This window comes from Pararge aegeria, chromosome 27 (assembly GCF_905163445.1).
Source record: "Pararge aegeria chromosome 27, ilParAegt1.1, whole genome shotgun sequence".
NCBI lineage: Eukaryota > Metazoa > Arthropoda > Insecta > Lepidoptera > Nymphalidae > Pararge > Pararge aegeria.
In genome coordinates this window covers 8,430,152-8,537,084 of record NC_053206.1, presented here as the reverse complement: position 1 = coordinate 8,537,084, position 106,933 = coordinate 8,430,152, and the positions used below count along the sequence as shown (strand labels likewise).

At 37.5% G+C, this 106,933-nt stretch overlaps 6 protein-coding genes, 2 long non-coding RNA genes and 1 pseudogene across 10 annotated transcripts; 6 read left to right on the top strand and 3 right to left on the bottom strand.

The window, feature by feature from the left end:
- Positions 1–27,581: 27,581 nt before the first annotated feature.
- LOC120635758 (serine/threonine-protein kinase ULK3) lies at positions 27,582–42,699 on the top strand. Of its 2 annotated transcripts, XR_005659303.1 has the most exons (15): positions 27,582–27,763; positions 29,199–29,356; positions 30,553–30,637; positions 31,388–31,442; positions 32,350–32,437; positions 33,229–33,344; positions 33,986–34,083; positions 34,811–34,963; positions 35,616–35,708; positions 35,976–36,040; positions 36,678–36,787; positions 37,641–37,714; positions 39,271–39,360; positions 40,932–41,079; positions 42,670–42,699. XR_005659303.1 is itself a non-coding variant. In XM_039906899.1 (14 exons), exons 1-14 carry the CDS (start codon positions 27,677–27,679, stop codon positions 40,995–40,997), a joined length of 1,338 nt encoding a protein of 445 aa, XP_039762833.1. In that variant the 5' UTR covers positions 27,582–27,676; the 3' UTR covers positions 40,998–41,639. The 2 variants fall into 2 exon arrangements, 1 of the variants encoding a protein (XP_039762833.1); XM_039906899.1 differs by lacking the exon at positions 42,670–42,699 and having other exon boundaries at positions 40,932–41,639.
- A 2,116-nt stretch (positions 42,700–44,815) lies between these two features.
- Positions 44,816–45,510, top strand: LOC120635759. The gene is made up of 3 exons (XR_005659304.1): positions 44,816–44,883; positions 45,251–45,282; positions 45,359–45,510. It is a non-coding gene; the product is annotated as an uncharacterized LOC120635759 (long non-coding RNA).
- A 1,427-nt stretch (positions 45,511–46,937) lies between these two features.
- On the top strand, positions 46,938–61,077 carry LOC120635610 (U1 small nuclear ribonucleoprotein 70 kDa). The gene is made up of 9 exons (XM_039906627.1): positions 46,938–47,340; positions 48,064–48,246; positions 49,078–49,140; positions 49,663–49,744; positions 54,530–54,631; positions 56,664–56,798; positions 57,822–57,954; positions 59,878–60,044; positions 60,826–61,077. Exons 1-9 carry the CDS (start codon positions 47,197–47,199, stop codon positions 60,933–60,935), a joined length of 1,119 nt encoding a protein of 372 aa, XP_039762561.1. The 5' UTR covers positions 46,938–47,196; the 3' UTR covers positions 60,936–61,077.
- A 589-nt stretch (positions 61,078–61,666) lies between these two features.
- Positions 61,667–66,514, bottom strand: LOC120635611. Of its 2 annotated transcripts, none has more exons than XM_039906629.1 (4): positions 66,122–66,514; positions 65,453–65,643; positions 62,989–63,142; positions 61,667–62,273 (listed from the first exon to the last, which is right to left on the bottom strand). In XM_039906629.1, the coding sequence occupies exons 1-4, from the start codon at positions 66,184–66,186 to the stop codon at positions 61,967–61,969; spliced, it is 717 nt and encodes a 238-aa protein (XP_039762563.1). In that variant the 5' UTR covers positions 66,187–66,514; the 3' UTR covers positions 61,667–61,966. The 2 variants fall into 2 exon arrangements, with proteins under 2 accessions (XP_039762563.1, XP_039762562.1); XM_039906628.1 differs by having other exon boundaries at positions 61,667–62,282; positions 66,122–66,512.
- A 220-nt stretch (positions 66,515–66,734) lies between these two features.
- On the bottom strand, positions 66,735–69,745 carry LOC120635793 (RNA pseudouridylate synthase domain-containing protein 1-like). The gene is made up of 5 exons (XM_039906953.1): positions 69,388–69,745; positions 68,548–68,788; positions 67,944–68,105; positions 67,557–67,674; positions 66,735–66,945 (listed from the first exon to the last, which is right to left on the bottom strand). The coding sequence occupies exons 1-5, from the start codon at positions 69,478–69,480 to the stop codon at positions 66,741–66,743; spliced, it is 819 nt and encodes a 272-aa protein (XP_039762887.1). The 5' UTR covers positions 69,481–69,745; the 3' UTR covers positions 66,735–66,740.
- A 3,606-nt stretch (positions 69,746–73,351) lies between these two features.
- Positions 73,352–75,997, top strand: LOC120635584 (annotated as a pseudogene).
- Positions 75,998–77,237: 1,240 nt separating this feature from the next.
- Positions 77,238–89,273, top strand: LOC120635791 (zinc finger protein 91-like). Its single transcript, XM_039906951.1, has 11 exons — positions 77,238–77,449; positions 78,768–78,896; positions 80,185–80,382; positions 81,395–81,601; positions 82,455–82,549; positions 83,402–83,498; positions 84,527–84,642; positions 85,477–85,588; positions 86,773–86,874; positions 87,840–87,971; positions 89,165–89,273. Exons 1-11 carry the CDS (start codon positions 77,345–77,347, stop codon positions 89,249–89,251), a joined length of 1,380 nt encoding a protein of 459 aa, XP_039762885.1. The 5' UTR covers positions 77,238–77,344; the 3' UTR covers positions 89,252–89,273.
- A 4,067-nt stretch (positions 89,274–93,340) lies between these two features.
- Positions 93,341–95,702, bottom strand: LOC120635794. Its single transcript, XR_005659305.1, has 3 exons — positions 95,216–95,702; positions 94,243–94,549; positions 93,341–93,523 (listed from the first exon to the last, which is right to left on the bottom strand). It is a non-coding gene; the product is annotated as an uncharacterized LOC120635794 (long non-coding RNA).
- Positions 95,703–99,385: 3,683 nt separating this feature from the next.
- Positions 99,386–105,860, top strand: LOC120635790 (uncharacterized protein PFB0765w). The gene is made up of 5 exons (XM_039906950.1): positions 99,386–99,703; positions 100,531–100,692; positions 101,492–101,666; positions 102,759–102,896; positions 103,350–105,860. The coding sequence occupies exons 1-5, from the start codon at positions 99,479–99,481 to the stop codon at positions 105,719–105,721; spliced, it is 3,072 nt and encodes a 1,023-aa protein (XP_039762884.1). The 5' UTR covers positions 99,386–99,478; the 3' UTR covers positions 105,722–105,860.
- The last annotated feature ends 1,073 nt before the right edge of the window (positions 105,861–106,933 follow it).

Here is a 106,933-nt window from a genome sequence, read left to right as displayed (position 1 = left end):
AATACTTTCAAGAATATGTGTACAAAGTTTCATGAGGATCGGTTAAGTAGTTTTTGCGTGAAAGCGTCACAAACAAACTTACATTGACATTTATAATATTAGTAGGCATAGAACTTTTCTATAAGCTAACAAATTACATTAGTGTTTGACCGGCAGCGCGCCGCCACTGCAGGGATAAATGAGTGAATTAAAAGCAAACCCCACACGCAGCGCCGCTGCGGAGTTATGCAAATTATAAAACTCGTTAAACAAATATAATTAGAATCTCGTTGCTGCCGTATCAAAGGGGTGTGTTGATATGCCGCCGCGAAGATGACCCGCGTCATCAGTATTACTCATATTTTTGAAGTTATACTTCATTAGCGGGGTCAGGTAAAAATTATGGGAGTGCAATTATACGATGCAAAGAAATTCGCGCGCACATGATTACGCGATTTTATTTTGTAGATTTTATTAGTGTTTTTACCCACACTTGAGGAATTGTCAATTTTATAAATTTAAAATGCATATAAAAAATTTCGGAACTGACAGGATTTGAACCTGCGACTCTCTGGCAATCGCGGCCTGAGCGCTTTCTCCAATTAAGCTACGGCTCTCCTACCGTCGATGCCGAAATTAGTATATGCCTTTAGTCTTAGAGAGACTGTAGCAGGTAAAAACTCGCTGAAAACTGTGCCAATCGGCCGTCTAATGATTCGGTTATGAATTCGGTTGTATTTCTTTTTTATTTTCGGAACAAATTTATTATGCTTTATCTGTTCAGTACGCTATATCTGATTCTTGTGTCGCTGCTCTCGTCTGCGAAACTTTGCTACTGTTACATATGCATATAACTTGTATAAAACAGTAGCAAAGTTTCGCATCTACCAGGCGTCACGTGACGGCTCACACAAGTTTTTTCTATTTTCAGTGTCGTTTTCTCTACAAACGTAGGCGTAAGGCATGAGATAAGAGATTTTTATCTTACTACGCCAAGGAAGTATAACTTCTAACTCGTGTAAGTACACACACGTTTTTTTTTTTGTTTGTAGGACGAGAGAAAATTCAGAAATTTCAATTCCCAAGTTACCCCCATCTATCTAGATTATCATGGGCAGGAGACAGTTATCTCAACGGCGAAAATATAATAAGTTATCTGGTTTCACAGCTCTATCAACTCTCAGAGCACTGGCACACGAGTGGAGATAATAACTAAAATATTATATGGTAATAATACAGGGGGGTAAACTTATATCTCTTGTCAGGGGATATAGTTAGCGCCCTTCTGCCGGGAATCGAACTCCTACTTCAAATTAAACACAGCGCACAGCGTTGAGCCAGGTCGTCAAATTAAAACATTGTCTACATAAGATGCATTTATATTGGAATTTAATGCGACGCCGAGGCAGCCCAGTGAATCTTGGCGGCATAGTATCAGCGGTGCAATGTTTCTTGTTTTTCAGTATTTTTGAAGCACGTATTTATGTCGGCGCTTTCTTGTGATGAAAGCGCACACGTGGGGAGTAATGACGGTGCATACAGACCTACATAGTATGTGCAGCTTGTAGGTCACTTTGAACCGACTTCTGTTGCATTTCAACTCGGCATTTTATGAGAACTGATTAATTTTTAGTGTTTTGTACCCGATCTCTCGCCGCAGTTGAGAGCACTGGAGTTCTGGATCCGATGTGTCGAAAGTTTTTTTTTTTATTCCATTCCAAGTTAGCAAAACTAAAAAACATCCGGATACGTTTGTTGTGGGCTTTTTCTTAGAGAAAGTGCGTTTGGAAGCCTCGCAGCTTTAGTGTGTGAAGTGTACGAATGTAGTTATCCACATCATCTTAATTCTATGTACATATATTGTATGTAATGTAAAAATATATGCTGTTCGCAGCGAACGATGCTGGCTGTATATCGGTTTACCTTGGCATACGAAAAAAAAGGTATGCCATTTTCTGTGATAATTATTTTGTTCATGCAAATAAAGATTAGAATTTGAATTTAATATAATATCCTACTAAATATTATAAATGTGAAAGTGTGCAATTTGTTACTAAAACGTCTGAACGGATTTGCATCAAACTTGGCACGCACGTAGTCTTTACCTTATATCCCGATTCTTTAAGTAGTTCCGGAGGGAAAATTGAAAATTGTTTCAAAGCTAAGCCACGAGCAGATAGCTTTAAAATTTAGTATTTATGTCACGCTATAGAAAAGGACATGAACTTTCTGTACCGATCACTGAAATAGTTTCCGTGGTAAGGTTAAAAATTGTATAGAAGCGCGTGGGAAAAAAAACCTTAATCCAACGAAGTCGCGGGTATTGAAGTTAATAATTTAAAAGTAGATAGATTTTACTCCGCCGGGAATAATAATCGAGGCACTGATTGAGAGTGAATAACCTGTTTCGACCAAAATCTAAAAAGCGGCCTAAGAAACTTTCACACAGTGGAACAGCAAAAATGGTATGGTCAGTTATTTTCTTAAAACCGGATAAAAAGTTTATACGGCCCCCGCAAGTGTGAATAAAATCGTCGTATGAAACGATTTTGGTACCTACATTACTTGTTACACTCTCGGCTTTCTTAGCGCATTCGCTTTTAGCTCATGCGTCTAATACCTCGACTGTAAAGTGCAATGTTACCGAACTAGATGTATAAACTACTATAGTTATAAGTTCCACTGTAATATTATCAATATCAAAAGTTAAACTGATCAATAGTGCCATCTATGTGCCTATTAAAATAAAGAAGTCAGCCTCCTCGTTTTCCTTGGTTCGCTAATATAAGATTAAGTAGAAAATGTATAGTATTAACTCATAGGTTGCGTTCTGTACATTATTCATCTAAAAAGTTCGCATTTCTAATGAAGAAAGCTAGTTCTGCCAACTGCGATATTTGCGGTACGATGGATGATGTCCAGCATGTACTGGTGGAATGTAGCAGATACAATTTGGAGCGACTGGATGAGCAACCGACCACAGAAGGTTTCAGGTCTGTTGTTGAGATATTTTTGCGTAAGCGCAATAACAGATTGTATCTGTTACATTTCTCTTATAGTAGGTATTAATATAATAATTAAGTGTTTTGTTACCTATTTACTTAAGGGATGATGGGGCTGGCATATCCGTGTTGGATAAAAGTCCCAAATAAATAAAGATTAAAAAAAAAAAAACTAAAACAAATATTTACTTACACTTTTGGCTGACTTTTACTAAAGCACGGAAATAATGGATAAAAGACAAAAAGCATAGTCTGCTACGTTATAAAATTGAATCCGGTCATGACACTCAAAGCCGAACCTGAGAACATGTTCTTAGCTTTACGTAGGTTTATTTATACAGGGCTAAGAGCTGAGATAAGTCGTCTGTTAGTCAGCGTCAAGTTGGAGCTGTATGAATGCGAAGCCTCGGGGGACCTTATACAGCGGCGCCTTGGGGGTGGAAGAATCACGGACGGGGCTTAGCGGCGCAAGGCAACGACCACATCACGGTGAAAATCCAAACGAAAATACTAGAGGATAATCTGAAATAATAACTGGGACCTCCCACTTATAATAATAATAATCAGTCGCTTGGTTGTCGGATCAAGGGTCGGATACAGAAGGCAGTAGTCCTTGAAACGGCGCGTGTTGTGAGGAGGTTCCCCACTCTGGAGCCTTGACCGCCGGTTGCTTGGACATTCAAAAGTCCCGCGACGGGGGATGGATGTTTTTTTTTTACTAATTTTTAATAGTGTTTTTCAATATATTTCTAAGCATGGTTAAGAATTTAAAAAAAATTAAAAAGAATAAATGAGAGAAATAATAAAAAACACACACACACAAACACGCATGCGCAAATACACACGCACAATCACACACGTGTATTTATGTAATGTATATTAAAGTGTATGTATCCCTATTTATCTAAGTGTATCTGATTCAGATTCTCCTGCTGTTCGCGGAGTATAGCAAATGAAGCTTAATTTTAATAATATATTATGGATTTCCGCAAAGTAATGAATTAATAATAAATGAATTATAAGTTAGATTTTGTAGAATTTTGTATTCGAAGTACTTGATAGTGATGTGACTATCCGTCAACTAACTCTTTGCCAAAATCCAAGTTGATTGGTCGTCTTAGTCGGGGCGTGAAGGAAAGACAAACAAACAAACTGTCCTTTGTATGTGTTTCCTAAATAATTAAAATTCAAGAATGATTTAGTCATGTAGACCTCATGACAGGCACTTATAAAGCGTTCATACATTTAAGATGTTACACTAATGTTAACTGCATTCGTTAACTTAAAACTAAAGCTAGGAGGTTTCCTTACGCGCCCTGGTCTAAGAAGAGCCCACAACAAATATAGCCGGGTTTTTTTTTTGTTATCACCATCCCACAGTCTAGTTAATGTTCAGCTATGAAGTAAGAGCAATTCATACCTATGATTTAAGGATTTCTATAAATAAATGAAATAACTTCTTGTAGTCTTGCCACACAGATGTGGCTGTGACCTACGTAACAGACGCGCTCGGCTGGGCGCTGTAATGAAATAGCACGTGTGCGCTGCACTGATACGAGTGTGTCTCCAGCATTATTGCTTACACGGCCGTCATTGCCGGGGTTCTTTATTAATACCTACGAATGATATTAACATTTTTAAATTCAAAATTCATTTATTTCAAGTCGGCCTAATATAAGCACTTTTGAAACGACAATTCTGTCTGTAGTGTGTTTGTAGTGACTCTACCACTGGTTCGGAAGGTGGGTTCTACCGAGAAGAAGCCGGCAAGAAACTCAGCAGTTGCTCTTTTCTAACATCAACAATTTACATTTAACATTTTAACATTCATTTTTCTATCTTGTGAGAGATGAAGGCGGAGCCGGATGCTTCCAAGCAACCTTGTCATTAAGAAATTCATCAATTGTATAGCATTAGTAGGTCCAATATTACCTTAGGAATCATATTATAAAAGCGTATACTCAATCCCACAAATGACTTCTGCACCTTTCGCAGACGATATGCAGATGTCACTAATTTATGACCATTTCTTGTAAGTCGGCTGTTTATATCCACTTTTTGTTTATATAGACTAATATGTTGTTTTTGTAGCAGACAGAATACATAGCTCTCTGCTGTAGAACTCCTGCTTTAGACGCTATTTACACACACACACACAGTAGTAATAAAATAATAAGGTATAACCAAGGTAACTTAACCAACTTATAAGGTATAGTAGTATTGGTTAATACATGCCCTGCGAAGTTTTGCTCTCTTTTTGTTGGTATTCCACCACAAGTTAGCCCTTTACTGCAATCTCACCTGGTGGTAGTGATGAAGCAGTTAAAGATGGTAGCGGGCTAACCTTTAGGGAGTATGGTAGTCATACCCCTAATCGGTGTCAACGCGACATCGCACCGGGATACTTAATTGCTTAGCGGCACGTCTGTGTCGGTATGATGGTAACTAGCCACGGCCGAAGCCTCCCACCAGACCAGACCCGAAAAAATTCAGAAAATATAAATTCCCAAATTGCCCCTGCCGGAAAATGAACCCGGGACCTCCTACTTAAAGTTACAGCGCTCACCGATGCGCTAGGGAGGTCTTCGTCGGTGTTTTTCATCGTTGGTCTTCGTTGGTCTTTTCCATTTACTATCGGATGGGATTTCTGCTTGGTCCATCAATTAAGAATAATTATAAAAACACACACACACACACACACACAAAAATGGACACGTGAAACTATAACATCCTGTCGTTTTTGTATCGGCGGCGGTTAGAAACAATAACAACTAGCTAGCAACTATATTAAAAAAAAACGTGTGAGCGTGACGCCTGGCAGATAAAACGTTGAAATTACAAATTTGATCCAAAAATTAAAAAAAAATACAACCAAATGGATAACCACTCCTTTTTGTAAGTCGGTTAATAGTGACTGTTTTATCATTTAATTTAAAATTAATATTCATTTTTATTGTTCCAAACGAAATACAGAAATTCAATCGTATAGCGTGGCGATGCGTCGCCACGGCCTGTGTCACCACGCCAAAAATCAGGTTTACCCTCCGCCTACAGATGTTTCACATCAAAAACTGGAACGGTTAAAACTAAAATATTTCCCAATCGTCTGTTTCGGTCAAAGCCACATTCCCCCATATCAAACTCCAAGCAGCAATCATTTGGAATAGTTTAGTTTAGTTGCAAACAAAGCCTTCACAGGTACACACGGCCGGGTTGCGAGGGCAGAACTTGCTCGACTTGGAATACTTGTACGATAGTTCGGAAACTGCTACGTGATTGGGGTCGCGAGGTCTGTACGGGAGGTTTGAGAAATTCGAAGTCCATGACATGCCAACACCATTAAAATATTAGGTATTATTGTTCGTAAATATTTTATGCCTTTATTAAAAGTGTCATTTAGAAACGGTAGATAAGAATACAGCTTACACTCCCTTGCTCTCCTTTACTCCATTTTATATCGTAGGAGCCACTTGATTTTACTTTAAAAACTATGGCAACGGTTTACTCACAAACAACTAGCGTTTTGGTTTCACAGATAAGTTTGAGATACAGTAATGTATCTCTTTTGCCACTGAAGTTTGCACGCAATTTACGTTTACACGTTGGATATCAGGGTTTCCCCCCACAATAAGAAGGGTAATGGGTTCGCTCAGTGCGGATTGGTGGAAATATGGAATCCACACACCTTGGAGAACATTATGGAGAACTTCACAGTATATTTTAATTGCTTAAAACGTAGATAGCTTAGGAAAGGTGCTGAGGTTCGATCCGTCCCCACGGAGGTAAAGTCGAAATCCTGTCCACTGCAGTATCACCACTGCGAAAATCTCAGGAAAGCCTGTAAAGCCAGGACTTCCCAATTAGTGAATTGCTAGGCAACATGGCGGCCGACCGGAAGTAAGAGTCGGGGCAAAAGCTAAGTTAAGGACAAGGCGACTAGTGATGTGACGGGGTTTCCATCTCATCTCAGAAGCTTTGGAACTCTCTGCCGTGGGAAATCCCTCATTCTGAGTCTATCAATAATTGAATGAATGAATACTCTTTTTTGTAAACCAAAGAATAAAAGTAGTTACAGAGATATAGATACATATCAAGAGAGTACAATTTGGTGGCCTTATCGCTACATAGCGATTTCTTCCAACCAATGGCGTAAAAGGAAAAAACATAGAAAAGAGGTAGGTGGTGCAATAAATAATATTTAAAATTATACAAATATATAAATCTTAATATATATAAATCTCCTGTCACGATGTTTGTCCGCGATGGACTCCTAAACTACTGAACCGATTTTAAATTAAATTGGCACACCGTGAGCAGTCTGCTCCAACTTAAGAGATAGGATAGCATAGATCTTTAATTATAGTCGCAATTTTATTTTATTGCAAATTATTTGTCTTTAATTAATTGACAGTCACATGTTATACATATATATACTACTATACTCATTTAAGGCTTAACGATACTGAATACTTTAAAAACAAAATCAAACGCAGACGAAGTCGCGGGCAACAGCTAGTAATATATATATATATATATATATATACAAACACCGTCTGAAAAACTCTTATTTATCTACTTAATTAAGTGATGTGTCAGTTTATTTTATAGCATATTTTTATATTATTTATCTATTTTAATATATTTCTGTATTTTTTTTTTACATTTAGTTTGTTTGTTTATTTATGTATGTTTAGTTTATATCCTTACTTTATGCACCATCCACCGTCCGTTTTACTTATAGTTTCTTCTTAGTTTGCCTGTAAAAGATCACTTTAAGTGATAAGGCCGTCTTTGCACAATAACACTATATACTTTGTTTTTCTTTAGGTACTTTTTTGCTCGACACAAACACTGTACATCCGCTACGTTCACGAGCGATTAAGAACTATACGTTCGTACGTACGTCGAAAAAGAAAGCATATGTACAAAACCTCACCCTCGGCACTTCTTGTATTGAGACTCAGACGGCACTTATAATAGTGACGGCCGAGTGGCACAGTAGGCAGCGACCCTGCTTTCTGAGTCCAAGGCCGTGGGTTCGATTTCCACCACTGGAAAATGTTTGTGTGATGAGCATGAATGTTTTTCAGTGCCTTAGTGTTTATATATTCTAAGTATTTATGTATATTATTCATAAAACTATTCATCAGTCATCTCAGTACCCGTAACACAAGCTACGCTTACTTTGGGGCTAGATGGCAATGTGTGCATTGTCGTAGTAAGTATATTATAACGAGAACTGCGATGCCGACTCTTTGGAAAAAGCCAGTCGGTTGGACCCCAGGTAGCCCAGCCATCACTACCGCCGCCGGGTCAAGTGGCTGGCGTGAAATTTTAATTTGTAGCTCAAACGTCTCTAGAAGCGCGCCCGGAGCCGTCCTTTGTTGGAGCTCCTCGGAATATTAAAACCTAAAAGCGTGGCTTAATCGGCTTCGATTTCAGAGTACTGCCAACTTAAATTGTACGAGCTTCTTCTTAGATACATTTTTTCCATTTTATTTATTTGAAACTTACAAAATTAAATTCGAAATCAAATTCAAAATTTCTTTATTCATAGGCCTATCACAGGCACTTATGAAGCGTTCATACATATATGTTAACATAATTGTAACGGGATGGTGATAACTTCGCCAACTTAAACCTAAAGCTACGAGGGTTCCAAACGCGCCCTGCTCTAAGAAGAGCCCACAACAAACTTAGTGGGGTAGTTTTTTTTTGTTATCACCATCTCCCTGTAAACTTATATTAAGCTATGAAGTTAGATTAAATGTTTAGCGATTTACAGTACAGTATTTGTTGTAAAATTAATCACAGGTACCCAAAATGATCAATAATAAATACGATAGACATAGGTAGTATTTTTTGTTTCATCCCAAAATTAAAATTTTGGCGATTTTGGAATTCTCTTCTAGACAAACATAATTCACGATAACCCATCCCTGAATGACTAGATGCTTGATGAATAATTTTATGAAAACTAAACATAAATACTGATAATATACAGATAAACGCATCACTAAAAACATTCATGTTCATCACACAAACATATTCCAAAACGGCTAGTATGGGCAGGAGACAGTTATTTCCCCGGGGAAAAGATAAAAATGTATCTTCTCCCACAGCTTTATCAACTCTCAGAGCGATGGATTCAATTTCAATATATTAAAAATGAATTTGCAGGTATTTAATCAAACTTTATATTTATACTAGCTGTCGCCCGCGACTTCGTCTGCGTTTTTTGTTTTTTGATGTGGCATTGACATTCAATTGGCATTCAAGTATTCAGTATCGCTAAGCCTTAAATGAGGGGGTTGCTGCCGTCCGCTGAGGAGTTCTGTCCTCTATCTCCAACTACATTCATCAGATCTGCACAAAGTTTTGGCAATATTAAACACATATTATAACCTCTATAGTACAAAAATATATATTTAAATCGGTTATAATTAGTCGGAGTTATGGTGTGAAATCGTCAAACACTATCATCCCCTCTCCCAGAGAAACTGAGCTTAATGTCAAGATAAAAAGTATCCTATATTACTTCTAATACTTCCAAGAATATGTGTATAAAGTTTCATGAGAATCGGTTTAGTAGTTTTTGCGTGAAAGTGTAACAAACAAACTTTCATTGACATTTATAATATTAGTAGGGATTATTTTATTTCTTTCGCATTTATAATATTAGTATTTAGTAGGAAGATACGCATGCATTCGATCGTTGTCCCTTATGCCTCGCGACTTGCTGTTATCTGTGAAGAGTTATGTCCTTTATCTCCAACAATAGTTATCAGATCTTCATTAAAATTGGACAGTAAATGCTTGATAGTATACACAGAATTATAAAAATCGGTCGAAATTTAACGGAGCGAGTAAAATTGATAAAAAAATTCATCCCATATCCCGGAGGAAACTTATTGTTTATCGGGATAAAAAGTATCTTATATGTTGACCCGGTATATCAGCTACCACCATACCAAATTTTATTTAAATCCGTTCAATAGTTTTCACGTGATGCCTGGACAGACAGACAGACGAAAATTAAATAAAAATCTGTCTTGGACTCAGTGTCGATTATAAAGCATCCCCCGGTCAAAATTTTCAAAATATATTAAATGTACAGGAATCTTACAGTTACAGTTTTATTATAAGTTTTTTTTTTCAGCGTACTGCTTTATTTCGTCTAAACATTAAACATTTACGTGAGAATAAATAAAACATAGCCAAAATTTACATTCATATATTAGTCTATATTATAATAAAGTACAGACAATAAACGGAGGTAAACTTCTTCTACTCCCTGTTCCCGTGCTTTAGCAGGTGGACACGTTAATTATATCTCCTGTCAGGGTATATAATCGGGGGATATAATTTTTGTCTCCCGACCTAGCACTGCTTTGGACTCAGAAAGCAGGGTCGCTGCCCACTGCGCCAATCGGGCGTCAAATTTTATTTAAGTTATTTTGTAAATTGGGTAAAGTACTAAACTTTTGATAACTACAGCATGACATGTCCCAGGTATTTCAATAAATTGATTTTCAGCTGAAGCACCTTTCGGTAAAGCTTTTAGTTTGTAATATAGTGTGTAAATAGTTTTAATAAGTTTTCATTAGTTTACTTATGTGTGGAAGCTGAATAATGTTTATTATTATCATTTTAGTTTAGGTTAGTAGAACCTCGCACACCTCTCTTTAATAATGTATTTAGCATGTTGAGCCACGAGTCGTATTAACCAGTAATTAATTTAAGTACCTACTCAGCCTTTACCAGACTCCTGTTAGCCCGCTACCATGTTCACTGCATCGCAGGGCTAACTTGTAGCGGAAAAAATTTAAAAAAAATAAACAAATATTGTTATATTGTACGTCGCACACCATGAAACTTCTCGTTAGCGAGTCGCTAATGATCGCCTGACACGGCGCAACAAGCGGCTCTTGTACCACTTCCGGGAGCCCGAGAAACGGTTGGTTGTCAAAGCGACGCCATTTGTAAACTAGGTTTTGCCCGCGGGCAAATGGAGCTGAGTCCGGAAGGAAATAAAAACAATTAAGTCGCTTTATCACAAAATCACAACCAGTCGCGTTCTAAAGAAATTGCAATCCGTTTTACCTTTTATGCAAGCAGTTTTGGTGTGCAATAAAACTGTATTCATTAATTTATCCAGGTTGCTTTTTTAATAGTTTTAAATGTCTATGTGATATGGATGACGTAAATCTCGCAATCACTGTTGTCATACGTCACTTTTCCGTACGATATTAGATGAATTTGTGTATATTAGTTTATGTATTAGTATTTATTATTTAACTATTATTTGTATACAACAACATTAACATACACCAACATATAATAAATAAGAAACATAAAGAACGAAGTAGAATACAAGAGGAGGTCTTATCGCTTAATAGCGATCTCTGCCAGGCAACCTTTGAATGAAAAAAGAATATTATAAAATAAAGAAGTATAATAAATAATATAGAATAATATTTAGTTGTTCGTATGTATGTATTTTATATTTCGTACCACCTGCGGTTTGTTCTCCTTTTTTTCCTTATTCTAAGGTTGCCTGGTAGAAATCGCTACTAAGTGATAAGGCCGCCTTTTGTATTCTGCTTCCATTTTTATGTTCTTTTTTTATTGTATAGTTCTTTCCTTCATGTGGTGTACAAATAAAGAGTAATAATAAAAATAATACCTGAAACGGCGCGTATTGTGGGAGGTTCCTCACTCTGGAGCCCTGACAGCCGGTTGCTTGGGTACTCAAAAGCCCCGCAAGCGGAGGAGTGTTTTTTTTTATTAAGTAAAACTTCTTTAGGCGCGGATAGGCAGTAGCTCAGATTTTTTTCTAAAGGAAGTAACGCATACGTCAGACGTCTGTATAGTTTCCGCTATTTAAAAATAATAATTTGGATCGGTCGTAAGTATATGTCATACACTCCACGCTTATTGGCATATACGCCAAATAATAAACACTGTAAATTTTTAATAGTGTTTATTATTTTTCGTTTATAATTTCACTGTTAAAAATTAAATATTGACAAGGTTGCTTGGAATCATCCGGCTCCGCTTTCAGCTCTCACAAGATAGAAAAATGAATGTTAAAATGTAAAATGTAAATTGTTGATATTGGAAAAGAGCAACTGCTGAGTTTCTTGCCGGCTTCTTCTCGGTAGAATCTGCCTTCCAAACCGGTGGTAGATTCACTACACACAGACAGACTTGACGTTTCAAAAGTGCTTATATTAGGCCTACTTTAAATAAATGAATTTTGAATTTTGATTTTGAATTTAAAAAAAAAGTATATAAATGAATGTTAGATATAACAATACATGGACTCAACTCCAAGCTCCTCGCAACTGACCGACGCAGCGACCCCTGTCCGGTGCCAGTACATCATTGTGCCGGCCATTAGCCCCACGTCCTTCTCGCACAGTCGCTAGGGCCATTCGTTATCCGCTGAGCCGAAGCCGAGTTCACAACCGCTTCGTTGTTTAAGACATTTTATGTTTTTATTATAATAACTAGCGGATGCCCGCGAATTTGTCTGTTTGGATGTCTGATGTATTTTTTTTGTCTTTATTGCACAAAAAAAAGGGGGACTTATTGCTAAAGCAATTTCTACCAGCCAACTTTTAGACGTGCTTCGAAAACGATCACTTTTTCCTACACTTTTGGAAAACAAAAATGTAGGAAAAACATATATATATATTTGACGACCTCCCTGGCGCAACAGTTAGCGCTGTGAATTTAAGTAGGAGGTCCCGGGTTCGAATCCTGGCATTTTATAATTTTTGAATATTCTCTGGTCTGGTCTGGTTGGAGGCTTTGGCCGTCGCTAGTTACCACGCTACCGAAATATACGTTCCGCTAAGCAATTTACTCCCAAACAGGTTAGCCCGCTACGATTTTAGACTGCATCATCACTTACCTTCAGATGAGATTGCAGTCAAAGGCTAGCTTGTAGTGGAATACAATATATATATATATATATATATATATTTCTTGTGAGTAATAAGTTTTTTGTCGTGCAAAATATACTCTAATTTATTATTGCAAAAGACAAAAAACACTTTTAATGTCAGAAGCGATAAAGCTATTTTATTCTTTTTTGACGGCCGAGTGGCGCAGTGGGCAGCGACCCTGCTTTCTGAGTCCAAGGCCGTGGGTTCGATTCCCACAACTGGAAAATGTTGGTGTGATGAACATGAATGTTTTTCAGTGTCTGGGTGTTTATCTGTATATTATAAGTATTTATGTGTATTATATTCATAAAAAAATATTCATCAGCTATCTTAGTACCTATAACACAAGCTACGCTTACTTTGGGGCTAGATGGCGATGTGTGTGTATTGTCGTAGTATATTTATTATTATTATTTATTATTCTTCTAACATTAAGCTGATACTATTGCCTATTTTTTCCTTTTAAAACGTTTCAGAAGTGGGAAAGTCTTAGGTTTGACTCTGCTGACGTGAACGCAGGCTTACGTGAGGAGATTAGTCATTGCGGGCAGACAGTCCGGCAGCTCGCTTAAGGCAAATTATTTACTGCTCGCCGGCCTACTGCCTATAGGCACTGCCTATAGCCTGTAGGCCGGCGTGGCGTGGCGGCCGGGCGTGGGCTTCTTACCAGGGTGTGCATACAGTAGGAAAATTGCATAAAACGGCAAAATGACGGCCGACTGGCGCAGTGGGCAGCGACCCTGCTTTCTGAGTCCGAGGCCGTGGGTTCGATTACCATAACTGGATGTTTGTTTGATGAAAATGAATGTTTTTCAGTGTCTGGGTGTTTATCTGTACATTATAAGTATTTATGCATAACTAGCGTACCCAGCTCGCTTCGCCGGACTAGATTTTGCTTTATTTGATTTCAACAATAAACTTACATCATTTAATTTTTAGTTTAAGTCTCATAATATATTACATCATTTATTTCTCTCCGTATTCATTCTCTTCTATTCTCTTCTCTCATCTACACCCATGTACACCCAACAATAGAATATCATCATAGTAAATAAAAACTGTATTTGACAGTTCAAAAATAGGAGTGCTCTGATCGTCACCAAACTTTACAGGATTACTCGCCAGGTCAATCCGGAGATTCCCTGAAAGTTTCATTGAAATCGGTCCATCCGTTTCGGAGCCTATACGGAACATACCCACACACTTTCTCTTTTATATAATATATATATAGATAGATGTACCTATATTATTAAAAAATATTCATCAGTCATCTTAGTATCCATAACACAAGCTACGCATACTTTGGGGCTAGATGGCGATTTGTGTATTGTCGTAGTGTATTAATTAAAAAAAATAATTCAATAATACTTTATTGCTCACAAGAAATAAATAAAAGAGAACAAAGGTACACCTCACAACGTTTTCCTTTACCGTTAAAGTTGAATATTTTAATCACTTGAAAAGCACGTAACTTAGAAAAGTTAGGTTAGGTTCTCGGCCTCCCGCAATTATGCTTTCAAATTCAACTTTCCATTGACTCACGGCTCCCTCTAGTTACACCAACGGGAACTATTCGAACAGGCTAACTTGATAAGAGGTTCCACATTTTTAACATAGATGGCGCGCTAATTTAATTAGTTTTGTGAACTGTTCACACATTTATAATTATTAACTAAAGTTAAAATTACAACTGTTAGTGCGAAATTACTTTCGCCATTTTGTTTTATAATGTTTAGTGACTCCGATATAGACCAACGCGAAATATAAATATCTGAGGTACTACAGTGTTAGAGACAAACAAATTTCGTGACCATTTAAAGAATTAAAGACTAGACTTACCCTCTTTCTGACTTGCGCCTCCCTTAAAGTACTGCAGGATCTTCTCCCTAATCCCCTTTTTAATCTCCGATTTCTCTTCCACCTGCAACAAAAAATAATTGAATTAGCATTATTGCCAAAGGTGATAAGCAAAGGTTTATCAGTAGCGGCACATGTTTAATCGTTTGCACCAGCAGCGTGCGGTAAAAGTAGCAAACCTGAACAACCGAATACTGGATTCTAGCGCAAATTCTCATAATTTCTCCTAGCACATGTTTTACATAAACTAACGTTGGTTTAGTTAAGGATTTTTTGTAGAGCATTTGTCATCGAGAAAGAGGTGAACCGCCGAATCCAAGCGTTCGGGAAACTTCGTGACATCTTTTCGTCCAAAATCCCTCAGTGCCTGAAGACTAAAGTCTTCAAACAGTGCGCGTTACCAATGATGACTTACGGATCAGAGACGTGGTCGCTAACTATGGACCTCATAAGAAGGCTCAGAGTCACTCAGCGAGCGATGGAAAGAGCTATGTTAGGAGTATCTCTACGGGATCAAATCAGAAATGAGGAGATCCGTAGAAGAACCAGAGTTACCGACATAGTTCAGCGAGTCGCGAAACTGAAGTAGCAATGGGCGGGGCACACAGCTATGAGAACCAATTGACGTTAGGGTCCTTAGGCGTTGGAGTGGCAACCCCGCAGCGGTAAACGCAACAAAAATTCAAAAATAATTCAAAATTCCTTTATTTCAAGTAGGCCTAATATAAGCACTTTTGAAAATTCAAGTCTGTCTGGTTATAGTGACTCTACCACCGGTTCGGAAGGCAAAAGGAAACTTATACTATATATTATACCGACTTTGGTAGGTCCAAAATGACCTTACGAATCATATTATAAAAGCGTATACTCAATCCCACAAATGACTTCTGCACCTTTCGCAGACGATATGCAGATGTCACTAATTTATGACCATTTCTCGTAAGTCGACTGTTTATATCCACTTTTTGTTTATAAAGACTAATATGTTGTCTTACAAATACTATATTATTAAAATTATATTGTGAAGCTACAGTAAGTATTCTTTAAACTTCTCACGGAGCGATTCGCGTGATTTAAGTTTATAAATTGATCGTACAGCTCTTTTCTGCAATAGTTTCGATATCAGCAGCTTTTCCCCATAACAAGATTCCGTAGGACATAACACTATGAAAGTACGCAAAATAAACAAGCCTAGCTATTTCAACGTCAGGAAACTGCCTAATTTTTCTGACTGCGTAGGCAGCCGAGCTTAGTTTTTCTGACTGCGTAGGCAACGTCCGACTCCCAACCAGGTGGACAGACTTCACATCGTGGGGAGCCGCTGAATACAAGCGGCCCAGAATCGTGGAGTTTGGAACTCCCTACAAAAGACCTATGTCCAGCAGTGGACGTCGATCGGTTTATTTGATGATGTCATACGCTTTTTTACTATTCGTCTTCCTATTGGTTTGTTGATTGTTCACAACTGTTACGGGATTGGTTAAGGTTACTTGAAGTGCGTTTCTATTGGCTAGGTGTTATCTGCATATTTGTAACTAAGCGACAAATTTCTTTTGTAAATATATATTGTAAATATATTCTTTAGTCTTGACCCAAGCGATGACAGCCCAGTGGGTGGGCAACGACGACGATTTTTATATGCTAATTAGTCACGCAGAAGTCTGTGTTAATTCTTAAATCAATTATTTATAACGTGTTTAGTTTCTGTAAAGCTGTATACCGCTGAATACAATATCTTATATAACTTTGGAGTAGTACGGTCGCATATAAACCACAAAAGAACTGTACCAACTGGCCGGTTCATGAAGTGCTCGTGAAATGAGTCGTAAATCAGTTTTCGGCGGTCGGCTGCAGTTAATAGCTCTTCAGCGGGCCGTATGAAATACGGCGCTATTGGATCCAACTTGAGGAAAGTCGGCTCCAATCGAGCGTGATCGGCCTGGATTAATGATCGCTCGCTAGCAGTTATAATTTGTACACTAGAGAAATCGTTTGATTGGGTAAATATTGTTTTTTAGACTTTCGAACTAGGTGGAGGTTCTACATTCGAAGCGAAGTTTTTTTTTAAATTTATAAATTTGCTAAAGAGAGCTAGACTCTAACCGCAAATAATACTTAATATTATAATATATAAAATTTGAACTTATTGAGAGAACTCTGAATGTTTAAACTAAAGGAAGGAGTTTAATATTGAAACCGGGAACAACAACTGTTATAATCTTGATATAATGTTCACTATGGGAGCCATTTCATTCAAATGTTTCGTTTCCCTTTACGGTCGTTTCTTTTATACCCGCAAACTTTGACTCACAAAAGTTTTACATTTTACAACCTATTCGATGACACTTGCGTAGTGTCTTATGGATTTTTACTATGAGTATATCAATATTTAAGGACCGGCAGATTTTCAAATTTGAATATCTGAAATACATAAACGAATATTTCCACCAAGGGAAGGTAAAAATAAGAACAAAAAATGCCCGAGTTCTTAAAACTACCTATTATTACTAGATACTTTTCGTACTACATTTCGATTTCAAATCTCACGTATCTGAATTTCAAAATTACCTAAAGTTCTGATGTTTACTCTAAGTATACGGATCTCTTCATTTCATCAGTGCAAGCGTAGCTTTCGTAACCGTTGAGGCGAGCTGGTAAGGCGTAGGTACTCACGTGCTCCCGTTGCTGCTTGTCCTGCCGCTGCCGTTGCCCTGCCATCACGCCGTACATCTTCCCAGAGGCACTGAATCAAACCGCACTTCCGTAATGTCAAACGTATTTTTTAATTTCGACGGCGTTAGGCTTAGGCGTAATAAATTTGACTGCTTTAGCTTTCTGTTGGCCTGGTACAACAAATTTTCGGAGACTGGAAACTGCAACTGTAGTTTGGGTTAGCAGTCACTGCCCCCCCTTTTTGGTCACTTCAATGGAATTGAAAATACTAAATATTATAAATGTGAAATTGTGTTTGTTTTTGCTTTCCTTACGCTCTAACTAAGCAACCAATTCACTTGATTTTTGGCTACGTTTAGAGTTAGTTGACGGACAGAAAAGCAAACGGTTCCCACGGGATTATTTAAAAATCGTAATTAACGCGGGCAACAGCTGGTATAAAATAAATAACATTGAATATACTTTTATGTTTGTGAGAGTTGTGACAGTAGACCAGAATGCAATGTAACCCCCTCCGCGGGTGTGGTACGAGGCGACTCAGGGAATATACCGGAGAGCGGACAGCGTGCTCTGTGCTAGTACCAGCATCTACTGCGATCACAGACCCGTCTGCCCAGCGTGCTGACTTTGGCAAACCCTCCTACGTGTATACGCATCAAGAGAGTGATTCAGTCTAAGATGGTAGCGGGCTAACCTGTTACCAATAAGGCCCATATCGACGAGCCATATTTCCACGCGAAATCCAAACGATAAATCGCTTTGTGGAACGTCTGTGTCGGTTGTAACTAGTCACGGCTAACTAGTCTGCGGGCTCATTCCGGTGATTGAATTGATTCAATTGTAGAAAAAGCTCAAATTTTAATATTGAGTGTCCGATAATGAGTATTCCAAATTTAATTATGTTTATTATGGCCATTTCTTCAATTACGTAGATTTTTTTTTGTGATATTTAAATAAACTTCATTTGACTAGATAATGCGTTCTAATTAACTTCCAACGTATTTCATTCCTTTTTATATTGTAGATTAAGGCGAAAGATAAAAATTTTGAAAATAATTTTATCTTGTTACGCCGAAGAAGTATAACTTCAAACGCGTGTACATACTTGCACATACGTTTTTTTTTTAATTTAAATTATTTTAATAATTAATTCATTTAACAATTTCATTTAAAATTTAGTAAGACTGTATTTGTATTACAATTGCACAATTTAAGTAGGTTGAAAATAAATCCACATATTATCTGCAGTAATGCCGGCGTAGTCGGGTTTTTAATAGCTTGAAATGTTATTCTAGTCTAATTAAATAGCGTTTTAATGGCTATTACTAAACCCGCATGTCACAAATGCGGCTGGCAGCGCACCAAGCCGCAAGCCATAGCTTTAATGGCTCGTATAGCGCCATTATCCGACTAAGTACTCGTAAAGATACTTCCTAAACTAATGCATACTATGCAACGACACATTATTGCTTCAAAGTAAACAGTGCAGAAACATTCAATGGTTACGAACTATAAAAAGTTATGCGTATACAGCAGCGGAACATATGTTAAAATTTGAAATAATTTTCAATCGATTTAAACACTGACTTTTTAGTATACGATTTAATACGTCTACAAACAGTTTTAAGTTCAAAAATTTGTATTGGATAGAAGCAGGCGTTACTTTGCGGAATTCCATGATATATTATGAAAATTAAGCGCGGAGTAGGTATAGCAAATTACTCCGCGAAAAGCAGGATAATCTGTATATTGTAATTTATAATTTATTTTAAATTTATTTTAAAATATTTCGTGTTTAATTTTCGTTTGCATAGTCACCCTTTGATCTCAAAATAAATTTTATAATTATCCTACCTTAGAAAATAAGTGGTGTACGCTAATGTTAGAACATTTTTAATTTTTTAGACAAGTGTCCTCTTTGAAACTGCGTGTTCATTATTTTAAATAATGTATTTTTTTTATTTTATCTATCGTTAATAAATTATCCTTACTTATATTATAAATGCGTAAGCTTGTTAGTTAATTGTTTGTTTTTGTCCGTCCCTCACGCCCTATCTAAGCAACCGATTAACTTGACTTTTCACATATATTTGGTTGAGGGGACTGAGGGTAGCAAGGGCTACTTTTTATCCCAGTCAAAAAGGGAACCCACGGGATTTGTAAAAACCGTAATAAACGCGGACGACAAACGGGGTCGCAGCTAGTTTATAGTATTTTCATCATTTAATTATTGACATTAAAACTCAGCGATATTTAAACTACAGGTAAAGCTAATAATTATTTATCTGTGGCCGACACTATTCAATCTGTATTTTTCCCGCCGGCTGGTCACGTGACGTCGCCGGTGTTGCCACATCATCTGTTTAAATTAGTACAGTGCGGTTCGCACGCATACCTACAACGCGCGTCACGAGCTCACACCGCAACCACCGTAAACGTACTGCCACGGGCTGCGTGCTGTGCAGGGCTGCCGCGACGATAACTAAAAGTTTAACATTTAACTTCTTACTCACGATTATGGCTTATAAGAAGGGAATTCCCTTGTTTCACTATAAATCTAATCGTTCACCTTTATCTTCTCTTCTTCGTTAGGAGGGCGTATTGACCCAGCTAATGGGAAAAACCCACACTTTCCCTTTAACCAATCAGAACGTTCGAAGTGGATGGTAGAAAATTTTGGTGAAAGTGGATAATCACAAGAGTGCTGTAATTGCACTAAATTATTGTACAAGATGTATGGAATAGAGTTAAAAACCATCTCCTTACTATGATAATAATTAAAATATTATATTAATTATATAGGAATATATTAATTATCAGTATCTATATATTATATTTTAAGTTTATTATATGTATATATTATATATGTATATATAGGTATATATGAAAATATATATGTTTATTTAAATGCACCACCTACCTCTCTTCTTGAGCTGTGTTTAACGCCTTTGGTTGCCTGGAAGAGATCGCTATGTAGCGATAAGGCCGCCAAATTGTATACTTTTGTTAAATTTTTATTTATAATTTTACTATATGTTGGACACTGGGCCTTCGATTGTGGGACCCGTGCTTTCAGTGGGCCGTTAATGGGTTGGTGTGATGATGATAAGTCGTAGTGGATTTGTAAGGAGTAAGGAGATGTTTTTAAAGTGCCCTTAATTTCGTAAGCTCAATTTTCGTTTTGTTTGTGAGATTATCATTGTAATCTTGATGTCCTGATTATACAGCTTAATTTGTTAATTACCTTTGATTCTCTTTCTCCCTCGCTCTACAATAAATTTTTCGTCTAATAATTTTTGATGTTGGAAAAGAGCAACTGCTGAGTTTCTTGCCGGCTTCTTCTCGGTAGAATCTGCCTTCCGAACCGGTGGTAGAGTCACTACACACGGACAGACTTGACGTTTCAAAAGTGCTTGTATTAGGCCTACTTGAAATAAATGAATTTTGAATTTGGAATTTTTTGAATTTCGTCTCGCTCATGAAACGAAGTGTGCTTATACCTTTATATTAATTTCTAAATTCTCGTCCTATATGTTTTTTTTCATGGTCGATTGGCGCAGTGGGCAGCGACCCTGCTTTCGGAGTCCAAGGCCGTGGGTTCGATTCCCACAGCTGGAAAATGTTTGTGTGATGAACATTGACAGCACAGTTTTCAGTGTCTGGGTGTTTATCTGTATTTTATAATTACTATGGGTACTAAGATGACTGATGAATATTTTTAGGAATTAAATATTCATGAAAATATTCATTAGTCATCTTAGTACCCATAACACAAGCTACGCTTACTTGGGGCTAGATGGCGATGTGTGTATTCTCGTAGTATATTCATTTATTTATTTGCTTCAATATACCTTTCTATTTCAGGCAAGGACTATAAAAAATTTAAACAGTTAATAAACAAAGTTATAACTCTCACCCGCCGTAATATTATTATGAAGCCAATTCCCGCCACGGTTACTGGCGAGTGCCAGCCCTATACCGCGATATTACAATGCAGCATCCCATTCCCGACTCCAGCCAACTTGTCAATACACTCGTTTATAACAAGAAAGCCCTTACCCTCTACCGAAAAAGGGTGATTTTCGTTAAAGTTATCAGCATAATGAAGTTGGTTTCGTGTAATTTAAATTTTCGCATGCAAGCAACAGTTTTGGCGACAGACGATAGCGCGTGAAATAATTTATTAGCTGCGAAATATGCGATATGGTGTAATTAAATTATAACACTGCTTATTCCGGAGACAGCTGCTGTTTATCCACCTTAAGCCGACTACAATAAAGCTTTTATTTTAGCAGTATATGTTTATTTTAATCTCGTATTCCTTTACAACTTTATATACCACCACGCCATTTTCTATTCTTTGCAGACACTGCAGTATACATTTTTCATCTAAATATGTTTCGATTTTTTTTTATGAGAAATTCAATATTTTTGTAGTATGTCTTTTATCTTTTGTGAAATAAAAAAGTTTTATTATGTATCTTAGTACTCATATCATAATGCTGAAAAGGACGTACTGCGCGGGACATTTATGTTCATTTGATTGAATAATTCAGGAGAGTCTAAGGTATTATTGTGTGTATTGTCGTAGTATATTTATTTATTTATTTATTATGAATAATTGTATAGTGTAATAGTATGCGTGTGTATGTGTGTTATGAGATCAGCCACGTGCCTAAGTTTTTCAAGGGACTGGATTTTAAAGTGATTGAACCTTGATTCTTTGAAGGCTAGGTACCTCGTGAAGGAGCGTTGAACTCAAATATAAGCGCATCACAAAATAAATGTCTAATAAATAATAGTTAAAAAAAGTTAAAAAAACACGCTTTTTATAGAAAACCGAAAACGCTTTTTTTTAAATATTTTTTTTTTTATTCACACTGTTATCAATTTATATTTATAAATTTTTTTAACACTATTCTTAATTTAAATTTATTAAAATTTATTTTCTATTTTTTAGTTCGGTTTTCTATAAAAAGCGTGTTTTTTAACTTTTTTTAAACTATTATTTATTTTCTACTTTTTAGTTCGGTTTTCTATAAAAAGCGTGTTTTTTTAACTTTTTTTAAACTATTATTTATTTTCTACTTTTTAGTTTGGTTTATTTTAAACTGTTATTTGATCTAATCTACTATCAATTCCGTGATAACTTATTTAAAACAGCCCATTAAAAAGTAACAGCTAACGCCCTCTACCATCCAGTAGCTTAATGTTTTCTGTGGAATTTGTTAGGTACGCGAACGCCATCTGTTGGAAACGCCATAGGTTTTTTACATTTGGGTCTAGGGTTTTTTACATTTGGGTCTAGATGGCGCTGTAGTAATTGTAATTAATAGTTCGAAAAAAGTAAAAAATCTTATTTTTTATATTGAAAATTGGAATAATCAGATTAGTGTATTGTCATCGGTCCTCGATATGTCTACAAAGTTTGAACGAAATCTGGCCGTTTAAAGTGGGTCAAAATCGTGCCCAAAGAAGTCGGTTACAAACAAACATACAAACATACAGGTGAAGCTAATAAAAAGCGTGTAAAAATACTACTAATTAATAAGGTTATAATGTTAAAAAATAAAATAGAATTGAAATAAAACGATTTCTTGCGGACACTCTCCGAAAAATATCTTAAAGAATACCGAAAGGCAGGCAACTTTGCCACGATACTCCAAACTCTGAAGTTTTTTATTGCCACCGACACGATGAGCCTTCTAGCACGGCGATCCATTGAATCCAAGGCATCAAGCTGATACTCGGTAGAGCCATCCCATAAATGGGAGCAGCATTCCATGCAAGATCTAACCTAAGCTTGGTAAAAGGTGAGAAGCTGTTAAGGCCCGAAGTACCGCTTGATTTTATTGAAGATGCCAAGTTTCTTGCCAGCTGTTTTTGCCTTAGATTCGATGAACTGTCCGAACATCAGGTTGGACGATATATTGACACCTAGAAGCTGTACGGTAATAGGTAAAGATATACTTCGGAATATCGGAGTCAGGGAGAATGGACTACGTTTGGCAGTAAATAAACATACTTTCAAAGCATTGAGTTTGACCAGATTAGCGTGTCCCCAATCAGACACCGCATTAAAGGACTTCACACACGGCAGCTATAATGTATATTAATGTACATTACATCCTGGGATGTATAGCTTTAAATTATCTTAACGTATCACACACAACACTTAAAGTAATGTATCTTTCCCTTTATTCCATTGGTATACGTCTTGATTGACGCACTTTCCAGCTGCTAAGGTGTTATACAGGGTGTTGGTATTTTTAATAAATAAATAAATACTACCGGACCCGCGCGACTTCGTATGCGAATGAGCCGTCTTAAAAAAATATTCGTATGTTGTCGCGGACTGTTTTATAGAACTTTACAGAAACAACAATTCCGACAATTCCGATATACTTACTACATACTTCCGTCGTCTGGCGTAACGTTTACCGTTGACGCATCGCGCGCATCAGAATCTCTCAAAAAGGATATTTTTTGCAGTTTTTGCCCGAGAATCCAATATTAATGAATCCTAGCTAGATCGATTTATCGCCCCCCAAACTCCGAGATTCCAATTGTATATATACAAGAATTGCTCGTTTGAAGATATAAGATACTACGACAATACACACATCGCCATCTAGCCCCAAAGTAAGCGTAGCTTGTGTTGGGTACCAAGATGCCTGACGATTATATTTATGAATAATATACATAAATACTTATAATTTACATATGAACACCCAGACACTGAAAAACCTTCATATTCATCACAAAAATATTTTCCAGTTGTGGGAATCGAACCCACAGCCTTGGACTCAGAAGAGCAGGGTCGCTGCCCACTGCGCCAATCGGCCGTCAAATTTATCGTGTCGTGGCTATTGGTCCACGTACTTCTAACGTAGTTCTATGTGACATTCCTTGGCGCAACTAACAAGTTTGCATTATATATAGGTATGTCATGTTGGCATATCCTATTAAAAAGTGTAACTAACAAAACAAGTTAACTTTTTTCGCAATTATCGCAAACTAATGGCAACAAAGTTAGTTTAGAGAACCATTATGCACATTGACAATCCTAGTATGGAATATAATATTGTGTATTCTCCACAATAAAGTTATTGAAGCGAGCACAAAACGGAATGTAACATAATAGATGTTCAGCAATACTCGCAAGTTTCAGCGAGGCATCGCCTATTGAGTACTTGTAGTTTGCTAAGAGCATGCCAACTTGCGCACACAATACCGCGGGGCTTCATTACAGCGTACAAGTCGCTGTTAAGGTTCCGGCTTGGATAGTTAAATTAGTTTCGTTATTCAATCAGACAATACTACTTTTTCATTGTATTACTAGTTAGTCCTTGACTACAATTTAACCTAATCGTTACACTGCATAATACCAAAATGTTACACAGCATAATAGCCTACCATCAAATTGTACTCGCTTGCTCTATGAGTATACCTCTGTAAATACTTTTCATTCGTTCACCAGGCGAGGCATGGGAAATTTTTGACTAAATAAAAAACGAGAAAGTTCGAGAAATCAATGGGCTAACTTGTTAAAGGTATGACATTTAACAAACCTATACTACCACTAACCGGGTTTAACGCGACAGCGTACCGGAACGCTACATCGCTTGGCAGTACGTCTTTGTCGGTATAATGGTAACTAGCCACAGCCAATGCCACCCACCAGTGATATAAAACAAACTTAGGCGAATCGGTCAAATATCATTATTATTTAACCATGTAGCTATTAATAATAAAACATTTTATGGATAAAATGTTATGAAACAAAAGTCTATGATAATGAAAAGCTTTTGTTTTTGAATACAATGTTTTGTATTTTAGTAAATACCTGGTCAAATCATCATCATATCAACCCATAACCGGCCCACTACAGAGCACGGCTCTCCTCCCACAACGAGAAGGGGTTAAGGCCGTAGTCCACCACGCTGGCCCAGTGCGGATTGGTGAACTCCACACACCTTTGACAATATTATGTAGAACTCTCAGGTTTGCAGGTTTCCGGTTTTGGTTATTTAAAACGCACATAATTTAGAAAAGTTGGTGAATGAATGAATGAATGAATACTCTTTTATTGTACACCAAAGAAAAAAAAGTGGTTACAGAGATATAGATACATATCAAGAGAGTACAATTTAGTGGCCTTATCGCATAGCGATTTCTTCCAGGTCAAAGGAAAAAAAACATAGAAAAGTGGTAGGTGGTGTAATAAACAATATTTAAAATGATACAAATATATAAATAAAATATATATATTATATATATATATATATAAATATAATTGGTGGTGCGTGCTGGGATTCGAACTCGGCACCATTAAAGTGAAGTCGAGTTTCTGCCCACTGTGCTATCACCGCTTCGCGTGGTTAAATTATTATTATATATATTCGACCGATTCGCCTAAGTTGTTCGTAAAGAGTAAAAAAAAAAGGTCGGCCAGTGCACTCATATCAGGCTTCAGGCAGTGTATGCATATCTGGTTTCATATCTACAACTCAGGTTGATGGACACAGGGTGGCATTTAAAAGAAAGAAAGTTTTTTTTTTAATTATTAAAATAAGCTACACGCTACAGTATTTTAACGCTTTGCACCTTTGTTCTAGATGCCACCCAGGGCCTCCGTTAGTTGATCACAACTCAATGCTCAAATCACAGAAACGCCAGGATAAAACTTGTCACGTATGGCACAACCTAGGAAAAGATACCAACTCAGCATTTCACACAATGCTTGATAAGAATGTATTTTTAGCTGATTTTTAGCTGGAGCCCCAAGCCCTTTGACGCCACGGAAATAATTATCTTATCTATACAATAATAATAACAAGAAAAAGAACGAAGGTTTCCCACTGACGGTAAGGTCATGAGGGCTATTTGCTTGATTCGTAAATTATTCATTTGAAAAACAGAAGCAGTTTTAAAGCCGCACAAATAAATATTACTGACAATATTCTTCATAATGTGCATGTTGCCAGTAGGGCGCACAATAAATGTACCTGCAAGAGTTATGGGTACAAATACTATCAATATTTATATTGTCAATAAGATTGACTGTATGCGACATCCTAAGAACTGCCTTCAGAAGTGAAAACTCAAAACAATTGAATAGTAAATATGGAATCAGTCGTTGACGCGAATTACAATATTTTAAACATTGAAAGGCGAATAGTCCTTCAATGTGTAAAATCTTGTTTATACTCGACTGTATCACATATTATGATACAGTCGAGTACAAACAATGTATTTGTGTATATATGAGTATACATATACACAGGCCATCAGTGGCGTGCACTTCAAACATGCATAAAAGCAATGCATACCGTAACATTTTTGTATAACTCATAAAGGGGAAGGGTTATTCAATGTTATGCCATCTTCCTGTTTTATGCTTACCCTGGTCACGCGTTGATAATCTGGCGCATTACTGCATGTGCATATCAGTGACGCTAACCCATATTTTTTGTCCCAAAACTAGCTTAACGCCGCTAAAGAAGATTTCATCCTATACTCGCCTTTGTCTTCTGAGCAGGTACCCAGAAGCCATACATCAAGGGTCATCGATTTGTCCGTTGTGATAAAACAGACAAAATTCAAAGCGGTGCTAAAACAACACTTTCGGTATCTTGACAAAAATTTAAGATTAGACCTAAATTTGAAAGCCATACATGTTCTTAAAATTGTTTTACACTCACCATATTTCGAATGAGAAAGTGTGTTTGTTTTTTTGTCCTGCCTTTACACCCCAACCAAGCAACCAATAATTTTGATTTTTGGCGTAGAGTATGTTGAAATGACAAAAAGTAACGTAGGCTACTTTTCATACCAGTAAAATAAACGATTCTTAAGGGATTTGTTAGAAACGGTTATAGATACTGATAGTAGTAAAATAACAAATTTGACATCTACGTAGGTATTTAGAAAAATATGATGAGTTATGTAACAATTGGTACGAATTCAAACGGAACACGTTTGAATTTATACCAATTTTTATAACCAAATTTTTCTTTAGCTGGCTACACTGAAAGTAACTGACACTTTTATGTTGTGACAGTTATTAGCTGTCACTGTTTGATAGTTGTTGCCTGTCAATTGCCACTTGTCATAACAAATGCTCTGGTTGGACGTCTCATATTTACGTAGAAGTTTATTTATCGCTAAAATACCAAATTCTTTTCAATGTACCAGCATTTATTGTAAGAAATGTCTTTCCCAAAGATCGAAGGATATGTAGTAACTGAGAAATTGGGCTGCGGCAGTTATTCCACTGTCTATAAAGCTTATACCAAGGTAAACAAAGATTTTTGAAATAAATAGCATTTAAGGCATTTTTCCTCTTGTTTAAGATGTTTTATGGTATACATTTGTCAGTTTATGTCTTCTTATCTGTAACTGCGTCAAAAATTTTTCCAATAGCGCACTTAAAAGTACCTGATTTCATTAAAACATAGTATCGTAATAAACAATAGACCTATTTGATGACATGGTCATATTAGAAAAACAACAATTCATTATTCATATAGGCCCTATCAGTAGGCTCTTGTGAAAGTTTTCCTATAATTGTTTGCCTTAAACTAAAACTAACGAGGGTTCCGAAAGTGTTCCAAAGCACAAGACTAACTTAGCTGCGTATTATTTGTATCAACGCCGTCTCAGTTAAGTTAAAAACTAAATAACTACCTAGTTAGTGCTACTATTTTTAAGGCTATTTAATCACACTTACATTAATACAAAAGTTTGGTTGCAGGTACTGAAACACACCAGTATAATTTAATGCATGTGGACGAAATTTATGGCACAGAGATTATAGTATAAAAAGAAATGTACCTCTCCTAGGCAGTAGATTAATTATTCTTTTTCACACAGCTGGACATACATTTTTTATATAGTAGTAGTTCACAGGTCAGATTATAACAGAGGCATATAAAATTCCATGAGAACCATGTTGCAGGCCAGGACTAGTCATTTATATAATTCATTTTTTATAAGTTCATAAACATTGGACCAAACTAATTCTACAACATCTACAAGATGATAAAGGATACTATTTGGTAGGTATTTTTTGTAGTAATAATTGATGTACCAAGCAGATTGTGGGTGGAAAATTATTGTTTATATACAGAGCAAACTGACAGCCGGTTGGCGCAGTGGGCAGCAACCCTGCTTTACGCGTCCAAGGCTGTGTTCAATTCCCGCAACAGTAAAAATCTTTGTGTGATGAACATGAATGTTTTTCAGTGTCTGGGTGTTTATCTGTATATTAGAAGTATTTATGTGAATTATATTCATAAAAAAATCTTCATCGGCTATTTCGGTACCAATAACACAAGCTACGCTTACTTTGGGGCTAGATGGCGATGTGTGTATTCTCGTAGTATATTAATTATATTTTAAACTTTGCAGAGCATGTACCGCTAAGCGATTGAGTGTTCCGGTGCAATATCATAAAGGTAGGGAGTATAGTAGTCATACCCCTTATAGGTTTATAATGGATATGACTACTATACTCCCTACCAGGTTAGCGTGCTACCATCTTAGACTGCACCTATACTCACCACCAGGTGAGATTGTTGTCAAGGGCTAACTTGTAGTGGAATAAAAACAAAATGCTTTTGACGATCTCCCGTGCGCTGTGGTTTAAGTTAGAGGTTTCAGGTTCAATTCCCGGCTGGGGCCATTGGGGAATTTATAATTGCGGTAACAAGCCAGGCTGTAACTTGTGCAGGTGGGCGCCAGGAGTGCGGTAGCTGTGAAGTGCATCGACAAGTGCCGCGTGAAGCACTCCGGCGCCGCCATTGACAACCTGGTGAGCGAAATCCGCCTGCTGAAGACGCTGTCGCACCCGCACATCGTGCAAATGAAGGAGTTCACATGGGACGACAGGTACTGCAGCCTTGGTGTTCGATCTGCTCGCTCGCAATCGAGGAGAGCAGCATACACAGTGCCAATTTTCTCAGATAGTTCTGATTGCCAAGTGTGAGGTCTTCGCATATTGTTCTGTGTGCCAAGTGTGAGATCTTCTCATATTGTTCTGTGTGCCAAGAGTGAGATCTTCTCATATTGTTCTGTGTGCCAAGTGTGAGATCTTCTCATATTGTTCTGTGTGCCAAGTGTGAGGTCTTCGCATATTGTTCTGTGTGCCAAGTGTGAAATCTCATATTCTATTCATATTGTAACTAAATGGTACTTCTTCGATACCATCTAATCGTTGTTAACTTGCACGCATTCGAATATTCAAACGCATGTAGAAAATCTTACACTTGGCGCTGAGATTGTTCATCAACCTTAGTACAAGATTTATTTCTGCCGCTTAGCAGCATTGTGGCATTGCTGTGTTATAATCTGGTAGTATTTCAGATCATACCACATATCTCTTAGCCATTCATTACACCCTGGTACTTCTTAGCCAGCCACAATGCCATATCTTTATATTTTTGCCAGTTTATTCTGGCACTCCTTGAATCATGTTGTAGCAGTAGTATAGCTTTTGTGACAGAGCTCGTCCGGGTAAGTACCGCCATGCTTATTTCTGCCGCTAAGCGGCATTGTTGCAATGCTGTGTTCCGGTGTGAAGCGCGTGGTCGCCGGTGTAGTTACAGGCGCATGTGGCTTAACACTTACGTCTCAGGTTGGTGGACACAGGGCGGCATGTTGCGGGACGTGCTCCTCGCATGTCCGTGAAAAATAAATAGTATCACTTACTTTAACGGCGAAGATACCTGAATGCCTGAGATTCAAAATGTTAAAATTCAAAATTTCTTTATTCATGTATCAAAATTCTATCACAGGCGCTTATGAAGCGTTCATACATACCTATATGTTTTCATAAATGTAAGGGGATGATGGTATAGCTGGGAGGGTTCCAAACGCGCCCTGGTTTAAGAAAAGCCCACAAAAAACTTAGCCAGGGTTTTTTTTTCTGTTATCACAATTTAACAGTCGAGTTAATGTCTAGCTTTGTAGGTAAAGCAATTTATACCTAAGCTTTTATTATCATACAAGTCATCATTGGCATTGGCATTCATAGCAATGATTCATTGCTATGAATAGAAACACATGTCCGCATGTTTGTGTTGCAGGAACATTTATATAATAATGGAGTACTGCTGCGGAGGTGACCTCTCCAAATACATACGCCGCTACGGACGCATCCCGGAGAAGAAAGTAAGTGCACTATGAATTTGAACTGTTAGGCAAAATATTTTTATATCTATTTATATTTGTACGGTGGCGGACAGGAAAAAGTAAAACAAAAAGGTATCTTCTGATTGCTTTTCAGTTTTATGTATTTTTAGTGGTGTACAATAAAAGTACATTCATTTATTCATTCATTCTTATGGCCTGCTATGGTATAGTCACTACAAACAGACTGACTTGAATTTTGATTTTGATTTTAGTATTTTGAATTTAAATTTATATTTATTTCATGTTATAATGTGACGCTGTCATCAAGCATAAAAGCGGAGTAATATACAAAGTGTCGCAGAATTACGAAATAAAACTGAAGTATGCAGAAGTATATTCCATAAGGAATCACCCTGTAAAAATATTGAACCAATAGAAGCATATCTATTTTTCCATACAAACGAATTCAAAACATTCTTAGTGTTTACTTATGACAACCCTATTGAAGATAAAAGACCGACACGCGCATAGTACCTCAAGTGACAGGAGTAACATTATTTTAATTTAGCATGTGATGTTAGGGCTGTTTCTGATTTCTTTGAGTAAAAACTATGGCAGTGGTTTACTCAAAAACTATTAAGTTTTTGGTTTCACAGATAAGTCTCAGTGCCAGTACATAATGTACCTCTAAAGCTTGTGAAGTATTATTTCAGCTATCATTTACACGTTGTAGGTAGTAAATAAAGAAACAGATAGTAAACTGATTCTTATAGTTGAATGTTATTGCAGGTGCTGTATTTCTTGCAACAGTTAGCGTCGGCATTAAAATTTTTAAGAGAAAAAGGTAAGTTAAAGATTTTTATAAATTAATTAAATTATAGCTACGAGATAAACACGTTAGTATGTAGTGAATATTAAAACGGTGACTCCGCTATGCATCACAATGCTGCGAATCTTACTAATATTATAAGTGCGAAAATTTGTATGGATGCAAAAACGACTGAACCAATTTTACTCAAATTTAGAACAGTAAAAGATTATATACCGGATATTTTTATGACATGGGATAAAAAGCGAAAATACGCTCGCTTATTGTTTTTATTAAACTTCATGAACATAACATTCAACAAAAAATTTAAAAACTCCTGATAAATGTAATTCTCCATTTTTTGTTGACGGCCATCTTCGATTTGAAATTTATCATAGTGTACATTATTCTACTAGTAAAGCCCTTTCATTTGATAGTCATATTGTGACAGAATATGTAATCCACCATTTTGTTGTAGCGGCCATCTTGTACCGATTTACCGCAAAATCCCGTCAAGTTCATTTTTCACACATAAAAAATCAAAATCAAAATCCGTTCATCCGTTCGGGAACTACAATGCTACCGACGGACAAGTAAAATTTATGTATTATATATAACACCCCATCATTGTTGCGTCAAGGCTAGTGTTGAAAATTGTTGAATATTCGATGAGTGCCTTTAAACAACGGTAAATAAAAAAAAGGAAAAGTAAAAGCCACTAGTGCGTAGAATCCAAGTTTCCACACCACACGCAGCTACAACAATTGTTGAATAGAACTTCGGTTGGATGTATGCCTTTAAATGACGGTAAATGAAAATGTAAAAGTTAGTAGCACAAGTGCGTAATATCCAACTTTGCGCACGATGCACAGCTACAAAAAGTATCCCTTTTCGAGCAACTGTTTTATAGAATAGGTATAAGTGTGGTGCGCTTGTGTCGCAGGCGTGGTGCACATGGACCTCAAGCCACACAACCTGCTGTTGCGGAAGGGCTCGGACGGGAAACACATACTCAAGGTAGCCGACTTTGGGTGAGAAATCGCGAACGTTGCAACATTTTGTATTGACGGCCAGGATGGCGAATGCATCTCAAACATAAAGGTTTAAGCGCTCTCGCAATCGTCAGGTCGTTTTCGAGTATCCAATCGCTGTAACTTTAGTTTCAAAAATAACGTATCTTAAGGGTGTAGTCCTCTGTGGAGTGATGATAAATGATACAGATTGCTAGAGATATAATTGATATTGATATAGTTAGATAGATATACTACGACACACACACATCGCCATCTAGCCCCAAAGTAAGCGTAGCTTGTGTTATGAGTACTAAGATGACTGATGAATATTTTTATGAATAATATACATAAATACTTATAAAATACATATATCCAGACACTGAAGAACATTCATGCTCATCACACAAACATTTTCCAGCTGTGGGAATCGAACCCACGGCCTTGGACTCAGAAAGCAGGGTCCCTGTCCACTGCGCCACTTGGTCGTCAAATGTAAATGATATAATGATATGGATAATGAGTACGCGTCGAGTGGCGGCCCGAAGTGCACTGTCCTAGTTATGGCCACGAGGCTCGACGATTGCGTAAACTGCTGACGGTACTCACACTTCTAAACTCAAAGCACTTGGCGTAATGTCTGTAAAGTAAAAATCATTAGTACAGAACTTGCAACATATACTGGTTATTGCAATCACACCCGATGGTGAAGATGCAGTCTAAGACGGAGCGCGCGTGCCTAGAAGACAGCTACTCGCTCTTGTGTGCCATTTCGCGGCACGAGCACCCGCAGTGACGTCACGGGCGCGCAGGTTCGCGCAGCACCTGTCGGAGCGCGGCGCGCGCGGCGTGCGCGGCTCGCCGCTGTACATGGCGCCCGAGATGCTGCTCGGCGCGCCCGACGCGCGCGTCGACCTGTGGAGCGTGGGTGAGTGGCCGCACACCGTCCGGCGCCCAGCGGAGCTGACTCCCGACACTGAACTCCTCAACGGCTAACAGCACAGACACGACGTTTTAAGTACGCATAATATTGTGGCAGTCAACTCCCAAGTACCACCAAAACATGACTGCTACACTCGGGGTTGACTTTCAACGAGTGAAATCCTAGCGAGGCAAGACATGCTGTATACTTATATAGGTGACAGCACGGACATGACATTTCGCATACTCATTCAATTATACCGAGGAGTATCATTAAAACCTAGGGTTTGTCTATAGTCACCACGCTGAGCTGGCGTGTTGGTGACGTCAATGGTAGTAATAGTACAGAAAACGCTGCCCATTCTCCGTTGTTCCACGGCAAGAAGAGGGGTGCTGACATCCGCATTCTAATAATCACCATCCAATACCGGCCCACTACGGGCTAAACGTTTCCTTTCAGCATGAGAAAGACTTTGGCCGTTGTACACCGGGCTGGCCCAGTGCGGTATGGTCCGGGTTTGCTCAGGATTTTTACTCCGTAATTTTTTACTTAAAACGCACACAACTAAGAAAAGTTAGAGGTGAGTGCAGGAATTCGAACTCCATGTTAGGCTGCATCATCACTTACCATAAGTGTTATTGCGGCAGGTGTGATCCTGTACGAGTGCCTGTTCGGGCGCGCGCCCTACTCCTCCGCCACGTTCAATGAGCTGATAGAGAAGATCCAGCGCCGCGCGCCCATCGAGGTACCGGCGCCTCCCGAGCACACTCGGCTCGCTGGGATGCTTTGCTATTTACTATTTGAATTCACTGTTATAATTTCTATCGGCCAATGAACTGAAGCTTATCAATCTTCTGTTCATTGGTCAGCAGTATATCATTTCCTGCCAAGTCATTGGTCAGCATTATATTATTGACCGTCATACAGTTGGTCTGATTTGTAGTTACTAGCAGGTCATTGGTTAGCATTATAACATTTACTCACAACTCTCATTCCACAGGTCTTTGTTCAGTTTTAAATGTATAAATTAAGGTCAGCTCATGTAAATCATATCCGTTTAAATCATTTGTCTGCTTAGAAAACTACCTGTATAGTGTCAAGGTGATAAATGACTTGATGAGTGACGGCTTTCAGCTCGGATCATTACGCTCAAGCTTGACACCATTTACGGTCACGTCATTGATCAGCTTGACGCTATGTGGCACTTTCAACGTTACCTTATTAGCCACTATAAGATCCTGCATCACGCTATCGAAGTTTCCATAAATCAGGACCTCGGTCCTCGAGCACACCACCAGCTCGGAAGATCTTGAATGAGCAAATCTTGATTTGGTTACGATTGCGCAAATCACCATAGCTGTTCACATTTAAAGGGAATTTATACGACTGTGGCCAACTTTCTCATTTACAATTTGGGTAGTTTAGCTGATTGCGTTCATGGTCAAGAATATGATCGTGTCAGTGCTGTGCAGATCCCGGCCAACGCGGCCATCTCCCCCGGCTGCCGCGACCTGCTGACGAGACTTCTCCAGCACGAGCCGGAGCGGCGGATATCGTACGACGACTTCTTCGCGCACGAGTACCTCGACCTGGAGCACATGCCTTCCAAGGAGAACTACAATAAGGTGATTTTTGACGTGACAACGTCTTATAATTCGATGGGGCCGGCTGCACGCACGAAAAAACATGACAACATTTGGTGTTACCTCGCTCTGAGGCGTTCCATTTAAGACTTGAAGTGCAAGCGAGAGCGCGGAACGAGCGACAAAGAGGCACAGTCGGCCTCCGCGCTCGGCAGCGTTCGACATCTGTCTCTCTCTTACTTGAGTGAGCGATGCGTCTGCGTGGACAGCTGCTATACAATAATACATTTACATGTTTTCGTCAAGTATGAAGAGCAGTGCAAAGTGAATGTGGTGTCAATTGTTTATAGCAACGATGATGATAGAAACTATGTACATTGTAAAAAAAATTGACATAATTGTATTCATGCGTGCAAATAAATGTAACTTGATCAATTCAATTGTGATTTCAATCTATCTACTTTCTATGTCCATACAAAATATCTATCAAACATAAAAATTTAAATTCTCTTTTGAAAAATGCAACCATTCCATCAGTATTCTCTTATGACGTTGTCACGTTTAACTATCGTCAGTAAACCGAATTTACAGATAATCGATTTTTTAAATGAAAGATAGCACGACATCGGATCCATTATTTGATGGCGGGGGTGATACTTATCCTCTTATACATCTTTTAAATCGGTATCCGCAGGCGGTGTCGCTGATAAAGCTGGCAATAGACCTGGAATGCGCGGGGCGACTCGCCGAAGCGCTGGTAGCCTACGGCGACAGCTTGAGATACTTGGTGAGACCTCCCTACTGACTCATCTTGTAGCGTTTTCGATTTCAAGACTTCAGAGCAAGAATTGTTAAGAATCGACCCTCAAACGTCCGTTGTTTTGCGAGATGCTTAATAAAACAAGAAACGATCAAGGTCGTTATACGCGTTTTTCTGCGTTATAACGACACTACATACAGACACACACTACGAAGGGTAATGAACACGGCCTGCCGCCTGTGTCCACCAACAAAGGCTGTTCCGAACAAGTCGTTAACCCGGATCGTCCCGCAGGTGCCGGCGGTGGGGGCGGAGAGCGACCCGGTGCGGCGCAGTGCGCTGGCGGCCAAACTGAGACAGTGAGACCATGCTTCTATATGTTACGGAGGCGTCATTGCTCAGCTTCATATTCACGGGCAGGTCATAGGCTAACTTTATATTTTACGGGCATGTCAATTTTACTTTGCATTTACCGTCAGGTGATTGGTCAGCTTCATATTGGCGAGCAGGTTATTGGTCAGCTTTATATTTAGAGACATGTCATTGGTCAGCTTAATATTTGCGAGCAGGTCATTGGTCAGCTTTATTTTTACTGTGTGTGAATGTGGTTATCGCCATCGTCTCACTACCGTGTAATTCTTATGTACGCATCAAAAGTGCCACCTGTGGGCCTAAATAATAAAGATATTTTTGACTTTGACTTTACTGGCAGGTAATTGGTCAGATTTACATTTACTATAAGCTCATTGGCCAGCTTTATGTTTTCTTCATATTTTCAAGTAGATCCTTGGTCAGCTTTAAATAGGGGTAGGCCATTTGTCAGCTTTATGTTTACCGGCAGGTCATTGGTCAGTTTTAAATTTTACTGGCCGGTCATTGGTCAGCTTCATATTTGACGCTGCTTATTAGCTAATTGGTGTATACTGTTAATTATTACCACCGTATTTAGCTTCATATATGTCTGGTTAGTATATAGTGATAAATTAACATCTCAAGGTACATGGACCGCGCGGAGGAGATCAAGCGGATAGTGACGGGGCAACCCGCACCAGTGAACTCAGTCACGCAGCCCGCCACACCGCATGCTGGTAGCATCGCGGACACCAGTAAGTATAACTAGCAGTGATCTGAATAGGTAATACTGTTTAGTGGAACTTCATGACTATATCTTGATTTTTGGACGGCCGATTGGTGCAGTTTCCAGCGACCCTGCTTTCTGAGTTCAAGGCCGTGGGTTCGATTCCCACATCCGGAACGTTTGTGTGATGAGCGTGAATGTTTTTCAGTGTCTGGGTGTTTATATGTATATTTTAAGTATTTATGTATATTATTCATAAAAATATTCTTCAGTCATCTCAGTACCCATAACACAAGCTACGCTTACTTTGGGGCCAAATGGCTATGTGTGCATTACTGTAGATTCTCTTCATTTTTATTATATCATCTGCATACCCCGTGCATACCCTCTATGCACGCCACAGACTTCCGGGTGACCTCAGAAATCGGGTCTTGTAAAGCTTGTGTGTGTGTGTTGTTGGGACACATTGTCGGTTGTAATTTGATCGTCTGGGTCAAAGACTTGTTTCGGTCGTCTCCGCATGAGATCGACGTTGGGGTCGGGAGTATAAGTCGACGCCTCGACCACTACAGGGTTGGGGTTTCGAACTCTACCGACTCGATCGAGACGTACGCACGCTTTTATTCCACTGAATAAATAAATAATAATGACAAAAATGTAAGATGGGAATAAATAAATAATAATATTTTTTACTCGGAAAACTTAAACAAAAGTATGAATGCGACAGACTTTCTAATTGTGACTACTCTAGGAATTACTTTGTTTTTTCTTAGGTATTAGGTATGTACACGTTAAATACCTATTGGTCGTTGTCACGCGCGATTATGGACTTAACTGTCCTAGTAGTAAGGTTCCTTGTAACAATGTGAGTGTGATTTCAGGCGAGAGGCGTGCGGCTCCAACGTTATCGTCGCAGGCGGACACGACTGGCGACGTGAACGGCGCTCTTAATGGGGTGAGTTAGAACTGTAGTAGGATAGCGATGAGGCCACGAAAAGGTGCAAATAAACATACTATACAAATATCACTTTATTAACTCACTTTATAAACTATGACTATATGAACTTATCGTTTCACAACCTCGCAATTCACTTTATAACTCTGTAAAGAACGATCCAACCCGCCAAGAAGAACAAACCCAATCTCCCGTCAAAACTCATAGCGTCCAGGTAGAATCCAAGCAATTTGATTGGTTCCCGCCGTTATGCGTCTACCGGCGTTAACCAATCGGAGAATGACAACCGATCGTCTCGTTCAAAAATAAGATTAAATTAAAAAAATAACAAAGAAGTGGAAATTATAATGCTAGTTAAATTTAAATCCTAACAGTTGCGACGTACAATTATTATTACGCTATAAACATAAGTTTTTTATCATTATAACTATTAATTGTGCTATTTAGTGTAAAACGAAATGAGTTTTTATCTTTTCTGTAGCATATATAGAACAGGGTACACTTCTGGTCCAAAAATTAACGTTGTGGGGGGTATTTTGTTAAAACTTATTCTCCTCCTGCCTCCTAAACATTTTTTTTTCTCTGATTTTGATATTGATTGTTTAGTCCAATTTGCCTTAAAAATAACTCCGCGACTCAATAATAAATGGCGGATATATGCCTATATATGGATATTTGCCCGCTTCCACTAAAACGAGGATTCGGTTTAATCGGATGCCAAGTGAAATGATTCCTAGAGAAGAAAATCGTTTCATGAACTCTTATGTGACGTCTAACGACGTTAGGCGCTGTCTTAAGTAACGACAACGATTGACGGATCGTAAAGCTTACCACACCTTGTGGCAAGAACCATAGACAAGTTAGGTTTTTCGAGTTGTCTAGTGAAAATCGATTTGTGAAAGGTAAATGTATGCCTAGATACCTAGGCATACATTTTCTTTGACTAGACGTTACTTACTCAGCCAATGGTTTGTCCGTCCATAGTTAAAACGGGAAAGTTAAGAAAACAGATAAGTCTGTATTTTTAATTAGTTTAACAAGAAACATAAAACCCCAGAACAAAAGTTTATAAAAATCCATCAAATTACAGATTAAATACAGATTATAGATCTCAAATTAATTTTAGGTTAAAACTGTGGTCATATAGCTTTGGTGTCATAAGATGTTAAGGCGGACAAGTTCTACCGAAATACAGCAAGATTTTAAAATAAATATACTACGGCAATACACACATCGCCATCTAGCCCCAAAGTGAGCGTAGCTTGTGTTATGGGTACTAAGATGACTGATGAATGATTTTTATGAATAATATACATAAATACTTATAATATATAGATAAACACCCAGACACTGAAAAACATTGATGTTCATCACACAAATATTGTCCATTTGTGGGAATCGAACCCACGGCCTTGGACTCGGAAAGCAGGGTCGCTGCCCACTGCGCCAATCGGCCGTCAAAAAAATTATAAATTAAATATAATGAACACTCATTTAATTTATCAATCTTAAAACTGTATAGTAGTTATGTACGATGGGTTGTTGTGGCGCCACAGGCCGCGCCGGAAGCTAAGCCGAGGCAGGACAAGCGCGGAGCCCTAGCGAGGTTGCTGCGAAGGCCGGTGCCCTACCTCGACAGAGACACGGTGAGTACCGTGAGAGTAACTGCGTACTGCACTAGCAGCTGACAGCCCGCCTACACGGGAGTTTGACAGTTGTCATAATGGAGTGGGAAAAAGTCTTGTGATTTGGTTTTAGTTCTAATTATCCTTATCCTTACTAATGTTATAAATGTCTATGTAAGTTTGTTTGTTACGCTTTCACGCAAAAACTACTTAACCGATCCTCATGAAACTTTGTACACATATTCTTGGAAGTGTTAGAAGTAATATAGTATACTTTTTATCCCGACATTAAGCTCGGTTCCTTTGGGAGAGGGGATGAGTGTTTGACGATTTTACACCATGACTCCGACAAATTATAATCGATTTAAATAATTATTTCTGTACTATAGAGGTTATAATATGTGTTTCATTTTGCCCAAACTGTGGTTGGAGATAGAGGACAGAACTCTTCAGCGGACAGCAGCAAACCCCTCATTTAAGGCTTAGCTACACTGAATACTTTAATTTTTTTTAGATCTACAACTAAATTTAATGCCACATCAAAAAACAAAATCGAAAGCAGACGAAGTCGCGGGCAACAGCTAGTAATATATAATACAGTCTATATAAATAATATTTACCAAACTGTTTATATTTCTTAGCCGCGTGAATTTAACTTTTTGTTGGGAATAAAAATAAGAATCCGTATTATCTGGTTAAATTAATATACCTTCATATTATAACTTGCAGTGAGTTAGGTACAAACTTAATTAAAACGGGACGTCATAAATAAAACACAAGTGCGGTAATGTGAAATAAAACACGTGTGTTTAATAAGGATTGTAATTCTTTTATCGATGTGATAAGGTCTTTATTACGAGCTGATGTGATAAAGTACTTATCAAAATAAACGTCTGGTTTCATTATTAATATAAAATACTTGTACTTTAGATCATTACTAGTCTAGTCTAGTCTATTACTAGTCATTTAAACTGCTGTCCTTTTTATGGTTGCTTATCCAAACTGGAAAACGGGGTCCGTCTGTCTGCCTGTCCGTCTGTCACCAGGCTGTATTGAGAGATACCGCGATTTTCATAGATGATATATGCTGTTATAACAACAAAATAAAACAGTGAAAAACACAACAAAATAAATATTTAAGAGGGCTCCCATCCAACAGATGTTTTTTTTTGTCTTTTTTTTAGATAATGGTACGGAACCCTTAGTATGCGAGTCCGACGCGCACTTAGTCAGTTTTAATATGAATCACTGAGCTATAATTCATTCATAACGATCAGGTCATCGGTCGTTTTTATAGTATTTTACCTTTAGTTATTGGTCATTATAACATTTATGTGCAAGTAAGTCATTGGTCAGGTTACTATTATTTAAAGTCAGGTTCATTCTTATTGCCTTATTTAGGGTTACTTAATGGATCAACTGTTAATTGTTATTTATGTTTAAATCATTGGTCTGCTTGGAACATGACCTAAAAAGCGTAAAGTTGTTTTTTTTTTTATATTCAAAAAGCCTCTTATAAAGAAAAAGCACTCGTGTTAAAATAACCCGTACTACAATAACAGTTGCATAAATAACTATGTCTTGTTCCTCAGACGGAAGAAACGCAAGATAAACCTCAGAAGAACGACGAACCGAACGACAACTGCAAGATCACGTAAATAACACTTTCACGCAGCGACGGATTCACGCGGTGCTTTGCACTTTTATCACTGAGGAACGCTCGGTTACTATAACATAGATGTAAGGCATTTTTTTTTTTACTGCAAACCAGCCCTTCCTATAGGTTTCTACGCGGCATCGTACCGGAACGCTGAATCGCTTAGCTGCATGTCTTTGTTTGTGGGGTCGTAACTAGCCACGACCAAAGCCTCCCACCAGATCATACCATAGAACATTCAGGATTTGTAAATTCTCAAATTGACCTCCAGCGGGACGTATATTGGTAAGCGGGCTAACCTGTTAGGGATATGACAGCTATATGAAACCCTGAAATACGGGTGATGACGTATATCGCGACCGGCTTTTATTTTTTTTAATAAATAACTACGATATTGTGTGCATCGCCACCTAGCCCCAAAGTAAGCGTAGCTTGTGTTATGGGTACTAAGATGACTGATGAATATTTTTTTAAATAACTAGCGGACCCCAGCGCTACTGTCGGGCTGATTTGTGAATCGAAACCATTCAGGGTACCACCCAAACGCATACCGAAAAATTCATTCGAATCGGTCCAGCCGGTTAGGCGGAGTTCAGTGACATACACACGCACACAAGAAATATATATATAAAGATAACTAGCTGTACCCTGCCGCGATTCGCTGTGGCACATTGTGATTGAATGGTTGAGAAAAATAGATAAAAACAATCCTTGATGCGTATGTTATATATCATGCTAAAATTTCAGCCTGATCGGTGCAGAACTTTTTGATTTTTTGAAGCGTACACAAACCAACATAACATTTTTATATATATAGATATACATAAATACTTATAATATACAGATAAACACCCAGACACTAAAAAACATTCATGTTCATCACACAAACATTTTCCAGTTTTGGGAATCGAACCCACGATCTTGGACTCAGATAGCAGGGTCGCTGCCCACTGCGTCAATCGGTCGTCAAATACTTACGATTTACTGACTGATAATTTACTGACTGTTAATATTTCTTATTTTAATATTAATAAACTTTACATTTATCGTAAATCTGCTGATACTCTATGTCCATCTCAATCTTCCGTAGGCTACTTTTGAGAAGTTTCACTTCTGCCGTTTGCGAATTGCGGTAGATTTTTTTATGACTGGTAATCAAATCACATCTATGGTATGAATGAATGAATGAATATACTTTTATTGCACACCACGAACAGTACATATTTCATTACTTAAATATACACATATGATGTATAAATATGGTATTATTTATTTTTATGGTATACTAGCGTACCCAGCCCGCTTCGCCGGGCTAGATTTTGCTTTTTTTATTTAAACAATAAACTTACATCATTAAATTTTGAATAAAAGCTGTATTTGACAGTTGAAAATAGGAGTTCTCCGATCGTCACCAAACTTTACAGGATTACTCGCCAGGTCAATCCGGAGATTCCCTGAAAGTTTCATTGAAATCAGTCCAGCCGTTTCGGAGCCTATACGGAACATACACTTTCTCTTTTATATGTATAGATAGATGGTAATATTTTTTAAATTAGGTGAGTCCTTTGCCATAAACTAATGCCCGTTTTTACTAAAGTGGGCCAAGGCAATGCTAAAGTAAATAAGGCCTAATCAAAGAAGATTATACATTTCATCATCTTCTTCATCAACAGCCCACAAGCGTCCACTGCTGAACACGGTTTTCCGCCTTTCTCATCCAGCCGCTTCCAGCCACATTTTTAAGGTCATCTGTCCAGCGGGCTGGAGGTCGTCCCACACTGCGCTTTCCGAATCGCGGTCATTTACCTTTCACCAATCGATTTTCGCTATGGAACTCCTATATAACCTGACTTGTCTATGGTTGCCACAAGATGTGGTATTTTGTGTTTGTATTCTCATTTTTTTTTCATCTGTCAAGTGTCAGTGTACGAGTCCCCTAAAAATTATGATCCGCCGAATCGACGTCGTAACTTTATACGGTACCTAACGTCGTAAGACATCACATGAGTTCGAGAATCTTTTTTCTCACCTCTCGATCACTAGGCATTCCAATCTAAGCGATACAAATCGCTTAGATTTGAATATTTTACATTGGCCAATAATTCTGCCACAACTCTTTTTCGCCTGACAAGCATATTTCTTGCCTGCCAGACGTCCGTTCCGCAAAAAGTATTTAACCTCACGACCCTCCGATCTCCAATCCTTGTTTTTCATGATGGCGCTTCGGTGGCATTCGTAAAACTTCGCTATAGTTGTCACGTGGCGCCACCGTTTCCGTTCGGAACAGCGGCAACCAGAAGTGCGACAACATCTGTCACTTTGAAATATTGCTTGGGTGCTTTTAGGAAAATAATACTATTTTTACTATCTAGTAGGTATGTAATGCATAGTTTTTTTTTTAATATGATTTGACAACACTTGATTTTAATATTATTAGTTTTATTAATAAAGGAAAGTACAGGAATGTTGTAATTTAAGAATATCATAAATAAACTGCCTGTTTTATTTTGATATAGTATTAAGTTATTTTAAATTAATTATTTTATGTTTGGAAAACGAAAATATTTTGTTTTTTATTTGTAATATATTATTTTTTAACTTCGCACTCCGATTCATAAATTTTATTAATTACTCAATAACTAAAACTTGTAAAATAATTCATTGTTATATGTAAAATTACCCACGGTCATTAAAATCTGCTTCCGGATGTGAGGTTTACTACGACTTTTCCCAGTTTAATTACGAGATGGCTGACCCATTCATTTTTTTTTTTCAAAAAAAGACTTGTCGAGATTGTTTCTATTTTGAAAACATTAAAAGACGACGAATATTGACATTTGTAAATGGCGCCATACAGCTGACACATTGTTTTTTTTTTATTAATGTATAGCCACGCCAAGCCCACGTTCATCAAAATAGCTGCTTTTCATTCAAAGAGTAGACCCGTGCCCACTGCCCTGTAGTGGACCGGAAATGGATTGATACTGATTGATTTTACTGTCCCACAAGCTGAGGCCATTATATTGTCATTTTATACGATTTCTGTCGAATACGAATTTGTCGGAATAAACCACACAAGCCACAGTGAACTTGTGAAGAAGATGTGGCTAAGTAAAGTTTTAACTAAAAAAGTTAAGTGTTATGTTGTTTTAATGTTGATTTATTTTATTTTTTTAAGAACCTTAGACGCTTTTATAAAAATTACTTTTCGTGTATTCATAATAAATTTATAATTTTTACATTTGTGTTTTACTTACATAGCAGATAAAGATAACCTACTTCTAAATAAAGGAGAGGTGCGGTGTTAGAGTATACACCCGCTTCGGTGCTCAAACACAGGTTGTTGGACCCGACGGATAGGGTACCATCCGGTACGCTTCAGATAACGTAGTAATTAAATCTTTTAGCGGCTTTAAAGTGGATGCCTAGGATTTAAAGGGCGTGGCCCGCGTGTAGATCAAAAGAGGATGTAACATTTTGTTTAAATTTGTCGATTTATACAAACATTGCCATCTAGCCCCAAAGTTACGCTATGGGTTCTAAGATAACTAATACATAATTTGTGAATAAGATACAGATAACTCACAACTGAAAAATGTTTGTGTTCATCACACAAAACATTTAACAGTAGTGGGAATTGAACCCATAGCTCTGTATTTAGAAAGCAGAGTCACTGCGCCAAGCGGCCAAGATTGATGTGTACGTATCCTCTTTTGCGTAATCAGATGACTTTGATTAATTACATAAATACAAGACAGTGACAAATCTAAGATGAAAATAAACAGTTTTTAACGCAGAAAAATATTTTTTACATTTTGTAATCAATTAAATTCTAATAAAATAAATTCCATGCCAGAGGCGCTAAATAAAGACGAAAGTCGTCGTGTGTAAGTAATTTTAGTATTTTTACGAGTTACGTACAAACTTAATAAAACAAGTAGCTTACAACAAATGTGGTAACAAAAAACGAAATAATTGTATTGGTAATCTATCTGAAGTTAAAAGTTATTTTAAAATGCCGCATTAAAATTTAACGAAAATATAAAGCCCATAGACAACCGTAATTTTTCTTACATTAGATATATCTTGCAATTTTGCTTTTAATATTGAATGTTGTTATAAGGCTGCCCACACACAGGCAATATTATTGAGAATATTCAGATTATTGTCATTAATATTGACGTGTGTTTACCCCACACATAATCAATTTATTTATTTCGAATGTACTAAGACTAACAGAACATTTATTTGTAGGACAGTAACGCAGGAACCAAATTATACAACTTGTAAGTTTAGCATGAGTATTTTTTATTAATGTTAATCATAAGTCTAATGCTGGCTAATCAATTAATAATATTTCAGATGTTTTAAGAGAAACGCAGCGTGCCTCTGTACAGCAGCTGTACCGCAGTCCCAGAACTGCTCGGGCGTCGCGAGGAGTGGGATGGCCAGTGCTGATCGGCCTCGGCGGATCAGCACTCGTGTTCACAGCGCTGATAGTTGCGTTCTTAATCTATCATGTAAGTTTGAAAATTTTCTTCACCTTTAAAGCATGATATTTAATTAATTTAAATGCACGAAACTCCGTAAAGTTAAGGGGGCCAAGGGGGTAATACTTGGGCCCTCCTAAAGTGAGAAGATAATATACTTGTTTTATAACAGCGTTCGGACATGGCACGGTCGAAGCACAAACGAAACGGCACCGATTATTTGGTGCTAAAGTTTAAAAGAGCACCAAGCAGGTGTATGTTATAACCTTTAACCTAATGAGGACTTGAAGAGCATTAAACTGAATACACCTGCCAGTACGTATACTCTTAAGTGGACGGACTGACAAGGTTTTATTGAGTAACTTAAATTAAACGAATACGACGTAGTTATAGTTAGCACGGCAGTATTTCAGTTAACACCAAATTTAGCTACACACTGTCGAAATTTGCCATCAAATATGTACAATATATCATTATTTACATTACATAATCCATCTGCCAACCATGCTGAAATGCAAAATATGGATTTATATGGCTAGCTAAATTTGGTGCCAATTGAAACACAGAATCAGCCTGCAGGTCTATGGTATTTCATGAGGATTCTAATATATGGCGCTGATTTCGGTATGGGTCAAATTAGATGTTTTTTATGACATGTTGTTGATAAAAATATATGGAAAAGTTTATTCTTTCAGCACACCACTTAAATAAAAATGACTAACGAAACCCAGAAAACAACTGAAAAGATACAGGACCTTGCAGGTCCAGCACACCAGCCCGCATTCAGGATAAGGGGGCCGGTGCACGGTGCAAACACTTGCTTGGGGCGCAACATGATGTGTATTGTGATAACTGGTTTCGCTGTAGTGACTATTGGCTTTATTATCATGTTGGTGATGTTCTTTATTGGTGAATTTGATAAAAAAATGACTGAATAAAGTTATTGCTTACTTCTTTCTCTGCTTTATTCTTTCGGTAGCCTTGGTATAAGATTTACTCGCTCTCAATCGAGCTGTCGTTTATATTCGAGTATCAAATATCGAGTTGTCGTTATAAACCCTTCCTTGACAAAAACTTTAAAAAACCGTGTACTTCTCCTCTCAGCACAATTTGTCTATTTTAGATAAAAATCGTTAACTTCACTAAATATGGATAGCGCAATTTTTGTAAGGAATATTTAAGATGGAGAGAAAGTCACAGCAGTCGTGTTGACTGTTGTAGTATTTAATTCACCGATATTTCTCTCCCTAGACTCTAGCGGTCAAAATCAATGTGCATTAATTTATTTATTTTAGATATTTGGAGCTGTTGTTATATTATATTTGCCATGGCCATGTGCCAACATTGCTGCTCCGGTAACAAGTAAATTTAAATCGATTTATTTATAACAGAAATAGAACATGCACATCCTTAAACTGAACACATCCCTACTGAAGTTACAACAATATGGCGCCGATGACATTAGTTAAAAATTAATACAAAATTATTTCACCAAAAAACAAAATGGCGCTCACGCTTTGCGCCGAAGACTTTGTTTTATGAGATAGTGAATTTGTGCTTAGATTATAATAACAGAAGATATTCATACACAGTGAACGTAGTTACCTATTATATAGTTTAAGATTTATATTAAGTGAAATTTTGCCGACGTTAAATTAGTTCAAATCAATGGTGTTCTTACGGCGTGGTAGTTAAGTGATTAAGTGAAAAATGACGCAGTTTCTACCGCCCAATTTGCTCGCGCTGTTCGCGGCGCGAGATCCTATCCCGTACCTGCCGCCGGCAGCGAAGCTTCCTCATGAGAAGAAGCAGAAAGGCTACGATGGAGTCGGCGCTTTTCTCAATATATTTGAGGTTAGTCCATTCGCTGTGACGCTTCTGTGTACGCAACAATCTACATTTCCATAATTATGCATATCGCCAGGCTAATTTAAATAATCTGAGATGGAACTTCACGAGTTACACATGTATATTTGCAAGCTTACACACTGTACTAAATATACAAATAAAAATATGCTATTATCATTTATGTGAACTGTATGAGAAAAACAACAATCCACACACACACACTTTACATGTTCTTCATCTGCGTTTATTACGGATTCCTACAAAATCCCGTGGGAATCGCTTGTTTTCCTCTTAAAAAATCAAAGTTGATTGGTTGCTTAGTTTGGGCATAAGGAAACTACAAACAAACACACTCTCACATTTATAATATTAAAAATTAAGGATTATGTGATTGTCACACACTCAAAACACAAATTGGAATCACTAAAGTAGGAATAGTTGTGACCAACGAAAAAAATGTCAATCAAAACATTCAGGTAAAAAAAAACTAATATATTATCAAGAAAGAAAAATGTTTTTATCTTGTTCCAATATATATTGTTTTATTTTATGTTCTACAACGTCTCAAGTTTATTTAAGTAAAGTCAAGTTATGTTCTCCTACTCAGCGTAAAATGAGGTTCTTGTTTTCAGGAAATAAGTTTGATAAACTTCTAAGATCCAACTTAAGTTTATAGGAAAAAATGTATGTTGTGTGATTGAATGGATTAATGAAGGTCTTTTTATCCAGCACCCATCAGAAACTCCACCCCCTACACGAGTGGAGACTAGAGAAGAACGTCTGGAGAGGAGGAGAAGAGAGAGAGCGGAGCAGACAGCGTACAAGCTGGAGCAGGAGATTGCTATGTGGGACCCCACCACTAATGTGCCAGTCACCGGGGACCCCTTCAAGACACTATTTGTTGCTAGAGTTGTGAGTATATATTTAGGAATTGTCGGTGGGAATGTTGTGGTATTATATGGCGTTGTCTTTATATGAATAAGGAAGTAGCCATAGAACAATCTAGCTTGGAATGTATATGTTTAAACTGAAAGGAATTGAATATTATGGGGCTAAATAAAATCTAACTTTAAAGTTTTAAGCTGAAAATATATTAATGTTCTAATGAACTGCCATCATCATCATCATATAAACCTATTACGGGCCCACAACAGGGTACGGGTCTCCTCCCACAGTGAGGAGGGGTTAAGGCTGTAAGCCTCTAAGCTGGCCCAGTGCGGATTGGTGGACTCTACACACCTTTAAGAACATTATGTATAACTCTCAGGCATGCAGGTTTCCTCACCATGTTTTCCTTCACTGTTGAAGCAAGTGATATGTTAATTACTTAAAATGTATATAAGTTAGGAAAGTAAGAGGTGTGTGCTGAGATTCAAACTCTGCCCCTTGAAAGTGAAGTCAAACTCTTACCCACACGGCTATCACCTGCTAAGGTACTATGATTTATGTTAATTGGATGTAGTTGAAACTAAAAATGGCCAACCCCTATTCATTGAGCTAGATTTATGGCATTTTGGGCCTTATAAAGAAATTCAACGAAATGTTGGAATACAAAATATGTATTCTGTTTTTCTGAATTTCATACAAAAGACCTATGTGCATAGTACATTTGCTATATTTTCAACATTGCAAGAGATTTTTATGTATCTGGGTGAATGAATTTTTTTTTTGGGACAGTGGTTGATTGGAACTTAAACTATTACCAAAATTATGTATAATTTAACATATTTTTTTTTGTTTTAGAACTATGACACATCTGAATCTAAACTTAGGAGAGAATTTGAAACATATGGACCTATTAAAAAAGTAAGCGCATATTTCTTAATAATCTTATTATCCCTACCATCTTTCCTTCTTCTGACCTGGTGATGGAATACTCCTTAGCATTGACTTTTCTGATTGACTTGTAAATAGCTGAAGCTTTCTGCTAGAAGGAGCTGGAGACAATATCCTGGAATTATGTCCTGGTCTTATGATAACCGTCGGTGATCAGAAATTGCAATGGTGATGACATAGCACACAAGACAGAAAAATATGCTATGAACTATCACAGATTCTTGAACATACTATATTTTTTTCTTTTTATCACTATTATCCATGTCAAAAGACAAGTTAACACTCCTTGGTGCTTGGAAACCTTTCTATGATACAAGATTTGATTTCACTAACCATATGTGTAACAGTGAGTTGACTTGTTTGTATACTCATTGAGAGTACCAGCGCGCAAGAAAAGCTAATTTTGCCTACGTCAAGCGGCTATAATATACTTATTAAAAAAAATTCACTTTACACTTACCTCATTACTAATTGAATATTATTTATTTCCAGATATATATGGTATATAGCAAAGAGAATGGAAAACCGAGGGGATACGCGTTTATAGAATACGAACACGAACGCGACATGCACTGTAAGTTGAAGAACTATGCACAACGAGACAAAACAGTTAGAGTAATATGTCTTTGACACATCCCAAGACGCTAACATATTTGATATGTGTATCCAAACCTCAGGGATTTTAGGCATTAATGGCGATTGGACATTACCATCTATCCTCGCCGAATTGGTTTGTCTTTCTTATCTCTGGAGAATGCTTCAGAGACAAGATGGCTGTCGAATTGGATAAGTGCTTTCAATATCAAAGCTTTAGTTGTAATTTTTTGTCCGGTGAGATGCTAGCACAGGGCCAGTTACCACTTCACTGATACTGATTCTTTTGTCACCAGCATCATATGATATTCTTCCATATGCATAAAAAAAACGTATACTTGTTTACACACATTAGAAGTTATACTTCTTTGGCGTAATAAAATAAAAATCTTTTCGAAAATTTCATTTTATCTTACGCTTTATTCTACGTTTGTAGAGAAAACGACACTAACAATTGAAATAGGGTATTTAATACGTTGAAAGTTTTATTATAACGGATTATCTTGTTATCTCATTATGGGACCACCAAGTTTCACTGAACATTGAATCAATTAAATAACTGCAATGAGCCAGCAGACTTTGACCTTTTCTTGAAAAACTAAAATGTTGACTATAGCTAAAAATTTACTTTCATCACTTTGCCCTAACTTGCTAAAACAGGTATAACTTGAAAAAAGTGAGCTCGCGAACTATGTATATACACATATCTCACTCGGTTTCGCAACTACCTTCATGTTGTTAAAATCGTGTAACCATGTGCGCGCGCATTTCGTTACATCGCATAATTTCACTCCCACTTCCTGCAACGCCGCTGAAGATCTTAAAGTAACTTCAAAACAGTGTTATTTTAAAGACTTATCAGAAGTTAAAACACGGTCTTAATGAAATCCTTTGGCCTGTCCAATGAGGTGCGGGTGCAACATTCTGCTAACTTTCAGTTTAAGAAACCAGGGATTGTGTTAAAGCCAAGTTACTTTTAATAACTCCCTGATTTTATTGAAGTATTTTTATGTTATACAATATGATATCGATTGGTATGTTGATCGTAATATATTTTATAAATAAAAAACTTAAATTTACTACAAGTATGTGAATGTACATATATTTGCATATATTATAACAACATACGAAATTGAATCTGGAACTATTCGAACCTTTTTGGAGTGAGATGTCTGTGAAATTATTCTATATATTTTTTATTGATTTTAGGTACACTTTTTCAAACTACCTTATTATATAATACTTACCAAATTTCTATTGCCTTACCCCATTCATTACCTGTAGAATTAATAACTAAATTAAACGAGACTTTTTATATCTACCATGAGAATTATATTTCAAAAACAAAATCTTTGCGATATTAATGGAATAAATAACCACACGTATTATATAATAATAAAGTATAGAAATATAAAAACCAGAACTTTGGATGCACGAATTTAGGGTGGCAGCCAAGTTCTTGTGTGAAAAACTCCTCCAAAAAGGTTGTGAACGCGAACCCACGTCCGCCTGAGGAAAAGATGTATGATTAATGCGTGGTTTTCTCTATCCAGACCACAGACCCAGCCGTTAAGACACACAAACGAGATATGCGGCGTTATTTAATAGGTTTGTATGTGGTGGTAAGATACCAGCATACAAGTTTAAAAAAATAATAACTTTATTGTAAAGTCTCCGCTATCGAAAAGAGGTTCAAAAGGTGAATTATTCAAAGTATTAGGGATATAGAAAGTTTAAATTCAGGGACAAGACGTATTGAGAATGTGCTAGTTTAAAAACAGTGACCTTTAGTGTCACACTCTGCAGACACTGGCCAATGAGCTGACCGTGGCGACTGGTCAGATCATTGATTGGTGGAACAGGTCGAGTTGAATGAAATTGAGGTATAGTTTCCGTTCAAAACAGCTTTATAGGGATTCAGGTAATCAAACGGCGTGACTGGAACAAAATAACGAAATGCAGTGTTCTGAATATCCACATATTTATCTGGCATAATTTATCTTTGTGAAAAATTACGAATATCTCGACAACAAACTGAAAAAAATTGTAGGCATTTTTTGGAATTTGAGTGAAAAATAAGCCAAGTTATTTTAGTTTCTTGCAAGCAAGAAACTAGGTTATATGTAGGTATATAAATTGTTACGAAATAATTATAAAGAATGTTCGTCAAGTTACTTGGAAAAAAGATAAGTATGGCATTTTCATATTTTTTGTATTTTTTTTTTTTTTTTAAGGAATAGAAAAATCTAAATAACTGCTATTCCTGCGTAACAATTTTTTTTAATTTTGATTAAAAAGCATTTTTTGGTTATTTTTGTTCTAATTAATTATTTTATGCGCAAAATGGATACGTAAGTAAATGCGCACCAGGTAATGTGTTTGGATATTTTGCCGCGGAAAATGCTTGCACAGTTTCATCTATAATTGGATTGGAGTCGGGATATTAGCTTTTAATGCTGCTTTTTACAATAATTCCTCGTTGAGACGTGGCCAAAAGCATCAGTATTTGCAATTTAGGCCCGTGATGAAAGTGTTCTCAGGTTTATCTAAAACATCTTATAAATACGCGCTAGGTTGTTTATATTCTTGGTAAAAAGATTTGACAAATGTTTTAGAAGATTACTATATCGAGTACAAGCGGCGCCGCCCGACAGCATAGTGTTAGAAACTTAATTTGGTTAGAAAGGTTACTTTGCGGAAATTTAAAGATATCCGCATCTAAATTGAAGATTTATTGATGAGATTGAAGAAATTATAAATTACGCCATACAGATTCCCCTGCTTTTTGTGGAGTATAGCAAATTAAACTTAATTTTCATAGATGCTTTATTTGATCCGCTTCCGAATTTCTAAATGCAGAAATTATTGATTTAATATTTTATGACTAAAAACTGCAACCATTTTGAATATTGCTAAGAAATACTTTAGATCGGATGGATTAATTGGGACTGTCGATCCGTAAGTGTAGATTGTACGCGTCTTATTTCAGAACTGGGATACGGAAGCGTCGGTGAAATCTGAAGGTACGCGCGAACTGTCTCAGTTTCGTTACTACGTAATTCTTTTGACTTAATTTGAACAAGCGGTTGTAGTTGACTTTATCCGCGTACAACTTCCGATACTTTTACTTCTTCAACTCAAAGCCTAGGCGTGTAGAATGATGTTGCAATACTAACGCTCGTTAAACATTGGGCTATAAATGCAAAACAATAATCTAACAATTTGACTACTAATTTAAGTGTAGGTATGTTTTGTTAAACTTAACCTTTACCTTTAATAAAGTTTAAAACGAATAAATAAATAATTATATATTTCACACATAATTTGCCTGCATAAAAAAAATGTGAATGTGTTACTTAACATTTTCCTTCTTTCTATTTTGAGTAAAATGAATATTTTAAATTATGTTAAACCGTGGGACACCGAGGTTAGGTAATAAGGCATAATTTGAATAGTGGACAAAAACACTTTTCCTACATAAACGCACTTCTCCATCCAATTATATTTCTGACTAGACCTGTATTTTGCGAAAAAAGAGCGATCAGTGGCGAGCCCGCCACCAAGTAAGTTTTTCCCGCAAAATACAGCAGCACTTTCTGTGGTAAACTAAGCTAACATCGCGGCGCTACGCTACGTTTCGGTAAATTGTAAAATGACGTAAGTAAAAGAGTAACGTATGAGACGCATCGACGGGATTCGTTGTGGGTAAACAGAAGTAAGTAGTTTACACGGTAGGTGCTTTTGAATTTTGTCTTTTAACTGAGATATAAAAACGAAATGACGTCTGTCGGCTCGGTCGGTAGGTATCCACAGCGTAGGTATATTTTTTTCATATAAATGTGTATTTAGTGGCTGCATTTTTTGAGATTTTTTCCAAACTATTTTTTTTGGTGAAAATATTAAAAAGTGCACCCTTAATGATTTTTTCTATGAATGTTGTGTTTCTAGATGATTTAATTGGGCGTGATATTCGATTGTATTTACCGAATATCATGTGCAGTTAAACGTTTGTTTATTCGCACGGTCTTTGTAGTGTTTAAGTCAATATGCTATTTACTATTAAATTGGTATGAGCTGTGTCATGGCATACGAAGGTCACTCTAACGCTGACATCCGACGCGAACGGACGTGTTCCTGCCGACTAGTATCATGATACAACCTGCTATATTCATATAGTAAATACATTTTATAGTGACTCAATCACTGCCGTGTATTTTATTGAGCTCCACAATTTATCACGCGAACCAAATGTAATTAAATATCAATGGACTTTTTAAAAAATGTGTGCTAGAATGATGCAGTATATATATATATATCTCTCCTGTCTCTTTCTTAGCTTATCCGAGATAGCGTATAGTTTTTATTGGTTAATTTTTATTTGCCACAAACTTCATTACTCTAAAACTTCTTTTCATAATGGAAAATTAATCCCCCCCCCCCCCCCCCCCTCCCCTTCTGAGTCTGTAGTCTATAAGTTACTAGATATCGTCCGCGTAAATTACGATTATCCTACAAATCGCGACCGCATGTAAAAAATAGCCAAGTTACTGACTCCCCGTCTTTGCAGCTAACTCTCTATGCCCAATATCTTGTGGATCGGTTGCTCACTTAGGGAGTTGAAGACACAACGAACGGACAAACACTCATTGCGATTACAATCGTGTACTGCGCGGAAGCACCGCGTCGTCATTCCCCTCGTCCCTCGGCCGCCGAGAGCCCACCGCGCGGTGTGGCTCGAGGCGCGTCTAACTCGAGCCCGTTGCAGCGGCGTACAAGCACGCGGACGGCAAGAAAATCGACGGCAAGCGCGTGCTGGTGGACGTGGAGCGCGCGCGCACCGTCAAGGGCTGGCTGCCGCGCCGCCTGGGTGAGTGCACGCACACGCACACGCACACACGCACACGCACACACGCACACGCACACACGCACACGCACTTGCTAACACTGGCAAGCCAAAAATTCCAACAATTGTTGACGGCCGATTGGCGCAGTTTGCAGCGACCCTGCTTTCTGAGCCCGTGGCCGTGGGTTCGATGCCCCCAACTGGAAAATGTTTGTGTGATGAGCATGAATGTTTGTCAGTGTCTGGGTGTTTATATGTGTATTCTAAGTGTTTATGTATGTTATTCATAAAAATATTCATCAGTCGTCTCAGTACCCATGACACAAGCTACGCTTACTTTGGGGCTAGATGGCGGTGTGTGTATTGTCGTAGTATATTTATTTATTTATTTATTCATGCAACAGACATTCTCTTAGCAATGTATCGTAACGTGAATGACTCGAGAGTAACCTTGATTGGGTTGAGTTTTTTTTTCTAAACTACATCCAGTTTCTAAGTGTTCAAAGTATACGACGTGTAACCGTATTACGAAATAATGTTGAAGGATGCATGTATGAATATTAAATCAAAACAAGCATATTAATTTTTCCATACAAAAGAATTAAAAACATTACTTGCTACAAACCTATTGAAGATAAAAGACCGACACGCGCATAGTACCTACTCTCCGCGACGCGTACCTAATAAAGGGACAGAAGTCACATTATCTTAATTACGCATGTGATGTCAGGGATATATCTGATTTCTTTTCACTTAAATCTATGGCAGTCATTTACTCCAAAACTATTACGTTTTCGGTTACACAGATAAGTCCCAGAGACTGTAAATAATGTACCTCTAAAACCTGTGAAGTATTATTTCGGTTTTCATTTACATGTTGTATAAATTACTCACAGAATTAAGAACAGACAGAACCTTCAGCCATCATTGCGTGCAGTGCATTGTGTCCAAAAACAGTGAAAGAGTCTCATTTCACATTCGCGGAATGTTGTTAGCTCACAAATTTTTATCATTGCCCCCATTTCATGTTAAAGGTATATAATATCGGCGGGAAAATAATCACTGTCAACTGCAAAATGTGAGTGGAGTAACACTACTAAAGTGGAGTGGTTTTTGGTGCTTCAAACTTAGTCGTGTACACGGCGTCTGTGTGTTCTTAATTATATGAACTGACTTTTAAACTCATTAAAAGAGAATGTAATGTTTCGTTCCCACACATGTATCAAGTAAACAAAAGTAAATGAAAATCGAAATAATACTTCACTGACTTTAGAGGTACATTATGTACTGTCTCTGGGACTTATCTGTGAAACCGAAGACCTAATAGTTTTTGAGTAAATGACTGCCATAGATTTAAGTGAAAAGAAATCAGATACAGCCCTTTGAATACGATGAATTCGTTTGTATGATAAAAAAAAATCTTTGTTTGGATTACAGGGTGATTTCTTATGGAATTTACTCATGTTTAATTCATAATTCTGTAACACGTTGTAAAGTAGCTTCATTTTATTGTATGACACCAGCAATTAGAAACTTGCAGGTAAAGAACTAGGTACGTTTGGTTTTGAATGAACAATATGTTATTTTTAGATATTTTCTGTTTAGGTTTTCATTGATACCTCCTTCCCTGTTCTCTGACCGCACCTCACGCCGTGGAAATAAATTCCACCCTCATCATCTGGAATCTGGAAGCGTGGTATTCTTCTACTATTCGAAATAGCAGATCATTTCTACCGCGCACTTGCAAATTATGGAACAATCTCCCATCTGATGTGTTTCCTCAAAAATACAATCTAGGGTTATTCAAGGGGCGGATAAACGAATTCCTTAAAAGCCTCTGGTGCTGCAGATGTTTATAGGCGGCGGTGATCACATCAGCCGACCCACTTGCTCGTTGGCCGGCTATTAATATTAAAAAAAAAAGTTTAAATTTGTTGGTAAATGTTGATAAATATTTGCAACTCGGCCCTCTCTCTACCTACGTGTCGTGCGTTTCGAATAACGAGCGCTATACCGTATGGGAGCGACCGCGCGCGGCTGACCGCTGTGCCCGCAGGCGGCGGGCTGGGCGGCACGCGGCGCGGCGGCGCGGACGTCAACATCAAGCACTCGGGGCGCGAGGACAACGAGCGCGAGCGCGAGCGCTACCGACTCGAGCAGCGCGAGCGCGACCGCGACGAGCGCCGCGACCGTGAGTACCGCACGCACCCACACCGCACACCGTTCGATTCTCACGAGGCGACACACACAATCTAACTTGACAGTTCTTGCCACAATATGAGGTTCCCGCTCACGCAGGCTCTCGCTGGACACGCACACAACAAACACTACCTACGCCCAGTAGCGTGCATTGAGGATGTGCACAGGGTATGCAGATGATACAAAATGAAGAAAATCTCCAGTACGAGTCATAAATAACTTAAGGATAAGCATTGTAAGAGTTATAAAAAGCTTACCCTTCAGTATTTATAATTCGTAATGGAGATTTTCTTCATTTTGTATCATCTGCATACCCTGTTCATACCCTCTATGCACGCCACTGCCTACGCCGCTTCCACATCACTGACGATAAGTGCCCGTGTGACAACTCCACCAGCCGAACCCTTGACCATCTATTTCGGAAATGTCCCCTGGACCATGAGTTCGTTTGCGGGCACCTTGGGGTGTTCCCCTATGAGCTGCGCTCTCTGTTGCGAAAAAGATTTGCCTTGCAATCTTACACCGGCATGTTAAACATCCTGAGTGACCTCGAGCGATTCGACACTAATTAGTAGTATAGTTATAATTTTTTTAGAAATAATATAGTTTTAGTTTATCTATGTGTATAGGAAGAACAGCCTGGCCGATGTATCAAATCGCAGAACCGAAGCTGTACTTTTTTACGAAACCTACCTTCGATAGTTTAATAATAAGTAATTGAACTAAAAGTTTGGAAAGACGACCCCGACGCAGAAATCTGATTTTTGATTGCGGGCGTTGTGAAAAATATATACTCCGCCATTTTGTCCGCGGCGGCCATCTTGACCATAAAAAATAGCTAAGAACGCACCCGACCAATTCACCTTTCAAACAAAAAAAAATTAAAATCCGATGGACCGTTCGCAACGATACGATGCCACAGACACTTCAAACTAACGACCTGGTGTTTTTGCTTCGGGGGCTTAAACTTGCGATGGTATGCTCTGTGTCGCAAAAATGTTGTTGTCGCTCGCAGGCGGGCGTCGCCGCAGCCGATCCCGCTCCCGCAAGCGGTCTGGCTCGCGCTCCCGGCGCCGCGAGCGCCCCGAGCGCGCCGAGCGGCCCGAGCGGAACGCCGAGCGGGAGAAACGGGAAGACGAGCCGGAGAGGTGAGTGCCGTCCGCACGTAGTACCCCGAATACTGCACTCCCACCTTTGAGCATCCCTATTGCATCACCCTCAAACAACTTTTACCTCCCAAGAGTTGGGAGGTAACAGCATTAGACCCTCCGATACTACTCTTCGACCGTTAAGGATCCCTTTTGTATAATAATAGTTTTTATTTGATTAAAAGTACAATTATTCTTTCTTACATTATCCTGGTCTCCCGAACTAGGATATTCGAGTCTTGGGGGTTAGTAATGTCTTCCCATAAGTGCATCGAGATTAGAGAAAAAACAGAGAGAATACATATTTAGAAGCAACAATCAATTTATTGTGTATATTTATTCAAATTAATATGCAATCTATATGCAGTAAATTTACAGTAACGAACGAATTATATTTTCGGTATCTTGATAATTTAGATGACTCAGTATATTCTTAAGTTTATTTGTGACATTGTAGTTTTTAGTTTATTATCACCCTCAAAACGTCTGCTTAAACAACTTTAAAATCCCGGAGGTGTGTGCCATTTACATGCGAAATAACGTATCCTGAAACAGTGTCCACTTTCCAATACCCAGTAGTAGTGACAGAGCTCGTCCGGAGAAGTACAGCCAAGCTTATTTCTGTCGCCACGCAGAATTGTTGTGTTCCGGTGTGAAGGGCGCGGGTGCCGGTGTGTTGCACCCGAGGCTTGTCTTCGCATCAGGTTTATACTCACGGGGTGGCAGGTTGCAGGACAAGCTCCTTGCACGCCCTGCGAAGTGTTGCTCTTTCTAGGCGATGGTTTTGCTGGTAACATCGGGTGGGCCATCTGTTAGCTCTGTCAATTGTTGAAACAAAACTGCCTAGAGCCAGAGACACCGAACATGAATGCAGAACATTATGTCCTATGGCATTTTATTATGGGGTAATGCTGCTGATATAGATTCTATTTTCGTCCTGCAGAAAAGGGCTGTTCGTGCGATATATAAAATGGGCCCAAGAGAGTCATTAAGGGATAAATTTAAAGAAGTTAAAATAATGACGGTGCATAGTCAGTACATATATGAAAATTTAATTTATGTCCATAAAAATATATCAAAATTTAAAAAGAAAATGCACTGTAACAATATTAATATTAGAAGCAAAAATAAACTCGTTGTGCAGTTTACTAGGCTACACAAAATTGCAAATTCATTCAAGGGCAATTGTATATTATTTTATAACAAATTACCGAATGAAATCTTTGAGTTGTCTCTCAATAAGTTCAAAGTTTATATAAAACGTAAGCTTACAGAAAAATCCTATTATAACATTAAGGATTATTTAAACGATAAAAAAGCTTGGGTGTGAATTGCTCTAGCTTCATAGCTTAATTTAAATTTACTGGAAGATGGTGATAACAAAAAAATAAATTTACCCGGCTAAGTTTGTTGTGGGCTCTTTTCTTAGACCAGGGCGCGTTTGGAACCCTCGTAGCTTTAGATTTAAGTTGGCGAACGAAGTTATCACCATCCCGTTACAATTATGTAAACAATTATGTATGAACGCTTCATAAGTGCCTGTGATAGGCCTACATGAATAAAGAAATTTTGAATTTGAATTTGAACAGTGCACTATTTAAGGACGCGTGCGATTGTCTCTCCATGAATCGCTAATACTTGTAAAATTTGTACACACGCGATCATCTTACAAGTAGCTGCATGACACCTGTGAACCACCCTTGGGAATCCAGGATCAAAAGCAGCCTACATTATTTCACTTTCCTTAGCTTCCGGCCCTCCTAATGCCAAAAATCGGATGGATTTGTTTGTTACGACGACAGACAAACAAACAAACACCATTTCAGGATTACAATATTAACTTAAGATTATCTATTGTATTGTATTGGCTTGTTTTCTCCGTATATTTGGTCCCGCGCAAGTAATACACGATGTCTCTGTCAGGCCGCGTCGCCGACGATCGCGCTCGCGCTCGGAGCGGCGCCGCGACCGTCGCGACCGCGACAAGGAGCGCGACAAAGACCGCGACAAGCGACGTCGCCGCGACAAGGAGCGCAAGGAGCCCAAGGTCAAGCCGGAGGACATCAAGATCAAGGAGGAGCCGCAGGACGGTGCGTACGGCCTTGAAACCGACCTCACCTTTTATTGCATAGATTTATTATTATCCGACTCCTACAGATTAAAACCCCACGGTATCCCAATCTGTGGCGAGGTCACGGGAACGCTTTCTGCAACCTCCTAACCTAACCTATTACATCCACCATCTTGGATGAGACATGACGTCACTTAAAATCGTACATACAGATTACGTCTTGACGTGGTTTTATTACTCGCAGGTGGTCCTTTTTTTAAGAATCCCGCGCTGACTAACACTTTTTTCTTTGTATCGTCTAGGAAACCAGCTTTCTCTGTGCAAAACGCGTGAATGTGTAGAAATGCATAAGATATTTTCTGTGACAAAAAGGATTTTATATCCGTCTGCAGGGTGGAAGCACCGTATGTTTCAAATTTACTTATTACCGTTGCATTAGTTAATAACAACGATTCTGTAGTACATTCATTTCTTGAATCCCTTAAGTTTTAGCCCAGCGTTTGCATTGCAAATTACAAATCTTTGAATTTCTTTGCTTTTCTCTATCCAATGCTGAAAACTGCATTAAAACCTATTGCGTAGTTCAAAATATCTAGGCGTACAAATAGCGGGAAAGACTTTATTTTAATCATGATGTTTTGATGTGTAATAAAGAATTTATTTGTGCGTTTGTTTAAGAACATTAATGCATATATACACAAAAGAAATTTAGAATAGAAAATGGGGCATGCAAAGGCGGTCTTATCGCTAAAGTTATCTCTTCCAGAAAACCTTTAATTTGACGATTTATTTCCCTCCAGATTACCCGGAGTTCAACATCGCACCCCTGGACGTGCACATCAAGCAGGAGCCGGACGACGACAACAAATACAACCCGGAGGAGGCCAACGGGGACGACTACAACTATTGACCCGGCGCCCCGCGGCCTCGGCGCTTGCAATACGCGTGCAGGATACATACCGTGCGTACGGAACAACCGAACTGAGGGTAGCCGAAAATATTTTGTCCGGCTCGAAGGACCAGAAGTTTGTATCGGTTATAGTCAGGTCATATGGAACAATAAAATTGAGGGTAGTCGCACGTTTTGTCTCGTTCGAAGGACCAAAAGCTTGTATCAGTTTTATTGTTTCATATTTAGTTTGGTCACATGGAGCAATAAACCTGAGGGTAGTCGAATATATATTGTCCAGTATGGAGGAACAAAAGTTTATCCAGTAAGTCCATTGCTTTATTTTTTTTTATATGGCATAAGAAAACTGAGGGTATGGGTTATTGTGAAACTGTCACTTACACCCTGTACTTATGCGGTACTGCTCTGGTTGTTCGACCGAGCTGTAATATTTTGTTTTTAAATATCTACAGAATCGCTTAACTTCTATCCCATCTGATGATAAGTGATGACACCGCGTAAGGTGGAGCACCCTGGGTATGCCTGGTCGTATGATGTGTTTCTTCACTACCTTTGGTGAGGTTACATGAGGGCCGGTTTTTTCGATCGTTCTATAACCTAAGAATTTGCATGCAAATCCTGGGAAACCGTTTAAGATTTTTTTGAACGATTCTAAAACCGGCCCTAAGTATATATCCTGTATGCTAATAGTAAGATAATATTAATTAATGATAAAATAAAAAATATTTGAATGGATAGTATTTGTTTTACTTTAATGTAAAGTAGATCCTCTATATTTTACTTTAATAGTCGGAATTAAGCATTTTAAGACATAGAAATATTTAATATATTTTGCTGAATAATTTAATTCATATGCATGCAAATGCCATACACAACATACCCACATGATTTGTACTAGTATAATTTAAATATACCAACCATAAATTAACAAACATTAATATGCCAATTTAAATATACTAAATGTTGGATTTTTCATTTTAGATCACTGCAATTGTGAGCAAATCTCATTAATACTAAGTTAGATACAATAACTATTCAACTGTCACTTCTATCTTCTTTTTCCTTCTCCTTTTGACAGTCTTCTGTCTCTCCTCTAAGGTCTGTATATAGTTCTTCAATTTCACATGGTCTCTTCTCAACCGCTCCACCAACATTCTCACTAAGGATTGCTTCTTGAGGAACTCCTTTCGGTTGGAAAAGTCCATTTTTACCGGCTTTACTGAATTCTGTTTATTCCTTGCTGCTGTAGTTTTTATATTTGGAGCTTGGGGGACTTCTATAGCAATAACTTTTTTGGTTACGTCACTGTTTTGTACATCAGTTTCTGTCTTCATGAGGTGATGTACGCTGAAAATATATAGTACTTTAGAATACATAACATTTTCATATCAGCAGCATATGAAAAATTTTGCTATAAACTTGGGTTAAGTACAAAAGTAAAGTCAAAGTCACAAATATCTTTATTCAAGTATGCCCATAGGTGGCACTTTTGATGCGTACATAAGAATTACACGGTACTGAGATGATGGCGATAACCACATTCGTAAACTTAAAACTAAAGCTACGAGGGTTCCAAACGCGTCCTGGTCTAAGAAGAAAACCACAACAAACTTATCCGGGTTTTTTTTGTTATTACCATCTCACATACCATATCATTTAAAATTATTAGAAGAGCAATAATTGACAGCCAAGCTTTTTCATCGATAACATAGTCCTTTATACTATAATAGGACTTTTCTATAAGCTTATGTTTATTACATGAACAAACATGCTTTTATCATCAATAGTCCATTGCGCGCTAAGGGCCTCCCAACGAGAGGGTTTGCCCATAATCACCACATTACATCCCACTGGATGGTGGTAATATCACACAATATACTGCTACCCATTCACTTTCATATTCCCTACGTCGCCTCTTAGAACACCAATGAGAAGTGGAGGGGTAGTGACAATGGCACACAGCACAAACATGCATTTTTGCATTTATATTGTTAGCTAATATTTTGTTCTGAGGTTAGACTGAAATTACATTGGTTACAAAATAGACATATACCTCTCTTGACTGGCAGGGACTTGATCAGTATTTGGTACATCCGTGTTCATCTCCGCCTCACCATAACCAGACACCTCCCAATCCTCTGGCTCAATCTTTATCTCAATATCATGTACTTGATGCATGTTGTATAGATCTTCGTAAGGATCTACCTCTGAGAACAATAATTAATAATCTATTTAAAGTAGATTTTTGTTAAAATTAGCTTTACAAGGACGAAGTCGCAATAAATACAACGTACGCTAACATAATTATTATACGAGCTTAACTAACAATATTTAATAACAGATTATTTAACGAATAATATTAATAAGTTACAATATTTATTTCTCATAACATTATGTTAAGTTATAAGGCATATTCTACAGAGAAGTTAGCAAGAAATACAGCTAACTTTTCTAACATTGAGATTCTTAAACATGACAATCATTTTTAAGGTTGAGATCAACATAACATATAAAAACCTGTTCTGGATAACAGGCCGTAATAGCAAACTTTCTATCAACAACAAACTATTGATATACATAGTAATGCTAAAACCATCCGGATGTGGGAAAGTTCCCGGGATTCCACCATATCAAGTTTACAACAAGCACAAAACCTGATCCTATGACAAATTAGCAATGTACCATGGTTCATAACGAACTACAAAATCCACAAACAATTACAAACGAAAACTGAGAAAGAAGAAACTAATAGTGTTGTGAGGAAGTACAAAGGAAGACTTGGGAACCACCCAAATTACCTTGCTTGTAGTTTATTACAATAAAGCTGAACAGATTTTCAAAATGGAAACTCAACTGGTGAAACCTCACTTAACACAGCTGCTTATAGTTTTTTTATGACTGATTGCAGATAATCCAAGGCAAAAAAAATATTTTTAGGGTTCTGTACCCAAAAGGTAAATTGGGACCCCCTACTCTGCTGTCTGTCGGTCTGTCAGGAGGCTGTATCACATGAACTGTGATAGAAAGACAGTCTACAACGATAACAACAAATAATAAAAAACAGAATAAAATAAAACATTCTTTTATTTTATTCTGTTTTTTATTATTTCAGGGTGTGGTAAACTGGATCTCACGAGAACTGAGGCATCTTCATAACTCAGTTCTTGAGATACCTGTTTTGGGGATGCCAAAAGACTCAACAACTCCAAAACTTAATTTCCTCAGGCAATATACTGTGGAAATTCCAAACCGTATTGACTGGCTTGAAAACCGGATCACCTGGAAACCGGGGAGCCTTAAGTGGTACACAGATGGCTCCAAGTCGGGTAGTAACGTAGGATGTGGAATATTTGAAGAGACCACCAGGGTAGGGCTCCAACGTAACCTGGGTGTCTACGCCTCCATATTCCAAGCAGAGGTCTTCGCAATAATTGAATGTGCGGAAACCTGTCTGCTAAAGAACTACAAAAACAAAACTATTTATATCCATTCGGATAGTCAGGCTGCACTTTCTGCTCTATCTTCTGAGGTTCTAAACTCAAAACTGGTAGAAAACTGCAGACAATTACTGAATACTCTGGCGCTAATAAACAGGGTCATTCTACGCTGGGTTCCTGGCCATAAGGGGATCATCGGTAACGAAATGGCCGATGAGCTTGCAAAGTCAGGCGCTTTGGAGAAGCAGATTGGCCCTGAGCCGGTCTGCGGAATACCCAAAAGCTTGGCGCAACTCACCCTTCAAACCTATTGTAATTACCACACACTTATTCGCTGGAGACAACTCCAAGGAATGAACCATTCTCGAGCGCTAATAAAACCATTTAACAAAAGGGCCGCCTCTGAGGCATTAGCACTCAACAGAAAAAACCTATGCATACTAGTGCGAGCGCTTACGGGGCACTGTGGGCTTAATAGACACATGTTCAACCTAAAGCTGCAGGATACAGATCTATGTAGACTCTGTAAGGAGGCTGCGGAGACGCCGCTGCATTTGATCTGTTCCTGCCCCGCGCTGATGCATAAACGCAGCACTCTTTTGGGGAAACACATAATGCAACCAGTGGATGCTAAATCTCTTCCAGCAAGGAAAGTGCTGCTTTTCCTGAAGGCGACCAACGCTTGCTGGGAGATCTAGACAGCGGCGTCACAATAGATCGTAGCCGGTCGACGTGACACCAGGGATCAGACGAACCTGAGCCGCAAGCAGAAGAAGAAGAAGAAGAACATTCTTTTATAGATTTTTTTGCCATTTTATAGATAATGAAACCTTTGCGAGTTGACTTGCACTCTAGGGGATAGTAGCTGAATGGACTGATTCAAACATTTCATTACAAAATTCATCAATTTTACAGTAAGTAACTTTAAAGTACCAAGTGAGTTGAGAGTGTACCAATGACTATCCAATATCAGCGGTGTCATGATAACCATTTTTTTTTTTTGCTGACGACAACTATTGTTATAAAATTTAATTGCAAAGGTTAAGATGAACCAGCATCTTATTAGTTAGAAATAGTCACCTGGTGGCCTTGTGAGCTGCAATGTGGGCACACTACCTTGCCGCAGCAGCTCCCGCCCGTTGACCAGCCCGTAGCGGAAGCAGGACCTTTCAAAGTGTATTGAGCACACCGAAGTACGCTTGCCCAGGGACACGTTACTCTTGCCTATGACATCTAGCCATTTTTGCTTCTCCGCCTCAACAAAAGGAAATCTGAAAAGTTTAGCCCTCAGATAAGCATGTTTGTTAATGGTGTATTCCCTAAGACCTATTTGATGTTGTTGAACAGTAAGATGCCTAACTGTTGCTGCGTCAGAATCAGATGCAGTGTCAACATTCCTGCAACTTGGGATCCCAGCGTCCATCGGTTCTCAAAGCAATGGGCCCCATTTATTGCCACTTTTGAACTCTGCAAAAGGCCTATGTTGGACGCCTATTGGTTGACATGATGATGTTGGAGAAACCAAAATATAGCAGCTATGGGCCTTAGCAATTCTTAAGTTACGGCTCGACCACACGGAATGGGACAGCCCTGAAGATGAACGTTGCTACAATGCGCAACCTAAGGCTATATATTGGCCATGGATAGTATAGTTTCACATCTTCAGCTTAGCGCAGCTTATCTCATTACTTATAGCGCAGTTACACAGTATGGTTCAACCTTAACCCTTTTAAGTAACAATGTACTCACTTATGAAACGATCTTCTTGGCTCTCTATCTGCTCTCCACTTGCAAATGTAGCAGGTTTGCACCATTCTATTTTAATATTCATTAAAGTATTAACACTCGCAACTTTTCGAATAATTGTTGAAACACCTTTTGTTTAGTGTTAGCACTACTACAAATTTTATTTCAATCTTTTAAAAGAGTATTTAAAGTATACCTTATAATAAAAACAAGCAATAATTCATAATCTTTTTATCAAAACCAAGCAATTAGGTATTCATTTTTCACCATATAAACACAACCACAGAATACAAACAAATGGCTTTGATGTTTTATTTAGTGTTGGTTTATTCACAACATTACTGTTTTTGTAAATCGATAATTTATCGATAAAACATTAAGTCGAACAACGATAACAAGTAGACAGCAGAACGATAACACGTGAACAGCATAATATTTTAATGCTAATTTCGTATCATGATTGGTAATAAACTAGCTGCAATCGTGAGCGCAAAAAAACGTACGTCCATCTGATTCACAGAACAATATTACTCCAAATCTGATTTAACACTTGAGTCAGATTGTAAAGAAGGTAGTTGAAGATAACAGGTATATAATAAATTTAACCAAGCAATAATTGTGTTTATTTTTTAAAACAAAACTCTTCATATTTGATACCCACAGTGTAATTTTTGTCAATAACATCACAAACGGCAGTAAAATCTTCTTGCGTCTTATACTTATAAAACTTCTTGCCAGGTTTCCATTTACGGCTGAACTCCAAATCAGTGAAGAACGGTTCAGGACTTTGTATGTCCAGGGGGTCCTGAAGAAATGGCAATATTAACCTGCGGGAAAAATATGTTATTGAAATAAATTTATAGATTTAAATGCATGAAATAAGAGATGGTTCCGCCAACCGTTGGCGGTTACGAAGTAACAGAGAGGAGTAATTATGGTAATAATCGATAATAATCGCCTTTCTTTTCAAATGAAAATAATTAAGGTTCTGTTTTTTTTTCTCCTTGAGCTAGAAATATTTTTACATTAAATTCCTACCCTAACGCAGTTTGTGAACGGGTAGATTCGAATTCCCCTTTAACCCACTGGTGGAAGAAGCTAGTTGGTGCACAGGTATGTTTCTAATGGGACTTATGGCTTATACTTCTCTATCTTCTCTTCCTCTCCAGAGAAGTGGCTATGGAGTAATTCAAAATATTTTCACAACCTATCGATCCTAATTGATAACTGAAACATGCGCCCAGGATGATTTTGGAACTCCCTGCAAAAGACCTATATCCTGCAGTGGGCGTCAATTGGTTGAGGTGATGGTGATGATAGTGATTATCCTCCTCAATAATAGTAGCCGTCAGGAACAGCAGCACTTCCTTAGCTGGGAATTGAATTGATTTCTGATCCGTAATATGCACTTTAAAAAAGCAAACGGAATAGATTTTACCTTGTGGCGTGCAGAAACATTCGGTGTGGCGTGCTGTCAACTTTATTAGTGTACGTGTAGTCTCCCAGAATCGTATGACCCACTGCGCTGCAGTGCACCCGCAATTGGTGGCGACGACCTTAACATAGAAAAAACTCTAATGTATTTAACTACCGTGCCTAGAGAGCGTCTGATGTTTACTTCCAAATAACCCCAACAGATCTGGTGTTGGGAGGTTAAGGGGATACTGGGGTTTTGAATTATATTTCGAGTGTAGGCACCAAACTCGATATAGCAGAGCACTACATATTTCAACGACATGCAGACATTCCATGGATAGTTCACCTCTGAACAAGACCTAAATTGCAAAATATTTATATTAACACTAGTAGTTACATATACTGTTACCTGTGATAGGTTTCAGTAGCACTACAGTGACGGGATCACCACAGTAGCTGCCAGTCTCCAACACCAACATTCTGGTGTGCGCAGCGCGTGGCTCCCCACTCAAACTAGCAGAGCTTATCACGGGTGACATCTTGTGAGCGCTTTGCGGAGAAGGGTCCACGCCTGGTTCACAAAGCGTTCATAAATTATGATAAAGCAGTATTGTTTAAAACCACGAATGTCAAAAAATTTATTTCTTTCTTTTTTCATATTTTTCCAGCGTTCCAAAAATGTTTTACTTAATCACCCAAACACGATCTCACAAATTATACTATTAATCAGGTTTAAAGATATATTCAAAAGAAACAGAGAAATTTACCTAACACAAATAAGTGGTAATATTTTATGTAGTTTGTGATACAAAACCAGCAACTTTAACAAATAAAAGGCATTCAAACAATTATTTTTTTAATTCAAAATGACTTCAAAATGTAGTACCTAAGAAAATCTCTTTAGGTAGACTATTGTATAGTAGTGCCCCGTCGACCTTAGTTTCACTGCCATGCTTAGTGCTAGTATTGGGTAATCTTTATTTATTTATTTAAATTACTAATAAATCACTAACCCACAGCATAATGTATATCGGCTAGCTCGAATCCTAAAATATGTCCCCGAACGATCGCCAAATAATATTTCCTAGTTAGCCTCTTCTCGAAAAGCTTGCCGGCACGAGCCGCCGCAGTCTTATTTTTGGCTATACAAAGTATCCCACTGGTTGAGTAGTCGAGACGTTGCACGAAGTACAGCGGGTTTGTTGAGCTGGACAGGTGGGAGTCGTGTGATGCAATGTGACACGTTACTGTGTTCTAAAACCAAGAAAAACATGAAGTATGAAGACCAGCTGTCGCCCAGGACATCGTATGCATACAATTTCTGATACTACAACAAACATAACATTTCCTGTTCCAATTTCTATCATTTATTATATGCGTTTTACAAAAACTAGTTCTTTTACCACTTTATTTTAGTAACTTTTCCAACGAACTTTCATACAACTTTCAAACCCTCATTTCATTCACTTATAGCGGGGACTGCCGGTAAAAAGAGTGGCTATTTTGAAGCCCTTCATATGTGTATAATCCCCTACTAGCTTCAAAATTGGTTGAAATATCACTAAGATTAGACCAGTTATACGATTATGAAGTCGCAGTACTAACTAACTTAACCTCTGAAATATACTTATACTATCTTACAACAAATGTAACAAGTAATTAGAAGCAATGCTAATCGTTTAAAAATCGTATATTAATATCTTGGGTACATCCCTTTAGCTGCCATTCGATAATCACAGACCATATACTCAATTATACTACAAAAATAAACTAAAGTCTAACCTCAACAGCTAAGTTGGAATTATATGAGCATTGATGTAGGTATCATGGAAACAAAAGTACTCTGTACTTACTTTTTCATTTTCATTATCCGAATTAATGTACATATCGTACGGTTTGTTAACAATGATATAATCTTCGTTTTCAAATATTTTATCGACAGCCATTTTGATTACTACATTAACAAAGCCGCGAAAGTTTTAAATGCGTTCAGATTACAAAAGCTTTTCAGTTTTTAATGTTTGAAATCGATTTTCCTTTTCAATTTTTAGTGAAATTAAAGATGTTATCCTTGGACAAAAATGCAGTAGGAGATTATGAAACGCTACCTGTAGAGCTCTATCAAAATACACGTTCAATATATCCTCCAGAGGCATTTTGCCCTCAGATATACGGTTTATTTTACTTTAACGCGATTTTACATTCCTTATTTCTTTGTGTTTTTTTGGTAAATTGAATAATATTCTTAATCGTTCTCTGTCAGTAAATCATATATTTTTCTGGCATGTAAAATCAAAAAAAGCAAACAAAAAGTTTACAATGTCATAATAAGTTGCATCTTTAAATGTAAACATTCTTTTTGTTATTTATTAGAGTAAAGTTTATTTTAAATCATTAAGAAAGAAATAAAAACTTGCCTAAAAGAAATCTCTTTATTTGGTTTGTTTTCATTTATTTTATCACACTTGTTTTTTATAATATACTTTACATAAAATGTATAAAAATATTATTAATAATAAAGTCTAACCTCAACAGCGAAGTTATTTATACTATTATAACTTAGAAAATGGTTAAAAAATGGTGTTCAGAATTCATCCATTTTTCGAGCAGTAAACTCGCAAACTATTCAGATTTGCAAGCGATGATAGTAAGATTAGAATATTAAATCAATTTTTCAAGCTTACTCCTAGAAAGCTTGGGTCAACCTATGGAGGGTAGAGGTAAGGAGAGTCATCTGTGTATATGAAAAAGTGTCGTCAAAATGTATTAAATTAGGATGGCGCCACATTTGCATCAGGGTAACTCTTAAAAGAAGCGCCAAATATAAATATTGTTAGAGTAGGCTTGAAAAATAAACAAGGAAGTATGGAGATACAAGGAAGTAAGGTTATATTTACCACAATATTTTGTACAACGTAAGTTGTTGAAATTCTCAATAATTAACTACTTTAGTCGATAATGACATTAAATTTTTTAACTCTGCATACTTCAATTCATCTACGATTGCTACATTCATACCATACCCTGTGCATCCACCAGCGCCATTGTGGAGGATTTTTGAACTGTTATTTAGCGCAACAACTGGACACTTTTTCAACTTTTCTCCCATATAAGATGACTCTCCTTACCTCTACCCTCCATAGGTCAACCTAAGAACAAGGCTCAACAATATCACAAATGTCAAATATGTTTATTCTAGGTTATTCGTCAGAGGTTATAACCCTATAAAAAAAAAAACTCCATGTAGTAGGTCATAGATTTTCATTGGTATAGCTTTTCAATTTAGTCGAATTGCAATTATCCTGTCAAGTAAACATACTTTAAAAAAAGTATAAGAATATTATTTTTCCACCCAAAATGAAGCGAATAAAACGGCATAAAATAAAGCAGGAGACAGCGGAGACATCCTCTTCTGCCTTTTCATGACGAGCAAAGCTTTAGACCCAAGTCCACGCAGACGAAGTCACTGGCAGAAGCTAGTGTATAATACATAGATAACTTAGTAGAGTGACTGTTATAATTTTGGAGGTTCGTAAAATTGCAAGAGTGGTAGAGTCACTACAAACTGACATTTGCCGATGTGTGTGTGTTAACCTAAAATTGTACCCTAAAAATTTTGTATAACTCATGGCGGAGGATTGTTCCATTTTTGGCACCTCCCTTCTCTATGCATACCCTGGTCAAAAACCCTGTGCACGCGACTGTGCGTGTGTGTGTGACAGCACAAGCACCGGAAGCACAAGTCGCGCAAGCACCGGCGCCGGAGCCCGCGCGGCGAGGAGGCCGGCGAGGCGCACAGCCGCGCCAACCGCGCCGGCCTCACGGTGCTGGAGCTGCTGGAGCTGCAAGCGCGCGCGCGGGCCATCCGCGCACAGCTGCAGCAGGACAACGCGCACGGTGAGAACCCTGTTACCACGGAGTTAACGCTCATTATCGCGTGTCACGACGTACAGTGCAGTGACATACCTAATCTGTGAACCAAAATGTTATAAAGAACCTTAATTCTAGCCAATTAAAGTTCATAGTCCCGTATCAGAATGTACAGTGCAGCGCAATACCTAATATGCGAACCAAATGTCATAAAAAACCTTATAACTAGGTGATTAAAGTTCATAGTCCCGTGTCAGAATGTACAGTGCAGTGAAATACCTAATATGTGATTCAAAATGTCATAAAGAACATTACTATTAGCCAGTTAAAGTATATTATACCATACCATAGTCGCGTATCACAACGTAGAGTGCAGTTACGTACCTAACCCATAAATGAAATGTAATACAGAACTTCATAGCAAGTTAAAATAAAATATATCTCAATTAAACGTTAGTTAAGAATTAGCTCTAAACTTACCTTCATTTTCCAAGCACACTGAACCATCAGATCACACGCCGAATATAAGAACTTTCTTACACTAAGAATATTCCTCACAATCATTTACAAACAGTACACTGTCACAAAGGTTAATGTTAACAATAATAATTGTAACTATTTACAAACAACCGTACAGCAAACGAAAAAAACAGTATTGAATTCTAATTCGGTGAATATAAGTTGTTATGACAGAAGGTAAAAGGTTGAAGGTAAAAATAATGGCGCTGAGCGATCGCCAGCGATAATGAGAATATCATAGTCAAAATATGTCCGTAATATTTTCTTAGTACACAAATGCTATTAAAAGTTGTCATTTGAAGTTGTTCAGTTACCAATGGCACCTGGTATACGTAAATAATTTATTTAACATAATTCGGCAACTTTTAATTTGGTTATTTTAATATACTTTTTGAACAAATTAGGTACTTATAAATTTCTAAAGACCTTGAATGTAATGAAATTCATTGATAAATTTTTTAATTACAAAAATGAATTATTGCCGTTTAAAACAATAACAAACAAAGCAAATTACTTGTGCTTATAAAAAAACAAAGCATACATTTGGATTTCAAATTTCCGTAAGCAGTGCTTTTAAGATTTGCACACAAGCGAAACCCCTATACTGGAAACCTGGAAAACTCGCACACATAGAAAGAGCCCAATATTGTGTAAGCACGCACGCGATTATATCACTACACACCAGAACTTCCTTGTGTGCTCGCGCACACAAGTAACGACAGATGCATTCAATCGCCGTGCTTCTATGGAGACCGCGGCGGCGCGGCGCATTAATTCGAGCGACGAATAAACGATTTACCCGGCAATGGATACTTAATCGTGAAAACCCCAGCAAATTTTATGAGATTTAAATTATATTTAAAGCGTTACTTTTTATTTAGGGATACTGTTTACAACTCAAAATTAAAATATAGTCGAAATATTATGCAGTTTGTCTATTTTAGTTCTAAACCATGACACGGGACTTGTCCATTGATTTACATAGAAGTGCGGCCGGTTTTAACTAGATGGCGCTTTTATAGTTTTCTATTAATTGTTTAATTTTTTTTCAATCTTTAAATTTTAAGTCGTCCTTATGGTCTGAGAGGCCCTGAGGTCAGGGTATGCACTGCTTATTTGTATCTATGAGATGCACGCCACTGGGTGTAGGTACCAACCACTTTCAAAACATCTACTCCCCTGACAGCAATATGAACAGAAAATAAACAATATTAATTTACCTGTATCTCTTTAGCATCATCAGGTAATACCCAACAGAGTGAGACAACAGGGCACGGGTCTCCTCCCACAATGAAAAGTGGTTAAGTCGGTGGATACCTGCCCACTGGGCTATCACCGCCCTAATGGCTTTATTGGTAAGGAAATTTGCACGGTTGTACACCAACATATACAAGGTCAGTTTTGGGTTTAAACCCTTTTCACTCTGAGATGATCTCTTACAGTAAGTCCGTAATGGATTGATGATAATGATAATAACGACGTATTTTACTAGTGATTCCTGTCGACTTCGTCCGCATAACACCTCTAATAAAACAAATTTTTCCTATTCACACTTTCATAACCAGCGCATCGCAGCTCTGAAACTGTCATTTTCAATAAACATCGATAAGGTTTTACCCTATAAGGTCGCAGTTAATAATTATAAAATACATTTCATTTTATTATCATTTGCAGTTAAGCCACCTTCTCCAAGCAAGCAGACACCAGGCAACTCCAAAACAGTGACAAAAAGAGTAAAAGATTCAATTGTAATAGTACCAAAGCCAAAACAAAGTAAAAAAATTGTATTAAATCGAACCAAAATTGTTACGACCGCAAGTAGTAGTGCCGCAATAAATAAAACTATAGAAAGCAGTGGCAAAGAAGGTACCACTAAATCAAAAGCCAGTATAGATACTGTAGGCAAAACAAAAGTCATAAGTACCAAAGAAAATGCTACAAAAACAGGGACACAAGAAAACACTAATGTATCTGTAGTTAAAAACAAAGAGCCATCAACATTGGTTAATATGAAAGCTAAACTGAAAAAGAAACAAAAGAAAAAATATAACAAGCCAGATAAAGAAGAAGACCACGATGAAATAACCTTACAGTTATCTGATGAAGAGAAAATCGATCTCTTGGAAGACTTAGACAGAAAAACCTATGAAAACGTTACTAGTTCTACTGAAGATTCAGAAAGCAGCTCCGATAGTGATTCGGAAAATGATACTTCTCAAGATGCTAATATAATTACAAACGATAAAAATGCTAGTAATTGTGAAGAAACGAATGCATCTATAGAGGTAAATTGTAAAACTGATAAATGTGATGAACATATTACAAAAGATAAAGAAATTCTTGTAACAGAAGAAGTAAAAGAAAAGGTTAAAACAGATACGAGTATTAAAAATAAAGAAGTGAGCATAGCGGAACTGGAAAATAAAGAGTCTGATATAAAAATAAAGGAAGCTAGAACAGTAGACACTAAGGAGAACATTGCTAATCTTGAAGGTAATACAAACATGAATACCCATATGTCGTTGAACAAAATTACGATAATCGAACTTGACACGAATCAAAGTCTAAATATAGAAGTAGAAACTTCTCAAACTACTGATTCTAACAAAGATCTTGAAAACATAAGTACAAATGTGTCTGTAAATAAAAGTCTGGACATTGAAGGCATGGAAGCTAATATAATGGATAACAACAAGATGGAATCACAGCAAGCAATTAAATCAATTATTGTACAATTAAGAAAAGACAATTTTTATGAATCTGAAGGAAATGAAACGCCACTATCTAGTAAATCTGTTATTATTACAGTTGATAGTGAAAATACTGAAGGACCGAGAAATAAAAATTCTTATGGAGAAAAAACAAACAAAAACATAAAATCGCTAGAAAATGCAAATAAAAGTGATTCTTATGCAACTGATACAAATGATACCGTTGAGTCTATGGAAGAAGGAGAAATAACTAATACAGATAAAGATTTATCTGAAGGAGAGATCGTAGATCAAGAAGACGAAACACAAACTCATAACACACAGTTCATTAGCATATCAGATGTAGTGTGTGTGTCAGATGAAGACGTAGATAAGCATAAAAAGAAAAGAAAGAAAGAGAAAAAGTCTAAAAAGGAAAAAAATCCAAGAAATCCAAGTCGGATTTTCATGAAGGTGCCGACCAAAACTTTTTTAGAGAAGACGATGTAAATATAGTTGTAATTGAAGAAGATATAGAAAAAATTGACGTACACGAAAAAACGGAAAGCAATAGTAAAGTTGTTGATATTCATGAAAATAGTAGGAATATTTATGATAGTATAGTATCTTTAGATGATGATGAAGATGATATATACGAAATCTTAGAAATTTCTGATGACTCTTCATGCTATGAGGTTGAAGGTATTTCTGTCTCTAAAGAGCCGACTGGAGCAGAAATAGTAGCTTTATCTGCGAAAATAGATGAAATACATACCAATGAATTAATTTTTATAAATGAAAAAGTTGATAATGGTGAAAATAACGAAAGCGTGATAAACAATACGGATATTGGTGAAGAAATAGAAAATGTGTCATGGCGTGATCGCTATTTAGGGAGCAAAAAGGTCAAAAGAGTTTTAACAACGTCAAATATACTGAATGCTTTAAGAAAAAAGAATAAAGAACTAAAAAGAAAACTTGAGGAATCAAAAGAGAAGACTCAAGTAGTTACAGAGGAAGATATACCAGTATTAGCAGAGATAAATGATGTTGTAGAAGGATCCATTGAACATTTTAATACTTTACAAGGTTCTTCTAAATACGTAGACCCCGTCATTTCAGAAGAACCAAAAGAGACTAATAAAGATCCAGAAGATATAAGTAAAGAATCGGGAGAAAATACAAATACAGAGGGAATTGAAAGAAGTGTCAAACAAGTTACGAAAGAGATGGAAAAGATGCAAAACAATTGTTGAAAATGTACAAAAGGCTACTCAAATACAATGATATTAATAAAAAGAAAGATCCGAACAAAAAGTAGAAGAAATAGCATAAGAAAAACAAGGAAAAGGACACTGCTTTAAAGGCGGGAGCAGACGTGTAACACGCAATGAAGAAGCCACTAAGTAAACAAACCTCGAAATGTCTTCCTGCCTTTCCAAATATTATAAACAACTTTAAAAGATATTTTATTGTCTGATATTATAATCGAAAGTGACCATCATTTTCGTTGGCTGACTGCTGTTCGTTTTTTTATTTTTCTTCTTAACGAACGAATTACCTATTCGTTACCTATCGCGTGGAAAAAAGAGAGCCATCTATTGACAAACCAGCTATCTAGCGCTATCTAGTGACAATTTCCCAGTATTGTCACTAGATAGCGCTCTTTCGATAAATGAAAGGTTTATTTCCACATAAACTAATAAGCAGCCGTTGGTAGAAAATCTCATATTTGGCATTTATTGGTCATTACCAGTGCAGAAAAGTGCTGGTAAGATGGCAACACCAATGCAGATTTGCGATATAGAAAACTGCAGCTACAAATTCATTACCACTATTTATTTTTGGCTGTGGACCCATAATGCATTTGTAAGATGACATAATAGATGGAAAATGTATACTAAAAATTCCGCACACTGAATCAATTATCGCCCGTACTTTTGTTGCTACTCGGCTGAAGCGCGTATGAAAGGAAAAAGTCTTAGAATGGCAGGTGATAGTTTGCATCGAAAAAATCGGCAAACTATTTGTCTAACGGGTTGGCAGACTTGGCATGACTATTCATATGCTAAAACAAATCAAAATTAAACTATATTCAACTGCTTGTTTGACTGGTTCATATAGAATTAATATTTTACGAAATTATATTTTTCACATTCCAATATATTCCAATTCTAATTTTTTACATCTTTCATTGTTTCTACATTCTAAAATAGGTTTTTATTTCTTTACTCCGTAGTTTTTAACTCATTGTGAAAGTAAACAATTCCTACTTATCCAAAGCGCGAAGTGATAGAGAAAGCAAAGCGAAAAAAATCAATAAAAAATGGGTCTTTTCCTAAACAGTCGGATAGTAAAATATTAAATGAATGATTGAAGCAAATAGATATATAGAATGATAGAAGCACATTTACCTGTTTTTATTTTATTTATTTCAAGGGTGGTGAGTATGTATTTCATGGATTAAACATGGATGAATATCGAAGAGGATACAATTACTACGTTTTGATCAAAACAGAAGATTGAATGTAGTAACCCTTATATTTTGTTTTTAGTACTGGTAACACTGATTATTGATTACCATAGACTAAAACGTTACATTTGTTTCTTATGTCATTTTTGACACAGAACGAAAGGACGCTTATTTGAAACAATGTTAAAATCGATATTTTTATACAAATTACAGCATATAATTACTCGGAATTGATTTTAATCTTATAAAAAGTGAACTATGAATGAAATATGTACAGCGTGTTTGAGTGTAGGTCGAAATTTGTATCTTATAGAAGGCAGCGATATCCATCCGCTTTATACACAAATCTTGAATGAAATATCGGTAAGTTGAGTAAAAAAGCTTTGCTTAACACGTTGACTGCTGCCTAACATTAAACAAAAAAGACCCTTTTTACTTGAAGTCCGTTGATTTTTTTCGGCATATTAACTGGTTTTACAGTGTTTTAACAGTTGGGAAATATGACTCTTGTATCTCGATTTAATATCAACAAAGCTTTAGAAAAAAGTTTTATGTTAACTTAAATTACCGTAACCTAAGAACAATGTAGGCCAGAACGTTACACGTAGCATTGTAAATGCGGTAACACTGATTTATTTGCTAACAAAGCAAATATCAGATAACAATAAAATGTTTGATACGATGTTTCGTTAATTTAGTTTGTCTGCGTTGTAATTTTTTTTTATTGTGATATCTTACCGGTGCGGAAGCGGTGATAGCCCAGTAGGAGCACGACTTCACTTTTGGGGGCTGAGTTCCAATCCTGGCATGTTATGTGCATTCTAAGCAAAAATATCAGTTGCTTCAACTGTGAAGGAAAACATCGTGAAAATACCTGCATGCCTGAGGATTCTCCATAATGTTCTTAAAGGTGTGTGGAGGCCACCAATCCGCATTGGGCCAGCGTGGTGGACTACGACCTTGACCCCCCTTATTGTGGGAGGAGTCCCGTGCCCTGTAGTGGGCCTGTAATGGGTTAATTTTATGATGCTGATGATGACTGCTTATACCGGCCAATCTAAATGGCTGTACCGATTTTGATGAGACTTTCATAATCAGGTAAAGGATTACTCAGAAGGTTTCACAGACTACTTATATGTAATCTATTCTCTTAACATGGATGGTTTCTTTTAAGTCTAGGTTTGCTGCTAGAAAAGAGATAATATAATTACAAAGGGTTGCAATGGGGTTGATAGTCCTATGTTTTTGAACTCTCTATAGTTTTAAAAAAATATCAGTAAAATATCATCAGAAATTCTCTATCCCCTTGTAGAGGACAAGGGGATGGAGAATTTCTGATGAAAAATAATGAATGTTACTTTGGATTAAAACAATAACTCATAGAAAAAGCTAACTCCATATTGAAGGCCGATTATGGTTACCCGATTGTCAGAAATCCATTATTATATTGGAATGTGGTTGTATATTCTATGTAATATCTCTGAACAATTAATAAGAATCTCTTAACAATGATTCATTGTAAAGTCAACATCTCCTGATGTATCGGTGTGTAGAGGGTACATCGCTGAAGCTGTTTGGTATGGAGAATTTATAAATTAGGCCATACAGATTCTCCCGCTTGTCGCGGACTATAGCAAATTTAGCTTAATTTTCTTTGAAAATATTTTGTTCTCCTCCCCAGATCTCGGCTGAGATGCTGTCAGTCTGCATGCAGGTGTGCTGGGAGTGCCACGCACTGCTGCGCCGCTTCCAGCGCTTCAAGAAACAAGCGCAGCAATGTTGCACTGAACTTCTGGGCATTAAAATTCAGGTACCGCATTTGTTGATCTTCCCGGTGCAGTGTTTAGCATTTAGTGATAAGTGGGATATGCCAGTTTTGATCCCCGGTAGGGTCTGTTTGGGAATTTATCATAATAATATTAATAAATCTCAAAACACTTGGACCTTGCTCATAAGATAACAAACTTGGTTTTGAGTACCCAAGTGGTCTTGGGAACTCAAAACCAAGTGGTTTTTTTTTTTTTAATTTTTAAGTCTTTTTTTTATTTTTCTTTTATAACTGTTAAAAATAATTTATAAAAATAAATAATAATAATAATTGTTTATTAGGTAAATAGGACCCAATTTAACTAAATAATCAAAATAGGATTGCTATACTATTATTGAACAAAATAAATTAAAATATGGTAATCAAAACTAAATTAAATTATATTACATATTAATATTGAATATACATAATTTGTGCCCGCAGGTAGCTCTACATGTAGTTTGACATAGATCTTGTAAATTGGAGAGTTGTATCTATCTATTAACACCTTCAGATTGCTGTTACTTCTTACTCACATTGTTTTCATCAAGTATGCAATTTGTATATATTTGCTTATACAGGTCGCGAGTGTCTTTCATGCTAGTATAGTACGTGTCGTATACAGGTCGCGAGTGTCTTATGCTAGTATAGTACGTGTCGTATACAGGTCGCGAGTGTCTTTCATGCTAGTATAGTACGTGTCGTATACAGGTCGCGAGTGTCTTTCATGCTAGTATAGTACGTGTCGTATACAGGTCGCGAGTGTCTTATGCTAGTATAGTACGTGTCGTATACAGGTCGCGAGTGTCTTATGCTAGTACTAGCTTAACCAGCCCGCTTCGCCAGAAAAGATTTTGCTTTATTTTATTTAAACAATAAACTTGAAATATTTAATAAAAGCTGTATTTGACAGTTTGACAGTTTATAAAATAGGAGTGCTCCGATCGTCACCAAACTTTTCAGGATTACTCGCCAGGTCAATCCGGAGATCCCCTGAAAGTTTCATTGAAATCTGTCCAGCCGTTTCCGAGCCTATACGGAACATACCTACACACTTTCTCTTTTATATAGTATATAGATAGATAGTACGTGTCGTATACAGGTCACTTGCTTAAACGGTGAAGGCAACCTGATGCCTGAAAGATGTTCTCAAAGGTCTGTGTCCACCAATCCATAGTACACCTCACTGGACCGGCGTGGTGGAAACGTGATAGATTTTGACTAAACATGTACACATACGAAGTGTTTTCATGTTTAATGCAAGTGATATATCAGTGGTATCGTACGCTAGGACGCGACGTACAAACACAAGTCCCGCCTGGGCGCGGCGCAGTTGCACTGCATCAGTTTCCCGGAGCCGCCCGTCAAGCTGGAGCCCGCGTCCGTCAAGCGCGAGCCGGATGACGACACGCATTTCGAGCTGGAGACCTTCGTCAACGACCTGGTCTACGTCGTGGGAAAGGCACTCAAAACTACTAAGGAGAAAAAGGTAACGGTTTACACAGGGGTTATGCGGCGGGGGAATCATAGCATGCAAACAAATATAGTTACAAGCAACACTGTAGGCAAAAGACCCAGAAGTCGGTCCCCATCGAGATGGACTGTCCGGTTAAAAAGGTCAAACTCGTGCCGTTCTTATAACATCGCCAAAATGGCCTCCAACAGAAGCCGATGGAGACAATTTGCCACTCTAAGTTGAGATCCCACCAGACTCACACACACAGATTCTTACATTAATTCATCCATTCAAATATTCATTCATTCATGTACAGTTATATAATCGTTTAGTTTTTGCATGTACCAAAGTTTCAAAATCAAAGTCAAAAATATCTTCATTACATGAGAAGTACACGGTGGTGAGATGATGGCGATAACCACATTAGTCAACTTAAAACTAAAGCTACGAGGGTTCCAAACGCGTCCTGGTCTAAGAAGAAGCCCACAACAAACTTAGCCGGGTGTTTTTTTGTTATCACCATCTCCCATTGTCATTTTAAATTATCATAAGAGCAACCTGGTTAGAGCAATAACTCACACCCAAGCTAATTTATCCGAAAACCGCATAGTTGTTGAGCAAACTGCCGCTATAGTTTTTTCTCAAATAAATCAGATACAGACCTAACAACACATGCAAAATTAATATCCTTCTTTTGATTTAATATTTATACCGGGATTCCTTATAAAACACTATAATATAGGCTGTAGTCCGCCATGCTGGCCCAGTGCGGATAAGTCAAAAGTCAAAAATATCTTTATTCAAGTAGGCCCACAGGTGGCACTTTTGATGCGTACATAAGAACCACACGGTAGTGAGATGATGGCGATAACCACATTAGTCAACTTAAAACTAAAGCTACGAGGGTTCCAAACGCGTCCTGGTCTAAGAAGAAGCCCACAACAAACTTAGCCGGGTGTTTTTTTTTGTTATCACCATCTCACATTGTCAACTTTATTTAAAACTCAATCTTTCTGCTATTTACTAGTTATATTTTATGTTTCAGAATTTGAAAAATAAATCCAAACAGAAGGTGAATATAAAGAAAATGAAAGCAATAAAAAATAAGGAGAGTTCCGAAGCGGGCAGCGACTTTGATTACGACGCGGCGGAGAGTTACAGGGAGAAGGAGTTCCCGTGTGGACAGTGCGCAGAGATTTTTATAGAAGAGAAAGAGTTGGAGAGGCATATTGGCAGTCAGCATACCATAAAGGTGAGGTTTCCAACTGTTTACGTTTGTCAATGTCCAACTATCTAATATTTATTTCTAAGAAATTCAAACATATAGAACTCGGACTGACTGAACCTTGGGAATGAAAATATCTCATGAACACACAATAAAAACTTATAATTCAAAGTGAAAGTCAAAGTCAAATATTTCTCTATTCAAATAGGCACATAGATGGCACTTTTGATGCGATGATTACGTACAAAATGTTTACATAAAGCCAAAGCTAGAGCTAAATAAAGCTACGAGGGTTCCAAAGGCGCCCCGCTCTAAGAAGCTTACAACAAACTTAGCCGGGTTGTTTTTTGTTATCACCATCACACATTGTCATTTGAAAATATTTAATAAGCAATCTAGTTAAAGCAATTGTTCACACCCACCCAACAGTTGTTTTTGGGTGTGGTCGGCCGCGGAGTAGGGATAAAGTGACAGGCGCTCGGCAGAGCAACCGAGGCCAATATGGCGGCGCCTATAGTCGCGTCAGCTGACCGTGTAGTGTATAGACTATCACTCATTTGTGCCAGCGCTCCATAAGATATTCAGACTCAATGGTTATAAAATATTGCTTTCAGTTTTTTAATATGTGTATACCATTTAAATAATTGTTGTGTATTATGTATTTCGTACTCTAAGACACGGAGTTCAATAGAAATATGATTTGGAAATCGTTTTCCAAATATCTTCCTGGAAATATATATCCATTATATTATCCTGGAAATTTTTGGTTAAATGTCTATAATGTGAAAAAAAGTTTCACTTTTACCGCGGTTTCATAAAACCACACAATCCTTTTTTTATTGTTATAATAATTACGAATACGCCGGTCTCTCTGTCGCAGCAAGCCGGCAAGCCGGAGCCTTTGCCGGAAAAGCCGCAGTGCGTGGAGTGCGGCAAGATGTTCAGCTCGCGCACGACCTACCGATACCACTTGAAGTGAGTGCGACCTGCCGCGCCGCATCGCCCGCCATTATGGCGACTCCTAAAGTTCGTAGTAGTCTCGGGACCGGTATGTAACTAACATACCCTCAACATCCCACACTGGACACAGGCCTCCGCTCTCGTAGAGGAAACTGTTTGAGAGCATAGACCCACTACGCTGTTCCATTCGATTTATTAAGACTGGGACCGACGGCTTAACTTACTCTACCAGGCACGGGAGGTGACACCGCCAATTTCCTAACTCCGGTAACGTAGTGTGATTTATCAGATCCGAATCAAAATAACTTTTGCTTAAAAGAATATAAAATAAATTATTATATCATCCATAAGGCTGAATTATTTACATCACATAATCTGTTTGCAAATCATAAATTTATCACTCAACACAAATTAATGTGAAGAAAACCAATGTAATCAAACCCATGTGACCCGACCCAATATGACCCGAGCGAATGTGACCCAACCCAATATGACCCGAACGAATGTTACCCAAACCCATGTGTCCCCACACAATATGACCCGAGCGAATGTGACCCAACCCAATATGACCCGAACGAATGTTACCCAAACCCATGTGTCCCAACCCAATATGACCCGAACGAATGTTAGCCAAATCCATGTGTCCCCACCCAATATGACCCGAGCGAATGTGACCCAAACCCATGTGTCCCAACCCAATATGACCCGAACGAATGTAATCAAACCCACATGAATAAACGTGACCCAAACTAATATAACCAACCCATGTGACCCAAACCAATGTAACCACACCCATGTGACCCAAATTAATTTGACCCAAATGAGCGTGACCCAAACCAATGTGACCCAATCCACGTTTCGTTCCAGCGTACTGCACAGGGGCCAGAACAGGTACCCGTGCCCGCGCTGCGAGAAGGTGTACCAGTGGAAGTCCGCCCTGGGGCGCCACATGCGGAGCCACAAGGTACCGCTGCCTTTACCAACCGGGTTATTTAAACCAGGCTAATAAGCACTTTGAAACGTCAAGTCGGCAGTGACGTGCACTTCATACATGCGCGAAAGCGTTGTCCACCCAATTTTTTAAATATAACTCGTACAGTAGGCAAAAGCTACGTGCAAGCCACTGCAAGTCAGTCTGTTTCCAGTGACTCTACTATCAAGAAACTTAGCGGTTGCTCTTTTATTAGATTGTTTTTATAACCGACAATGACTTACCGCCAATAAATTTAGCGTTCAGGTACGATGCCGCGTAAAAACCGGTATGGGTTCAATATAACTGCCATAACTTAATAGGTTAGCGCGGTACGGTATTTAAGACTGCATTATTAACAATCAGCTTTTACATTGTTGAATAAAAAATCACATGACTTTAAAATTTAAATTACAGCCCGGGGTTAGGAAATCGAGTTTATCCAGTCGAGTATCGAGTTGCGCCGTAGTTCTTTATTATTGTTGACTATATATTCTAAAACCCTCTCTCCCTATGAGGTACCTACGTCAAGCGGTAAGACGTTAATGTTGGATGTTACTTAAGTGAGTGTAAGTGCGATCCGGTATGGGGGGATGGCAGAAGTGTTCGGGGCGAAGCCCCCTGCATGTGGGATCATCCTTACGCTATCGTCGTAAGACCATACGGGTCTTTGTCGACGATATTTTCCCCCGGCTTTTAGAGGGGGGAAGTTTAAGTGAAGTTCTTTCCCCCCACTCTTGAGTGCGGAACAGGCGATGGCTTGGAGTATTACCCCACCCCCTCCACATTTAAGGGTGGAACGGGTGGTGGCCTTCAACTGGGGTTAAGTCTTCCCTCAAGCACCTGAGAGGGGAACGGGAATTGGCGGTGTACTGGAATTAACTCCCCCCCCCCCCCCTAACTTGAGGGGGTGGAGGTGGCCGACCCGACGCCCAGATCCCAGTAGTGCCCTGGCTGCTAGATCAAGCTCGAGGCGAGCAGTGTAACACTTATTATCACCCCCCCCCCTCCATTCCCCCCAGGCGCGCGACAACAACGAGCTGCACTGCGGCACGTGCGACAAGCGCTTCGCGTCAGTCGCGACGTTCCGCCAGCACCTGCGCGTGTCGCGGCGCCACGTTGAGGAGAAGGACTTCACGTGAGGCATCCATACTACAGCTGACCTGTTACCACTATCACATCTAACTATTACCGACTCTCGCCTTTGAGAACATTATGTAGAACTCTCAGGCATGCAGGTTTCCTCACGATGTTTTCCTTCACCGTTGAAGCTAGTGATATTTTTATTACTTAAAACGCACATAACTTAGAAAAGTCAGAGGTGCGTGCTGGGATTCAGAAAGTGAGAGTGAGGGAATAGAGATTTCACTATATGTGTCCCGTATTTAGAAAATGTCTCCGGAGATTTACTAGCATAGCTGAAATCGGTCAAAGAAACTGTATGTTGAAACTGTATGTGTGGTACAATATGAGAGGATTTCTCTAGAAGAATAAAAAACATGCTTTTTAATTGCTACCTGCACTTTTAGGAAACATATAAATATTATTGAGGACCTTAAGTAGATTGAAATTGAAAAAAAACAGATTTAAAATTTTATTTACATTGCCATAGATCGTGTGGTGTGGAGTATAAGGATTGAAGGAATTATAAATTACACCATACAGATTCTCCTGCTGCTCGCGGAGTACAGCAAATTAAGATTAATTTTAATTATATATTATGGATTTCCGCCTGCGTCTATCCAATATTATTTTAATTGAAATACAAAATTAATGGATCAAATGATTGCAATTAATTAATTAATAATACGTGAACGCGCTCCGGCTACGCGAGCGCAAGTGTGCGGGGCCACTCCCCCCCCCTCCCCCCGCGGGTGACATAGGCCATGCCTCCTTGCCTGCAGCCGTGTTGCTACAATAACTAAATTAAATAAATAAGTTAATTAAGTAAATAAAATGTGTCCGTCGCCAGCTTCATGTGCAACGAGTGCGGCAAGAAGTTCGTGAACAAGACGCGCCTGCGGGACCACATCGACTGGGAGCACCTCAACAAGATCAAGTTCCGCTGCCAGCTGTGCAACAAGGTAACCGCTGCCGGCATGCGGGCAGGGGTGCTCGGGGGAAAGGGGGAACAGGGGGAGCTGTAGACATACGTGGGGACAATTCCGGTGAAAAGGTGGACATGATGGAGGAAAGGGAAAAAACGAAGGGGGGGCTAAAATATTCTTAGGGGCATTACAGAAGGAAACGGGGACATACTTAAGGGAATTACAGGAGAAAAGGGGGAAGGGAGGGGGTTGTTGACATACTTAAGAGCACTGAAAGAGCTAAACGGGACTAAGATATCGTTAGGGGTCTTGCAGAAGAAAATGGGGGGTTTGTTGACATAATTAGGGGCGCTACAGGAGAAAAGAAATCAAGGGGGGGGGTCGTTCTTAGGGATGCTACAGAACAAACGGAACATATGGGAAACGTGGGGGGGCTTTAGATATACTTAAGGGATTCGTATAGGCGAAAGGGGGCAAAGGGGAGGGGGAGTGAAAGGTATTCTTAGGGGTATTACAGAAGAAAATGGGGGGGGGGGGATTTTAATTCTTAGGGGTTATATGTATAACGTATATGTATAACATTAATATGTTTTTTTAGTTTTATAAGAGTTTGTAACCTGGCGATTGTCCTTTAAATAAATAAATAAAAAAAAATCAGGCTTATGGGCCAAGATCGTCCTGTGCGTTATAGTCCGGTCCCAATAGAGCCGGACACTGTCCAGCAGACCGTACTTTAAAGCAAGCTCTTGGTGAAGGATTTTGGCTGTACTCAAGCTGAACGTAGCTCAAGTACTCAGTGTCAGCAAGCGCGGGACCTCCCGGAAGCACATAGCTGAGTACTTTATTCAAGTAGGCCCATAGGTGGCACTTTTGATGCGTACATTACATGAGAATTACACGGTAGTGAGCTGATGGCGATAACCACATTCGTAAACTTAAAACTAAAGCTACGAGGGTTCCAAACGCGTCCTGGTCTACGAAGAAGCCCACAACAAACTTAGCCGGGTGTTTTTTGTTATCACCATCTCACAATGTCATTTAAAATTATTAGACGAGCAACCTGGTTAGAGCAATAATTGACAGCCAAGCTTTTTTGTCGATTACATAGTCCTTTATACTATAATAGGACTTTTATATAAGCTTGCGTTTAATACAAACTGAACTTTTTAAGAGACATCTCCAAGATGTCAATGGGTATGACCATCGCTGTGTCGTTGCAGCCGTTCAAGTGCCACAAGTCGCTGTACGTGCACCGGCAGAACGTGCACAAGAACAAAGAGCAGAAGGAAAAACTGTGCCACGTGTGCGGCAAGTCCTACCGGGTGAGCATATAAAATTTCATAAATTTAAAATGCATATAACAATTTTCGGAATCGACAGGATTTGAACCTGCGACTCTCGGGCAATCGCGGCCTGAGCGCTTTCACGTAGCTTACTACGACTCTCCTACCGCTGCCGGAATTAGTATATGCCTTTCACATCAGTCTTATAGCTCAAGTGTAGTTCAAGTGTAGGTAAAAACACTAATCAAAATTATAAGAGGATATACAATGTAGAATATCTTGCAAAATACACGTTTTAAAGCTGTTACATTTTTACATAGGTTTTAGGTTACAGTGTCTTGCCATACTCCATACTTCCTGGGACGCCGCCATTTCATTTTATATTCTATTTAAAATTCCTTAACATCACTTTAACATTTTATAAATATTTTAATTTGTTAAATAGAATAATTGAGAGTAGAAAATTTAAGGTTAGATCAGCACTAGTCAATATAACCTTGTCATTGAATATTAAAGAAAAATTAATAATTTATTTATTACAGAAGTAATATTTAAACCAGTATATTTAGAGATTTTCAAAAATATTTATTAATTTTTATTAACTTTTTTTATTCACATTCGGTCCGTTTGAAAATACTGTACATAAATAATCCTAACTGATTATGATATTTGCCACTAGCTATATAGGCGTATAAGTCAAGAAGCGTGGAGTTTATGACATATACTTACGACCAATACAAATTATTATTTTTTAATAGCGGAAACTACACAGACGTCTGACGTAAGCGTTAATTACATCGGGAAAAATCTGAGTTACTCCCTATAAATAAATAAAAAAGCCATTTATTTCTCATCACAAATATACAGATAAATATACAGAGTTACTCCCTAGTCGCGCTTAAAGAAATTTTACTTTAAAAAAAAAGAAATTTTGAATTTTAAAATTTTGAATTATGAATTTTGAATTATGAATTTTAAATTTAGAATTTTGAATTTGGCCACAGAACGCCGCCAAGCTGAAGTACCACATCGTGGCGATGCACACCCGCGAGACCCCGTACCGCTGCGCGCAGTGCGGCGCCGCCTTCGGCTGGTACTCCTCGCTGTACCGCCACGTGCGCGAGGTGCACTACAAGGTGCGCCGGCCCGGCTACGCGACTCCGAAATGGCGGCGAAAAAAAATTAAATAAAATCGGTTTACTGACGATAGTTAAACGTGACAACGTCATAAGACAATACTGATGGAATGGTTGCATTTTTAAAAAGAAAATTTAAATTTTACTTTTGTTTGCCTTGAAAAGATATTCATATGCGACTAATATTGAAGTATCGAAAACCAGTCCACTTTAGAATGGTTTCTCGAACAAATAGTTTGTCTTTTCATACCATTTAGTGTAGACTGTAATTATTGTATGTCTATTGTTCTAAGCGTTCATCATAAACATCATCATACCAACGTCTCCTACACTGAGAAGGGGTCAAGGCCGTAGTCCACCACGCTGGCCTAGTGCGGATTGGTGGACTCCACACACCTTTGAGAACATTATGTAGAACTCGCAGGCGTGCAGGTTAACTCATGATGTTCGCTCTCATCTCCCCAAGATAGAGAAATGATTGTAAGAGAGAGGTGTTGGAAGAGAGCAACTACTAAGTCTCTTACCGGCTCTTCTTGTTGGTAGAGTCACTGCAAACAGACATACTTCACGTTTCAGAAGTGCTTATTAAATAGGCCTACTCGAAATAAATGATTTTTTTTTTAATTTGGAATTTCTTGAATTTTGAACTTTTGAATTTTTTGAATTTTTTAAGGTTTTCTTTCACAGTTGAAGCGAGTGATATTTTTAATTACTTAAGACGCTCATAACTTATAAGTTAGAGGTGCGTGCTGGGATTCGAACTCGGCCCCTCGATAGTGAAGTCGAGGTCCTACCCACTGCGCTATTACCGCTTTACACTTTTCAAACAACACTACGTCAGAATAATATAATCCAAATATGTCATTGCTGTAATTTGAATTGTATCGGTTTCGAGTCAATATCTTATACTACTATTATGACGGCCGATTGGCGCAGTGGGCAGCGACCCTGCTTTCTGAGTCCAAGGCTGTGGGTTCGATTCCCACAACTGATTCTGTGATGAACATGAATGTTTTTCAGTGTCTGGATGTTTATCTGTATTTTATAAGTATTAATGTTATATTAATCATAAAATTATTCATCAGTCATCCTAGTACCCATAACTAGATGGCGATGTGTGTTTTGTCGTAGTATATTTATTTATTAAAAGTTATGAACTCGAAGTCGATTTAAATATTATTTTTTCATCGCAGATGAAACTGCGACCGAACAGGATAAGGAAGCAAAAGGTGAAAAAGTCTAGCGATCTCCTCCCTCTCTTGCAAGCGGGCTCCCCCTAGCGTGTGTACTGAATATATGGCGTTTTACTATAAAACTTTATCGTTTTATTTTACCACTGTTACCTGTCTAAACACCCATACCCGATAACCTCCAATATATTCGATACACTCGTAGATACTTTCCAAAATGTTTAACGTTAATGATTTCCCCATAACACCCATACCAAACACCCGATACCGACACGTTTCAAAAACCCGTTATCGAATCCTCCAAAACACCCTTAACCGATATCCTCCCACCCGACACTTCACAGAACCAGTTACTGATGTCTCCCAAAACACTAATAGATAAATGAACAAATTTACAGTTTTATTAGTGTTATTAGCTTGATTGATGCCCAACACGGTTTTCTACAGTATCTAGTTTAATGTCGTATGTCTCTGACATCTCAAGGTCTGTCGCCTCTCAAATCCGGGTTGACTCTTTATACTGATTTTAGCAGTGCATTTGACAAAGTAGATCATAACGTATTGTTAAGAAGACCCAAACACTATGGCGTACACCGAAGATTGTGGAGGCGGTTTAAGTCTACCTTAGCAATAAGGTACTGAGAATGGTTAATGCAGGCTACAAATCTGATCCGTTGGTTCCAACGTCTGGTGTGCCCCAAGGTTCTCACTCGGGTCCAATTTTATTCTTAATTTTTATAAATGACTAGCGCACCCAGCCCACTTCGCCGGGCTAGATATAATAAACTTACATCATTCAATTTTTAATTTAAGTCTCATAATATATTAAATCATTTATTTATATCCGTATTCATTCTCTTCTATTCTCTTCTGGAGCGGGTGAAGATCATTATCTACACCTATGTACACCCAACAATAGAATATAATCATAGTAAATAAAAGCTGTATTTGACAGTTCAAAAATAGGAGTGCTCCGATCGTCACCAAACTTTACAGGATTACTCGCCAGGTCAATCCGGAGATTCCCTGAAAGTTTCATTGAAATCGGTCCAGCCGTTTCGGACCCTATACGGAACATACCCACACACTTTCTCTTTTATATATATAGAGATATTACTAATCATATAAGATACAGCAAATACACAATTTTTGCAGATGACTTAAAAATCTATATTGATATAAGGTTACAAGAAGCATACTTCCATAATGCCTTTATGCTCCAAGAATCTAAAAGCATTATGCTCCAAGAGGATCTTAAAGCAATTAACATATGATGTCAAAATAATAATATTCTTTTAAATCCTTCTAAATGTGTCCATATAAGGTTTACCAGGAATAAGTATACTTCCCAACTACATATACCTTAGGACAAAACTTCATTTAACAGGAGCTAAATGTTATAAAAGACCAGGGTGTTCAAATAGACATTAGGCTTTTTTAACATAGTTAAAAAAGCTTCCCAAATTTGCCGCTTTAGAAACGGCACAATGCAAACTACTTTTTAATAATATGGTTCGTAGTCAGCTCGAGTACGCATCGTCAATTTGGAATGCTCAGTACCAAATTCATATTGCAAGGATTGTCCTTATCATTCGGAATACCAGGCTAAGCTGAAACACTTCCAAATGCTTTCCCTCGATGACCGACGGTGCATTACTGACCGTGGAAACTTTGTCTGTTTATAAGTTGTCAACAAAGGTAGCAATATTGGGTTAGGCTCACATAAATAAAATACAGTATATTGAGAAGTTACTTATTTACTTTGAACTTCGGATGTTTATGATAAATACCTCTAGTGGGAAGCATTTGTCATACTAATACTTTCCAGGTTATTAACGCAGGTTCTTATAATTTATTATACCTAAGTGGGTACCTGCCTACTTATAGGTAATAGGTTTATATAGATTTGTTATTTATATTAGTTTTTATCTACACTTGGAGGAAATTTTTTCATTTGTTTTCATTTATATTTCCTTGATTTAACTAGTTGGTAGATACTTCTAAAAACGTAAAATAATGCCTAAAGTCCAACTCAAAGTCAGAGTCAAAAATATCTTTATTCAAGTAGGCCCATAGATGGCACATGTGATGCGTACATTACATGAGAAATGTGTACACGGTAGTGAGAACATCTCAAAATGTTATATTAAGTCAAAATTCAGATTTAGACAATTCAAGACAAACAGTTTGCGTTCAGGAATCGGGAATACTCAACAACTGATCTCGTAATTATATAATTTATTTAATCCCAACTGATTACTATCACAAAATTTATTTTTTTATAGGTTTCAATGAAAACCGAAATAATACTTCACACGCTTTAGAGGTACATTATGTACTGTCCCTGAGACCTATCTGTGAAATCGAAAACCTTACAGTTTTGAATAAACCGCAGTGGTTTTTACTGAAAAAAATCATATTGTAATATGACATACCTACATTTTTTTTTTGTGTACAAAAACATAACTTAACCGCTAATTAATGAAACGATGATCACTGTAAAAGTGTAAAGTTCACTGCATATTTATTAAAATATCCAAATACAAAAAAAAAAGGTAAGGTTCTCAGGGCTTTTGGCACATATTTGGAGTAATTACATACAGCGTGGGATGATAATACTGTTTTTGGGATACGAAAGAGTACTGTAAATCGCATTTTGAAATTATTTTTGTAGTTTTATAGTTTATTTTCCCATTGTTATTGTTAAAACTTCAATCAAATGCAGACGAAAATAGGTAAATAATGACGAAAATAGGTGGATTTAATGTCAAAAATCAATGCAAGGTTTATATCCTCCTTGGTCCTATTGAATTTTTTTCTATCATTTATTATTTTTCTTTTGTTTTTTTAAATTATTAACAATGCTTAAGATAGATTAAAAAACTATTCAAAATGATGGTCGATTGTTGAGATTTGATTGTCGATTGATTGCTGATGCCAATAAAAAAAAAAAAGTGGAAAAGCGCGGGATACTTCGAATTTGGCGGACGTGGTTTTTAGGTTTTAATTTTTAATTATTGAAAAAAGTGGATCAGATACGGAATTTAGTGTTTAAGAGTATTTAGTAAATTGTTTCTAGATATCTATTTTATTATTTTGTGTTATTATTAGTGTATGTATTAATTATTGAGAGTTGGTAAGTTTTTTTTCTTTATATGGGGGTCGATCCCCCGGACGACCCCGGAGGTCCGGGGCCTGGCCCTGGACCTCCTGTAGGATATAACGTCATCATTGATGATTCGTCAATGGACACTGAGGATGGCTTTGTTCCTCCTTCACAACGAAAACGCACGAAACCGCGAAAAAGGTGTCGTCATTGCAATTGTAAAAAACGAAAGAGTAAGGATGGAAAATTGTATGTCCAAGCATGTCAGTGCGAAGACTCTGACGGAAAAATTATTCCAATTGTTTTAGATGATATTAAAGATGAGAACAAAAATATGTTACCTCCTAAAAGCCATGCCCCACCGGTCAATACTGGTGCCAACATGACTCAACCCACTGCCTCGGGTCTCTCACAACCACTACCTAGAAAGTATGTTAGCACAGATTCCGGCCCTTTCACTGTCCACATACAAAGAGTCACCTCATCCCCAAATTATCCAATTACTTTGCATCCAATACAGTTTGGCAAAGATTTGAAAAAATATAAAATAAATAATATTGTTAATGGCAGTTTAAAACGCATAGGCAGAAATAGATTGTCCATGGCTTTTTCCAATTATGAGGATGCCAACTTGTTTACAGAGAGCTCATTGATAGTGGGCCTCTCTTACAAAGTTTTCATTCCTAGCTTTACTGTTACAGAAGTGGGTATAGTGAAAGGTGTGCCCCAAGACTGGACGGAAGAAGATATCCAGGAAAATATCAATGTTCCTATAGGATGTGGTAAAATCATAAAGGTAAGACGTATTAAAAGAAAAAATGTTACTGATGGTACAGCTTTATTTTCAAATACAAACATGGTTGTATTGACGTTTGATGGTCAAATTTTACCAAAAAGGGTTTACATGTGTTGTACAGCACTCCCTGTTGAATTATATATTTTCCCAACCATCCAGTGCTACAATTGTTGCAAATTTGGCCACACTAAAATTCAATGCAGATCCAAGCCCCGTTGCTTTAAATGTGGGGATGAACACCCCTCAGACACTTGTGCCGTTGTCTCTGATAATGCTCGTTGTCCTCATTGCACAGGTTGCCACTTTACGACTAGTAAGTTGTGTCCAGAATTTTCTAGACAGCAGAAAATCAAAATTTCAATGGCCCAGAGCTGCATATCATATGCAGAGGCGGCTAAAGTCCATCCCCCTTCTTCATCAAAGTCTTATGCTGATGTAGCTGCTACCTCTCCTCCACAATCTGAAAATGAAAATCATCCTTCATCAAACTTCAATTCATATGTACCATCAGCACCAAACAGTTCTCATAAAAAAACTGTGTTTGTTCAACGTCGTGTACCTCCAAAACAAACTGGAGGATATGACCGTTCCATGCATCAATCGATTGACAGTGATTACAATAATCCTAATTCTCAGATGCCTGATGGTTATGTCTTAAAATAGAGATCATCAAATACAATCCCACAACAATCCATTGCAGAATTAATTTTGGAACTTATAAAATTACTCTCTAATTCTAGTTTAAATAAGACTTCTAATACTATCTCTTCACCGTCCAACGTCGCAAATTCTTTATTGACAGCTCTAAACCAAATCTTTAATTATGGACCACAAAATCCTTCAGTGGAACTGTAGGAGTGCCATAAGCAAAAAAACTGATATTCTTTACTTGCTAAATAAATATAAGCCTATGGCTATGTGTCTCTCTGAGACTTGGTTAAAACCAGAGTTCTCTTTCAGGATCTCTGGTTTTGTTACTGTGAGAAATGATAGGCTTGATGGATATGGTGGAGTGGCCATACTCATTGCCAAAGCTTTCTCCTATAAAGTTTTTTCACTCCCTCCCCTCAGTGATGGCATTAATGCCATTGCTGTGATTGTAAATAAAATTTGTATTATTTCTGTTTATATTCCTCACCCTTCTTATTCCTTATATAATGAGTTTAGTCATTTACTTACTACTTTACCTAGTCCATTTTTAGTACTTGGGGATTTCAATTGTCAAAATCAGTCATGGGGTAGTACTAGTTCTAATTATTATGGTGAATTGATGGCAGATATTTTAGACTCTCAAAATATATGTATTTTGAACAATGGCACTCCAACTCGACGTACTGGTCCTGGTGAATGCCTTAGTGCTCCTGACCTATCTCTTTGCTCTCCAAGTATGGCCTCTCTGATATCCTGGAGTGTACTTGATCATTCTTATGGCAGTGATCACTTACCACTTGTTCTTACTTTACCTATCTCTTGCCCTCCTTCTAACCTACAATACAGTTCTAAATTAAAACATAAGCTGCCAGATGACTGGACTACATTTAAACATTATGATGATTCAAAAATATCTAGCCTTCCTACGGTTAAAGGTGGTAATGAAACAATATGTGCAGATGCATTTAGTAAAATTCTTATTGATGCTGCTAACACTTTATTCCCACAACGAGGTAATAGACAAGGTAAAATTCCATTTCCCCCTTGGTGGGATCATGAATGCACAATTGCCATTAAGCAACGGAAAGAGGCTGAGAAAAAATATTGTTCCATGATGACTACGGATAATTTTGAAAATTATTCTCAAACAGTTTCTACAACTCGTAAGCTCCTCAAAAAGAAGAAATTTGAGGGTTGGAAACGATTTTGCGAGTCCATAAGTCCTGATATTTGTCCATCGGTAGTTTGGAGAAATATTAGAAGGTTTAAATCAGCTTTCTATGAATCTCCATCTGGTGCATTACCTATTGAGCTAGCCGACCAATTTATGGATAAGTTGGCTCCTCCATCAGTTCCTGACTTTAATAATGTCCAGTGTTGTACTTTTTCCTCTAAAGCTTGTAGTTATACAGACCTCAATGCTCCCTTTTCTTTGTCTGAACTAGAAGGGGTTTTATCTTATGTAAAAGATTCATCCCCAGGCAAAGACGGCATTACTTACTCTTTCTTAATAAACAGCAGTGTCGCTTCCTTGAACTACTATTTGAGTATTATTAATGCCATTGTGTTGTCTGGTAATATTCCTTCTTCTTGGAAAACCCAAGCTATAATTCCCATATTAAAACCAAACAAACCAGCCTCTGATGTTTCTTCTTTTCGCCCAATAGCCCTATCCTCTGTTCTTGCTAAAATAGCTGAGCATCTTGTAAAAAACAGGTTAGAATTTTTCATTGAAAATAATAATATTTTGACAGCTAATCAGCTGGGATTCAGAAAAGGCCGTAGTACCACAGACAATATTAGTATTTTGGTTTCGGATATTCGGCTAGCTTTCTCGAGTAATGAGTCGGTTCTTGCGGCCTTTCTTGATATCAGCTCAGCGTATGATAATGTGCTGATCTCAGTTATGCATAGAAAACTTCATGACCTCCATGTACCACAATTATTAATTACATTTATTATCAATATGCTTTCTGAGAGGTGTATTAAATTAGACCTATATAACGGTACTCAACTTTCAAGGCTGGCATGGAGAGGTTTACCCCAGGGGTCCGTCCTCAGTCCATTACTGTATAATATTTATACATATGATTTAGAAAAATCATTAAACTCTGATGTAAATATTTTGCAATATGCTGATGATCTACTCTTATACAAGTCGGATAAGTGTATTGAAAATTCTAGTAACTGTTTAACTACAACTCTTAAAAAGCTAAATTACTGGTTAGATGTCCACAGACTGGAATTGTCTGTTAATAAAAGCACTGTTGTTCTATTTTCTAGACGGAGAATCTATCCCGATTTCAACGTCCTTTATAGGGATAATCCTATCCCTGTAAAGTCTGAAGCGAAATTCTTGGGCGTTATTTTAGACTCCAGACTTGCTGGAGTCCCTCACTGTAACTATATTGTAGCTAAGTGTGAAAAAAACTTAAATATGATCAGGTGTCTAACCGGTGTCTGGTGGGGTGCTCATTCTTTTTCCTTGCGTCTTATTTATAATGCCCTTATTCGTAGCTTATTAGATTACGCCACTTTTATTCTAGAGCCCTGTAGTGCCGTTGCTCTTAGGAAATTAGATAGCGTGCAGGCAAAAGCGCTAAGGATCATCCTTGGTGCTATGAAATCTACTCCTATCAATGCTGTGCAAATAGAGTGCGTTGAACCCCCTCTATGTTTAAGACGACAATTTCTAGCTGATAGGTATCTATTTAAAGCTATGCAATTTTCACAGCATCCTTTACGTGATAAACTTCAACTCCTCTTAGAATTTATAGATACTTGTTCGTACTGGTCCCATAAATCTGCCCCGTGTCTTATCAAAAGCTATCGAATGTTTTGCTCCATACAAGCGCCGATCTATAGTACATATTGCTATCCTACTTTTTATTCTAAATATAATGCATTAATAATCTCTCCGGATGTTAGAATCCAGGTATTCCAAGAGACCAGTTGGAAGCTCCTCAATATGTAAACATATTAAAAATAAATTTTACTTGTAATGAAAAAGTCTAAAACACCACTGTGGTGTTTTCCTGGGTACCAGGTCACACTGGAATTTCTGGAAATGAACGTGCTGACCAGCTTGCCAATGAGGCTATATCATGCGGAGATATTGCCGACTAATGTAACTATGCCTATGATTTATGTGCACTGCCAAAACATTCCCTTCAGGAATCTTGGAAAATGGCTTGGTCGATTTCTAGCCAGTCAAAGGGTAAATCTTTCGCTAGGATTCAAAACTCTATTCCGTCAAAGCCATGGTTCTCGGGTTTAAAGTTGAGCAGGAGAGTGACATGTATCTTGACGCGTATGCGTTTGGGCCACGTTTGTTCTCCTGTGCAACTGGCGAAATTTGGAATTGTGGATAGAGATTTGTGCGAATGTGGTGAGGTGGGTGACCTGAACCACATATTCTTATCATGCTCAAAATATAACCGGGATTCATTTTACCAGGGTCTTATTAAGTTAAACATCCCACTTCCTACTTCCGTTGACATCCTCTTGTCCATTAATGAACCTTGTATATATAAACTTTTTTCCTCATTTATCCTATTGTATGATATAAAGTTGTAAATAAGTAGCTAGTTTAAGTATTCCATATTATTAAATTATATTATTATTAAATCCATATATTTGTTAGGATTTAAATTTAAATAGCATTATATTTTCCACTTCTTTGTTATTTTTTTAATTTAATCTTATTTTTGAACGAGACGATCGGTTGTCATTCCGATTGGTTAACGCCGGTAGACGCATAACGGCGGGAACCAATCAAATTGCTTGGATTCTACCTGGACGCTATGAGTTTTGGCGGGAAATTGGGTTTTTTCTTGGCGGGTTGGATCCTTCTTTTAGAGAGTTATGGAGTGAATTGCGAGGTTGTAAAACGATAAGTTCCTATTGTCATAGTTTATAAATTAATTTAATAAAGTGATATTTGTATGGTATGTTTATTTGCATCTTTTCGTGGCCTCATCGCTATCCTACTAAAGTTATAATATATTTAATCCTTTCCTGATCCTATTAATTCTTTTCGAAATTCCGTTTCCTTTTTATAAAAAACTTAGTTTTTTTTTAATATAAAAAGTTTCCTCGTTTAAAAAAAAATGTATAAATAAGAACAATACTTGACCACAGAATAAGCAATTGACTATGGTTCAATCGCTCAGCGCGCAGAACTATGGAGGGTAGAGGTAAGGAGAGTCATCTTATATGGGAGAAAAGTTGAAAAAGTTGTTGCGCTAAATAACAGTTCAAAAATCCTCCACAATGGCGCTGGTGGATGCACAGGGTATGGTATGAATGTAGCAATCGTAGATGAATTGAAGTATGCCGAGTTGAAAAATTTAATGTCATTATCGACTAAAGTAGTTAATTATTGAGAATTTCAACAACTTACGTTGTACAAAATATTGTGGTAAATATAACCTTACAGATTTATTATAACCAAACGTGCGTTTAGAGTGATTCAAGCCTACTCTAACAATATTTATATTTGGCGCTTCTTTTAAGAGTTACCCTGATGCAAATGTGGCGCCATCCTAATTTAATACATTTTGACGACACTTTTTCATATACACAGATTACTCTCCTTACCTCTACCCTCCATACGCAGAACCAATAAACCAAAAAGAAGAACCTCAACAGCTAAGTTGGAATTATGTGAGCATTGATGTAGGTATCATGGAAACAAAAGTACTCTGTACTTACTTTTTCATTTTCATTATCCGAATTGATGTACATATCGTACGGTTTGTTAACAATGATATAATCTTCGTTTTCAAATATTTTATCGACAGCCATTTTGATTACTATATTAACAAAGCCGCGAAAGTTTTAAATGCGTTCAGATTACAAAAGCTTTTCAGTTTTTAATGTTTGAAATCGATTTTCCTTTTCAATTTTTAGTGAAATTAAAGATGTTATCCTTGGACAAAAATGCAGTAGGAGATTATGAAACGCTACCTGTAGAGCTCTATCAAAATATACGTTCAATATATCCTCCAGAGGCATTTTGCCCTCAGACATACGGATTATTTTACTTTAACGCGATTTTACATTCCTTATTTCTTTGTGTTTTTTTGGTAAATTGAATAATATTCTTAATCGTTCTCTGTCAGTAAATCATATATTTTTCTGGCATGTAAAATCAAAAAAAGCAAACAAGAAGTTTACAATGTCATAATAAGTTGCATCTTTAAATGTAAACATTCTTTTTGTTATTTATTAGAGTAAAGTTTATTTTAAATCATTAAGAAAGAAATAAAAACTTGCCTAAAAGAAATCTCTTTATTTGGTTTGTTTTCATTTATTTTATCACACTTGTTTTTTATAATATACTTTACATAAAATGTATAAAAATATTATTCATATAACCTCAACAGCGAAGTTATTTATACTATTATAACTTAGAAAATGGTTAAAAAATGGTGTTCAGAATTCATCCATTTTTCGAGCAGTAAACTCGCAAACTATTCAGATTTGCAAGCGATGATAGTAAGATTAAAGATATTAAATCAATTTTTCAAGTTTACTCCTAGAAAACTTGGGTCAACTAAGAACAAGGCTCAACAATATCACAAATGTCAAATATGTTTATTCTAGGTTTTTCGTCAGTGGTTATAACCCTATACAAAAAAAACTCCACGTAGTAGGTCATAGATTTTCATTGGTATAGCTTTTCAATTTAGTCGAATTGCAATTATCCTGTCAAGTAAACATACTTTAAAAAAAGTATAAGAATATTATTTTTCCACCCAAAATGAAGCGAATAAAACGGCATAAAATAAAGCAGGAGACAGCGGAGACATCCTCGTCTCGATTTCGAGATCAGGAAGAGCACGATTTGGCCTATTACATCCATGATCGCGTTGAGTTGATGCATCAAGTATTTTCCGTGATAAAACCTAAGGAGTTAAAAGCTATGGCTCCAGAATGCGTTTATCATATTACTGTTGATGATTTACAGGAACTGTGCACTGAGGAGGTTAGCTGTGTTCTTTAATTAAGTGAACACTTTTAGAAAAAGACTTGTGTGTGGTGTATGATATTAACTGTTCTTTTTCTTCTTTAATAAGGGAGTAAGGACAAAAATTGATTCCTTCAGATCCATTTCAATCTGTAAACAGTTCTGGATTGGCTAAATTTGGCAATTGCTTATGGTATCATGTCTTGGGACAGCATCATAAACAGCACCAAGATAATATTTTCTAGGCAAGGTTGTTTGAAAACCAAAACGGAAAAGTTGTATTTCATATTAGTTATAAAACTATCTATTTTTTTATTGTAATAATGCCTTTAAAAAACATCCCTTTTTTACTTTCATACATATTATAATGTACAAAATAATCTATCATAATACAAGAGCCACAGATGGATTGTTTAGGGCATCAAACAATATCAATCTGGCACTACTACCTAAGAACTATGTGAAATTAATAATTATTAAATTTTAATTGAGAAGATTACAAACAAATGTTTTCTCCTTACATTAGTATAGAAGTATAGTTATACTATTGAATAGATTTATTTTACACTTCTGTTGATGGAGGTGCACTGTTTGAGCTTGAACTATTGTTTGGTTCTCAAAAACATTTTCTCTCTCTCCCTGGGCTTCTCTCTGTACTTGGTCGGCCGAAACCTTCCCTTGTATGTTCCAAAGAACATATTATATTGGCAAATTGTTTCTCAACAGAAACCTTCTAGTGTTATACACATAGCAAATATAGCTATATAGAAATCTATCCCAGTGGTTGGGAAAACATTGTTCATAAACAGATATTCTTTTTATGATTCCCCCTTCATGTATTTCAGCTGCTGGGCATATCCTCAAAGCGTCTCTGTGCCATCCTGGACGGAGCAGACCCTCCCACTGACACAGAGTCTTCAAGCTCAGAAAATAATCTGGAGACCATTTCTTTAGACAGTATATCTTCGGATGATGAAGTCCTGAGCCAGCACAGTACTAAAAAGAAGGTATTTATTTATTTTTGTACAACACAATGCAATTATTTTACCTAATAGAAAAATCTCATTTTAACAGCTGTATATAAGCTGTATATAATATTTCAAGTTTTAATGTTCTATGCCTAGTGACTATTGGAAAACACTTTAAATAAATAGAGTGATTCAAGAGGATGGTTTATATCCTATACAGATGTTATGGATATATAGATGGTTTATGAAAGTGTGAACTGAATGGATTTGGATGAAATTGTGCATGCATTGACATGGAAAAAATCATTGGCTACCTATTATCCCGATTCCTTAATTAGTTCCCTAGGGAAAATTGAAAATTGTTTCGCTAAGCAGCAGGCAGACAGACTTGGTATTCTTGTAACCTATGCTTTTTATGAATGTGGTTACTATTAATTGCTGGTGTGTCTTATGAATAAATAAATAATAAATAAATATGCAATGGAAAAGGACATGTACTTTCTGCCTTTTCATGGTAAGATTAAAAACTTAACGAGCAAAGCTTGAGACCCAAGTCCACGCAGACGAAGTCACTGGCAGAAGCTAGTGTATAATACATAGATAACTTAGTAGAGTGACGGTTATAATTTTGGAGGTTTGTAAAATTGCAAGAGTGGTAGAGTCACTACAAACTGACATTTGCCGATGTGTGTGTGCTCTGCCAGCGCAGAAGCTCTGCCTACCCTAAAAATTTTGTATAACTAAGGGCGGAGGATTGTTCCATTTTTGGCACCTCCCTTCTCTATGCATACCCTGGTCAAAAACCCTGTGCACGCGACTGTGCGTGTGTGTGTGACAGCACAAGCACCGGAAGCACAAGTCGCGCAAGCACCGGCGCCGGAGCCCGCGCGGCGAGGAGGCCGGCGAGGCGCACAGCCGCGCCAACCGCGCCGGCCTCACGGTGCTGGAGCTGCTGGAGCTGCAGGCGCGCGCGCGGGCCATCCGCGCACAGCTGCAGCAGGACAACGCGCACGGTGAGAACCCTGTTACCACGGAGTTAACGCTCATTATCGCGTGTCACGACGTACAGTGCAGTGACATACCTAATCTGTGAACCAAAATGTTATAAAGAACCTTATTACTAGCCAATTAAAGTTCATAGTCCCGTATCAGAATGTACAGTGCAGTGCAATACCTAATATGCGAACCAAATGTCATAAAAAACCTTATAACTAGGTGATTAAAGTTATATAGAATGTACAGTGCAGTGAAATACCTAATCAGTGATTTAAAATGTCATAAAGAACATTACTATTAGCCAATTAAAGTATACTATACCATACCATAGTCGCGTATCACAACGTAGAGTGCCGTTACGTACCTAACCCATAAATGAAATGTTATACAGAACTTCATAGTTAGCGAGACACGCGCGATTATGAACTTTAGTTCATAAACGCGCGTGACAGCGTACGTTGCAGGTAAATACCTAACTAAAGATCCAAGTGTTAACAAAGAACCTTATTAAAATATAGTAACAGTACATAATCGCGTATCAAAACGTACAATTCAGTGACATACCTAACCTGTGAACCAAGATGTCATACAGAACCTTATAACCAGCCATTTCAAGTTCATAATCGTTTATCACAATGTACAGTTCCTAACTTTTAACTTTTAGACTCAAATGTCATAAAGGACCTTACCACTAGCCTGCAGTTACGTACCTAACCCATGGATGAAATGTTATACAGAACTTCATTATTAGTTTTTTAAAGTACATAATCGCGTATCACAACGTAGAATGCAGTGACATACCTAACCAACCAAATGTTATACAGAACTAAATTACTAGCGACTTAAAGTTCATAACCTATAAACCAAATGTCTTACGGAACTTTATTACTAGCCTTTTAAAGTTCATAGTCCCATAACACATTGTACAGTGCAGTTATACACTTAACCTATGAACCAAAAGTCCCTATAGAACCTTATAACTAGCATTTTAAAGTTCATAATCGCTCGTACACTTAAGGTGTAGGTACCAACCACTTTCAAAACATCTACTCCCCTGACAGCAATATGAACAGAAAATAAACAATATTAATTTACCTGTATCTCTTTAGCATCATCAGGTAATACCCAACAGAGTGAGACGAAACATAACGACTCTTCGGAAGATGAGGTGGAGATCAAAGAAGAGCCTGCTGAGGTGGTGGAGATCAGCAGTGAAGACGAGAAGCCCAAGATTGAGGATCTGCCTGGTAAGACTCCTATAATTGCTATCAACCCATTACCGGACCATTACAGGGCACGGGTCTCCTCCCACAATGAAAAGGGGTTAAGGCGGTGGATACCTGCCCACTGGGCTATCACCGCCCAAATGGCTTTATTGGTAAGGAAATTTGCACGGTTGTATACCAATATATATGAGGTCAGTTTTGGGTTTAAGCCCTTTTCACTCTGAGAGGATCTCTTACAGTAAGCCCGTAATGGATTGATGATAATGATAATAACGACGTAATTTACTAGTAATTCCTGTCGGCTTCGTCTGCTTAAAACCTCTAATAAAACAAATTTTTCCTATCCACACTTTCATACCCAGCGCATCGCAGCGGCTCTGAAACTGTCATTTTCAATAAACATAGATAAGGTTTTTCCCTATAAGGTCGCAGTTAATAATTATAAAATACATTTCATTTTATTATCATTTGCAGTTAAGCCACCTTCTCCAAGCAAGCAGACACCAGGCAACTCCAAAACAGTGACAAAAAGAGTAAAAGATTTAATTGTAACAGTACCAAAGCCAAAACAAAGTAAAAAAATTGTATTAAATCGAACCAAAATTGTTACGACCGCAAGTAGTAGCGCCGCAATAAATAAAACTGTAGAAAGCAGTGGCAAAGAAGGTACCACTAAATCAAAAGCCAGTATAGATACTGTAGGCAAAACAAAAGTCGTAAGTACCAAAGAAAATGCTACAAAAACAGGGACACTAGAAAACACTAATGTATCTGTAGTTAAAAACAAAGAGCAATCAACATTGGTTAATATGAAAACTAAACTGAAAAAGAAACAAAAGAAAAAATATAACAAGCCAGATAAAGAAGAAGACCACGATGAAATAACCTTACAGTTATCTGATACAGAAAAAATGGATCTCTTGGAAGACTTAGACAGAAAAACCTATGAAAACGTTACTAGTTCTACTGAAGATTCAGAAAGCAGCTCCGATAGTGATTCGGAAAATGATACTTCTCAAGATGCTAATATAATTACAAAAGATAAAAATGCTAGTAATTGTGGAGAAACGAATGCATCTATAGAGGTAAATTGTAAAACTGATAAATGTGATGAACATATTACAAAAGATAAAGAAATTCTTGTAACAGAAGAAGTAAAAGAAAAGGTTAAAACAGATACGAGTATTGAAAATAAAGAAGTGAGCATAGCGGAACTGGAAGTAGTAGACACTAAGGAGAACATTGCTAATCTTGAAGGTAATACAAACATGAATATCCATATGTCGTCGAACAAAATTACGATAATCGAACTTGACACGAATCAAAGTCTAAATATAGGAGTAGAAACTTCTCAAACTACTGATTCTAACAAAGATCTTGAAAACCTAATTACAAATGTGTCTGTAAATAAAAGTCTGGACATGGAAATTGAAGGCATGGAAGCTAATATAATGGATAACAACAAGATGGAATCACAACAAGCAATTAAATCAATTATTGTACAATTAAGAAAAGACAATTTTTATGAATCTGAAGGAAATGAAACGCCACTTTCAAGTAAATCTGTTATTATTACAGTTGATAGTGAAAATACTGAAGGACCGAGAAATGAAAATTCTTATGGAGATAAAACAAACAAAAACATAAAATCGCTAGAAAATTCAAATAAAAGTGATTCTTATGCAACTGATACAAATGATACCGTTGAGTCTATGGAAGAAGGAGAAATAACTAATACAGATAAATATTTATCTGAAGGAGAGATCGTAGATCAAGAAGACGAAACACAAACTCATAACACACAGTTCATTAGCATATCAGATGTAGTGTGTGTGTCAGATGAAGACGTAGATAAGCGTAAAAAGAAAAGAAAGAAAGAGAAAAAGTCTAAAAAGGAAAAAAAATCCAAGAAATCCAAGTTGGATTTTCATGAAGGTGCCGACCAAAACTTTTTTAGAGAAGACGATGTAAATATAGTTGTAATTGAAGAAGATATAGAAAAAATTGACGTACACGAAAAAACGGAAAGCAATCGTAAAGTTGTTGATATTCATGAAAATAGTAGGAATATTGATGATAGTATCGTATCTTTAGATGATGATGAAGATGATATATACGAAACCTTAGAAATTTCTGATGACTCTTCATGCTATGAGGTTGAAGGTATTTCTGTCTCTAAAGAGCCGACTGCAGCAGAAATAGTAGCTTTATCTGCGAAAATAGATGAAATACAAACCAATGAATTAATTTTTATAAATGAAAAAGTTGATAATGGTGAAAATAACGAAAGCGTGATAAACAATACGGATATTGGTGAAGAAATAGAAAATGTGTCATGGCGTGATCGCTATTTAGGGAGCAGAAAGGTCAAAAGAGTTTTAACAACGTCAAATATACTGAATGCTTTAAGAAAAAAGAATAAAGAACTAAAAAGAAAACTTGAGGAATCAAAAGAGAAGACTCAAGTAGTTACAGAGGAAGATATACCAGTATTAGCAGAGATAAATGATTTTGTAGAAGGATCCATTGAACATTTTAATACTTTACAAGGTTCTTCAAAATACGTAGACCCCGTCATTTCAGAAGAACCAAAAGAGACTAATAAAGATCCAGAAGATATAAGTAAAGAATCGGGAGAAAATACAAATACAGAGGGAATTGAAAGAAGTGTCAAACAAGTTACGAAAGAGATGGAAAAAGATGCAAAACAATTGTTGAAAATGTACAAAAGGCTACTCAAATACAATGATATTAATAAAAAGAAAGATCCGAACAAAAAGAAGAAGAAAAAGCATAAGAAAAACAAGGTAAAGGACACAGCTTTAAAGGCGGGAGCAGACGTGTAACACGCAATGAAGAAGTCACTAAGTAAATAAAGCTTGAAATGTCTTCCTGCCTTTCCAAAAATTATATACAACTTTAAAAAATATATTATTGTCTGATATTATAATCGAAAGTGACCATCATTTTCGTTGGCTGACTGTTGTACGTTTTTTTATTGTTTACGAACGAAATACCTATTCGATCGCGTGGAAGAAAGAGCGCCATCTATTGACAAGCCTGTTTCCCAGTATTGTCACTAGATAGCATCAAACTATGGAGGGTAGAGGTAAGGAGAGTCATCTTATATGGGAGAAAAGTTGAAAAAGTGTCCAGTTGTTGCGCTATATAACAGTTCAAATCAGCTTGCGCTATATTCAGTTCAATCTTCCACAATGGCGCTGGTGGATGCACAGGGTATGGTATGAATGTAGCAATCGTAGATGAATTGAAGTATGCCGAGTTAAAAAATATAATGTCATTATCGACTAAAGTAGTTAATTATTGAGAATTTCAACAACTTACGTTGTACAAAATATTGTGGTAAATATAACCTTACTTCCTTGTATCTCCATACTTCCTTGTTTATTTTTCAAGCCTACTCTAACAATATTTATATTTGGCGCTTCTTTTAAGAATTACCCTGATGCAAATGTGGCGCCATCCTATTTTAATACATTTTGACGACACTTTTTCATATACACAGATGACTCTCCTTACCTCTACCCTCCATACATCAAACAAGTTACGAAAGAGATGGAAAAAGATGCAAAAAAAATTAAATTAAATAAATAAAATTTAAATGAAAGCTTTATTACCACATAATCTAATAAGCAGCTGTTGGTAGAAAATCTCATATATTCAACTGGCCATTACCAGTGCAGAAAAGTGCTGGTAAGATGGCAACACCAATGCAGATTTGCGCTGTAGAAAACCGCAGCTACAAATTCATTACCACTTTATTTTTGGCTGTGGACCCATAATGCATTTGTTAGCTGACAAAGAACTGTTACTCGGCTGAAGCTAAAATAGGTTTTTATTTCTTTACTCCGTAGTTTTTAACTCATCGTGAAAATGACAAAAAGTAAACAATTCCTACTTCTCCAAAGCGCGAAGTGATACCGAAAAAAATCACCAATAAAAATTGGGTCTTTTTCCGAAACAGTTTAAGACAGATAGTAAAATATTAAATGAATGATTGAAGCAAATAGATATATAGAATGATAGAAGCACATTTA

What these genes read in the sequence shown, in the direction of transcription:
- LOC120635758 (XM_039906899.1), top strand. Translation starts at nt 27,677, where the DNA reads ATGTCTTTCCCAAAGATCGAAGGATATGTAGTAACTGAGAAATTGGGC. An exon ending in GAGTTCACATGGGACGACAG is followed by an intron (nt 29,357 to 30,552) that starts GTACTGCAGCCT and finishes TTTGTGTTGCAG; the next exon opens with GAACATTTATATAATAATGG. An exon ending in AGCGCCGCGCGCCCATCGAG is followed by an intron (nt 34,084 to 34,810) that starts GTACCGGCGCCT and finishes AGTGCTGTGCAG; the next exon opens with ATCCCGGCCAACGCGGCCAT.
- LOC120635610 (XM_039906627.1), top strand. Translation starts at nt 47,197, where the DNA reads ATGACGCAGTTTCTACCGCCCAATTTGCTCGCGCTGTTCGCGGCGCGA. An exon ending in ACACGAACGCGACATGCACT is followed by an intron (nt 49,745 to 54,529) that starts GTAAGTTGAAGA and finishes AGCCCGTTGCAG; the next exon opens with CGGCGTACAAGCACGCGGAC. An exon ending in CAAGGAGGAGCCGCAGGACG is followed by an intron (nt 60,045 to 60,825) that starts GTGCGTACGGCC and finishes ATTTCCCTCCAG; the next exon opens with ATTACCCGGAGTTCAACATC.
- LOC120635611 (XM_039906628.1), bottom strand. Translation starts at nt 66,186, where the DNA reads ATGGTGCAAACCTGCTACATTTGCAAGTGGAGAGCAGATAGAGAGCCA. An exon ending in GCAGCTCACAAGGCCACCAG is followed by an intron (nt 63,143 to 65,452) that starts GTGACTATTTCT and finishes TATTGTTCTCAG; the next exon opens with AGGTAGATCCTTACGAAGAT. An exon ending in GTCCCTGCCAGTCAAGAGAG is followed by an intron (nt 62,283 to 62,988) that starts GTATATGTCTAT and finishes ATATATTTTCAG; the next exon opens with CGTACATCACCTCATGAAGA.
- LOC120635793 (XM_039906953.1), bottom strand. Translation starts at nt 69,480, where the DNA reads ATGGCTGTCGATAAAATATTTGAAAACGAAGATTATATCATTGTTAAC. An exon ending in CGATATACATTATGCTGTGG is followed by an intron (nt 68,106 to 68,547) that starts GTTAGTGATTTA and finishes TTTGTGAACCAG; the next exon opens with GCGTGGACCCTTCTCCGCAA. An exon ending in GCTACTGAAACCTATCACAG is followed by an intron (nt 67,675 to 67,943) that starts GTAACAGTATAT and finishes TTCTATGTTAAG; the next exon opens with GTCGTCGCCACCAATTGCGG.
- LOC120635791 (XM_039906951.1), top strand. Translation starts at nt 77,345, where the DNA reads ATGAATGAAATATGTACAGCGTGTTTGAGTGTAGGTCGAAATTTGTAT. An exon ending in AAACTACTAAGGAGAAAAAG is followed by an intron (nt 80,383 to 81,394) that starts GTAACGGTTTAC and finishes TTTATGTTTCAG; the next exon opens with AATTTGAAAAATAAATCCAA. An exon ending in GCCACATGCGGAGCCACAAG is followed by an intron (nt 83,499 to 84,526) that starts GTACCGCTGCCT and finishes CATTCCCCCCAG; the next exon opens with GCGCGCGACAACAACGAGCT.
- LOC120635790 (XM_039906950.1), top strand. Translation starts at nt 99,479, where the DNA reads ATGAAGCGAATAAAACGGCATAAAATAAAGCAGGAGACAGCGGAGACA. An exon ending in AGCACAGTACTAAAAAGAAG is followed by an intron (nt 100,693 to 101,491) that starts GTATTTATTTAT and finishes TGTGTGTGACAG; the next exon opens with CACAAGCACCGGAAGCACAA. An exon ending in CAAGATTGAGGATCTGCCTG is followed by an intron (nt 102,897 to 103,349) that starts GTAAGACTCCTA and finishes TATCATTTGCAG; the next exon opens with TTAAGCCACCTTCTCCAAGC.